The sequence below is a fragment of the Gopherus flavomarginatus genome, chromosome 14, assembly GCF_025201925.1.
Source record: "Gopherus flavomarginatus isolate rGopFla2 chromosome 14, rGopFla2.mat.asm, whole genome shotgun sequence".
In the NCBI taxonomy this organism is placed as follows: Eukaryota; Metazoa; Chordata; order Testudines; family Testudinidae; genus Gopherus; species Gopherus flavomarginatus.
The window spans coordinates 18,452,680-18,580,906 of NC_066630.1; the positions used below are offsets into that span (position 1 = coordinate 18,452,680).

Sequence of the window (128,227 nt, forward strand, 5' to 3'; positions counted from 1 at the left end):
CTTGTTTATTTCTGGTGGGGTTTGTCAGGAAAGCTTCCGGAAAATGTTTTGAAACATTACAGTGTTGTTGTTTATATCTGTTCTGCAGTGACATAAGCAGAACTTGCCAACTTTGTCTTCAGGGAAAACTCTGCCACTTGGGGCTTGATCCGTTTATGAGATTATTCATTCAAGGAGAATCTATATAAAGTAAATTTACTCCAAGCAAAAATAAACACATGTTGCAGTGTTTTCCTTCTGTATTGTTAACAAAGTTGTTTATTGCTTTAAACATTTAATACAACTCTATCTTTGTGCTTCTTTTCACTCCACCGTATATTCATTTCTAAGCATCTTCACACCCTGGGCTATTGAATTTTTATCTTTTTTATTGCATTATGGAAGAGAATTCCTGTTCTAATGAAATTCTGCTGAGATGTTGTATGAATCAGTTATTCATCATGCTGACAGCCAGATAAATAAAGACTGCTACTGAAATATGCTACATTTTAAATAGATTCCCTGAGAAAAAATCATCAGTCTTCAATGGAATATTAGGTAAAGTGTGAAGGAGTGACAGGAGTAGGAAACTGTCTCAGTTGTTTACCATAGCATGGAAAACACAGGCACTGATTGTCAGGTTGAATGCTGAAAACAGCTGAATTACTACTTCTTCCTTTAGTGCTTTGTGTGAAAGCACATTAATGATGCTCAGATGCCAGAGTAGTGGGCATGATATAGTTAGACAGAGGCTGGTGATGTTGCAACCATTGGGTTTGCAATTGTTATTTCTCTGCATTCTGTATTGAAATACAATATGGAAAGGGCAGAACATCTCCGGAACTAGGTACTGAATGTGAGTACTGGATTGTGTACTGGCATGTGGCCTGAATAAAATATGATTCCAAAACAGAGTTCTTTAAATAAGCTTTGGGGAGAACTGAGTCTGTTGGTCTACAATCCTGGAGATCCTGCCCTGGAAAACATTTTTGTTGCCCAACAGTAAGACCATGGGATCATAATTCATAGGATTTTTTCAAAGAATACTTACTGTACAGAAACACCCAGTATTTCCCTTTTTTACAGAGATCCATGTAATAAATCTGTTCAGACACCCTAAGAAAAATCTTTGGCCCAATTCAGAACTACAGTAAATGAGTGCAGCTTATGCCGGGTCTGCATTTAGTCTTGTATCTCTACGCCTTGTCTTTCATTGGAAGAACCCTAACATTCCTTGGATGGGCCTCATGGTAAAAGATTCCAAAATAAGTTACATCGACTTAATTACATCATCTTTACATGGCTGATTAACATAATGAAACGAGCTTTGAGAAGGTAACATGCATGGAGATAGAAGGGGAAATATAGTGACTGAACTGGTTTTGAGAGGCCATGAAGATAACTGCAGGTTTGCTGACAGAAAGGCACATGCTCAAGTAGGAAAGATGGAAGCATAGCCAATTCTGTACTAGGATAACAGCATATCCATTCTTCTAACAGCTGTCCATACTACAAACACAACTGAATCAAGTGACATGATGGCAACACAGTTGCAATCTGTAGAGTGGACAAGACCTAACGATGTTTTAACTATGTTTACAAAGGTAAGGTCCTGTTTACACTACAAGTTGCAAGTGTGTTCCATCTAGGTCAGGAGTCAACTGGGTTTCCTGACTCTCACACTTATGTATCATGAATGAGCCCTTAGCAGGTGGCTGGTGAAAGAAATGCAGGTTAGCTATGTTGGAAGCTATGAACTATGGTAACATGAGTTTTCCTATAGAGGTTGAGGAGGTTGCATGGTGCCAGGGATCAGAATGTTACCAATGACTGGCCCAAGGCCTCAGCATCGGAGCGCATCGTCTGACACCTGTGCCCCATCTGACACCTGCCAACCAGAGACCTCAGACACAATGCAGGGTTAGCTGAGGTGAAAGCGGACACCTGAGATGTCTATTTCTGCAAGTACAGGTATTTGTGGCACAGTCCCATGCATCAGCGCAAACATTGTCAATTGATCAGATAAGGCCTGTGCTGGGAGAGCTATTCATTATGGGTCTGCTCCCGTGAGGTGCTATGAACTCCTTCAGTACAAGGTATTTGGCATTTTGCAGGATCGATCCCTGTGTGGATAGTCAGGGGACAGTGATATGTTTTTTTCTTTTTCCTGTTTAACTTCCTCCATTATATGCAGTGTAGTTGTAGCCATTTCAGTCCCAGAATATGAGAGACACAAGGCAGGTGAGGTAATATCTTTTATTGGACCAACTTCTGTTGGTGAGAGAGACAAGCTTTCGAGCCACATAGAGCTCTTCTTCAGGTCTGGGAAAGGTACTCCCAGCATCACAGCTAAATGCAAGGTGGAACAGACTGTTTAGCATAATTAGTTAGCACATATGTAAAGGACTGTTCAAAGGAGAGTGGCCCATTAGCACCTCTGCAGTCATAATACAAAAAAGAGGGGGGTTACAGATTTTAATAAGCCATAAATCCACTGTTCCTTTCCCAGACCTGAAGAAAAGCTCTGTGGGTTTGTCTACACATGCCAGCTAGTTCGAGCTGCAGGGCTGTTTTATTTCTGTGTAGACATAGCATGACTGGAGCGCAGGCTCTAGGACACTGCAAGGTGGGAGAGTCCCAGAGCTCAGGCTCCAGCCCAAGCCCAGAAGTCTACACTGTAAAGAAACAGCCCCACAGCCTGAGCCCCACGAGCCCGAGTTGGCTGGCATGGACAGCCACAGGGTTTTTCTTTGCTGTGCAGATGTACTCTGTTTGGCTCAAAAGCTTGTCTCTCTTTCTCACCAACAGAAGTTGATCCAATAAAAGATATTACCTTCCTCCATTATAGGTTTCCTTCTGTGCTTATGCTATAAGAACAACCCATGTGACTGGAACTTGAATATTTTAGTGTGCCCTGGCTTAGCCTAGGGTACTTGCTCCTCTCTGGATTGTTTATGTGCTGCTGTTTTGCCTTTGCTGTTAGGCAAACGCTAAAAATAAGAATTTGCTTATCTAATTTGCATGGATCTTGGTTCAGTGCGTATGATTTCATTGACTCCCTTTCCCCCAAGCAGTGTGCAGATGTTCAAAGCCTTATGACTATGGACTATGCATTCATTTCTATCATAAGGCAAAGGGGTGTTTTTTCTTCCAAAAGTGACATACCAAATTGAGACAGCCTTGATTCTTTCTATGGGGAATAGTTAGAGAGCACAGTTCCTTGCTCTATCTGAGCAGACGCTGGGCTCTGTGCTTTGGGGATCTAATTATATTTATTCCTAGGACTGGAAATCTCATTAACAGCTTCTTAAAAATCTGTATTATAAAGATGTTTTGTAAAATGTGTTTTATGGGAGTTAAACCCATAATTTTCTCTGTCGGTGTCTTTGCTTTAAAATAAATGTAGGGCTTGTGAATAGCATAGGGCTGATAGTGGGAAGGCAGAAGGTTACTATTTACCTAGAGAGTGGTTATGGTACAAGTAGTGTCAGTGTAAGCTTCCCCCAGCTGCCCCACACATGTACTTTGAGCCTTGCATGGAGAAGCCATCTCTAGGAATGAAAAGGTAGCTCGGTCTCCAGGCCCATCTTGTCCCTGGCTGCTGTCAGGACAACGAACACAAGTACCTATTGGTCAATTGCAGTATTGTTTTTCATTGTATGGACAGCTGTCTGCAAGGAACTGGACTTAGACCACCAGCTTACATCACATTGGTCACCAAACAGGTCTTATATGGTAATGATGTGGGTTGGAACCGGAATGGCCATGTATTCCATTACCAAGCCCTGCTCTAAACCACTGGAATGTTTTGAAATGTTACCTCATGGTAGTAGTTTAGAGACAGGCACAGCTGTATGCACACAGTGGCACATACCTAATTGCATGCAGCTATCTAGTGTATGCACTGTTAGGCAGAGAGCTATACGGTTGCACTTATGATTTACACACATGCATTGGGTATATACGTGCACTGCTAAGGCATGCTCAAATGTATGAGTATAACTGCATGCACCAGACTTCAAAAAGCCTAGTTCCTGATTGTCTCCTTCCAGCCAACTTGGAAGCAAGTACTGTGGAAAAAAGGTCTAAGTAACTCCTGCCTTGATTTCAGTGAATCTCTGTTGGAGTTACTCTATGCCCAGACATCTATGGTCTGAGGCACTTCACTGCTTTCAGGTTAATTGAAACCCTGCCCAGTGTGTCAGGTCTGAAACCTCAGCATCAGGGTACAATATATGTACCAAGCACAGGTCTTAAATAAGGCAGAGTAGCCATTTTATTTATATGTTTTGTTCTTTTCTGACCCAAATCAGTAAAAAGCCACACCTGGGTGGTACACCACTGATGCTTACACATGGCAGGAACCCCCCTCCCCAGATGGATTTCCCATTGTTTCTGTGGTCTTGCACAGCCTTCTCCACCTGCTTACAACTGATAGGTTTGGTTTTTGTAACTAAAATGAGCTATTAATCATTGAGAAATATCATATAAATAAATGACCTTGATCCAGATTCGGTCTCAGCCACACCTGGGTAAATCCAGAGTCATTCGAATGACTTCAGTTGATTTAGTCCAGATTTACACCAGAATAGCTCAGATTATAATTTGGTTCCTGGACTGCAATCTCTTTTTCGATCTGGGATGGGTCAGACTCTTTAATGGAATAACGAAACAACTAAGGCAAATCGGGCACATTTCCTCTCTGACAATGTGATGGCAGAAAAAGCCATTGTAACTTTGGGTTACGTGCACTGAGACCCTCCCCCTTCTGGATGTGGGGCGATAATATAGTATCCTCCTAATACAGCACTTGTGAGAGTACCAGCAACATTGTATTCAATTATTACCAGGGAGGTAGAGACAGACGTAAGGGACTTCAGAGAGGAGAAACTCAAAGGATTAAAGGGCTGCAAAGACGAGCAAGATTAAAAGAACTAACTGTGTCTATGTGATGCATTAAAAAGGGGGCTGATAATTATATGCAAATATTGAAGCATGGAAACACTGAGGAGGAAGAAGAATTTTTAGCATGGTGTTTTGCACAGTGACCAGTGGTTTACATACTTCCTCTGAAGAATAATCAGAAGGGAATAACCAGAGGCAGTGTAAAGAAATTCAGAAAAGGACATTTTAAATTAAACACCAAGAAAAATTTCCCAACAGTGCTCTATGCTGTAGTCTCTCTTGGGCAGTGGTTGAAGCCCCTATTGCATGAGATATTTAAAACACCTTCCCATCTTCAGTTTCTATAGCCTGAGCCTGTCAGGCTGTGCAGGTGCTACCTTGAAGATTCCAGGTGAAATTCTGGCACAGTTGAATTCAATGGGAGCATTGTTATTGTCACCAGTAGTTTGCAATAATAACATCTATGTATGTGGTTAGAAGAAGTGGATAACCCATTATGGGCCCAGAGTTTCTTAAATATCCTCTGTGTTTAATGAAAAAGTGCAAGATAAGTCACAAATGGCTCTAATAAAGTCAAGGCCTACCTGGATGTACCTCATTTGGCCTTAATGAAAGGACCTGAATTTACCCCATTGATTGTAAAACCAGGCTCTCGGCTTATCCTCATTTACTTAGCTTCATAGTCTTTCTACTGAAAAGAGCTTTCAGAAAGACATTTCTGAACTTTGTAGAGACATTCTGTGCTCAGACTGGCAACGAGGAAGTAATGTAATAATTACAATTATGCAATGGCACTTGATAAATTAATGTGGACTCTAATGGAAGAAATAAAAGCTAATGCTATTTCTGAGATGCCACTTAGGAAATATCTTGAATAAAGACATGGAGCATGGTTTGATCTGGAGGTCTGGGGGAAGTAGATTAAACTGAACTTACAATGGACAGGGGATGTTCTCTCTTTGTTTCCCAACTCCCTGACCAGAAGGACACATTTCACCTGAACATTTTTTAAAACTTCAAAAAAAAGTTGGGTGAAAGGTGGTGTATGGAGAACCATTGAGAAGCAACTCCTCTGTGTCTCCACAGAACAAGGAAAGCACAGGCAGGGTTCCCAATACCCATGTGCCTCAGCCTTGCCTCAGTACTTCTTTAGTTCTTGTCATCTCTGCTGGGCTGATAACGGGTAATCAGTTAATTCCAATTGTGCTGGTTAGCTGGGTGATGTGGGAACTGATTACTAGGGGCTTGAAATGAGACCATCAAACTAATTGTAGAACCACCAAACAGCTCTGTAGGGGAAAAAACTATGAGTTCCATTTTGTTTAGGCACTTTGCCATTTTGTTTATAAGGAGTTGTTGTTTCTCCACCATGTTGGTGACCTTCTTGAGACAATTGGTGCCTTTTTCTCTCTAAGGCTGGAAAGAGCAAGGGTCACATGGCCTGTGTTCTGCCTAGTAACAAGAGAGCATAAAAGACTCCTGCACCCAAGAGGAGAGGCTGTCCTTCCTGAATGGCAGCACAGTACGTGTCCTAGCCAAGACTTTAAGGGAGCTACAGAACACCACAGAAGAAGATCCAAATTCCATAGTTCCAGTTATCAGTTCCTGATTGATGTATCCTGAACTCCTGTGTCCTCACCTTGCTATCCTGATGTATTCCATCCGTGATGTCCTCTGTCGTGGGTCCATTCCTCTGAACTTGGTGTAGTATGCTGTGTACCTCTGTACCTTACCTGCAGTAAATTCCCCTTTGTCCTCATGGGTTTGGGACCTTGACTTTATGTCAGTTTGTTGTGCCAACTTGTACCTGTCTGCCCTTTGTGTATTGTTTTGCTGGGAGTCCTATAAATTACTGTTTCCTATTTGAGTCACTGTTTAATAAACCAGTTTGCTTTATAGTTAATCCTGTCCTCTGTTGATAGATGTGGTTTGGGGGAACAGGTCTTCTGGGTGGGGACTCTGAGGTGTGGAACCTAGAGCACATCCGTCTGCATTGCATCTGAAGAAGTGAGGTTTTTTTACCCACGAAATCTTATGCCCAAATAAATCGGTTAGTCTTTAAGGTGCCACTGGACTCCTTGTTGTTTTAGAGCACATCCAGTTCCTGGTCAACAGCTCCAGGATGCTAATAACATACAGCTGCTACCAACCAGGGCACACTCCCAGCTGAAGCCAGGATGTACTTGTGTGTGGATAAGCAGAGGACTGCAATCTCTGGGATTATTAATCCAATGTGTATTATGAGTACTCCATTCCTCTATGATAGAAGTGTGACCATTTCTATAGCTCATAAATGACCTGCAAGGGCAATTGCACAACTCCAGGTGAACAAATTCCAAGCATTTCCTGTGTAGTGCTTGCCCCTGATACCTACATTCTGAAAGAGAAGCCATGCGAAAGCCAGCACTCCTGCAGGTTAGGGCTGTGTCTGGATTGCTCACCGTGAGAAGAGCTGTGGGTGGATGGAAATCAGAAAGGACAGCAGTGTCTGAACAAGCTATCCCAATGACTCAGATGAGGAGCTCCCACTGATGAGTAGGGGAGTTGGAGCTGACAGGTAGAAAAGCCAAGGCATGAATGTGTGGGCTGCTTAACAGACTTCTGTCACAGATGTACGAGTTCTGACACTGAAAGAATCAGTCTGTGCAGCAACAGAACTTGATGTCACAACCCAGCCCTTGCATGTTGTCGTTCTCATCTTTGTCCTCAAAATTGAAATGCAAATTAATCTTCCTTTTTTTAAATGGATCAACAGAACAATTCTATTCCACCTTAATGATTAAGAAGGATTCCGCTAATCTCATTGCCTGGGTTTTGGAAATTTTACAGTAGATTAAATTATTCCCTATCATTACATTTGCAATGCAGACTAAATTTATGACTGTATATTGTGGGGTGATTATTTTTTTAAGTAAGGCTGCTTTGATAACATTTCCACTATATTATCTTTTACAATTTCATTTATCCATTTACATTGCTTTTTAAATTCCTTCCTCCCTTCACATTTGACTGACAAAACTGAGTAACAAATTTGAGTTGCTATTTATAAATTTCAGTGGGGGAGGTTCTTTTGTGTTGATTACATTGTATGGTTCCTTCAGTTCTGTTCCTTCAAGTTTATCCAGTTCTTGTTCCTCTCCTAACAAATCAATTGTGCAATAACAGAAACAGCTGCACTGATAAGAAAAGCTGCTGTGCGAATTCTGTCGTGCACTGGGGATCCAATAGCACATAATGCAGTGGCTGATTTGTTTGCTTTCAACTATTTATTTTTTCATTGCATGTGTTTCCTGTCCTGAATGGGGAGCAGCTTCAATAAGAGAACCAGACAGCCCACGCAATAGACCTGACGCTTTCATCCATATACATTAAATGCATACATTTACAAAGCTTGATTAATGTTGTGTTATCTCTGCTTTCCTGTATAAGAAGGGAGTTTGTATATAGTGCATCTGCTGTGTAGGGTTGCCAACTTTCTAACTGCACAAAATGGAACACCCTTGCCCCGCCCCTTCCCCAAGGCCCGCCCCCGCTCACTACATTCCCTCTCCGTAGGTGGCTCGCTTTCCCCCATCCTCACTCACTTTCACTGGGCTGGAACAGGGGGTTGGAGTGCAGGAGGGGGTGAGGGCTCTGGCTGGGGGTGTGGGCTCTGAGGTGGGGCTGGGGATGAGGAGTTTGGAGTGCAGGATGGGGCTCCGGGGTGGGGACAAGGGATTCGGAATGTGGGAGGGAGCTGTGGGTTGAGGAGGGTGTTGGGGTGTGGGAGGGAATGAGGACTCTAACTGGTGGTGCGGACTCTGGGGTGGGGCCATAAATAAGGGGTTCAGGGTGCAGGAGGGGGCTCTGGGCTGAAGCAAGGAGTTGTGGTGTGGGAGAGAGTGAGGGCTCCGGATGGGGATGCGGGCTCTGGGGTGGAGCTGGGGAGAAGGGTTTGGGGTGCAAGAGGGGTTCCAGGCTGGGAGGTGGGGCTGAGGGATTCCGAATGTGGGAGGGGGCTGCAGGTTGAGGCAGGGGGTTGGGGTGTGGGAATGGTACTGGCTCTGGACTAGGGGTGGAGGAGGGGGCTCTGGGTTAGGGGCAGAGCTCAGGGCTGGGGTAAAGGGTTGGGGCTTGGGGTGTGGGCTTACCTCAGATGGCTCCTGGTCAGTGGCACCATGGGGCTAAGGCAGCCTCCCTGCCTCTCCTGGCTCCGCACTGCACCCCAGAAGTGGCCAGCAGGTCAGGCTCCTAGGTGGGAGGCTCCAGGAGGCTCCATGCACTCCTCTCACCCCCAGGCACCATCCAGCTCCCATTGGCCATGGTTCCTGGCCAATGGGAGTGTGGAGCTGGTGTTCGGGGCAGGGACAGTGCACAGAGCCCCATGGCCCCTCCACATAGGAGCCAGACCTGCTGGCCATTCCGGGGCACAGCGTGGTGCCAGGATAGGTAGGTACCAACTTGTCTTAGACCCACAGCATTGCAGACTGGACTTTTAATGGCCTGGTTGGTGGTGCTGACCATAGCCACTAGGGTCCTTTTACGACCGGGAGTTTTGGTCGAAAACCAGACACCTGGCAACCCTAGTGCCGTGTGATGCTATTGAGTTGCCTTTGAGAAAGGATTAAGTGTGTGGAGGAAAATAGCACAGAAAAGGGAAAGGTCTATGCTAAACAGACCCCTCATAGTCTTCTTGATTCTTTCTCTGCATTTTTCAGGAATAGGATTTTTTCTGTGTGACTGGTGGTGAGTCGCTCTGACCAGCTGGGTAAAGGAACCTTGTGGGCACACTTTCAAAATCTACCTAATTCTGCATCCATCTTTTTGCAGGCATGCTCATTAGCTCCTGGCAGAATTCTGATTGTGAGGAAAAGAAGTCAAGACTGTTTTTTTCCACTTCCAGGTATGTTGTTAGCATCATTTGCCAGAGTGCCTTTGACATTAAGAAGGCAGAATCTGCAAGCTAGTTGACTACCCAGTAGGGCTGCCAACTTCAGATCCAGATCCAAACTCTTCCAAAGTTTAGAGGTCTTTGGAACTGATTTTTTTTTGTTTGGGCTGTTATTTTCCAAATTTGTATGCATAAATGCATACTCCTGAGGGAATTTTGCATCACTGAGCATGTGCAAAATTAATGGCCCCCGCAGATTTCTGTGCTTCCCCGTAGAAAAATGACTCCTAACAGGGAAGCAAAGGGAAGCTGCAAGAGCAGTCATGCACCTCTCCACAGCAGTGTAGGCAGGTTAGTTTGGGCACTTAGAGCAGCCGGTAGACACATAAATCACTGCCAGGGTGGGAGGGCTCAGCAGTCATGCATGTGAGAGAGAGAGACTCTATCCTTCTCGCTCACTATTGCGGCATGCTCAGAGTGGAGAGTCAGGGCTTTGGGATGAAGTAAGTGTGGGGCAGGCTCTGACCCTCAGGCAGAGCAGAATTTAGCAGCCTGCCTGCTTAGTGAATTGTTCCCATTGTTCTTAATGTATTACCCCAGGAGTATAAAACATGTAAAGATGTTAAGGCTCCTTTACATTGCCAAAGTGGTGTAAAGGAGCCTTACTGTAAAGGACAGTATGGCCTTATAAATGCTTATGGTGCTTTAGCGATTAGAACTGGTCTAAATTTTTGGACTGAAAAAAATTCCTATCAAAATGTGCTCCATGAACTGTTTGCTACTGGCCTTTCCGGAGATGGTCAGTAGCCAGTATAAATTGTGAGTTGGAGTCCCCAGCCCTCACTTGCTCTTCAGTTGCCTATGATGTAACACTGAGAATATGGCTGCATATGTTTGTTGACTAATAACTGAAAGTAAAGGGTCAATACTAGCTATGTTACTATTAGACAGAGGGGGTTTGATGACTTCTTCCAATGCCCCCCACTCCCATTCTCCATCCATTGTTCTATAGTTTAAAGAAATTACCAAAATAATTGAAACGGGCATGATTATACTGCATTATTTTAACAAATAAAATATGCAGAATTTTGCAGAATTTTAAAATATTGTGTGCAGAACTTTTAAATTTTTGGCCCAGAACTCCCCCAGGAGTAAATGCTGTTTCAGTGTGGTTAACTTGCATGATGTTAAAAGTGCCTCAGCAGCAGTTAACGTAACTAGGATAAGGGTGTGTGTGTGCGCGCGCGCACACATGGACGTATATACAAGGTAGGAGTGTATTTACATATCCACAGTTGCATACATGCCTGCTCCCTAAAATCACTTCCGAGCTGGACCAGGGGCAGTTAATTGAGCAGCGTGCCCACTCTTTCACCTACGCAACAGTTATGTATTCAAGTCAGACGCACTCATGCATAAACCAAAAGGGTCAAGAGAGAGCTTATAAACTTTTACATCTGTTTCAGGTCTAGAGAAAACAATTACCATATTTAAGGTGTTATAGCCACTCTGAGGATGGAAAAAAGTTTAAAAATACACTTCATGTTTACATTCCTTTTACAGTAATGGCTCTATTCTCATTTTTGGTTCATTTGTTTAATGGCTGATTGCTGATTTTAAAGCTTATTTTGGATTGGAAACTGTCTAGTTTCGGCCCCTCTTTAGTTGCGTACTATATATGGATCTGAACAACTATCACTCAATTTCTGTTTCAGCCGTGACTGCAAAAATTGTATGAGAATTGTGGGAGTGGGAACGGATGTGCTGTCAAAGTCATCAGTGTATAACTGTGAATATCTTACACTTTTAACAGTCTGGTTTTAGAACTTTAACAAAGTACGATTTCTGTTCCCCTTAATTGCTTAGCTGCTGAATGTTAAGGTAGGTTCTGCCAGAATGCACTTTCTGTGCTGCTAAAAATATCAGGTATGTCCTAATGATTTCCATGGAATGTTAATGGTGTACTATAGACCCACTAGTAAAAGAATTAAGGAACTTTGCTGCATTTGGCTAAGTGAAATCTGACTGCCCAAACGAAGGCTTTCCACAAATCAGACAAATCAGAATGTTTTACTCAAATATGGAGCTACAATACTGGTTTATCACTATGGCACAAGGGACTTTCATCTGACTTGTTCCTGAAGAGGGACTGTGATACAATCTGTTACCTTTTGTGCTGCATGGCTCCTGTTTATGACTTGAGAAGCACCTTGGGAATTAAGTTCTTCTTGATATAAAACTTAATTCTCAAGGAGCTAATGCATTTTTATTTGCCACTCAATCTTTTTTTTTTTTTAAATCTCTTACTCACTAGAGGAGACATCAATGCTCCATTTGTTTATTTATAGTTTTACTTTTTTTTTAATGAATGCAAGTGTTCTTACAGTTTGAATTATAACTGAATATACTTTAATATATACTGTATTCATTCCATGCCGCAATGCATCTTGCATGATTGCAAGGAGTGAGTTTGTGTGACCATCTCCTGAGGACACTCTTTGAAACAATGGTTCAGCTTTTATCATTGGCTAAGTATTAGCAATTACAATACTCGTCAAAGCACCTGCTTGAACCTGGGAACTATTCCGTGAGCTGGGAAAGAGATTTATTTTACTCATAGGTATCACCTTTTTAGGACAGGGGATGAATATGCATAATGCAAGGACAAGAAGAGCAGAAATTCAGCTGGTTTTCATGCAGTGAGGTTGCACATTTATTAGGGGAAGCTTTACTTAGCTATAGCAAAGCCATTTATAGAAATGCCTCCCCATTCTAGATCCTAGTTCCTTCTGCCTCTGAGAAAGCCTCTAACCTGGTAGAAGCTAGTTCACTCAGGTTTAGTACTAACCTCACTGCGCTAGTGTTTAGGGTTCTAGGACCTAAAGATCAGCTCTGCATCCCTGTGTAGGGTGGTAGAATCCGGCACCGTTCTGCTACGGGATATCAGTTGTCTCGGTTTGCCAGGTGGAAACTCCACTGGAGTTTACTCTCTTCAGAAATGGAATGATGGGCTCATGGAAGCATGCCCTCCCCAGGAAACCAGCAAAGCATATTTTGGTCTTAGATCTGACTTCTGTGCAGGGTTCAGTCCCAAATCTAAACTGAACAGGCTGTACTGCATGCCCCAGTCACGTCAGCCTCAGGAGGTCAGTTTTATTTTCAGAAAAAAACAACATGCAGATGGTGGATTTAATTATTATACAAGTTACAAACTTTGAGATCAGCTTCAATTGTGACAAAGGTCTCCTCCCCCACCTTCTCTTTCAATAGAGCTTTGTTACAACAGAACCAAAACCCTCTTCTAATCCCCGGGGATAGTTGTGTGTATGGGGTTTTTGCTGTTTTAGTTTTGTTTTTTATGAATTATAAATCAAATATTTGGATTGACAAAAGCCCCCTCAGCCAATTGACTGCATTTTAGTTTCTAAAAATGATTGTTCATTTTTTATTGTTTAGACCAGAAGGGGGCTGAAGTTTCACCATGTGAGCATGACCATGTAAGAAAATGGCCTTAAATGCAGTCACAGGCACAGGCTGTGGTTCTTAAAGGTTACTTTCATCAGGCAGTGAAATGAAACTTTCTGCTAATCGAACATAAGCGGGTTAGATCCACAGAAAGCCGATGAGCAACTCCAACTGTAAAGCTAGCTAACGAGGTGTCTACAGCTACCAGGAAAACTATAGGTGGCTGGATTTCTTTTGCTTGATTTAGGAATAGTTCGTGCTGCTTTTGCTCCTTCCTTTATCATCATGAAAACCTAATTGGCAGTGACATTCTCAGTATGTGCATATCTCTGTATTTGCCACCTTGGACTAATAAAACAGGACATCCTTGTCTAATTAAAAAGACAACATGTAGCTTGTGGTGATAGCAGATATGTGTCCAGAGGGTGCAAAGAGGGGATGTCTGCGCTTGCTCACAGAAAGCCAAAAAACAGTCAGGGAAAGGCCAGAACTGAAACCTCCTTTATTTTAAACACAGTTTGAAAGGGGAATTAGAAAAGGGAGGCCGAGTTGACAGAGTGGCCCCTCCGTGGATTTGCTCCATCCTCTCAGAGTTCTCCCACGTGGGTTAGTGTGTGAGCTCCTATAACGATCACAAATGGGGGGAAGAACGAGAATTCTTGCTGTGCATACAAGAGCTGTGCAACAGAGCTCCTTCCAGAAGGTAACATGATGATTTTCAGGACATAATCTCTTCTGGCTAACAATGTCAAGTGGCTACTTCTTAGAATTGCCTACCCTTGGTTTGAGTCTGGGATTTTCAAAGGAGCCTAAGGGAGTTTAGGTGCCCAGCTCTCAGTAAATTTCAGTGGGAATTGGGCACCTAATTCTGTGTCTCCTTTGAAAAAACCTAGCTTTACACACTAGATTCTAGTGACTGTAAGGGATCATTATGGAGCATTGGGTAAAACCCACATCTTTTCAAATGACTGCCTAGCACACAATACATAGACTCCCAATACCACAGCAGGTTGTGGAGAAGCCAGGCAAGACTACCAAGTAAATAACATGGTTTTCGGAAAAGTACAAGGTTGTATTTCTAGTGAGGCCTAAACCCAGCCTCCTGCTGTGTGCATGCAATCTTGAACATGCACCTGCATGCACACCTGTGAACCCTGTTGAGATTCTCACACCTGCATGTCCAAGTGATAGAACTGTCATTTCCTATCCCATCCGCTGAGTGCACAGGGGGGTGGAGTCTAGTACCTCTGCTTGCAGGTGGTGCTGCATTGCAGTGTACACTCAGGAGTGTTCCTGCGCAGAACAGTGCAAACGCAAATGGGAGCCAGGCTCTGACAATCCAGGCCCACGCGATGTATGTATCTGATTTTTGGTTACACAGCAAAAATAAAGGAAATCATGAGCCAACAACCACATTCAAATAACACTGATTACAAACAACCGTCCCAGAGAGTTGAAATGCCACCCACACCTTGTCTCCCCCGTCACCATCATTGTGCTGAGGAAAGTGGCTTGTTATTACTGTCAGCAACTGTATCTGCATCTGCCAGGCATATTGTTACCAGTGAAATGCAAGAACACAAACTTTTGAGCTATTGTTGCAATGATCCAACTTTTGTACATACCAGTTTGGCTTAATGAGTTATAAAGTGAGTTTTAGGGAGAGGAACTGTTACTATCAATGTCCACACAAGTCCTTACACCTTTTCACCTCTCTTTTTAAGCCTCTGCTTCACATAACCTGTCTCCATATTTAGGCACTGAAGGCAAAGCAGAAGTACAGGCCATCTTAAATAGTCAGTATTTTAATAGATTGCTCTATGAACTGCCGCTGATTTATAGGTAGTTTCTGTGGTTGTCTATGAAAGAGACATCTCATTTTTCCGGCTAAAATCCAAGTTATATGTTTTAATAGAATCTCGGTAAGCTGTGCCACCACAACTAGGAGACACAGGAGGTAACATTTTCAAAAGTCACTGAGGCCTGGTGTACACCTAAAACATAGGTTGACCTCACAACGTTCCTCAGGGCTGTGAAAAATGTTCTACTCTGTGCAACGTAGTTAAGTTGACCTAACTCCCACTGTAGACACTGCTGGGTTGACAGAAGAATTCTTCAGCTGACCTAGCTATTGTCTTTAGAAAGGGTGGATTTACCACAGTGATGGAAAAACCCATTCCATCACTGTAGCAAGTGTCTACGCTGCAGCATCACAGCAGTGCTGCTGTAGAATTTATAGCATAGTCAGACCCCTAGGTAACTTAGGGGCTGATATACAAAGATAGGCATCTAAAGATAGGTACTTAGTGGAATTTACAAAAGCACCTAAGCAGTTTAGGTACTTAACTCCCCTTTACTTCAATCCTGATGATGTCAGTTAAAGTCAATAGGTATGCAGAGGCTGTAAATCAACACAGAAATTGTCCAACAGCTTTAAGTACCCAAATGAAATGTCCATCATCGTCCAGGACATTAAAAATCCCTAAAAGCAATATTTTAACCTGTAAAAGACAGCTCGTAGAATCACAGTCACTGTCAGTGAAAGTATTTAGTGTGTGTGTTTTATACAGAATTGCATGTGTCACATAACTACAAACAATGGGCTGGATCCCTGACTGTGGCTGAGATATGCTCGGTGCAGCTGGGCTGGCCTGTGAGCAAAGTTACCTTTGTGTGCCCTCAGTCTTGGAGCCAGGCCAGTCCCCAGTGGAATTCTGGGTGGCATTAGGGTCCATTCTGGCAGCCAGGGATCATCAGGGCGGAGTGAGTGTTGGAGCTATTCTGGCTGCTTTTCTACCACCCAAGGATTTCACTTACGCCAGGGATTCCTCGGGAATTCAGTTCAGCCAGCTTCCCAGCAACTAGACTAGACCTGAGATTCAGGCCCAGTAAATATTAAATCTCCATGTTTATTGGCAGTGTTTCCTTGCTGATGTTTCACGGCCACGGGAAACAATGCAAAAAGCAGTATCTTCTCCTTATGTAGATTTAATTGAATAGCAGAGATCTGAAATGACTGTTAATGTTGTTGCTTTAATTTCTTATAGTGCATATTTATTTTTCAACATCTGGACATAATATAAAGACAAGCAGAGACATACTTTAGTGAGCAGAGTCTTGTTTATAGGTCACTTAACTTATCAGAGAAAACAAAAGGGTCATTTAATTACAACATTTAATAAACTCTATTGGATTCATACAATTTATAGCACTATAAAATTCATGAGCTCCAATCATCATTTAGCCTCCCAAATTGCTTAGTGCCCCATGAAAATTTCACAGCAGGTAGAAAATGATAGCTTCCCAGAAATCTACAATTCTTTAATATCTTTTAAAGCAAATGTCATTATTTTTCACTTGCAGTAAGTTGGAGCAGAAGGAACAGAAGAGTATTTTTCTGCAGTGCTGAATTGAGGCCACTAGAATGGTAGCTCTGAAAAGTATTTCAGCTTTCATTTGTAGTTTCTGATCTTGTCACTGAATAACTAGAACCCATGAACTTCCAAGGGGCAGGAAGAAGAGAGTCGAAAGTATTATTTGTAAGAATGAACAGGGATGTAAAATAGCTACTGATTGTTTTTCAGCCATTATTGTTAAAAATTCTGTCTTATAATGGGAGATTGAAGTGAATTATACACACACAATGTGATTGGGCTACTCTGTTACGCTGCAATACAGGCTAACACTGCTTATCACGACAGGGATGCAAGGCAATTTTCTAACAAGAAGTACCCTAGCTAAAGAAAAGAGCGAACAAGTTTCTACCAAATCAGCAAGGCTTCCATGGAGTCCAGACTAACCTAGACCTTGTGCTGCTCTCTTACTTACTTGGGGCTTGATCCTGCTTTCATTCAAGTCATCAGGAGTTTCACTATTGACATGAATGGAAACAAGGTAGGGCTTTCTATTTGGGCTCAATTCTGCAAGGTGCCGAATGCCCTCAACACCCAGCTAAGAGTACCTATTCAATACCTTTTAGAATCAGGCCCTTAAAGAGAGAAAGGAATCACATTTCCATTGCTCAAGATGATACAAACCTGGAGTCCTTGGGACTTTGATACTCTCTGTCTGTCCCCAATTTACTTTTTCAACCCAATTCAAACATTCTTACACTGACAAAAACCATTCTAGTTTGTTTTTTCTAGTTGAAGGAGGTTTCCTAATAAAGAAATATGACATGTCAGTTATGTAGGGAGTTCAATCACTGCACTATTTGTGATATATACTGTATATATCCCATATACTGTACCATATTGAATGTGATTAGACACACTGTGTCAGCTGACCTATCCATTTGCAAGTGTTTTGTAAAATAAGTTGGACCATTATTTTGCCGTGTCATGCTATGGACTATAAAGGTTGTCACAAGCTTTGCATTTCTTCTTTTTATTAGCTCCCAGGAGGGTCAAATGAACAAAGATTATGAGCACAAAGAAACCTGGGGGGAGAAATGGAAAACAAAATGAGTTTAACACTAATGAGCTCTTTGTCAGTGTTCACATTTTTGTATTAGAACAATTCACAAACCAGTCCTTGTTGTTTTTTGCTTTCTTTGTTGTTGGTTTTTTTGTGTGTTTGTAAATGGTATTGGAAGTGAAGAAAAAAATGTGAATATTATGGCAGGTAATAGTAAGAATATCAAAACAAAGGTTGTGCGTCAGCGAATACTTCCACTGAAATGCTACCTCGGCTAGAAATGAGCAGACATGGAGTCTCTAAAACAAAGTAGACTCTGGTTTCTTTTGTTTTTGTGGGCAATTCCATACCTATTGTTCCCAAGGTACCAACGATAACGCTCACTGCAGAAATCACTGTAGGCTTCCCTTCCATCCTTCCAACCTCTTGCATGCATTCTCCTTCCATGGTACACAAGCAAACAGTCACTGGGGTCAAAAGGAAAGACAAAGAATTCAGGATTAACTCCCACGAGGGAGATCAGAGATGAATAGGGACAATCCCCTGAGTTGAAAGAGCATTCTCATCAGAACTCACACTGGAGGGGAGGATGATGAACTCCACATGGACAGATCTTGTGCCTGCCTGGACCAATCAGTTCCCATGTGGGCACATTCTCTAACATGTTCCCACCCTCTTGCCTCCCCACCCCTTATTTTGTTTCAGTCTGTACTAACAATAGTTGGATATGGCATACCTGCCTATACTGCCTCCTCCACCAAGTCCTGTACTGATTCTTGTGGTAAAGTATAGTTAAAATGTAAGGCAGGGTGTGACGTTATCTAATTAGAGTATAACAATGCAAATAATTGTTGCTACCACTGTTATATAATTGCAAGGAATCTTATACAAAGTGTAACGCATGGCCAGAAAGGGTTAAGCAGGCTGATTGACCCAGATTCAACCTTTAGGGACATATTGGTAGATAATGTTTGTGTTTGCATATATATTGTTATCAATGTAATTTAGCAGTCCCTGTCTATGCTGTATTCTGTTAATTCAGAGATCAAAAGGAAATATTAACATTTAAATGAACTGTAAACATAGGCTATCGCTGTATTCATCTCTCTTTGAAAGATATAGCAAATCACCTGCAAATGGTGAAAACAAGCAATTGCCTTATGTTAATGTGTTGCTAATTACCGGTGATGCTTAGGAAATAGGTTTACTTCAAAGTCTCCATGATTGCCTACTGTTCACCTAAGGACTCCGACCTGTCAAGAGAAGGCCTGGAACTGTATAAAACCCCTTTGAATCTTGATCCTTTTTATTTCAGATCTACTTGATGCTTCATGCAGGGGAAGCTTAAGTCATAAGGCTGAGATCTCCAGTCCTAACTGGATTACCCTGAATATGGACATTGAACTATGGACTAAATCTGAAAGAACCCTTTACAACTACAAAGCTCACCATCTCCACTATGAATCTGATCTCAGAACTGTCCTCATGTCTGTAGGTATACTGATTTTTTAACCAATACACTCTCTCTTTTCTTTTTTAATAAATTTTAGTTTAGTTAATAAGAATTGTCTGTAAACGTGTATTTGGGTAAGGTCTGGAATATTCATTAGCCTGGGAGGTAATGTGTCCGATCCTTTGGGATTGGTAGACCTCTTTTATATGATGAATATTATTTTCAGTAATCCTCATCATATTTGACTTGGGTGTCTGGGTGAAGGCCTGATGCTGGATTGCTTTTAGGGAACTATGCTGGCTTCTTGGTAACCAGTAAGGTATTATAGAAGCTGTTTTGTGTTGGTTTGGTAAATCTAAGTGTTGGAATATCCACCAGCTTTGGGGATTGCCTGCCCCATTCTTTGCAGTTCACCCTAATTGAGTGACCTCAGTGCTGCTCCTTTGGGATCCTGGTCACACAGGATTACAAGGTTGGGAAAGGAAAAGGATCCTGAGTTTGCAGCTGAACTCAGCTCTGTCTTATTTGTACCAAAATAAACTCTCCTTGACAATCCAAGAATGGGAATCAGAGAAAATTATCTAAAACTATGAAAGAAAAGGATAAGCAGGCACAGGCAAAGACCTGGTATTCATATGGGTAAAACTCAGACAAATGGGAAATAAGGTCATCTTCAGACTAGGATTCAGAGTTTATTTTGCCCAGATTAGTTCGACCATCCCCATTCTCAACCAAATTTTTTTGATGAGCACCTCTCCTATCAGGTGTAAACAACCCTGAAGCATTTCTCTGCCCTTGCCTAGCTCTTTGGCAAAAATAAAAACCATCTTCTGTATATTTTTAGCCCTAGCTAGCAATGTGACAGGGAGAGAAATTGCAAAGAAATCATTAGCAAAATTATTTTAAAATAGTAACATCTTCAGTAATAACAACTTTCCAACCCTACTTAGCACAGTTAGCATTATAAACTAACATTTTAAAAGCAAGAGCTTGGCTTGTATTCAACTCTGTATGTACCAATGAAGCCTCAATTCTGAGATACCAGTCTTAACCCTTTCATGAGAAAATCATTTGCATTAATAGAACCCGGTGAACAACTTACAATAAATAATGTATAAGGTGAATTTAGCTCTTTTCCCTGTTCATAGATTGTCTGCAAACAGACCTGTGATTTTATACATTTATTTGAGATTCAAATTGTTTGACAAAAGCTTTGTGTGACCAAATCTCTGTGAAATTCTTAGGCACCCATCCTGCAAAGATTTATGCATGTGCTTAACGTACACATGAGTGGTCCTTTTGAGTTCAGTAAGGCTAATCATGTATTTAAAGTGGAGCATTTGTCTGCCTAAACTTACAGATGCACTAGTCAGTTTCACTAAAGACCCAGTCCCAAGACCATTGAAGTCAAAGGGAATCTTTCTATTGACTTCAATAAGACTTGGATCATGGGACATTCAATGAAATTAAAAGGTGGCAAATTTAAAACTGATAAAAGGGAAGACTTTTTCACACAGTACATAACGTGTAGATCTCATGGCCACAAGAAGTCACTGAGGCCAGGAACTTAGCAAGATTCAAAAAGGGACTTGTCATTCAATGGATAACAAGAATATCCAAAGATATAACAGTTAATGCTCACAAACATTTTGGAAATGATATTAAATCTCATACATCAGGGTTTAAATCCATGTCGATTAGATTAGATTGGTAGATTAATGGGAGATGTCAAATTTCCCAGGTCTGCCTATTGTGGGTTCTTAGACCTTCCTCTGAAGCATCAGACATTGACCTTTACAGCTACGTCTACAAAGGGATAAAAAACCCACTGCTGGTCCAAGTCAGCTGACTCAGGCTCATGGGGCTCAGGCTCCAGGGACGAAAAAGTCTCTGTGGAGACGTTTGTGCTCAGGCTGGAGCCCAAGCTCTGTGACCTGCACGAGTGGAGGGTCCCGGAGCTTGTGCTTTAGCCTGAGTCCGAATGTCTACACAGAAATTTTAGCCCTACATTCGGAGCCCTGCAAGCCCAAATTAGTTGACCCAGGCCAGCCACGGCCATGCTGCGGGTCTTTTATCCCTGTGTAAACGTAGCCTATCAGAGACAATGGAGTAGATAGACTTCAGTCTGACCTGGTATGGCAGTGACTCTGTTCATAATGTCCATGCCCTTAGTATTCAACGGCGCAATAGCTCAGTATCCTGCAATGCTCTTATGAAGGTGAAAGAGTCTTTTAGAGAACTCTTCTCTCCTGTCTTCCCAGCGCTGTAAGTGTGCTAGGATTTGGTCATTGAATTCACAGAATTCTCTTATTTGAAAGTAAGTGCCTGTGTTAATCAGTGGTGTTACTGCTACAGTTCATTATATGTATTTACTTTCTTACTGCAGTCTTTAAAAAGGAGCTATGGAACAGTAATCTGATTACAGACAACTGGGGTGCAGCAGAATAGTGATGCATCAATATTAAATGTTTCCATTTATCTTTTCAGTGTGTTCGCACTTAGGATGTTCCACTTAATGATCCTTAAAATAGCCCCTCTAAATGGTTCTCTTTCAAATACAAGTGCAATGCATGCAGATAAATCTGTGTAACAATTTTAAATACAAAAATCAAAACATTACAGACTACTGAACCCACCCACCTCTACTGCAATGGGCTCCCAAAAATGTAAGTGCCTGCTGACCTTATAAAATGTAACTGAGCCTTTTGAAACATCTTATGAATTCAGAGAAAACAAACTACAGTGCATTAACGATTTAGAAATCTCAATATACTGTGGCGTCGTGTAGTAGATTCTGATCTTGCAACTGGATCTGTTCCATGTGCTCACAGCATCCAGTTACAGAATGTGTGACTTAATATAAAACTGAAACTATAAGAATAGCGTTTCAAACATAAACTAGTACCCTGTGATTCCCAAACTGTGCTGAATAGGAATATGTCTGAGGTCTTGTATTTTAGTTATGCTATAGGTTGTTGATGTATATTGTGTGTTTCTATGTTTTGCAGCAGTGCCCAGACTGAAGAAATAAGAATGCACTCCCTTGAAGTGCAGACTGTCTGCTAAAAGAAGAAATGTCTCATTAAAATACAGTTTTCCCAACAATGTCCCTGATTCTGGAGTGAGCTCTAGGCAGGGAACCCCTGTGCAGAACCCCACTGACATTAACAGGTGTTCATTGCAGAATCAGATTAAGTCAGTAAATGTTTTGCAGTTATTTTGGTGTCATTTGTTCATTGCTCACACAAGCCTGTCCTAACCCTTTAGGTTTGTCCCAGCACTTAGATGCCTGCACATTTATGTAACAGTGGTGAGCCAGAGGAGCACCCTGAGTACTGGCAGGGCTGTGAACAAATCAAGCATCCTCATGGTGTATTCAGCACTGCCACACCATGCAGCTGTGTGAACCAGACCAGGGTTTTCTCCAGGCCAGATGCATAGCCAAGGATGTGCTTTATCCTATTAAGGCTCATCAACACATGGTACAGCAACCTGATCTGATACTCCTGACCTATGCAGTGAGAGGAAACATGCCCATGAATGCACACTTAATGTGGGTGAACCCCATCCTGCCAGTCCTCGGAATTTCAAACTGTTGTAAGCCTGGATTGCTCACATGCATGCTCATAATCAACATAGTCTCCTAGATTGCATCCTTTCTTAGCAGTGTTTTACTCACAGTAGCAACTTCTAAGTGTTAGACACTTTTGAGGATGGTCTTTGCATTGAGGAACTCACAGTCTTAAGGACAGAGAGGTTGGGGAAAGGAACACTAACAGATTATAAACTAGTCAACTCGATATGCATTGGGACAAGAGAATCTTTAACAGGCACTTAAGCATAGACAGTGGAGGAGCCATTCTGGTAGAGTTTCACACTCACTGCATCCAAGTTGCAAGGTTGTGCAGAGTCAAGTTTGAATGCACCAGTTATGTGTTTTCTGTGCTTGTACAGGTAAGTACTGCAGAAAGATTTCCCTTTCTTAGCCTCCTAATTTAAAAACATGCTCTACGCTAAGCTAGACAGTATTAGTCTATCCATATGTGTCCCTAACCTATTCAGCTGTCTCTGAATTTGAGCCCTTTATTATCTATTTAGTTGAGTGAGTGTCATCAGTAAGACTGGCCATAAGGTCAATTGGTCATTCCTGTCAGACACTTAGATGAGTGAGCAGTACTGACCATCTGCCCATGGTGACATTCTGGGGTCAAGGAAAGGAGATGGTTCAATTCTGTTTCTTCTATACAGGGCTCAAACAAGCAAAATTGTAAGAACTGACACTAAACATGAGGAGAGTATTCAAAATCTCCAAATGCCAGATGGAGTAATTGCCCATGGGGTAGCCTTCTGTTCTCCAGCAACAGAGTAAAGTGACAGGTTTCAGAGTAATGAAGCTCATTCCACCAGCCCTTTCAAATTTCTCATGATCCTTTGCATAACTCCTTGATTAGAAGCTGATTCTAAGCCCAACTCTCAAGCCCAACTCAGGTGCAGCTTTCTCTCCAGCTCCTCCTCTTATCAGTCCCAATATAACAGCAAAGCAGGCAGCTTCCTTCTCCCCTGGGAGAAGTTATCCCTCTCAGCTGTACTGCAGCAGCAGTGCTTTGCTTCCCTCCATAGGTGAGTACAGGCCTGGGAGAACTCTCAGGCCCTGTTTGTAAATGGGTCTGTAGCTGCTTTCAGACAATGACCATAGCAGAACATGAGCAGCAGAAATGTCCCTTGTCTGCTAAAGGTGCAAGAGCAGCTCTTTAAATAGCAAATATGGCTGTCCAATCCTAGTTTTGTAAAGATAAAGATGCCCAGAGGCAAAGCTCAGTATAAAATATAAGGTACAAGGCCCTTTCTCAAACATACAGCTCATATAAGCTGCTCAGAATTACACTGGCACAGACCCAAAAGATGACACCTGTGATGATACTTCTGTTCTGAGCTGCTTTCACTTTTTAGCTACTAGCAGACTGTGCTGTGTTATGGCATGTGCCTTCTTTTGAACCTGGAGTAGATTATTTGCTGTGTTCAATCCTGTGTGTTCTGCTCATTATCCTCTAAGTAAATTCCCCTAAGTTTATCAAATTAGATTTGCTATTTATGTAGACTCATTTTTAACAGCTCATGTTTCTTCCCTGTTTTGTGATCTCATCTCTCATTCATGTGCCTAGGATCTCTCCTGCCACTGAAGTCAGACTCACTGGTCTGTCTTCCCTGACTCTTTAGACCGTCATTCTTCCTCCAGTCTCCATACTTCCCCCTCTCTGTCTCTAAATAGCAACCATTAGACGAAATCTCTGTATATGGATCAGCAACCACCCCAGCCATCTCTCACATGTGGTGCTTTTCCATCCAATTACCATAGCTTCATCTGGGTCTGTAGTAGGAAAATTACTGTGGATATTTACTTGGGAGAGGAGCAGTAAATGAACTGTTAACATGTACACTGTTGATACAATCCTTGAACAGGGCACCTTAATTATGTAACTCTTTGGGGCTCTAGCATTGGTGTTTATCCATGAGGAAAGCTTTCATTTTCTTTACATGACATAACTAACACAAGAGGTTCCACCAGACATTAGTTTGGTCTAGGTTCTTGGTAATAAGACACAAATAAGGTAGAGAATAAAATAACTGACTGCATATCTTCTGTTGAAGTTACATATGTTTTCACAAATACAAAGGCAACAGCTCAGATGCAAAACAGAAACATAGATTTTTGGTTCTTGGTCCAAGGCAAAAATATCATTCATGCATTCACGTACATACTGTCAGAGAAACAAAACTGCTCTTCCCAAAATGTGTTCTGGCACTCAGGACGGTTTGAAGGAAGGCAGCAAAAATAGTGTCAGTGGGAATGCCCAGAACAGCCTTGGCATTAGGCCACTAGAAGCAAAATGCTACATGGTTTAATTCTCTGGAAAATTCATTTTTATTTTAGCTGAGGCATGTTGCTAACCTGGACACTTTGAGTAACAAGCATGAAATCTTTCTCTGTTATGCTTAATAATTTGCACTGGTTGGAGAATTTTGAAATAATTTACAAGTCCTGCACATATTGAATAGCTTGCTGTGAATATTTCACCTTTTAGAATCGGAGAATATCAGGGTTGGAAGTAACCTGAGGAGGTCATCTAGTCCCAACCCCCATCATCCCAGCCAGGGCTTTGTCAAGCCTGACCTTAAAAACTTCTTACTTTAGACTTGTGGATTTTAAGGCCAGAATGGACCATTCTGATTATCCACTCTAAACCCCTTGTCATGAGTGTCCCTTATCAGCCAAATCATGGACTTGTTTCTCTCCAGGAGGTATAGGGAGAAGGTGACTAACTGGAGATACTCTGAGGACTTTCATCAGTGCAATGCAGACACATGTACCGTCCCACAGTGAACATGCTATATTGTGCTTACACCTGCTACAAAAAGGAACAGCATCTGCTGTCGCACAGTGTGGCAGGACCCTGGCCATGCTGCTAGCCTTGCCGGCCATGCTGCTTGGTGTAGTCACTTTCCCCACACAGCCTTAATATTAGGTCTATGTTGTCTGGCTCCTGCACTGATGTGCTAGCTGGAGAGGCTCCCTGTGCCCGCTCCACTTCCTAGAGTTTTGGCAAAGGGGAGCTGTAATTATTTAGCCCTTTATTTGGAAGTGACCAAGACAGGTCCAAAGAGTATCCTTGGATTTTCCTGTCTTTCTTTCTGTATCTTCTCTTTGCCAGTCTGTCTCTTAGTGATCCTTCTTCCTTTCAGAGGGTTGCCGTGGGGGCACTCTCTCTCTAGCTGAGATGAGGAGCAATCACCCACCCGAAGATGTTCTGCTGCTGCTATTGTCTCTTAGCAGGCATGCCACGTTTACAGCCAGCATATCTGAGCAACCTTGTCAAATCAGGGACTTTCCTGAGGTTGCACTTGACCCTGCATCTCCCCAGTGCCAGATCTCTCTGCTGTTACCAACTCTTTGTGCTGCCTGATGTGAGGCAAGACTTTTTTTACAAGCAGATGTCTGTACTGATAGCTTTAAAATTGAAGCTCCAGCGTGGCACATGGGGTGCTGTATATAATGAGAATGGCTTAAATAATAGAACACCAGTGTGATTATTAAAAAAACACCCTCCAGATTAAAACCCAGAAAACAAACTGAGTGCTATGTGAGAAGACGTTCCACTGCAGGTGCTACATTACAGGTGCCACATAGAAAGAGGGAAAAAGAGAGAGGCCGGTAGAGACCATAATTTACAAAGGAAGATCTTTATAACTCCTTAACTTATTAATGTGGAGAAAAGAGTAGATCAGGGGTTCTCAAACTTCATTGCACTGCGACCCCCTTCTGACAACAAAAATTACTACGTGACCCCAGAAGAGGGGACCGAAGCCCGAGCCCCACCGCCCCGGCAGGGAGGCCAAAGCCCAAGAGCTTCAACCCCAGCAAGGGGCCTGTAACCTGAGCCCCGCTGCCTTGGGCTTCAGCCCCGGGCAATGGGGCTCGATCTTCAGCTCTGGCCCCAGCAAGTCTAAGCCAGCCCAGGTGACCCCATTAAAATGGGGTTGTGACTCACAGTTTGAGAACCGCTGGAGTAGATCAATGGATGTGTTATAAGAACCCTCTCAGCATGAAATGTGTTCTTATTACCTGGTAGTTGAATGTGTTGGGCTTTAGATGGAGTCCCACTGTCTTTCAGGATAATGGTAACAAGGTGCACTTTGGGTTCCAGCCAACTGATTCTCATGGTGAGATAAGCATGTGTGTCTGCGGAGTAACAGAGAACATGCAAAATGAAACAGAAGGACAAGTATCAGAGCTGGGGGTGAGAAGGGAAGGAGAGAGAGAAAAACAACACAAACCAGCTGTGGCTTGCATTCATTCCCTCTCTTCCAACCTTACACTGAAAATATTCAGGTTTCAGAGTAGCAGCCGTGTTAGTCTGTATCTGCAAAAAGAACAGGAGTACTTGTGGCACTTTATAGACTAACAAATTTAATTGAGCATAAGATTTCGTGGGCTACAGCCCACTTGATCAGATGCATACAGTGGAAAATACAGTAGGAAGATATAGATATATATATACACACACACACAGAGAACTTGAAACAATGGGTGTTACCATATACACTATAAGGATAGTGATCAGTTAAGGTGAGCTATTACCAGCAGGAGAGAGAGAAACTTTTTGTAGCGGTAATCAATATTACAACAAAAAAAACTTCAAAAACAGACTCCAACAAGAGACTGCTGAATTGGAATTAATTTGCAAAATGGACACCATTAAATTAGGCTTAAATAAAGACTGGGAGTGGATGGGTCATTACACAAAGTAAAATTATTTCCCCATGTTTATTACACACACACACACACACACACACACACACACACACACACACACACACACACACACACACACACACACACACACACACACACACACACACACACACACACACACACACACACACACACACACACACTGTTCCTCACAACTTCTTGCTTCTTGTCAACTGTGGCAAATGGACCATTTTCATTACCACTACAAAAAGTTTTTTTTTCTCTCCTGTTGGTAATAGGTCACCTTAACTGATCAATCTCATTAGACTGTGTATGGTAACACCCATTGTTTCATGTTGTGTGTGTGTGTGTGTATATCTTCCTACTGTATTTTCCACTGTATGCATTCGATGAAAGGGGCTGTAGCCCATGAAAGCTTATGCCCAAATAAATGTTAGTCTCTAAGGTGCCACACGTACTCTTGTTCTTTTTTTAAAATATTCACTATACTTTCCAGTGGCTATCAGAGACACCACTTACAGAGCAGTCCCCAGTATGATTGTAATCACAAGGCATCAATACCACTAGTGCTCTTGCTGATTGAGGGCCTAGTCCCACAAGGTGCTGTATAGTCTAAAGCAGTGGTTCCCAAACTTGTTCTGCCACTTGTGCAGGGAAAGCCCCTGGCGGGCTGGGCCGGTTTGTTTACCTGCCATGTCCGCAGGTTCGGCCAATCACGGCTCCCAGTGGCCGCGGTTTGCTGCTCCAGGCCAATGGGGGTTGTGGGAAGCAGCGTGGGCCGAGGGACATACTGGCTGCCACTTCCAGCAGCTCCCATTGGCCTGGAGCAGCGAACTGTGGCCACTGGGAGCCACGATCGGCCAAACCTATGGACATGGCAGGTAAACAAACCGACCCGGCCTGCCAGGGGCTTTTCCTGCACAAACGGCAGAACAAGTTTGGGACCCACTGTTCTAAAGGCAGGAAGCACTCTGCACCTTGCAACACTAGGCTCTGAGAGCTAAACACGAAAATCTTTGTTACAAAAGGTTGCCAAGTGACATCAATGCCATGGCCCATCACATCATTTATGAAGCCTGTACAATCAAAAGGAAGGAAATGGAGTTAAGGACACCATACAATTTACACTGCCCATGTAACAATATCCTGGATGAGATACCGGGCTGCACCTCTAACACATGCAACACAGAGCTCACAGCCCAGGAGGAGGGAGGCTATGCTGGCTTAGCATTTGCCTGATCCTGGGCTGCTGAGGAGGCCCCCAGTGTACCTTAGGGGCTAAGGGGCTAAGTTATGGCAGCCTCCTTGCACCACCATACGGTCTGTAGCACTGCCTGGAATCTCGGCAGTACTATGTTCTGCCCTGCTTCTAATGTACCCCTCCCAGGCCAGCCCCTGCTCTTGTCCAGGGCTTGCAAAGGGGTGCTTGGGAGACAGTCTGACAGCTGTCTTCCACAGACCCGGCGCCGGGAGAATTTTCCTCCAGTTGGAGCCAGGATTTGTAGGCCTCCTTTCTGCTGCTCTGGCAGTGTTACCTGGCATAAAGGGGCCAGAGGAGGGGTGATGATTTCACCCATTATTTTGATCAGAAATGAGTGTTATGTCACAACACAGCAACTTTAACTCTGACCCAAAATAACCCCCATTCCATCAGTATCCTCAAAATACACAAAGGAGACAGGAAATACTCACGCGCACACACAGGACACACACTGATCAATATCAACTGCAAAGAGGAATACATAATGTTTCCATAACGATATACACTTTCCTATTAAACTATATTTACGACATTATTCTCAAGAAGCAACAATAATAAGGACTTCCTAAAAATCTTACTGTACATTGACAAATACATTAAATAATATTTTCTATTAACAATAGCCCTTAACAGAAAATACTTTGATTTTGGTATCTGACTAACACAAATGTTATATTAAAATCCCTACTGACCCATCTATCTCTCTATCTTAGAGTTTTATTCAGCTGGTATTTGTGCATCTTCCATGTAAACATCTCATAGATCTATTTGCCAGATGTAAGAACTTCCTTTGACTTCTGAAAACTAACCAGAGGTTGAATTATTTCAGAGGCTGATGACAAAACCTTTCTCTGTTGCTATAATTCCTTTCTCCGTAAGCTTCATCATTGAATGATAATCGCATCTGGCTTTCAAATATTGACAGTTTCTTAAACATTTTACTACTCCTGCCTTTGAAAACTGCCACTTGTGTGAACCAAAGTTTAAAATATTTGCAATTGTCTGTGTAATGTTATCGAATGCGGTAGTCAGATGCACGCAAACACACAGGAGACAATTTCCAAAAGTTTCAACAGGGAGCCATTTTAAAGTCTTTTGATCCCCAAGTGCCTACTCAGTTTAATCAGCATTTTCAGAAAATCTTCTAGTTGCTATTGAGACTTGACTGGAAGAGCTGGAAAATGTGAGACTATTACTCTTCTTTAAAAGTTACAAGGAGATCAAAATCAGCCTTATAATGGGACTGTATTTTCAATCTTAACTAGGAAAAAAAAACCCTACTGGTTCTCCCTAATAAAACAACCCTTATGTGCTGACCTGGAGTGCTTGCCCCCCCCCCACCCCCACTCCAAAAATACTGCCCTCCATCACTTGAGTGGAATGGAGAACTGTTAGCAGTCAGGTATGGAAAAATCCTATTGCTCTCTAGGCTAAAACCAGTCAATTGAAGGAGCACGATCAAGTGCTGATCCTGCTCCTACTTGAAGCCAATGACAAAAACTCCAATTGGCATTATTAAGGGCAGGAATTGGGTCAGTAACTCCTATTGAAATCAAAGGGAGCAGGATTGGACCCTCAAACCACCCATAACAAACAATATTTGATCATTTGGCTTAATTAAAAGTCCTCTCCTTCAAATACATCCTGAGCTTTCTGGGGGTGTTTAACCATGTGGAATGTTTGGAAGTGTAGTAAAAAGCTGTTAGTGTAAGACCCAAAAAAGAACAAAAAGCAAATTTTGAAATCAGAATAACCTTTTAGTGACCTGTAATGGAAAAACCATTTGCCAGATGTCTTTCCCACTTCCCACAAACATTCTCCTTGGCCTTCATGTTCAACATGGGAATTCTCAGCCCAAACAATTTTCCTGAGACAAAGTTAGAGGGGGACTAAAACAGGGCTTTCTATCACTTCTTTGTAATGAAGCCTATAGTTACCATTCACAATCACACACCATTGATTAAGTTGATCCTCCAGTTTCTCTGAAGCATGGGGCTATTGGCAAGAGCAAAAATCAATGGGACACTGTTTTCTGCCCCATCGAGATCAAATGCACTGATAATGATAGATTGCTTTTCCCTCTGAGGTGTGCAGAGATGGGATTTGGAGTAGTCTCCTACTAGGAATGGAGAGTTGTCATTGACATCCAAGATGTGGATTGCTATATCAGCAGTGACCATCATTGATGGGCTACCTGCAAGAAAACCACAAAGTGAAGCAGATAAAATTGCAGTGAAATTACTTCTGAGCTAGAATTACTGCTGTTTATAATGTTTCTGTGCTCTTCTGGAAATCTGGAACCAGATCTTCAAAAGTGTTCAGTACCCAACTGGCACCCAGCATTCTGAGCTGTTTTGAAAATCTGGCCCTGATTCTGGGTGCTGAGTCCTTTTGAAAGCTTTGGCCATAAAACTTGAGAAAGTGGGAAGGTTTGTGTAATACCATGAAACCAGACAGTCTCATAAAGGAAATGAGGTTCACAGAAAGCCTTAATAGAATACAGTTCTGAATCAAATACTGTAATGCGATCATGGTCTAACATCTTAGGTAATGTAACAGCTAGTATCTTGGAAGCTTCCTCACATTTTCAGACTGGTCATACAGCATGAATCATTTGGTCCTGAGAACCTTCAAGTAACTTGTAAGGAGGAGTATGAAAGCACATCTCCTTATCTAACTTTGTCAGAAATCCTAACCCTTTCTCTCCATAGGAAGTCAGTGTAGACCAGGGGTCAGCAACCTTTCAGAAGTGGTGCGCCGAGTCTTCATTTATTCACTCTTAATTTAAGGTTTTGCATGCCAATAATACATATTAACGTTTTTAGAAGGTCTCATTCTACAAGTCTATAATATATAATTGAACTATAGTTGTATGTAAAGTAAACAAGGTTTTTAAAATGTTTAAGAAGCTTCATTTAAAATTAAATTAAAATGCAGAGCCCCCCAGACTGGTGGCCAGGACCCGGGCAGTGTGAGTGCTGCTGAAAATCAGTTCACATGCCACCTTCAGCACCTGTGCCATAGGTTGCCTACCCCTGGTGTAGACTTTCCAGTGCCAAATTTTCAGGTGTTCTCAACCATTTACACCTATTGATTGCTAGCATACAAGTGAAATGCACTCAATTACAGCATCCAGTCTACATGACCAAATTCTCATTTGTGCACACATGTATGCGTGCATTTTTGTGTCTGCACATTTAATAGCAACAGCTGAAAATATAGTCCCAGCTTTCTTATTAGTGCATTGGTAAAATTAAAACCAATCATCTTTGTTTTTTTAAACTCAGTACTTGGGTCTGAATGCAGTCTTTCATGTGATGTACGATATAGGTATCAGTTGTAGGAGAGCAACACTCTCAGTTGTTGATACAGCAACACTCAAAGGAATATCTATAATTTTAAGCTATTCATAAAAGGGATGTTCCTAGACTAGAGAATCTGAAGAAGGATGACAAAGATGTTCAACGGCTGAAAATTTAAGTCTCAGCCCATGTGAGGAGGATGCTCTTAGGTGAACTGATTGATATTTCTTAGAATTTGCAATAAAACAATATGTATTGGCAAATACTTTCCAAATGTCAGACCTAATGAGCATAGTCATGAAATCCCTGTTGGAGTTAACAGACAAAGATACGCACCAAAACTGTCCATGTACTCTGCCCCAACCACATGATCAAAAGCCAGAATGATTTGTATTGTGTGGCAAGTCTTGTGAGCCTCACGTTGAGTCACTAGCACCTTTACCAATATAAATTTGATAAAGTGGCGGTAGGAACAAAAGATCCCTTACTAAGTAGTAGCAGCCAGGATCTGTGTTAGAACTGTGGAGGTGATTCCACTGTTGCCCTGTCAGTACTGGGAACACTATGTGTATGGTTACAGATAGTTCTATGAACGGATCCTCCCTCAGTAACCAGGAAACACTAAAACATCAGGGTGCAATCCTGGGATGTGCTGAGTTCCTTCCATAAGGTGCTGAGCTGCCTCAACTTCTACTGGCTTCAGTGCCTTGCAGGATTGGGCCTTTTGAGCGCTTGTGGCTATTTATATTTTGGAATGAATCATCCTATTTGTTTCTCACTGCAATCGTCTGTAAAGAAATGTGATCAGTCACTTCCTTGACCTTGCCCCTTTAAATACATTCAGTGATTTACCATTCAGTGGTGGCTTTAGGCAATTTGAATGTCAAGCCTTTCATCCACTGCACACTGCAGCCAGATGACTATAGCTTCATACGACATAGAAGATTTTTATATAATTACAATACTTGCATTCACATATGATTCTTTCATTGACAATGACAATAGTAAATTCTCTGTCTGGTGTCAGACACAGGTGTGAATCAGACAGGCTGAAAGAGGAATGTTCTTGTCTGAATTAGTTTTTGGGTTTTTTTTAAGTAAATTTGTTTGTGACATCATTGAAGTGTGAATCATTGCTGAGAAGCAGCGTTTATTGGAATGAATGGTTGATATGCTTTACTTAACAGCTTTGGTCTTTCAAAAACAACCTTGTCATTTTCCATTCATACAATCAGACCATGCACCTGTGTTCACTGATTGCAGTGGTGGTAGAGTTAGAAAAATTAAAATCAAGTTATGCTGTTTGTGATGCTGAATGTGAATTGAATATCACTCAGCAAGCTCTCTTGTTAAATACAACTGAAAGAGTTTAAGTCTGGACATTTCAATAAGGCCATCCATATATAATTCTTAGTGTGGAGGGGTATGGAAGACAGAATCAAAGCCATTCACCACAGAAAAAGTAGCTAGCTTTTTTTTAGGTATGTTTCAAAATATTTGTTAAAAATTTGTTTTCTTAGCATTAAGCAATTTCCCTTAAGTTTCCCAGCTCTGTGGTGCCCACTTTATTTTTAAATTGACAAAACACCCCGGGGGGGATAGGAGGGGAGTGATGTCTCAGGTTGGTTGGTTGGTTGGTTTGATGGTGAAACAAAAGATGATTCTTTTCTCAATTACATTGATGTAAATCTTGTGACTTAGTGATGTTACTTCAAATTTACTGCATGTAAATGAGAGCAGAATTTGGCTGTAACAGATCATCAAAACTACTAATCCTTGCAGTCTATATATCTCAGATATGGATGTGTAGATGACGCATAGGTCCAGGAAGTGCAACCTGTCCTTTTCAATAGTAAATGGACCACCAGTAAGTCCATTAAGGAAGGATTTTGGTGAAGGTGTCTTCTGCTGCACATTTCATATATGGTAATGACAGAACTGTCAGTTTTTACCTCATAATGTAAACACAAGCCCAGCACTGCTTACAGAAGTCTTTAGTCCTATGTCCCTAAAGTAAGCAGGAATGAAACTTTAAAATACAAATCTCTCTCTCCATGCTGTTTGCAAAATTAGTGAAATCATGCAAGGCTTCATAGACTCAGGATGCTCCTGTCTTTGTAATCAAGATTGGCCCAGTGTCTCTCCATAGAGTCTATTTGAGAGATGTGTCAAAGTCTAGAGCAAGCACAACTTTTCTGGCCCCCTGTTCCAAATGCATATGTTATGCCAATGTAGACTGAATGTCTTATTTAGACATATACCCACTTACAAATATGCCACTTACAAACCTGTTTGCGTCGCCTCTGAGTTTGGTCCTCTGTCTCTTCCCTGTGCCTGAGAGCAAAAGAAACATCTCTCATCCAAAACCAAACACACATTCTTACCTTTGTCCTCAGCAATAACCTGCACTGTGTAAACATCCTGCATCATTTCTCTGTCCAAAGCCTGCATGACTCTAACTTCTCCAGAATGCTCATCAATGGAAATCCAGTTCATTGAATCATTCCTTAGAGAGTAACTGCAGAGTGAAGTGTGATAGCGGTGATCTATAGTATGTTAATTTAATATTTTATTAAATGAATAATAAGACCATAGCCTACTCTGTTATGTTATTAGCCTGCAATTATATCATTGCAAGTTCACAATGAGCAGAATATGATTTATTCCTCATTAGCCTGCCAATTCTACTATGAACATTTATGATGCAGCTATTAATTATATAAATTCACTTCACCTTTCCCCTGAACAGTAAGATTCAGACTGTGGGGTAAAGTCAAAATCACCAACATGAAATTAAAGGAAAAAAATTCCAATCTGCTAAATAAAAAATTAAGATGGAATTGACAAAATATCTAGTGAGTCTGAAATATTCAAGCCCAGAGCTTTAAAAACAGATATGTCATATAAATAAATGTGAAAATAACCCTGTCTCCTTTAAGGAATTCTTAAAGGAGCATTACCTGTAAACTGGGGACAGTAGATAGAAATTTTCCTGGGGCCATATTTTCCCATAGAGGGATACAGGTGATTTCCACTGAAGTCAATGAGAGGGCCTCATTCTGTGGAGTATGGGGGCTATGTAGATCAATTTCAGTTCAATGAGTTAAATCACTTGTGGGCCTGATTCACAAAATAGATGCTTTTTATTGCTACGGGTGAAGAGTTATGGACCAGTTATAGGTGGTGGGCAGAACAGATGGGGGTGGAGAGAGATGCACACCACTGTTTTCAATCTGATGTACTGTCTGACTGGTGGGCAGTAGTGGAGTTTTTAGGGCCAGATCATCAGCTTCACCAGCACTCTATCCCAGCATGCTCCTGGCTCCAGAGTATGCTGCAAGGAGGATTCCTGGAGCTAGCTATACCAAGTCTGTGCCATCTTTGAAAGAATCCCCACCTGCATATTCATGGACTTTGATACTCAGGATATCTGATATGGTGGAGAAAGGGGAGCCAGAAAATGAACCTGAGGGGGATGAGAGGGATGTTAGAAAGGCCAGAGAGGAGGAGGCTGCAATAGCCAAAATGGGAGAGGATGAGACAATGCTAGCATGTTGTAGCATGCATTTGGAATTGAGCCATGCAGCACTTTCAGAAGTTAACTCTGGCTTTCCCAGGGAAAACTGTATTTAAAGTACTGGGTACAAAATGGAAATCCAGAATTTTGAAGGCCCCCAGGAATCTACTGGGTAGGATTCCCTTTGAATTTGTATTTAATATTGAACACTACTAGACCACTGGTTAATCCATTTTTAAAAGGATCAGATTAAAATTGTGTCCTTACTTTAATGCTGTTTGGGTACACATTTACAGAAACAAATAAGAGGTAATTTGAACTGTGAACTGTGCTTGGAAGGAAATTATACACTGGCTCATTAATTTCTGCTTGCTTTCCGGCAGGGTGCCAGGGCATCTATAATTTACCTCCTCCATTTTAGCCAGAAATCCAAAAATGTGCCTCTAAAACATGTGAGAATTTTTCATTCTCTCTTGCCGTGGATGCTCTTTAAACAATTACAATTTCCATTTTATGTTTTGAATAAAAAATGAACTGTTAACCTTCCATTTGGTAAAAACAAACAAAAAAAACCACACCAAACCCATGCTTCATGGGCTAATGCAGATGAGTTTAGCATTTTGAATGTATTCATCTATAAATATCTTTTTCTATTTACTGTCCCCAGTTTAAAGGTAATGCTCACATGCTGGTACATGCAGTTCCGGCTCATGTATTAATTTGACAACCTCTCCAGCATCATTACGGAAACAAACTCCACATGTCCGAATGAACAAATTTATCTCGCAGTTAGTGTTCCTTATACTTGGCTTTTACGTTTATTCAGATAGTGAAGGATATAAATGTGATCATATTTATGAAAGCATGGGTACTGCATTGCCTAAACAGGAGCCGGATTATGGCCTACACAGGAAAAGCCCGAATAGAGTCTACATGTTTCAACTCAGTTTTCTACCGATCATCCCTTTAACTTAGGGGTGGATTTACTTCATTGCTACTAGCGGGAGAGGTGTGAGTATAGCCCTCAAAATCCCATCGGGAATTCTCATGGATCTTGGGGGAGCCAGGGAGGGCTGGGGCAGTTGTGTGCCCCCTCTCTATTCCCTGCTCTCACTGTAACTCACTTCTATCTACCTCTGTCCCTCAGGTTGTTTCACAGTGCAGAGTAGTCACCGGGTTGGGAAACTGATAACACAGGGCTTGATCTATTGCCTATTCAACTCCGCAGCAGTCTGTCCATCTGGATCTGGACTGGAGATGGCAGTGTCATACATAAGGAAATCCCTACAAGTTTGAGTGTTGTATGGTGCTTTTCTTCTGCTTCCTCACTGCCCAGTCACATTCCTTCCAGTCATGGATCCACCAATGTGTGGATGTGGTGTTTTGGACTCAACCTTCACCCCTTTGGCTCCCTTCTAGGGGAAATTCACAATGCCACCCACTCCACCCTTCAGGGGGCTTTTCTGAGAGTAGGGGCTGGCCCCAAGTGTTGGAAAGTTGCCAGGGTGGGGAACATACTTTTAGGTTGAAATAACACATTATTTCCCTCTAAAATCACAAGCATGCCAGCATCTCATATTATTCTTTTTGATCAGCCCGTTCTCTCCAGGCATTACCTCCTACAGTTCCTTAGTGTGATAAATTCCCTAGTGTGATTATTTTAGTTCAAGGTATTGTCATTTCATGGTTATAGATTCATTACTGAAAGTGGTTTTGTCCCGTATAGCAAAGAATGAGGCCAGGAGTGGCTATCTCTAATGATGCCAGCGGATGGGCTAAACGCAGAGGTGAAAGTAAGCCGGTATTGCTGCCACTACCCCAGCCCTAACCTGAGCCCTGCCGCCCTGGGGTAGCGGTGGAAGGGCTCCTGTGGTGATTTAAAGGGCCCGGCGCTCCACAGCGGCTGGAGCCCCAGGCCCTTTAATTCGCCCCTGAGCCCCAGGGCTCCCAGCCACCTCTGCACTGGTAGCCCTGGGGTAATTTAAAGGCCCTGGGTCTCCCAGCCACATCTGGACCCCCCAGGCCCTTTAAATCTTGAAAGGCCCTGCCTTTTCTGGTTGAGGCCATGCCTCTTCCGGTTGAAGCCATGCCCTGCTCAGGACTGCGGCGTACCGGTAACTCCTTTAAGTTAGTTTCACCCCTGGCTAAACGCCATGTCGAAGCACCAGAAACAACCACATTAACTGAACACATCATTTCGGGCTCTTCAACTGAGAACGTTTCAGAGCACTTCAAAAAATCATCAGTCCCAAAGGATGCACCATAGTGCAATCTAATCTGATAAAGGGAAAGTCTTACCTTAATGATGGTGTGTGGATGTCAGGATCAGTAGCCTTAACAGTCAGTAGCACTGTTCCCAACGCTATGCTTTCTGGTATGCTGACCTCATACCTTTTCTGTGTAAGCACTGGTGCTTCGTTTACATCCTTAACCAACACATGCACTGTAGCTGTAGAGCTGGCATCCTGCTCTTTCCCAACCAGTTCTTCATCATTTCTCACTGAGACAATCAAAACATACTCCTGAACAGTCTCATAGTCAAATTCCTGTAATCAAATTAATTGGGTGTCTTTGTTAATCAGGTTAGTCAAAAATTTCCTAATAAATTTTTTTTGATAGAAAATCAGGTTTTGTGACTGAAGTTTTGCACTAAAAGCAGCTGCTTTCGGTGGAAAATATTGTCTTTCAATTGAAAAGCTTTACACTCAAAAGCCAAGAAGTTTAAATTCAGAAATGCTGTTGCCTCATAGCAACAGTTGTAGTCTATCTGCCTCATACCCCTATCCTCCTCTATGGGCCAGGTTCCCTCACCAGACTACATTTCCCATGATGCACCAACACTAAAGAATCCCATGATGTTCAGCTGGCTGTGGCTCAGCAAGAAAGGAGACTCTAGGGCATTGTGGGAGATATAGTCTGGCCAAGAAGCCCAGACCAAAAAAGAGAGAGGGGATACAAAGCATATAAACTACAACTCCCTTGAGGCACTGTGGTACCATTTTGACTAGAAATTTTTGCTTTTAAATTTTTTTGCCACAAAGTTAAAATTTTCCATGGGGAGAAACCATTTTTCCAATTAGCTGTTTTTGTAAGTCACCATATTTAAAGGTAAGCCATTTCAATCACTGTGTTTTGAATTATTTAAAAAAATAGGAATGAAATAAATGTTTCATCTGAATCCCTAACAGAGATGCACTGAAACCAGCCACCTATATCTAAAGCCTTTTGAATTTCACTGAGAGGAAATTTGAATCTCCAGATCCAAACATATGCCTAGATTTTTGTTCTGGGTTGGGTCCAAAACTAGAAGGGATGTAATTTGGGTTGTCTGTGAATTAAATTTCCTGAAAACAGACTTTTTCCATGACAGCTTCAAATGGTGAGAATTTGAGACTGTTACCACTTAGGCCAAATTCAAACCCTGCCCTAAACTTAATCTCAATACCAGCCCTTCTCTAATTCTTAGAGCTGAGTTCTGCCTTCAGGTATTTTGACTGGGGGCTTACACCTCAAGGCATTTATGTTGTATTATGTGTAATAAATCTTTCAAGTCCCTTCTATAAAAATACTACAGTAATTACTCTTGTGTTTTAGACCATTACTATCAAATATCTTAGTCCATTTGTGAAAGGGTTTCCCATTACATTATTAGCACTTGTGGTTTAACATGTAAACCTGCAGGTCAGCAAGCACAGCAGGAATAGCTGAGAGAGATGTCCATTATGTGCAATATTTCACTAAGGCTTGGATGCAGAAATCTCCTTTCTTCCTTATTTGGTCATGGCACAATACTCCGTGAGCATTCCGCCTCCTCTGTGTGCATTGAAATCCCCCTGCTAAGAAACTAGCTTGTTTTGTAAGTATTCCTCTGCTATACTGAACTGGTGGAGACTTTGGCATACTGACTCTGTCATAATGAGAGGTATGACAAACATTACTGAAAGAAAGATGCAGTTGTAATATGGGATCTTTTAAAAGAGGCAAAATACAAAAATATAACACTGCCTCTTTCATTCCAGAGAGGAAATGTGGTGTGCTGGTTAAGCACATACTGGGAGTCAGGAGATACTGGTTCTATTCCCAGATCTGCTGCTGAGTCACTTGGGGACCTTGCTCAAGTCATTTCATGTCTGTGTTTCATCTTTCCTGTGGGTAAAGTGGGGCTAATATGTATCTAATAATGACCTGATTCTGTGCCAGTGAAATCAATGGAAGCTTTGCCTCTGACTCCAATGATCAAACCCTAAGTAAGTAATTGATAATGTGTTTTGAAGTGGAATCCTGGTGCTATATAAATTTAAATTATTAGGCACTGTAAAATATTTCATTTTATTCTACCTATAAACTACAATGGTTGTCTGACGTTTTTACATATAAATACAGATTGCTACTGCCACTACTTAGCACCGATCTAATACTTTTGTCTTCTAAGTTTTTTGTTTTTGTACAGACATTAATGAACCCCGACAACCACAATGCAAGGTTGATAAAAACTATTATCCCCATTTTCCAGATAGAAAACTGAAGCAGAGCCACTTGCCCCAGGCCACAAAGAGGAGTTTTGATGGAGCTGGGATGCTAAGAGTGGCAGTGCAGACATAGCAGGGCACAAGCATTGGGACGGGCTAGTTGCCTGAGTACGTACCTAGCGTTTCACACAGATTGTACTCGGGGCAGCTAATCCATTCTGACACCCATGCTGTTGTGACATTATTGTAACTTTCCGCTATCTAGCTTTATCAGAACTAGTGTAGGTATGTTGACCTGAGCTGGAAATTTTACCTCCTGCTCCAATGTAGACATACTCTGAGAGACCCATCTTCTGCTCTATTTTCAAGTCTGATTGTAGTTGAAACTCAGTTCTAATGTGTTTATTTGTTTAGATACAGAAAATGCTTTAATTTCTCACTTCCTTATGTGTTAAAAATCAGCAAATTAACCCCCATCCCAAAAAAGCCCCTAAAAAGGAGAAGGGAGTAGGCGTAAGGGAGGGGGAGGTCCCAGCGAAGCTAATCAGGACTTCTGACAAGAAAACCAAGGGCCCCAAATTGGAGCCAGGGAGGAGGAGCACTCTGAAAACAATGATAACTTGATAGAATCTTGGTTTTACAACTCTCTTGGACTGGCAATGATTTACTTCCAGATGTGCCTGGCTTGCGTCAAGGAGTAAACAAACCACAGAGATGGGGTAGAATTATTAGTAACCCTGTTGGTTTACTAAACACTAAAACAAAGTTAGCATTCCTCTCAAAGATTTAAAATAAGATTAGAATAATGTAAATCATCATCATTCTGTAAGGGCAACTTTTAAAACACAGACCAAATAAATACAATCATGGATTGAAACAGCACTCTGGGATTGGCTGCAACTCACTTTTTGGTTCAGGATTCCTTCCTTTCTCCTACTGATTACCTTTGATTACGTGTAGCTATCTCCGTTATAGTATCTACCTGAACTATAATATTGTGAGAAGACAGGAAGATTGATAGATTACTCTCCCAGTAGGTTTAACCATAGTTTTAAGCATTCTCTGGTAATAATAATTACACTTAGCACTTACATTTTCAGTAAGCTTTATCATGCTTTTTAACTAACTAATCCTCACTACCTTCTGAAGTAAGTGAATTGTGTAATTCCCATTTTAGGGATGAGGAAACTGAAACTTGAGACAAAGTGACAAGGCTGCATAGCAACTAGAAGTTAATGTCAGAGGATTAGAACTCAGGTGTTCCTGGCGTTGTGCTCAGTACCCTCTGCTTTGGTGCAGATACAAGGGGATTCTTCTATGTAATTTCCATCTTGGCTATGAGCCAAATACGGTCTTCAGATACATGTATGTGATTTCAGCTATCCCATTAACTCCAGTGATATGCTAATCTGATGGTGGAATTTGGTCTGATATCCCTGTTATCAAGATTAGAATTTACCCCTTACATTTTGTGCCGGGGTCTGATCAAAGCCCATTGAAATTCATGGGAGTCTTTCTACTGACTTCAGTGGGTTCTGGATCATGGCTTGTGGTTTATGCCTATAGAGAACCTTAGGCAGGGTTAGCGTTTTGTGTTTCAGGTTTTAGGGTCTAGCACTCTCGGTGGCTGAATCCCACAAAGAAATGTGTAGATTCAAGAGCTGCTTTCTCTGATTCATTCTCATCACATGGTTCCTGACAATTGGGTTCTCTGTCCCCCTGCTGTTCTAAAGGGGGAGACCCTCACAGCAACTCAAGTGCTGCAGTCTAAAGGCCAGAATCTGCAACTCATGACAGTGAAATACTTAAGCCAGGGATGGTGCAAGTTCTTCATGCAGTTCAGCACAGTTCATCTCAAATTTAACTTGCCACATCCCATCCTGGCTGTCTCCTGAGCTAGGACTCCCAACTGTGATATTAGAGGGTGTATTTGTCCATCAGGTATTCAGCCGATACCACCAAACTCTAGTATTTATGACCCAGACACTGCAGTTTGGACAAACTATTTGAACTTTTCCTATACTGCTTATGACCTCTCACTTCTGTGCTATACAAGGTCATATGCTAAAAATGAAGCTCTGTGCCACTGAGCCCCTAGTTTTTAAATATTATGTTTAACATTATGCCACTAACTTTTTCAAGGGCTTAACTGTCCTTGTAAGTGGCACATGGCAAGTAAAAAGGTAAGGCTTTAGCTGACTTCACTGAAAGGAAATGATCACTTACACTGCTGTCTGCTGAAGAGTATCAGCACTTTCAGTGATGACACTGAAAAGCCAAGCTTTTACCCTTTCACTGACGTCAATGGAAAGGTAAGACTGGTTTACACAGAAATAAACCAATAAGACTGTACTGCATTATATAATTATTAAAAGTTAATCTCCTTGTTGCCTTTATTTATTAGTGACTCATATGGTCCCAGGACAGAACCCTCATTGTCTTCTTATAGCTTTGTTTGTTCCTTCTTGAATGCAGAAGAAAAATGGATACATGATAATATAGAAGGGCTCAATCATACAGTCCTTAACCAGGCAAAATTCCCAGGAGTGCAGGGTCAGATCTCTAATGGCAATCTCCTTTCCTAGGGACGATGGCCAAATGACTACTACTGTTGCTTGTTATTTAACAATGCAATGACTTCATTATATACTCAGTCTGTAGTTGATCACTTACTCTTTTAATTCAAGCCAAAATTGCCAGATTAAAGTGAATAGAAAAACCAAAACTTAATTTCTAGGAGTTTAGAGATTTTTTTTATAAGAAAGGAAATAATTTAACTCCAAAGTTCTAGAAAGTTGTGTATTATTGTATTTTCCCCACCTTTCTCCTGTAACTTTATGTTGCATTCTGCGGGCTCCCTACAAAAGAGCAGAGTAAAAGAAATATCTGTCATAGGAATGAGGAGTTTGCTATAACCCTGCTCACAGCCTTGTCTGTTTTTCTTCAAATTTTCTATTGAGACAACCACTGGTAGGTAGTCAAGTATCAGAGGGGTAGCCGTGTTAGTCTGGATTTGTAAAAGCAGCAAAGAATCCTGTGGCACCTTATAGACTAATAGATGTTTTGGAGCATAAGCTTTCGTGGGTGAATACCCACTTCATCAGATGCATGTAGTGGAAATTTCCAGGGGCAGGTATATATATGCAGGCAAGCTAGAGATAATGAGGTAGTTCAATCAGGGAGGATGAGGCCCTGTTCTAGCAGTTGAGGTGCGAAAACCAAGGGAGGAGAAACTGGTTTTGTAATTGGCAAGCCATTCACAGTCTTTGTTTAACCCTGAGCTGATGGTGTCAAATTTGCAGATGAACTGAAGCTCAGCAGTTTCTCTTTGAAGTCTGGTCCTGAAGTTTTTTTGCTGCAGGATGGCCACCTTAAGGTCTGCTATAGTGTGGCCAGGGAGGTTGAAGTGTTCTCGTACAGGTTTTTGTATATTGCCATTCCTAATATCTGATTTGTGTCCAACCCACCTAGCAATATCGTGAATCTATCCAACTACACACTCGGCCCAGAAGAAAAGTCTGTCCTATCTCAGGGACTCTCTTTCTGCCCTGCCACTCCCACCAACATGATACAGTTCTGTGGCGATCTGGAAGCCTACTTTCACCGTCTCCGACTCAAAGAATACTTTCAGGACAACACTGAACAGCGCACTGATACACAGGTACCCTCCCACCAACAGCACAAGAAGAACTCCACATGGACTCCTCCTGAGGGTCGAAATGACAGTCTGGACCTCTATATTGAATGCTTCCGCCGACGTGCACAGGCAGAAATTGTGGAAAAACAACATCGCTTGCCTCATAACCTAAGTCGTGCAAAATGCAATGCCATCCACAGCCTCAGAAACCACCCAGACATTATCATCAAAGAGGCTGATAAAGGAGGTGCTGTTGTCATCATGGACAGGTCTGACTACCAAAAGGAGGCTGCCAGACAACTCTCCAACACCAAATTCTACAGGCCACTTCCCTCAGATCCCACTGAGGAATACACTAAGAAACTGCAACATCTCCTCAGGACACTCCCTACACTAACACCGGAACAAATCAACATACCCTTAGAGCCCCGACCAGGGGTATTCTATCTACTACCCAAGATCCACAAACCCGGAAATCTTGGACACCCTATCATCTCGGGCATTGGGACTCTCACTGAAGGACTGTCTGGATATGTGGACTCTCTACTCAGACCTTATGCCACTAGCACTCCCAGCTATCTCCGTGACACCACTGATTTCCTGAGGAAACTACAATGCATTGGTGACCTTCCAGAAAACACCATCCTAGCCACCATGGATGCAGAGGCTCTCTACACGAACATCCCACACACAGATGGAATACAAGCTGTCAGGAACAGTATCCCTGATGATGCTACAGCACAACTGGCTGCTGAGCTCTGTGCCTTTATCCTCACACACAACTATTTCAAATTTGATTACAATATATATCTCCAGATCAGTGGCACCGCTATGGGCACCCGCATAGCCCCACAATATGCCAATATTTTTATGGCTGACCTGGAACAACACTTCCTCAGCTCTCGTCCACTCACGCCCCTTCTCTACCTACGCTACATTGATGACATCTTCATCATCTGGACGCATGGGAAGGAGTCTCTGGAAAAATTCCACCACGATATCAACAGCTTCCAACCCACCATCAGCCTCAGCCTGGACCAATCTACATGGGAGGTCCACTTCCTCGACACCACGGTGCAAATAAGTGATGGTCACATTAACACCACCCTATACCGAAAACCTACCGACCGCTATGCCTACCTTCATGCCTCCAGCTTCCATCCCGGGCACATCACACGATCCATTGTCTACAGCCAAGCACTGAGGTACAACCGCATCTGCTCTAACCCCTCAGACAGAGACCAACACCTACAAAATCTCCACCAAGCATTCTCAAAACTACAATACCCGCATGAGGAAATAAGGAAACAGATCAACAGAGCCAGACATGTACCCAGAAGCCTCCTACTGCAAGACAAACCCAAGAAAGAAACCAACAGGACTCCAATGGCCATCACATACAGTCCCCAGCTAAAACCTCTCCAACGCATCATCAGGGATCTACAACCCATCCTGGACAATGATCCCACACTTTCACAGGCCTTGAGTGGCAGGCCAGTCCTCGCCCACAGGCAGCCTGCCAAACTGAAACATATTCTCACCAGTAACTGCACACCGCACCATAGTAACTCTAGCTCAGGAACCAATCCATGCAACAAACCTCGATGCCAATGCTGCCCACATATCTACACCAGCGACACCATCACAGGACCTAACCAGATCAGCCATACCATCACTGGTTCATTCACCTGCACGTCCACCAATGTAATATACGCCATCATATGCCAGCAATGTCCCTCTGCTATGTACATCGGCCAAACTGGACAGTCGCTATGGAAAAAGATAAACGGACACAAATCAGATATTAGGAATGGCAATATACAAAAACCTGTAAGAGAACACTTCAACCTCCCTGGCCACACTATAGCAGACCTTAAGGTGGCCATCCTGCAGCAAAAAAACTTCAGGACCAGACTTCAAAGAGAAACTGCTGAGCTTCAGTTCATCTGCAAATTTGACACCATCAGCTCAGGATTAAACAAAGACTGTGAATGGCTTGCCAACTACAAAACCAGTTTCTCCTCCCTTGGTTTTCACACCTCAACTGCTAGAACAGGGCCTCATCCTCCCTGATTGAACTACCTCATTATCTCTAGCTTGCCTGCATATATATACCTGCCCCTGGAAATTTCCACTACATGCATCTGACGAAGTGGGTATTCACCCACAAAAGCTCATGCTCCAAAATGTCTGTTAGTCTATAAGGTGCCACAGGATTCTTTGCTGCTTTTACTGGTAGGTAGGGTGACCAGACAGCAAATGTGAAAAATTGGGATGGGGTGGGGTGTAATAGGAGCCAATATAAGAAAAAGACCTAAAAATCAGGACTGTCCCTATAAAATCGGGACATGTGGTCACCCTACTGGTAGGAGCACTAGTGGTCATTGATGTTCATGAGCAGCATGTCATGTAGACCTTGAGCAGGGTTAGACAATACCATGCTTAAAACATCAGCAGCCTCCTAGAGCCCTGGCTAAACTAGTGCTCCCACAATTGGTACCAGTGGTATTTTAGCACAGAATTCCTCCTAGAAGTGTTAAGGCCATTGTAAGCAGAGATTTCGCTAACTCCTTTTTTTTCTATCGCAGATGTTCTTTTTAGCTTAGTGCTCATTAACTCGACTCTTTTTGTGGATCCTCAGAAAAATGAAGTATCAAGTTAGAAGGAGAAAGAAGAAAAAAAGATAAGTTTCATAGTGCCTCCTTTTTGGATACGGATCGTGGAACATTAGACATCACATGAGCCTTTTAAAATACAAGGCAGATGGGCAATCCTTTCTAGGGGGCTTGTCTTCATTGCTAAAAAAGATGCATTTTATTTTTTTATGTCAGGGTAACTAACGTGTGTAAGCTGTCCTGAGGTAAAAACACAGTCAAGACAAGGCACTTTAGTTTTACCACGAGGTAAACTATATAAGGTCAACCCCAAGCGAGGATATAGTGCTGACTTCGCCTAGCTTAACTTGTTGTAAAACTTGCCTTGTATTCACTGTGTTTTTACCTCAGGATAACTCATGTGCATTAGATACCACAAGGTTAAAAATGCACCTTTTTTTTTTTAAGCAATTAAGACATGGCCTAGGTCTGACAGTCGGGCACCTTTCACAAACACTGTATATGCTTAAAAGAAATTCAGAACAAAAGCCCCTTGGATTTAATGTTTGGAGGTAGAGCTGGGCTGCTTCTAAAGTCTCAGTAACCCCTATCTTCATTAAACCATAAACTAGAGATGGGTGAGACTGCCATCAAGATATGTTCATACACTTTGGGTAGAATCTGGATGTCATTTAGAGCTGGTCGGATTCATCCAGGTTCAGACAATTCAGTGCTAATGGCATTTACCTTATCATATGGTGCCACAAGACAAAGGAAAACTGTAGTGACTAGAGAGAATGCTAAGTACTGACTAAATAAACGTATATTAAATTAAAACAATTCTGTTATCAGTATGGTGCTGTTGTCTCATCAAGAGACCAACTGCCTTAACACTTTTCATGAGAGCCAGTCTCATGACACGGAACAGGACGTGACTGAGCAGATTCTGTTCTTGGTTCCACCAGAGTAAATGCAGAATAACTCTACTAAAGTCATTAGAATTACTCTATATTTACTTTGGAGGAACTGAGATTAGAATCTGGCACAGAGGTTTTAATTCAGAAGTGACACTAAACTGCCGTAATTTATACCTTTTGAGTAAAACCAGCCAAGACTCAGGGTTTGTCTACAGGGAGAGTTAATGCATGGCAAGCGCACGTGTAAATCTATGGTGCACTAGCTTGCCATACTCTAATTGGCTGTGTGGATCCTGGTACCACACACTAAAAGTTCTATAGTGCACTTTGACTTACTCCTGTCACTTCAGAACTTTTAGTGTGTGGTAGCAGGATCCACATGGCTAGTTAGTGTACGGCAAGCTAGTCCTCTGTAGCTTTTCACCCTGGCTGGCCGTGCACTAAATCTCTGTGTAGACAAGCCCTCACTCTTTACATTCTCACTCACTTACAAATAGGTACCCTACACCAAGTTACACATTGTCTCCATTTTTGGCCCACTAAGTCTAAGGGAATCTATATTAGTGTAATTGACAGGTTGGAGGAAAGAGGTGTAGCAGGAATAAGAGGTGGTAGAAAGGAGTATATTAAAATAATGGAGCAGCCTACTGATCTGAGCAAATTTAAACGTAGAGGGCACTCCTGTAGTCTTTTACACACACACACACACACACACACACACACACACACACACACACACACACACACACACACACACACACACACACACACACACACAGAGAGAGTACCTTTTCAAGCCAGATGCTGGCTGTGCCATTTTGTGGATTGCTTAGAATTTTGAAAGTTTCATCTTCATTTCCTGATTCCACAGAAAAGTTTACGAACTTGAACTTCATCTCTTCATCCGCGTCTGTTGCTGTAATGGTTGTTATTAGGGTACCTACTTCTGTATCCTCAGGAAAACTGAATGGCCCATACTGCATTTAAAAAGATGAAAGAAAAACCAGAAGTTCTATTTCTTATTGTGCTACTGTTTTACACTTTCCCTCAGGTTACTTTTAGGTGAGGTAGAAGAAAAGAAGTTGGTATAAAACATGATGATTGCACCAGTGGTTATAAGTATAGGATGATTACTGGACAGTCTCTCTCTATTTATTTATTTATTTATTTATTTATTTATTTATTTAATCTAGGATTGGTTTAACTAGGGCCATGTCTACATCTAAAATTTTGCAGCGCTGGTTGTTACAGCTGTATTAGTACAGCTGTATAGGGCCAGCGCTGCAGAGTGGCCACACTTACAGCAACCAGCGCTGCAAGTGGTGTTAGATGTGGCCACACTGCAGCGCTGTTGGGCGGCTTCAAGGGGTTTTGGGGAAGGCGAGAGCAAACCGGGGAAGGAGACCAGCTTCGCCGCGGTTTGCTCTCGCGTTCCGTGAACCACCCTGCAAACCGCAGGGAAGGAGACCTGCTTGCTCGGGGGTTCGGCGAACGCGAGAGCAAACCGGGGAAGGAGACCAGCTTCGCTGCGGTTTGCTCTCGCGTTCCGCGAACCACCGTGCAAACCGCAGGGAAGGAGACCTGCTTGTTCGGGGAACGCGAGAGCAAACCGCGGCGAAGCTGGTCTCCTTCCCCGGTTTGCTCTCGCGTTCGCCGAACCCCCGAGCAAGCAGGTCTCCTTCCCTGCGGTTTGCACGGTGGTTCGCGGAACGCGAGAGCAAACCGCAGCGAAGCTGGTCTCCTTCCCCGGTTTGCTCTCGCCTTCCCGGAACCACCCAGCAAACCTCAGGGAAGGAGACCTGCTTGCTCGGGGTTCGGGGAACGCGAGAGCAAGCCGGGGAAGGAGACCAGCTTGATTACCAGAGGCTTCCTCAGGTATGCTGGGATACCTGCTTATTCCACGGAGGTCAAGAAAAGCGCTGGTAAGTGACTATACTTGATTACCAGCGCTGGATCACCAGCGCTGGATCCTCTACACCCGAGACAAAATGGGAGTACGGCCAGCGCTGCAAACAGGGAGTTGCAGCGCTGGTGGTGCCCTGCAGATGTGTACACCTCCTAAGTTGCAGCGCTGTAACTCCCTCACCAGCGCTGCAACTTTCTGATGTAGACAAGCCCTAGGATTTGGTTTACCCGTATTATTTGCATTATTCCTGTTATGATAGTGTCTAGAAGTCCTATTGTGCTATGAGCTGTACAGCCATGTAGAGAAAATTATCCGTGCCCCAGTGATCTTACATACGAACATCCAAGTAGTTATAAAGGAAATGGAGGGGATGAAGGAAGAAGGAGGAGGAGGTTACAGTAGTATAAATATATTGCATAGACAAGCTATGTGCACAATTTGTAGACAGCCAGTTTTTATGTAAATGGTAAATAAACAGGGTAGTATCTTAAGTCCATACAAACTCTCCTTTTTTTTTTTTACTTTGACAGGTCTTTGACTCTCTAGCACTATGTATCTGGAATTTATTTGTAAATGCATTTGTTATTGTAACCTTTGAAATTAACGTTTGTGATGAAGTGCCAGGTCTAATACATAGACATTAAGGGAAGGATTTTCAAAAACACTTAATTCTGCTCCCACTGAAGTCAATGAGAGTTTTATCCTTGAGTTAAATGGGAGCACAGTTAGGCCAACACTGAGCATGTTTGAAAATCCTACCCTTAACCTTTACTATATCTATCTACGTATGGAAGTGATTAAGCTACAGGGTTATTTGCATTATATTCAGTGCACCAGGGTGCCATGCTGTAAGATGTCAGCACTCCTTTGACAGCTAGCTATCAGAACAAAGTTTCCAACTCTGCTGTGTTAATCTTTGAATTCTGTCCCCACTGAGATCAAACATTGCACCTTCTATAATAAGAGTGACAACATCTTAACAGGGCTGATACCAATCAAGAGCACTTGGAATCACTTCTGTGATTTATGCTGTGTTTATTTTACCGTTAAGCAACCCAGGGAAACATTGAAATTACAAGCAAAATCTGTTGTCGTTCTTTTTGAAGTAGTACTCAGTTCATCAGCACCATTTGTGTGAAGCAAGCGAGCCTTTGCTTTTGTAAAATAATGTTGCAATCAGTAAAATGGGATGTTGTCAAAGCTGCTACAGTCAATCAAAACTCTGACCTGCCGTTAAAAGTTTCATGAGTCGCTTCTCGGTGTTTTACCAATTCTTTGTGTCTTTATCCACCCAATTAAGTGTTGTTAAGGCTCATGATTCTGAGAGTCGTGCGATATCTAGTGGTCTGCTTATAGCCCAGCTCCTAGAAACAGGTGATTATGTGACAATCTCAGCCTTTATTTAAAAAAAATGAAGTTTTTTGCTCTTTTATCTGTGGAGAAAAGCTTAAAACTGTGACTGGAGTGTTACCTCCTACAAGTTCAAAAATTAGAAAGGGAGGGGGAAGAGCCGCATATTTATTTTTTTCAAAATTTTGTGTTGTTTTTAAGATAACCTCCTGATTTGCGGGGCCAGACTCATGGTTTTTGAACATCTGCTGTTGTCGGTACTGTCACTCCCTGTGCACAGAACTACCCCTACATGCACACACCCTGCTCTCCTAAGGGGGTTATGGGTGTTCCCTTAGTTATCAGTTCTGCGATGAGTAGGGGAGGAGAACAGTATCTCGAATTGGAAAATACAGATGTGTACACACCAACACAACTACATACCAACTATCTATGCACCTACACGTACACAAACACACGTGCAGGAACCCCCTCCCACATACATCCACATGCACACCTGCATATACAGCCCAACCATACAGACACAAAGCTGACGAAACTACATGCTGCTAGTCAAAAATGCATCCTCACTTGAATGCAACAGTCTAAAACTGCAGACACCTTTTATAAACACAATACACATGTACAACACACAAATAAAACCATGCACAAACACAAGCCCGCACCTACCAACCCATGCACAAAAATATGCATCCATGCACTCACATACCCATTCACAAACACAAGCATGCATATACCTACCCAGGTGTGCCCCTGCCCACCTGTGCATGGACATTGGTGTGTGTTCCTTCATTAATAAAGATGACATAATACCTAGACTACATTTTTATCTTTCTTGCTTGGACTGTTGAATCTAATGTGCTCTGGATTCCTTTCATCAATAGAACTGAGGGGAGAATACAGCATGTGTCTTTACAGTGCTGTAATATTCATCACTTTGTGGATGTCTTTAAGACCATATCATATCTTCCCAGTCACTGGTCTACACGTATTGTAAATCACTCGCATACTGTGTAAGAGGGTTACCTTTGTCTGTGAGAATACAGGAGGGCTGTCATTTACATCCACAACTTTGATCAAGACTGTACAAGTGCTGCTGAGACCTGGAAACAAACAGAGGATTTTTTCAGATTTCTTGACCAAAGTAAATATTTGATGCAGAAGCAGATATTCTGTAATGGAAGGATGTCTGGGATGCCTGGTACAGAGTCAGGAATATTGTGCTTTTGAGAGGAGATGATAATCTTGTTTCTATTCAGGGCCTGATCTGAATCTGAAGACTACAAAAGCCAGGAAAGCAAAGTCTGGGTGGTGTGTGTAGACATCAGTGGGAGTTGAAATAGCAGTTCCTTAATTCCAGAATTGTCTGTATTTCAATGTGTGTGCATACAAATCTAAAAAGATTATCTAAAACATATGACACACCGATTCACTTTAAAAATAATCTTTCACTCCCTCTCTTCTGTACCCCAGCCATTCCAGGATGAAACCCTGCCTCCCCCTCAGTTGTACGGTCTCACTCTAGTGTATGTGATCACTCACAAGAGTTCAGGGACTATTTTTTTTTTTCTCCAGGGGTTGCAATGTGTTTTAACACTGTAATCTGCATGTGAGAGGGAGCAAGATACTTTGGTTAGCAGATGAGACTGCGACCAGATTCTCAGCTGGTTTAAATCAACAGAGCTCCATTCACTTCACTGGGATTACACCACTTTACAGTAGCTGAAAATCTGGCTCTTGAATTCTAGTCCTGGCTCTACCACCTTGTACAAAGTGTGAATAATACTCATGTCTTTCTCAGGGAGGCAGGAGGTTAATTTCACTGGAGAGAGACTGAAACTTTACAATCCAGCCTGAGTAAGGTGCAGCGCAGAGCTGTGCCAGGAATCAAACTAGGACTCTAACAGACAGGCTGACCTGTGCTTGGCTCCTGGAGAAGGTCAACTGTGGAAGTCCTTTTATTAGTTTAGCTTATTGTTCCTCCCTTTCAGCTCAGCTGCACAGACTGGCCCATTGCAGGGGCAGTCCTCAGGCTCCTCTCACTACTTCTGCCTGCCTGCCCACCCACTCTCAACCCATCTCTGCAACCTAGCAGCAGCTGCTCTTCCTCCCACCCCTTCACACAGTCTGGTAATGCCAGTACCCAGTTTGGGGACAAACAGGCACTTCTTATTCTTTGCAGGGGTGTACTACCAGACTTATAAGTGGCCTTTAGTATTTGTAAAGTGCTTTGAGATCCTCCCATGAAATGTTATAGAAACACTGAGCTGCACATCGTGACTTAAACCAGCAGGTTCAGGAGCTCCAATGGTGCTGTGTCACTGGGCGATCGCTAACTAATCATCTTGATTCATGATAATGTGCCTCATAACAAATTTGTATGCAGAATGTGAATGCCACAGCTACTGTCTGACTAAATATTTACATGTAGGAGACCTACTATACTGAGCAGTTTCCCAGAAAAGGCAATCGCTTTTGGACTTATTGAATTTCAGTTCTGGAAAGTGATGCATGTTGTGTCAATTTCATGCCATCTGCAATTTGATCAATGTATTTAACTGAGGGAGTGTTTGTTTTAGGTGAGGATGGTTTTTTGTTTTTTTTTTTGTTTTTTTTTACATCGGGCACTGCAACAGGTTAGTAACAAATCTCTGCTCAGACCCCATGATCCTTCAGAAAACATACCCCCTTCAGTCCCAGCAAGATCTGCTGCGAAAACAAGGAGGTGATAGTACTTGGCAGCATTGGTCTTCAGTTTGGAATCCTGTAATGTTATCACTCCACTCTCTTTCCCAATATGAAATAAAAAGCCTTCTGACCCTTGAGGCTCCTGGCTCAATATCTCATAAGCAATTTTAGCATTGTTGGTCTTTGGGTCATCAGCATCTTCTGCTTTTAGTGTGATAATCTCACTCCCTGCATGCAGAGAAACATCACTAGTTACCAGTGAATAAAGGAACTATAAATGCAGCAATTAAAAAAATGACTTTTTAAAGCAGTGATTTATTTGTCATTTCAACTCTTTAGTTAGCATAAAAGATGAGCCTAAGTTGCAATGTTTAGAACCAGTTCCAAACTTTCCCCAAGATCAGTGTGTTTTGATCTGCAGTTTGGAGCAATTTCTTCTTAATATACAGGATTTAGTGAATATGTTGGCACATTATATCTTCACAGGAATACAACCAAAACAAGAAACTAGACAAAAGGACATTTTGGAACATGCCCATTTTAGGTAATATTAGTACAGGCAGTTACCACTTTAGGTAATATAGTTGCCAAATTTTCGCATAATTAAATTACAAAGGTTTTCATTTCCCTCTTGTACTAGTCCTATTGGTTTATATTTAATTTTTATGTTTTAAGGTGAATACAAGAGTCACAAAGTGTTTAGTTTGCCATAACCCACTTCTTGATGGTGCTCACATGGTGGCTTAAGGGAACAAGCACTCCCCTTTGAATGCAAGGGGACTGAGTTCAAATACTCTCCTTGCATTTTATTTTAGGTCAGACTAGAGAATCCTAATTGCCCTTCTGGCCATAAAAATCTATGACCCTCTGAATTATACCTCCTGCCTCTTGTGCAGGCAACGCTCTCACTGAAGTCTTGCTTTGTAAGAACTGTATGACTGGGCCCGGGGTAGAGAATGGTCATCTTATCAGTATTGCTTCTACCCACTTGTTGGCCACCATAAGCTTTTTGCTTCCTGTGATGCCACAGATAGACAACTCTCACCTTTGGCTGTGTTCTCCTCAAGTTCTACCTGATAAATCTCCTGGGAGAATACTGGCCCATTGTCATTCTCATCCATCACTGTTAGCAGGAGCTCTAGTGGCTCATTGTACAGCATTCCATCCTCGTTCTCAGCAAAAATCTGAATCTTGTACTGACAATGTTCAAATGAATTCATAAGAAAATTTATAATTAACCTAAGATTTAATCAACTTTATTCATTTAATAGAACTTAACATTTGTATTTGCCCTTTTACACAAGTCTACTCAGTGCAATGGGGATAGAACCAATATGCTTCTGTAAATATTATAGGGTAGTTCTGTAGAGATTACCCTAAATCTATAGAATTCAATAGAGAATGAGATGCTTTCTTTAAGATTTTAAAGCAATGCTATAGACTGTTATAGAAGGGATATAATTCTGTGACAAATTATATGGACTGGTTACCATTCTCTGTTACACTGTATAGAACTTTCCTATGAAACTTCTTATGGGTTACATAGGGCCTAATTTTGCACTACTTAATCTGGCAAATCTCCTATTGAAACCAATGGGAGTCCTGCTGAAGAGAAGAGTGTAGGACTGGACCCGTAATATTTAAAATTCTCTCCCCTTTCCTGTGCTATAGATTGTCCCTGCAGCTAGGGGAAGTGACCATATGAAATTAATTCTTATGAAACTCTGTGCTGCATGTGAACCATGACAGTGGGTTCTATAAACAGCTGAGTTACCAGCACAGTCTGACTTGGAAACTAAGCTTTACCAGAACATGTTAATCTTGGGTCATATCCAAAACATGAGCCTTTGTCCCATGAGCTAATAATTTCTGGACTAGCATGCCTCTGAAAGGCAGAGCCAAAATTTCATTCTATTTATAAACTATGCAGACAAGTATTGATCAAGATTCAAATTACAGTATGATAAAGTGGGGTTTTTGTTTGTTTGTTTGTTTTTTTGTAACAGCTCTCTAGACCTTCACTTAATTGGACACAGTGCTATCAGCTTTATACTTTCTAGGGATAAGAATCTAGAGTTTGAAGGTAAAACTTGTCTACGTTCTACCATCAGTGATGCTTTAGAAACCCAAATGCCAGCTTGCAGGCTTTCCAACTATTTGGAAGGTCCAGGCCTTCTGCTATAAATACTAGGGCCATATGTTCCCTTAATACAGAAAAATCAGCAGACTCTGTTCTGAATAATCCCCTTGCCAAAGAGTGACCTGGCATTGTGGTCAGGACACTGCCTCCTATCAACATGTAGACCAAAACTGCAGACAATAGTGTCAAAATCCTTGAATCCAGCCATGTTCCATTTGGCTCAGTGTCCGCACTCAAACACCGCATGATACCCCAGCTGACTGCTGGGAGCAAATTCAGAAGGGACCCCAAAGGCCAGTTACAGCCAGGGATTTCTTGAGAATAGTAGTGCTCTAGCCAGGCCCCCTTGCCTCAGGAATGCCCCCATACAGCCATCTATACTCTCTATCCCAGCTGGGGACTCTGTGCACAACATAGGCCAAAATCTGTCTCTGTTCTTCTCAGTGGGCCAAGCCTGAGGTCCTTACTCAAACCTCATTCAGGTAAATAAATGCCCGTTGATAGTAATGACATTCACCAGAACCACTGCTGAATACAATCTGGCTGAAGATCTTTAACATTTAGCCCACTGGGAACAACTACATGAACAAGCAGAGACCAGAGTGATACTGGTATACAAAGACAGACCGTATTAATGCACTCCATTGTATTTGGATGAAAGAAAAACAAAATACTGGCTTATTTATATTTGGCAGTTTGCTGAAGGTGGAGTCTAAAGATGCTAGGGGTGCACTGGTGTAAACAATAGCAGAGTCTATCACTAATAAGCGAGGAAAGCTAGTCTAGGGGATAGGGAACTGTAGGTTTAACTCCTGGCTCAACCACAGACTTCCTATATGAATTTGGGCAAGTCACTTAATCTAGTCCATGCCTTATTTCCCTATCTATCTGTAAAATGGGGATAATAGTACTTCCTTACCTTCCAGTGATGAGGGCTATATAAGTACATAAATAGATAGATAGATTCTAGTTGCATGGTTCTAACTTTAAGATTCTGTTTCACATACGTGCAGGTTTGTTAATGAAGAAGTATCTAGTGAATTTTCTCGTTAGTCAAATCTTCAAGTGCTAATTAAGGGTTGGGTACTGAAACTTTAGACTTATTCAGCTAAACTCCCTAACTGATCACTATATTCATACGTACCTCTGCTTGGCTTTCTCTGTCCAGTGCTCGTGTCACATAGATATTCCCTTCTAGGTCAATTGAAAAAAGGCCTTGAGGAAAGCTCCCCTTCAGATAGTAATGGACTTCTCTGCTGTTCCAGTTAACCTGGAATCAAGGGGACAGACAGCCACAGAAATGACAAGTATTCCAAATTTCACAAGAAATGGCAATAAAATAGGAAAGGCTCCATCTCCAGAATGTGCACCAATGAAACAAGTTGGTGGTCTCAGTTCAATCCTAGTGGACAAGAAGTCACTCATAGTCACTATCACAATGATCACTAATGGCACATTTGTTGGCAGTCTGAGAAGCGAAACAAGAGATTGACTATACATAGAAATGAACTGCCTTCTCACCCTATAGGTCTTCCATTCAGATCATATTGGCAGAGCAGCATGGGGTTGTTTCCACAGTTTCCCTGTTTGATGGATAAATGGAGGCAGTTGATCTCTGGCGTTACCAGTCCAGCACCTTTCTTTAAAATTATATTCATTTTTTAAAAGACAGTCATGGGGGCATGTAACAAGCAGCATTGCTTTGATACCTAGACAACATGTAGTATCTGTCTTTAAAGCAGCTGTGGTTGGAAATCATGCCATGATACTTTGCTACAAGAGATTTTAAAAACAATTTATATTATTTGTAAGTACTGTATAGATGTAGTCTGCTGGCTACAGCATGGTTCTGAGAATCAAGAGAACTGGGCTGTATCCTCAGTACTGTCAGATTGTTGTATGGCTGTTGGCAAGTCACTCAGGGCCTGATTTTTCAAGGTTGAGCAGCTCCTGTTGACTTTAATTAGATTTATGAGTCTTCATCACCTCTCAAAATCAGGTCTTCCCTAGCCCCTCTGCCTCTGTTACTGTGAAATAGGCAGTAGTTGCCTACCTCCCCTTTGGAGTGCTGCAAGGCTCGAATACTTAATGTTTGTAAGTGTGCTTTGAGATCCTTCAGTGACAAGCACTATAAGATCATATTATTGTTAATCAGGCTGCAGATGAGATGGCAAATGTCCACTGTACCCCAATCAACATTTATATCCACTAAATTTGAATGGCTAATAATGCTTTGATCACTGGTTGCTAAAAATAACTGAAATTCTTATAAAACTTTGGGACAGGTTTCCTTGTAGTACTGTGGTATAATCTGTACATCCTCTCAAGCCAAAGCAAAATCAAATCAGCGAAAGATTTGCTTGGCATCCTTTAGCAGACAGAAAGTTAAATCACTTCAGATTGATTTAAATCCAAAATTAAATTACTAGAGCTAAAAAGATCTGCAATATCATACCAGCGAAAAGTGATAAACAGTCTTAGGCCAGATATTATGAGGGAAAGTAGACAAGCAAACTCAGAGCAATTTTTTACTGTTGCCATAGAAATGTTGTAGTTACAAACACTTTTGTTTAGACTGCACAGCCCTGGTAAAATATTACCTGTCAGTTGTTTTTACAAGCATAAACCCTTTCACCTCCATGGGTGCAGAACAGTTCCTAACAAGGAGAAAGTGGAATGGTAACTCTTATAAACGGGATGTGTGTAATGCTTCATCAAGTCTGAAAATAACAGGGGAGAAGCCATTATGGATGCTGTATTCTAATTTAAACATCCATTTATTTATGCTAGCGCTAATGTGTCTTGGATGACTTTGTTTAGATTTCATGCTTCTCAACCAATATGACTCTATTCCCAAACTATGTACATGGAGTTGTGTGGCTGAAAGCTCCCTTACTGCATTTCTTGACTAGCCACCAGAGGAGAGTAGGAGAGACAGTGCAGTCTGTGAGCAGTGTTTAAAATAAGAATGTTATTTTAAGCAACTTTTTTTTTTACAGTCTTCATCTGTTCATTCCTGAGGGATTCCCTTCAGAGTTCCAGTAAACAGAACTACAGCAGGTTTCTATCCATACATTACACAGCAACGGCGCTGCATTTCTGGAATTGCTGGAATGGGGAGAGCTTTACAAGAAATCAGGCAGGTTTGGCTGAAGAAAGTTGGGAAATCCAACAGTGATATCAGTTATTGTGTGTGTAGGGGTATGAATGGCAAACACTGGTATTGAGCTTTGACACTTTGATAAATAGCTACGGCAGTCTGAAAAACCAGTGGGTGTTTAATACTATGGCATGGATGAAGCATACATCCATCAGTCATCACTTTAAGATCACAGAACAAGAATTCTTTTCAGTACTCCTAATTAAACTCAGCCTGCTGGTTTTACTTTGGCTTTTTAGCTTTTTGACCACAACAGTCCTTTCATAAGGAAGCTACACTCCATGGCTGCAGTCTGCAAGTGCACCTGTAAGTAATATTATTGAGTTCATTGGGACTATTCATATACCCAAGGTTGCTCACATGCATAAGAGTTTGTAGGATCAAAGCCTATCCTACTAATGCAGGAGAGTGCTCAGAAATAGTTCTAAGGAGTGTGATGTTAATTCAGTCAAGTAACATGAATTTGAAAAATCTGCTTCCTTGACTCACCTTTGAAATCTTCTTTGGATAAGTTACATTTAGGTGTTCATGAAGGAGAACGGGATTTGGGGTTATCCAGGTGTTCTCCACAACTGCAATTTCAACGTTCGCTAATGCACGATATCCCAAAGACTGATTTCCTAGGTCTTTAACCTGCACAACTAGTTTATAATTGCTGACCTGGGATGAATCTAGCAAAGAGCTACCTGCAAATACAGAGAATCTTGTCAAATACATTTTTATATCCTTTAGCAGGAACATGAAAACTGGATGGGGGGACATGAAAACTGCCTCCCTCTTCTTTGTTAGGTTAGGCCAAACAATTAGGCCAGTTAGTTTGCAGTAGGGGTCAGGGATTCTGTGACTTCCTATATTCCTCTTCCCCACCCACCCCATGACTCAGAGAACAGTAACATCAGCTTTGCCATTCCCACAAAGTCAGGGGTAGAAGTGCCACCTCTGCTTCCCCTGCTGGTGATAAGTGGTAAGTACATTGTATTCCTGATATAATCTTATGTCACTGGTAGTGGTGGGATATTTTCTGTTAAATCTTTTCTCAGAGGTGATTTCTGCTGCTGAAAGCCACAGGAAGCAGACTGTCGAAGAACCTGCCAAGGGATGGAAGTGATGCGTTTGGACTCCCTGGGGAGGGATGTAGCAAGGGGGTAGGTGAAAGGGAAAAATGAGAGTTGGAGCCAGGGAAGAATTCAAGGTGAATCACCCATTCTGCTCAGGACCAGACTTTGAGCTGAATTTGCCATCACTTACCTGCAATGTGTTCCACAAATTTCCCAGATTTCCCACGACATACTAACTGTGCTGTCTGCGATGTAGCACATGACTTCATCCCATTGCAAAAAGTCAGGATATAGGGCTTCCAGTGGCTCTCATTAGGACTATCCTGTTCTGGCTCATTAGGGCCTATTCACCCAATTCTGCCACATCTTTAGCTGTATTGGGTTCCTAGGGTCTTTGGCCCCCACCATCCATTGGTGTGATGTTGGCTGTTCACACTCTAGTGCTGAAGGGGGTTGATGCCAATTTGCTTCATGCAGACCGACAGCTTTGTGGGAGAATAATTTCAGGATGTTTCTCACTATACTGCAGCCCTGGCTGGGACATGTCACACGCTTCCCCCGTTACTCTTCTTTAACCAAAAACCACCATTCCCTTCTTTCCTAATTCTTGTCTCACACTCACACTCCAGATCTGAACCCATCTGTTATTACCTTACCACCACCCTAATGTATGTGCAAATGAGTCCCCCTTGTTGGGATGGCAGCAAAGTATGGAGCAGGTTATGGGGAGGAGACATTCACACATTGACTCTTGGGCCTTTTAGTAGGGGCTGGCTTTGCACAGGCCCCCAGATTTACTTTAGACAGCCCTTCCTGCCCTACAGCTCTGTCGAGTTGGAGAGGAGGGTCTAAACCCACAAGTGATCCCAACCAAAACCAGCCAATACTCGAAAGGGCTGCCCCTGAGAGCTTGAGTGAAGCAGGATGTGAATCCAAGGAGCAGTACCATTAGGGTCCCTGGGGAAAGGCAGAGGCAGCATTTTGCCCCACACCAGAGACCCTAAGGCAGGGATCTCAAATTCCAATCACCACGAGGGCCACATGAGTACTAGTACATTGGCCCAAGGGCCACATCCAGGGCCGGTGCTACCATTTAGGCAGCCTAGGCAATCGCCTAGGGCGCCAGAATAATTGGTGGGCACCGTTTTGCCGGAGGGGGTGGCAGGCGGCTCCGGTGGAGCTGCCGCACTGGTGCCTGCGGAGGGTCCGCTGGTCCGCGGCTCCGGTGGAGCTGTTGCAGTCGTGCCTGCGGACAGTCGGCTCCTCGCACAGCTCCGGTGGACTGCCCGCAGGCATGACTGCGGCAGCTCCACCGGCGCCGCAGAGCACCGGACCCTCCGCAGGCACCACTGCAGCAGCTCTACCGGAGCCGCGTGACCAGTGCGCGGGGCGGCGAAATTGCCGTGCACCTAGGGCGCTCAAACCCCTAGCGCCGGTCCTGAGCTCATCACTGACACCTTTTCATATAAAGATACAAAAGCACACCCCCCCCCGCGCCCTCTCCACCCCTTCCATGAGGCCCCACCCCTGCCCTACCTCTTCCCACCCCTTCCCCAAAGTCCCCACCTCAATTCTGCCCCCTCCCTGCCCCATTCCAACTCCTTCCCCAAATCAGAGCTCAGACATAAGTGAAGCAAACAAATCTCCATGGTTGGTCTCTGTTTCCTGATTGCCCCTGTGACCTTTAGCTTTTATCTAAGATGCAGACAAGAGCTCTCCTAAGGGATGACTGACCACTCACTATTTTTCAAGGCAGATCTTGAACCTCAGTCTCATGGAAACACTTAGAGCTACTATCTCAGCCTTGAGCTTGCTTTCAAGTGCACGTTACATACAGTAGCCGCTCCCATCTAGCATTTAAAAATGTAAAAATAAAAGTAATAAGTAAAACCAGGGCCTGGTTTCAGACCTAGGTCTTGCATTTGCACACCTTAATTGTGTGCATTCACTGCACTAATGCAGTAATGCCATGCACAAACAACCAGCTCTTGTAGCTTCATAAGCAGTTATGATGCAGTGTAACACACACATTTGCACGTGTTGTTAAAACAATTGTACCTTTTCTCATGCGGACCTCTTTAAATCAGGGCCCACTATCTCTTTCTTATTTTTGTTGTTTTCTACTTGCTGCTCTATTTATTCCTGTAATTTTGAGGAAATTTTACTCTATAATAACTTATCTTCATACTTTAATATCATGGAAATAGTCTCTTTAGTTAGACAATATTCTACAACACAGGGCTGTTAGAAAAGAAAGGAAAGTCTAAGTCAGCAGGACCTGCTAAGAGTAATATCCACTGAAACCCACACAAGAAGATTCCTTCTTCAGCTGTTCTAGCATGGGATGAAAAAACTCTAAAGATGGGTATTCTGTTGTGGGGGAGCAGCAGACATTTAACCTATTAAGGACTTCTCTTTGCCAACATTTAATATTATTCTATTTTCTTCTAGGCTTTTTACAAGAGTTATTTTTCTCTTAAGCCATTTGGTTCTCTACTCCCCATTGATATCAAATAATGGGTTAGGCACAATTTGTGCCATGAATCGAATTATGGGTTTAAAAAAGCTGTAAAGATTGATTTAATCCCCTCTCCATTTGTATTGACTTAATTTAGCTGCACTTTCCTGATTTTTCTGAATGTTACATTCACATGGGCTCAGTCTTTGTAGCCTCTTTCATCCAGTTCACGACAACTGCTGGTATGTGCACAAAGTGAATTTCTAAAGGACCGTTCATTGCACTACAAAACCACGACTACAGCCTGTCATTACCAGCCATGTAGTATGTGGGTGTACACAAAGCATCTGGCTGTATTTTACAAGGGTAACAATGTTTAAGTGCCCAGCTGTATTTTATAATCTGCAGCTTCAGAAAAATCTAGTACAAAATAAAACCTGGTTCCCTGCAGAAAGGATTTTAATCACAAACCAGGTAGAAATCTGTGTGATTAAATAGTTTCCTACGGTACAGCAGTATAACTGGGTAGCCTGGTGGCACAGTCGAAAGGCAACGGGAAACCAAGAGCAGGGACTCCATCCAGGATGATAGACAATCTACTCAATTTGGAGGTTATGATGAAGTGATACTAAAATGAGTAATGGGATGGGATTAGATTGACACTATTTAGATGATTTAAAAATCTGAATCAGAGTCCTGGTGGAGACTCTTGGAAGGTGCTTCGCTACTTTGTCAAAGGTATGGAGAGCTCTTGGAAATGTAATATATAAAAATTTAACAAGGAGTTTCATCACGGAGTGGATATTGCACTCTGTTACTTTTCCATTGTGTAGAAATTTTACTATCCAGAAGCCTGATCAGCGGAGTGAGGCTAAGTCTACACTAGGGAAAGGAGTCAACCTAAGATACACAACTTCAACTACGTGACCACTGTTGACTGCTGCCACTCCCCCATCGACTCTGCTTTCGCCTCTCGCTGCGGTGGAGTTCCGGAGTCAATGGCAGAGCGATCGGGGATTGATTTTATGATGTCTACACTAGACGCGATAAATTAATCCCCAATAGATCGATCACTGCCTGCCAATCCGGCGGGTAGTGTAGACATACCCTATGTTACATGTGAAATAGACTTGCATATGCAATGAGACTTTCCAGTCTATTAGTACATAAACAATGTAGATGCCAGCTCTCACAAGGAGCGCCTGCTTGCTTTCCGTGGGTATGCACACAAAAGGAGGCAATTGACCTCGGGCCCTTCAACCTTAAGGACCAGAATTATTCAGACACTTCAGTACAAAGGACAAAGCTACCCAGCATTCTTACCTTCTGCAGATAATGAAATAGCCCCTGTCCTTGAATCTACCTGGAACATATTCTCTAAGGGTTGGCTTGGAGTCTGAGTGAGGATTTTATACCGTAGATCAGCATTTGATGTGGAAGGGTCATCCAGGTCAATAGCACTGACTCGCATGAAAGACGTTCCTGGGTTTAGAAAGATCACAGATTGGGTTTGGTGGCACAATGGTTTATCTAAAAAAACATTTTAATTCAACATGACAAATGCTTTCTGTCACAGAATTTCAATTCTCCTTCCTTAACTTGAATCTTCCCATCTAGAATCAATTTAACTGTGTTGTGACTATAGGGATTTTATATGGGATTTGTTTTTTTTCATGTGAAGGTGACAGCGTAAGTATAGTGTGTGTAACTTCCCCTCAGTTGCTTTATTTAACCTGGCTTTGTGTATTCATGCTAGTATACTAGTTTCTTTTGTAAAATTACAGCAATTAACATTTTAAATCTCATGGATCCTTCAGCTGGCTACCATACATGAGCTGAAATAATAAATGCTTTACAGTTATGTAGCACTTTCTACGCAAGGCACTTGGAGTCCTGTACAACCAATGAGTTAAACCTCACAACATTCCTTATGATCCCTGTTTTACAGGTTCCGTGTTTCCAGCCCTCACTGTAGTTGGTGTTTTTCTTAAAGCACCGACCCCTGGAAGCATTTAATCAGGTGAGGCTCTCAGCTTTCAGTGGGGGAAAAAGTAAATGTCTAGCTTGCATGGTGGGAGAAACAAGTTTGAAAATGTGACCTAAGTGCACTGTAAAGGCTCAGAAACTGGAAGGCAAATATACCGCCCTCCCCACAGTATATTATTTATTTTATTTTTAATCTCATGATTTTTAAGACAATCTCATATTTTTGAGGCCTGATTCAAGAACACCAGAGCTGACCCTCTTTAAGAGGTGGTCAGAGTAGAGCCAAGTTCTTCTCTGGTTTTACCCCTTGTGTAAGTGGGGTAAGACAGAGAGTGGAGAGCAGGAATTGGTTCCTGGATTATACAATCAGTCACACTGTCATCACGGTCATTTGGCGGTTAACAAACACAGACAGTCCCAAGCACCTGCCCGCTGACCTAGTTCCCTTCGTTCCTGGATAAGCCATAATGATGGTCCAATAATGTCTTTAAGGATCATTCCCGGGGATGAGCAGTATGAACTATCAGACTCAATACTTCTGCTATGTTCCTGTTACCGTGTAGTGGGGGAAATTATAGTTGCATAAGGGTTAACAGTTGGACTAATACAAATTGGAAAATAGAATCAGGAAAATTCTGTAAGGTTAAATGCCAGTAACGCATTCAGATTGTAATAGTATAGTTCTCTGCCTGTTTTCCTCAGTTTTTGTGACAAATTGTAGCAAATGACAAGTACCCATTAAAACTCGTTTAGTCTTCACACTGTGAAACCTGTTACTGCAGCATGAGATTGCTTCCATGTCTCACGCAATCATATGGAAATGCACTCCAAACTTTTTATAGCATTCTACAATACAAAGAATGCTCTTGTCAAGAACCCCCTCCTGGGATATGATACAAAGCAGCACAACCAAAGCAACCCAAATGAATGCATTGAGGAAGCTGTCACACTTAAGGCAACTACAGATTTCAGACAAAGAAATTGTATTATTAATTAAGGGCCTTATTCTCCTCTTATTTACACCTGCTTTACAGCAATATAAGCCAGTGGAGTTCAATGGAGCTACACCACGGCCTCTTACCTGGTGTTCTGACTGACACCTGTATTAGCATAAAATGCTACCTTGCTTAGATGGGAGCTTTTTATACCTCCTTTCCTCTCACTTTGGAGGGGATGATGTCAGTGGAGAACCACCCCAGTGTTTAACCTAGACCCTCATAGGGTATGTTAGGCAAGGATGAGCAGTGTTTTTTAAAAGGTGCTTGCTAACATGTTTTAAAACTTTCTTGTAGATAGGACAAGATGTGTTTTAACACACATTAGCAGACAGAAGTGACCCATGAACTCCCCTCTGGGATTCACTTTAACCGGCTAACATTAAAATACAACTTGCCTGTCACCACTTGAAGCTTAAAATGTGATTTATTTTTTTTAATCTTCTCAAGACTTATCCTAATGCACTGAGGAGCCAGAAGTGTAAGTTAAAATAGGGTGCGGGTTACCCCTACTTAGACCTCTTTGGCCTTGGTAGAGTGGATGTAGGTAGTGCTAAGCAGGGCCAGCTCCAGGCACCAGCGAAGGAAGCAGGTGCTTGGGGCGGCCAATGGAAAGGAGCAGCACGTCCGGGTCTTTGGCAGCACTTCGGTGGCGAGTCCCTCAGTCCCTCTCTTCCTGTTTGAGCTGCTGCCGAAGTGCTGCCGAAGAGGAAGAGAGAGAGTGAAGGATCTGCCGCCAAATTGCTGCCGAAGAATGAAGTGGCGCAGTTGAGCTGCCGCCGAAGTGCTGCAGATCGACTATAGGTTTTTTAGTTTTTTGGTTGTTTTTTTTCTTCGCCATTTGAGGTGGCAAAAAAGCTGGTGCTAAGGGAGTCTGTTAGTGTAACGGGAACTCACTTACACATCTTTTCTGATCTTGGCCCTCTCTATGGTACTGGGTGAGCAATTTAGGCCTAAGTGTTCAGAAGTGTCCACTAATGTTGGATACCTTAGTTCAAGGTGCCCAATTTGAGACACTTATCCACTGTGCCTTGGTTTCACTCAGCTCTTCCACAGGGGCGTTGTGAGGTTTAATGTTTGCGAAGCATGTTGAGATCATCAGTTGAGAGGCTGTAAGTGCAAAGTACCTCAACATCTACTACAAGATATCACAGCTCATGAGATGTCTCAGAGCAACTTGTACGTACTCAATGGAGATGCTGAGCCAAGGTGGGGTTGCACTGGTATATCTGAGATGTGAGTTTGGCCCCTATGTCATAGAATCATAGAAATTTGGTGCTAGAAGGGACTTCACGAGGTCATCTAGTCCAGCCCCTTGTCATCTCATGCTATCATGACATATCACTTGGAAGATACCTCATTTCACTCAGGTGCCTGACTTTTTGGCGGGAGTAAATTTTCAGGAAACCTCTCTGTGTTTGATAGCCTAGATCACATTCAAATGTCTTTGTTGACATAAGGAGTTAGATTCACAGGCAGATTAATCTGATGGTTTAACCATGTCAAACTTTCTGACTCCCTATAGGAAAGCCCTGAAATTACTTTGGGTTCCATTTTAAAAACACTGTCTTTATGACTTTATGCTCAGCTAGGCAATAACGTTTGTTGTTTGAAAATATGTTGTGAATTTTATCTATAAAACTAATGATAGAACAGTCTAGCTTCTAAGATAGGCTCCTTTTAGCCTGCTTATCTCCTCCCTGACATTTCACTACTGAGCATCAGTGATCAGGAAGCTTTGTACTGACATCTGAAAGCAGCTACACAGCAGCCGTGTGCAAAAGGCTATGGAACAAGCAATCACATGGTTTCTATATTTTCTCTCTTGTTTACTGCATATATATCGGCCAAATGGCAAATAAAAAGAATGTGCTAATCCCAAAGAGAAAGGCACTCAGCTTCTCACATCCACACGTATGGTTATGGTTATCTCTAAGGAGGGAAGCCATTTTGTACTTGTTCATTTTCCCTCTAGCCCACTCGTCCTCAGAGAGCAGATAATCTCTGAGTTGTTTCTAATATAAACATGATACAATTTATATAAATGGATGGATGGTCTTAAAAATGAAACATTTCATCAAATGTACCAAGATTATCATACACAGTGTATAAAGACCTTGGCATGAGTTAAGCGGCGGAGGAAAGTAAAAATGAAATAGATCTTTATAGAAAGGAGTCAAGAAGTCACTGTTACCTTGCTTTGTCCCTTTGCTAAGAATTCCAGAGAACATATCCTCGGTCAAGACTGGCATGTTGTCATTTTCATCTTTTACTGCTATTGTTATGGTTACAGGGTTAAAAACCAGCTGCTTGTCTTCATCTTTTACAGTCACCTGATTTTAAAAGAACATGTATTTAAACAGTGCTCATTTGCACATGCTGCCTTTTAAGGTTAGTGTGAGGGTATGTGTACTATTTCTGTAAATCTAGAACGTGAAGCCAAGAGGGAGGGGTGCTGAGGAAGGTTCTAGGCAGAAGCATTGGGAAACTAGACTAGGTTTAGGGACAACTTATTTAAAGTTTATAATTATATTTAAAGTTCCTTGTTCAGTGTTAGAAGAAAGTTTGTGATTCTTTACTGTTGTCACATGACAGTAAGATTAATATAGCCTGTGTATACGCCAGCCAGCTGTGATTTCTTAGTGACAAATGTGCTGCTCATTGTGGCCACCTCTAACTTCACTGCAAAAGTGAGGACTTGACCCAAATCCTCCTGCACTGAAGGCACAGGCTACTAGCCCTTGAACTGATGGAGAATCACCATTAGCTGTTAGCAGTATGGGGTCTATGACACTCAGCCCAGTTCTCATTCTATCCAGTAGAGGGCAATACTCAAAATTCAGAAGAAAGAAACAAAACATAAAATGGAGGTTTATATGATAAACAATGGTGACCTCTGGCTCAGGCCGCACCTGGCCTCAGTGCTGAAATAGATAATATGCCTCTGGAGGCTGTGGGAAGAGGTTGATCGGAGACAGCTCCTGTACTTCTTTTTGTGAGGATGCAGTTGACTTAGGTCCCCAGCCGGTGCAGAAGGGGAAGGAGAGCACGGCCTTGCCTTCAGTCCACACTCCCCAGGCCTTTCAGTGTGTTTTGCACCACTGTCACTAGTGCTAACAGCCCCGCAGGAAGCATAAGTTAGGGGACTGTGGTTGTCCCTGACCAGGTGAACAATGGGAGGGAGTTCCTTGTACCCTCTTCTGCACCCAGACAGGGCTAGCCACAATCTGGCCTCGTGGATTGTCCAGAAAGAAGGCTGTGTGGGCAGACATTCCAATATCTGTATTTAAATTGCATTCTCATTTCATATGCAGAAAACAGCCCACCTCTTTTACTGCTGGGCAGTCTATTGAAATGATTGTCTAACTTCAGCTTGTTACAAATACACAACATCACCAAACCCATGCATGGGGAAAAGTACATTCTCTGCCCTACAGAAAAACGCTCATGCATCAGCCACAGTGGGAGGAGGTCTCTGGATCAGGGTTGAGACCATTAGAACAGCAGTGAGGGAGGTTAGATACTTATGATGAATCTGAAGAAGGATAAATAGAAATTCGTGTTAGGAATAGGTACTGTGCCTTTAAGAGCAGAGCACATGTTAGAGAGAAGGGGACTGGGCGAGGAAGAACCAGCTGGAAGCAGTCCAGATGGTTTCTTGGAAAAGGCTAGATATGGTGCTCAACTACTGTAACTCCTGTAGAATTCAGTGGAAGTTGTCGGTTCTCAACAGGTGCTCAGGAAACCTCCAGATCTGGCCCAAGCTGCTGTAAAAGGTGGTACAAAGTAAACTCAATGTGCCAGTAATAAGAGTATTAATGCACAGTGCACTAATGCAGTTTTGTAAGGCTCAGTATGTAAACAGGACTCTGTACATAAGCTTTACTTTGTGTAAATGCTGAATCAACTGGAGCAGACTAGATCTAATGCATTTAGTCTGTAAACCTTGGATTCAGAGAAGAGTGACAGACCTCCATGGAGTCAAAAACGAGGAAGACACACTCTCCGCCCCAAGCCCGGGGCCATTAGTTATTAAATTCAAATTAGGGCACCTAAATGAATGGCCAAAATGATTTCAGAGGGGCTGAGAGCACCCATAGCTTCTGTTGATTTCCATGGGAGTTTGCCAGTGTAAGGACTGAATAAAAGCTGAGGGAAGATCTTAGGAGCTGGTCCTTGAGTTTTTTCCTTTCGGTATCTGGCAATATTTACTTCCAACAGAACAAATGACAATGGCATTAGACAGCTGGAGTGGGGGGCTGAAGTAGGGCAGTGAGATGAGATGGGGCTTGTGCCATCAGAGTGTGCCATACCTGAAGAGTGTAGAAAGCTTGTTTCTCCCGGTCCAGGGGTCTACTGACGTAGAGAATGCCAGACTCTGGATCTATTCCAAATAGACCTTCTTCATTTCCAGCCAACTGAATGTCAGCCTCCCCATTGAGTGTGATGTTTATCTGAAGTTGGAAATCAGGTAATTAAGGGAGTATGTTAGTGCAAAGCAAAAGGGGAGAAAACATTTTACTCCTAATAGATGCATCTTATTTTCCATTTGGGGCTTCACAGCTACTAATGCTCAAAGCGCAATGCCTGCCATTTGTAAGGACTGGCCACCAAGGGCCATTAATTCTTCTTGGTACTTGCTCAGATTCCATGGATACTAATGTGAGATCACCACTAGGCATGGCCCAAACAGCACAACACATCTGTGGAGTAGGCAGAAGTTGGGGAGGTCTTTTACCACTGGATACTTGGAGAGATTTGTCATCCGGAAGTGACATTTGTCTCTGGGAGAGGTAGAATCCCCAGGTTCCACTTTCAAAATGAGAGGCTGTGGTGAGCCAGCAAGTAGGAGGGCAGTGGGGCATACTGGGGAATGATGCAAATGAAGGAGGCTCCGCTCTTCTGACGGGAGCTCTTATGTGGGCCAACACTTGACATGTATCCAGGAATGGCCTTCCCCGCCATGGACCCAGAGCAATCCTCATTTGCAAATCCATATAGTCAGGTGGGGATTCTGGCTGACGATGTTAAACAGTTGCATAGTTTTAAAATAATATTTGTTTCTAATTAATTTTGTTTTTGGGCTCCTGTTCCGTTACTACTATGAATTCTTATTCTTTAGATAGAGCTGCACGTGCACATGGCACTTTGCAACAGCTGATCTGTGTCAAATAAACAAATCTCTGTCTCAAGAAGAACAATAATACTTAGCTCTTATATAGCGCTTTTCATCCATGGATCTCAAAATGCAGGGCTTAAAATCTAAAGGTAGAAGCAAGTACAATACACAGACAAACACGAAATGGTGTCCGGTCATTAAGGGCCCATTCTTTCTATATTTACTCAGGCAAAATATCCAGTGACTGTACTGGACATTTTGCCTAAGTAGGAAATTCAGGATTAGTTTGAATGCTTCAAGAAACAAGTACATTTTGTAAGTTATTTTCAAGGAAGAGGCATCTTGACACACAATAAGATACTGAGTTTATTATTCTCTAATAATTCTGATAAAAATTGAGGAGCAGATTTGCAGTCTTCAAAAATGTGCCTACAAATATTTGCAGGTATATCCATTTGCGTGCCTAAAATTTGAATTTGCACACACAACTGGACAGTTGTGCATTCAGACAGCCCTGTGACCCTTACATGTTGCACATGCAAGGCTTATTTTTTCAGGCCCCCTGAAAATATGGCCCTTCATAATTTTATTTTAAAAAATGTCTCTGTCCCTGGCATCAATCCATGTGCCCATGTACTTAGAAGATACCACCTCTGGAAAGTGATACTTCTGTTACTATGGACAAAGTAGTTCTGACACCAAAGAGTCGGGCCTGGAAATACCCATATTTTTGTGCTAATACTGGCTTTATCTTTACTGACTATCAAAGCTGACTTTAAAGCATCCGATTTGGTGGTGCAGAAACAGCTGCTATAAAATGGCAGTGATCTGCTTGAAGTCATTTTAAGTACACACTGAGTCACAGAAAACACTTATTAAATGGCAGATGGTGCTTGTGACTATGAAAGAAAATAACGCTTTACTTGCTATTCTAACAGAGATCAATTATTGAATTCAAACAGGTTGTTATGAATTTAAAAAAATGCAACTATCAGTGATGGTTATTGATCCTGTTTTGTTTCAGTAATGTGCTCTCTGACTTTTGTGTTAAAATGACTTAGCTTTTTATTTTCTTATACAGGTTTACGTTTTCCCCATTTCTAGAGAATGACTTTTTAGAATCCATTAATCAGAAAAATATCTATATGGCATGGGATTATTTAAAATACACATTTAACCTGAGTGACTACAGTAAACGGTGTTTACTTACAGATTTGGGTCAGCATTTTTTATTTTCATCAAACATTATGGAAAGACCACACTTGAATGGATACTATCGTAAAACTAAGATAGACTGGATCTGCCCTATACTTCTGTGAAGATTAAGGGGATGGGCCAGAGAAAACTGAAACATTTTGGGTACAAATAGAAAAATTTCTATTGGAAATGCCAGTGAGGTGCCTTATAGAGTTTTAGTTTCGGTCCCTTGTGCCCTCATCCTTCTCTATGGACTTGGTTCTCCAGACAAACATTTCCTGTGATGTATCATGGCCAAGAAATCCTATGATATTCAGCTGGTTGTGGCTCAAGAAGAGGGAAGACTATGGTGCATTATGGAAGACATAGTGCAGCTAGGGACCCCAGCCCAGAGAGGAGAATGAGATTATGAGGCACCTGGACTAAAACTCCCAGTATGTAGTCCAGCAGCAATTTCAAATCAAAATTTTCAGCTTCCAACCCCTTGTTTTTTAGTTGAAACATTTTCAGTTTTTTATTTTTTGCTAAAAATTCAGATATTTCCATAGGAAATTTCAACAATTTTTTTCATAAAATTAACAACAAAAAATAGAAAATTTCAATTATTGAGTTCTCAACTCTTTAGGCAAATTAAGATAAATGGAATTCACATTGAACTCCCAACTTCAAACCACTTCACTAACAAGACATGGCTGAAATAGTTAATCCCTATGGAGCAAAAAACAGATTGCCAAAACAAATGTATTCAATTCAATATATTTTTATATGATGACAACAGCTGGCTCCTGTGTTTCCTGGATACTAGCACTTTGAGGATGGAAGAGAGCTACTAGGGATTAGAAAGCAGACAGAAAAACATTTAAATTGACTCTTTTATATATAGCAAAAAGGTCCTATTATACAATGGCCCATTGATAGAGGGCATAGTAGTCTGACTATCCTCTCCAAAACTGGCATGAGTCCATTAATTTTGGTGGAGATACTCCGGATTTACACCAGTGAAGATGGGGATCAGGCCAATGAAATCTTGATTAGGTCTTTAGCTGAAGTCTAAAGTATTTGAACATTTGTTACCTTGTTGGTTGTATGAAACAGTATTTAAATTCCTACCTTCTTCAGATACAGTGGGAATGAACCACCATAATTTTCAGGTACCTCAATGTGTTCTTTGCTGCTGGTGGGATATATTGCAGACAACACTGGGAAGACCTGTGGAAGAGGATTTAGCCTCTTAGTTTTGTCAAAAGCAAATGAAAATATTTCTTTTCCTGGCAACACGTCTCTTGCTTCAGGATCATGGCACAGATTCTGATCTTATTGACACTAATGTGACTCCATAGAAGTTCATAGAATATCAAGGTTGAAAGGAACCTCAGGAGGTCACCTAATCCAACCCCTTGCTCAAAGCAGGACCAATCCCCAGACAGATTTTTACCCCAGTTCTCTAAATGGCCCCCTCAAGGATTGAACTCACAACCCTGGGTTTAGCAGGCCAATGCTCAAACCACTGAGCTATCCATCCCTCCAGTTAGGGGAGTTACTCTGGATTTACACCAGTGTAAAGAGATTAGTATGGGATTCAGTATCCTCAGACTTTTCCTAGTGAGAATAAATGTATATGCAGTGTCTGTAAGGTGTTACTCTAATCCGTCTCTGCTCAGATAAGAGATGTGGAGCTGATATAGAAATGGCAATCATTTTGCTATGAGTTAACAAACTAAATAGACCATCCTATTACATATCCATCTTCCTTTATGGTCACTGTCAGCAACCTGACACAGAACAGCTAGTCTCTGCCAAGGTTCAACCTGTTTCTAGCAGCAAATAGGACAAAGGTAGTAGGTCCTCATATAGGACCTGATTTTGAAAGGTGCTGAGTGCCCACAACTTCCATTGAAATCAGTGGAGCTGCGTGCTATCATCACCTCTTAGTACAGTATTAGCTTTTGGTCATTGTGATCCTAGCTCCCTAGCCTGACAACAAAACCAGAAATGGCTCCTCTCCCCCATCCCCTGCCCTTAAAGTGATAGCTTGCAATTGCCACACTGTCCTCAATATACCACAATAAATGTTTTGGAGACCTCTTCTTCGTCAGAGCTGTCAGCTATCATGATGAATACAATGCCTAGATTGACAGATGTCAGAGTAGCCTCATACATTACTTTTCCTTTGTTGTATTTTATAGACTTCATGGATTCCATCTTATATAAAATGCAAAACAGGAAAACTATGAATATGGCTATAAACACACCTTGCTCAGTCTGTTTAGTTAATATGATGTCATCAGGACTCCTTGCTATGCATACCATTGTGTCTCAGTTCTGGGGTAGTAGTGTCTTCAGTATAAAGTGTGTATGTGTGTGTGTACATAGAGCATATGCCAGCCTATAGAAATTGAAATCACAAATAACACCTTTTATTTATTTGATAAATAGAGTTAAATTATATATGCAATAGCAACTGAGAAAGGAAGATACACTATTATTGCTCATTATTCTAATACAGAGACATAATAGGTATAGCCAAATCTTGAACCTCAGAGAATTGTATTATAATGTACAATGTTACTCTAATGGATGGTGAATGTGTTACCAAAAAAATCCAGAAAGGTACAAATGATTCACAGAACAGTAATATATATAAAAAAGAAAGCCTTGAATAGGCAGGGACCGCTCTTATAACCCTTCACAAACACACAGAACATTTCCCACTGAATACAGGAGTACAAATAACTAGAGATGGGGAGAGGTCACCAAATATGTGTCTCTTTGGTATTAATATCTAAATATCAATACCTAACATCAAGAGATGTCAATGAAGTAAATATTCTTCCATTGGAAGTAAGTGGGCCTGTGTGTGTGTGTGTGTGTGTGTGTGTGTGTGTGTGTGTGTGTGTGTGTGTGTGTGTGTGTATGCTCGCGAGAGAGAATATGTTTTGTCAGTGTTTGGGTGTATGTGTAAGAGAGATTTATTTTAACCTCTATAAGTTCTACATCATTAACCTCCTGCAGTATTTTGTACTTGTGTCCGTACTTCTCTACTCTTGTTGGGTCATTGCCCTTATCAACCTGTTCCCTTTCTACCTAAGTATACAACAGATGCATTAGTAAGTGCACCTTGGTCAAATGCAGGGATGGCTTTAGGCCTATTTCACCAATTCCCCTGAATCGGGCCATGCGCCTAAGAGGGCCCCGCACCCAGTGAGAATCCCTTCCCTGGCTAGAGGCGCCTTTTTAATTTTTACGCATCCAGCAGCGCTCCGGGTCTTCAGTGGCACTTTGGCGGCGGGTCCTTCAGTGCCGCTGAAGATCTGAAGCGAGTGAAGGACCCACTGCCAAATGCTGCCGAACACTTGGAGCACCGCCCGGTGAGTACAAGCTCCACGTGGTTTTTTTACATTTTTTTTTAAGTTATCCCTGCCGGGGTCCTGCCGAAACAGTTTGAATTGGGCCCCGCACTTCCTAAAGCCAGCCCTGGTCAAATGCATTATGGATTTATTGTGTTCAGAGCATTCATAATCATATTTAGCTCCTCTGCTCGTGTATACACCTGTGACGGTTCACAATATGCTTCAGAAATAGGTTCAAATCAAACTTCTTCCCATGCTCCATGAATTGTGTTTGCAAAGCTGAGGGTTCGTCTGAGCAGTAATATGGGAAGATTTGTGTCACAATATCATGGGCCAAACAACATCACATCACAACACAGCACTGTAACATTATGGTTGCTAACCCTAAATTCATGGAAGTTTGTGTTCAGTTTGCTATTGCTGAGAACTCAGCCTGTTCTGGAGAGACTGGATTTTAATCCTTCCCAAACCATTCACCAGCCATAACCAACTTCATGACTATGGATCAATTGGTAAATGTGGCAATGATGAGAAGCTCTGGCTTCAGCATTTGTAGGTGTGGATAAGAGTTGTATTGGAAGACGTGCTAGGTAGGCTTCACAATTAGGACTTTTTTTTTGTTTTAGATACTGCTGCGTATCCAGAATTAGATTCTCTGGGCCCAATCTTCTGCTGCATTGCATCTTGTGTATGTAATACTGACAGACCCCAGTTGTCAGCGAGCAGGATCAAACCTGGGACCTTGGAACTAAATGCATGAGCCTCTTGGCCAATAGCTAAGGCTGTAGAGCAGATTGAGTCTCTTTCTCCCCCACCCCCCTATCGGACAGAACTCCACACCCAGGAAGTGTGTGGGTTACTTGTACCATTTACACCTGAGTGCAGTATTTCTTATTTGGTAGCATTTTACACCCACTTTGTACAGTGTCTTCATTAGGTGTGTGACAGTGAAGAATCAGGCCCTACACACTTCATCTGATCTAACTTACCTCCATGTAAACTTGACTGAGTGGGATAGCTCCTGACTGAGACCTGATGCAGCAAGATTCTTAAGCATGTGTTTAACTTTACGCACATGAGTAGGAGGACTAGTCATGTGGGACAACTCGTGTGCTTAAAGTTAGTCATACACTTAAGGACTTTGCTAAACTGGGGCCTTACATTGGTAAGCAAGGTCAGAATCAGCCCCAATAGGTGTTGCTGAGCCAGAAATGTCTCTGGACCCAGTAACAGAGAATCTAATTTCTGTTTCTTCTCTTATTAAAAGGCACAGGCCAGATTTATGGCATAAGAAATTTATCCTGCACTTGGCATCATAGGAGTTTAGAAACAAAGGGGAATAGGTGGGTGGGGAATTACAAAATTGTTCTTAAAGCTAAAAGTTCTTTCATTTAATTGATTATATATAATGTCAATTTTAGGGTTTAATATTGTTTTCCTCTTTGTTCTCAAGAACTATATCTGATACTTTATGATAGAATATTGTACCAGTCTACATACAGATAGCACCTGTGAAAAAATGCGATGGGGGTGGGGGATAATAGGCGTCTATAAGAAAAAGTCCCAAAAAATGAGACTGTCCCTTTAAAAATGGGACATCTGGTCACCCTAAGTTTATGTTCATTCTTTTATAAGGATCTTTTATTGTCTGACTTCTAGGTTATTTAGTATATGGAGTCTTGCAGTATGTACCATAATAGAGTTATTAACATAAGCAATGCATATAAGTTCATAGAAACCTAAGATGCAATACAAACACGATATGTGTAAAATATATCACTCACTTGAATAATGGAAGAGTAGATAATCAGTAGCCAGACAGGAAACATGCATTTAGACACCCTAAAGTTAAATGAAAGAAACCTCACATGAGTTGGAATTCACTTAAGAAACAATAGTTTCTCCTCCTGACTTAAATTCTTTTGCCTCTGAAATCACATAGCAAGATAAAATTGATATGGTGAAACATGGTTATATTACATATCTGAGCCCATTTGAAATAAGTCAGGGACCTAGAAATATACAGGATCTGACCAGGAATATGTAGCCTGCATACCATCTAATGTAGAACTGTTGTTCCTAATGTAATAGAAGGTGCTATATGATACAGCTGGTCACCCCCATTTTTGAAGTTATGTATTAAATCTATCTACGATTATCCATTAAATGTTTGAGTGCAAAAGCTCTGCATCTAACCACAGAAGAGTTTAACTTTAACAAATAGAGCTTTCCTCCCAAGTGTTTGCAAGAAATTCAAGTTAAATAGGTGTTAATAAAACTAAATGAACAATTTTTAAACAGCCTGACTAAAAATCCCTTCTCTGTTAAATTGCTCAGGTTTCAGTCTTGTGAAGTTATAATCCATTCAACTAGTTTGTTAAAGATTCTCTTCTCCTTCAATGCACAACTGAGAAAGCTCTACTCAAATCCAAGGAGTTAAGCAGTAGAGAAACAAAAACCAAGACTTAATATTCCTGATGTTTGTAATGGAAAAAACACAAAGCAGAAAAAAACTTTTTAAAAACTTCCAAGCTTTCTTTATGCAACATAAAGAATCAAAAAAAGGTACAAACACATTTTTTCTTCTGCAGGTCACTTTTAACATAATCCTACAGTATTCTTATTTTCTCTCTCCCTGAGTCAAAATAACTTGGGCTGGTAGTAGGCCTCTTACTGTGCTAGGTTCTAGTGTATACTATGCCAGGAAAATACTGGCTCACACAAGCTCAGCCTGCCTTAAATACACTGCTCATGTCTCATGTTAATTTACTTGCAGACCCTTAAGCCAAAAATTAAGCAGAAGACCAAAACAAAGACAAAAAAACCAAACCAATACCAAAACAACCAAACAACAAAACAAGGGTGCCAGGATATCTAAGCTCTTATGGTTTCTAAAAAGCTTTGCCTCCTTTCAAGGCTAGGAGTTTCAATCTAATGTAAAGATACCGTGTTAATGTTTTCAATGTTCTAAACATGAATACTGCTAAACAGAAATACATATTTGAAAGAGGGTAAATATTTATAAGCTAACAAGAGAGGCTGGTATTGCTAATGACATTGGGATGCTAATGTGAAAGATTGTTATAGCATAATAGCCCTTAAATTAGATTAAGTGATGGTACTGTGGACACAAATTGGACAGATTTGAGCCCAATTCTCAGTTACCTCCAAGACAGATACAGGGGTTGCAGGGTGTAACCAAGTTGTTCTTATTCTACACGTGTTAGAAATATCAAATACTAAAATAACAAATTTATGAATAACAAATACATTTCTTACCCACAAATAAATGCACTATTAGAGAATTCCAAGAGAGAGGAGGACATTTGGGCTCAATAGAAATGTTTGTTTATTATAAGACAAACAGCAAGGGAATAAAATGGGAAAAAATTGATTCTTCAAAAGCCAGTTATGATTTGCTGTTAGGCTCAGTGTGAGAAACTTGGTGTATTTGTATCCCTGATGTACAATATTTTAAAATAGCTGACAGTTCCCAGGGTATAGGGCAACAAACCCAACAGCAGATGAATCATTTTCATTTCTTCTGCTTTTGTGTATGTACTGGACATAGTAAGTTATTATTCTATCTGTTTCCTGATGCCTTTAAATCTATTATTTATCAGGGAAGGAATATTGGATTGAACACTGAGAAGAGTAATGTTAAAAGAGAAAGAACAAGCTGATAACAAAATTAATCATGAGGGCACTAATCCAGCAAAACTCTAACTCACGTGCTTTAATTTAAGTGCCATTGACTCTTATGTGAGTAAAGTTAAGCACCTGTGTAAGTGTTTGCAGGATCGGTCAAATTAAATTATTCTGCATGTTAACTTTAGTTTGGATTTTTTGGTTGTTCAGTAAATTGTAGCTTGGTATGTCCTGGTCCTGCAAACACTTAGATGTAACTTTACTCACGTGCATTGTGCTGTTGAATTCAGTGGGATTATTCATATGAGTAAAGTTAAGCAGTGCATACGGTACATCTTTGCAGGATTGGGGTCTTAGTTTCTATTTTTAATCAAATAAAGCCAAGAGCTTTACAGTAGTTTTTGTTGTTTATTGCCTACCAGACATAGAAACATAGTTTCATATTTAGATCATTCAAATATTCAAGACTGTTGCAACAAAGCTAATCAACAAATCTTTGCTGGATTCATTTTCTCAGTTGCTCTGTTTGGGTGCATGCATCTGTCAAAACATTCTTGCCTAAAACACAGAGCAAGAAGTAGTATCAGATGCTTCCTATTCGTAAGTTCATCTCTCTCCTCATTTTCACAACCCCCCTACCCCCCCAAAAAAGGGCTTTGAGATTGAATAGAGCCAATCCTGCAAGGGATGCAAAATCAGATTTTATTACATCTGGGACTGCAAGGAAAATATAGGATCATTGGGTGATGTTCTGGCCACATTGAAATCAATGGCAAAACACTCACTGGCTACAAAGAGGCCAGAATTTTACCAATTTTATTTGTTAATCATTAGTCCCTGTCAGGCTGGCTGGCCAGCCCTTTGAGGCAAGCTGGGCTCAGCTTTGCCCATGATTAGCACAGGGGTGGGCAAACTATGGCCCATGGGCCGGATCTGGCCCAAAACCCGTTTTAAGCCAGCCCAAGAGTCACACCAGCAGCTCGATCCCGCTCTGGCTGGGGTGCTGGGTCAGGGGTCGCACAAGCAGCTCGGTCCTGCTCCGGCAGGGGCGCTGGGTTAGGGGCCGCACCAGCAGCTTGGTCCTGCTGGGTCTGGGGCCACATCACGTGACTTGGCCCTGCTTTGGCTGGGGTAAAGCATCAGGCTGCACCACACGGCTCCTGGAAGCCACAGCATGGCCCCACTCCAGCTCCTACATGCTTTAATGGGAGCTGCAGGGATGGTGCCTGCAGATGGGGCAGTGTGCAGAGCCGCTTGGCCGTGCCTCTGCATAGGAGGCCGAGAAGGGACATGCCACTGCTTCTAGGAGCCACTTGAGGTAAGCCTGAGGCTTCTGGGATCCTGCACCCCTGAGCCTCTCCCCCCACCCCAATGTCCTGCCCCAGTCCTGATCCCCCTCCCACTCTCCAAACCCCTCAATCCCAGCCTGGAGCACCCTCCTACACCCCAAACCTCTCATCTCTCACTCCACCCCAGAGCCCACACCCCCAGCCAGAACCTGCATCCCTTCCTGCTCACCTACCCCAGCCATGATCCCCCTCCGGCCTTCTGAACCCCTTGGCCCCAGCCCAGAGCACCCGCCTACACCCCAAACTCCTCATCCCCAGCTCCACCCCAAAGCCCACACCCCAACCCCAATTTTGTGAGTATTCATGGTCCTCTATACAATTTCTATTCCCTGACGTGGCCCTCGGACCAAAAAGTTTGCCCTCCCCTGATTTAACAGCTATCCCTCATTTGTGAGCTGGCAAAATAAGAGCTAATTAGTGGTCCCAGCTGGGTGTAATGGTGCTTAATTAGAAAGTTTGACCCCAGTCAGTGGTCTTGAAGCAGGGTGAGCACTGTTTAAACAGAGATGGGAGCTCAGGAAGACCCTGGAAGGAAGTTTTCCTCTGGGTAGAGCCTGAGATAGTCAGGCTGTCACCCACAGGGCCAGCCAACTGAGAGAAAGACTCACAGGAAGCAGAGTAGGCTTCTGTGGGGATCATTGTGATAGGCCCTAAATGACATGGGAAGATCATCAAAGGTAAACTGCAGGAGTCCCTAGCAAAGGGAAGCAGCTGAGGAAGAAGCAAGATACGAGAGGCTCTGCAGGGATGAGGAGAAGGGGTGGAGAAGCCCAGGACTTCAGTAGTACCTGAGAAGGGCAGAGGAATTATTAGTCTGAGCATTTGATTTGGACTTTAAGTTGGGTCTTTTTTGTTGTGTGACTTGGCCAGAGGGCTGAGCTACAGACTCCTACAGAGGGAGTGAGGAGAAGACAGTGACTGGGACTGGCCATAACAGCCAAAGAAGTGCCCACTGAGGGGAGTACAAGAAATGAAGTTCCTTGAAACATGGTTTCCAGGCTTGAGGGGCTACCCTAGAGATGAGGGCACACACACATGACAAAATTCTAAATGAAATAAGGTTACTGTATACCATAAAATCTCTAAAATCCTCATAATCTAATAGGTCAATGGCTTACATAAATGAAAGCAAAACCCAGACTTCAAAATAAGGAAAGAGTGTGTGATGTACTGCACATCAGTCAAGCTTTTCTTTCCCTTCTCTTTCCAAATGGCAGTGGGTAAGAGCACAACCATCTCTCCTGTTAGAACATTGATGATGCCATAAGATCCAATTTAGGTCTACCGTAGGTTGTCTTTTCTCCTAATGAGGAGCAACTGATGGGTACTGAATGAATAGTACACTTCATGATGTAATGAATCACTGCGAAGAGTTAATAAAGGAAGGTTTGGGTGGAAGGAGAAAAAATGTAGACCAAATTCTACTCTGAAGTCAACAGGGTCACTCTTGATTTACTCTGGTATAATTCAAAACAGCAGTGAGTTTTAAAAAGGCCATACTGGGTCAGACCAAAGGTCCATCTAGCCCAGTATCCTGTCTTCCAGCAGTGGCTAATGCCAGGTGCCCCAGAAGAATGAACAGAACAGGGAATCATCAAGTGATCCATTCCTTGTTGCCCATTTCCAGCTTCTGGCAAACAGAGGCTAAGGCCACCCTCTATGCCCATCCTGGCTAATAGCCATTGATGGACCAATTTTCCATGAATTTATCTAGTTCTTCTTTTAACTGAGTTTATTTTCTCTCTTGAGTGAAAATGGACACTTTCTACTAATTATTGCAAAAATCCTCAGATTGCCAGCCCCAAATGTTTAAAAATCGTGAGTCAGGAACCAAAATATGAGATTTAAATTTATTTATTAAGTATGTCTGAGAGTGATTGTGTGCAGGGTGGTGGTGGTGTTGTGTGTGCCTTTTGGGGTTCATTCAAATCACATTTTCATGCTTTTCTCTGCATCCATGAGGCCTAGGAAGCTGAGTGTCTCACACATCACTTGTCTCTAGGAGTTGGGCCTTGAAGGAAAACACTATGTATTGCCAGACTCATGATAAAACAGCGAGAGTTGGCAACCCTGACACCCCTAATGCTGAATCATGGCCTAGTTCTCCTTTGTAAAGTTCAGTCTCCCATTACATTCATTTGCTGAGTTGATGATTAAACCATTTCTTAATGATTTTTAACTATTTTTAATGTACCATGCAGAACTATATTTACAGTGAATATTGTGAGAAACAATGTTTAATTTGGTGTAGCTTAATTAAAGTGCCTCCTTGTCCTGGTGATGTGTACCTGATAAATCTTCCCCTTTCCACACCCCCATAAAAAGGATTGGGTAAAATAAAAGCAGCAATTTAGTGAAGCAGGACAGGGGTATAAACTGAAGTATGCTAGCTTTGTTCAGACTTTCCTCAGGCTGATGCCTGCAGATTTTGGTTTTATTCCAGTTCAAAATATAGTGCCTGGCCCTGCAAATATACTATATAGTCACAGGAGTGCTACTTACACAAACAGCCTCACTAAGCCAAATTCTGCTTTCAGTTACCCCCTTGCACTGAATGAGTACGGCCCCAATCCTGCAAAGATTTAAACATGTTTAACTTCACACACAATGGGTACTCCCATTGATACAGTGCATGAGCTTAAGCATGTTTTTGTCTTTCCAGGATCAGGACCTAAATCCACTGATTTACCCTGGTTTTACTAGAAGCAGGTTTAGCCAATTACTTCAATGAGATTACTTGCATGAGCACTACTCACAGGAGTAAGGAGCTGTAGGGTAGGGGCATACATTTTGAAATAAAAAGGTTATTCCTTTCCCTGTAGCTGCCCAGATAATGATGTTAAAATACAGTAGTAAGTAATATTAAACTTTTCAGCTGAGCTCTTCCTTGTTCATCCTTGTGGAAAAATCTAAAGTTGAAAGAAACTGGAAAATTAAAATGCTGTACATCTACTTAGTGCATTATGCACCAAGTGACCCTAACAAGCCACATTCAGTGTCATGTAAAATGTTGAAGATGTTTATACGGTTTTGACAGCTTTCCTCAATCCCCTAAAGATGAATTCAAGGTCGTGTCTGGGAAGATGCCTAAACTTCTTCACAAAGGTTTACGAACTTGATCTGGAATTTGTTCCCTGAAATGGATGTTAGTAACCCTTTGAGTCTTAGTTATACCTCTATCTTGCCTGTTTGGAAAATGAGTCTTGCAGTCAGTGAATTAAAAATAGCTTGTTGTTTCTTAGGGGGCCCTTTGAAATACGCAGTATAGAAAACCTCCCGCAATGCATGACGCTGTGAAGAAAACAATTATTCTGGCAACATAGAGCCTCCTCATTCGCTTACTCTCAGTCAACGCTCCCATTGTCAGTCTGAGCTAAATCCAGACCCTGACTTATGCAGCAGTAAGGGATAGATAAGCTCCTTATAACTGCATAAAGCAGCAGCACTCCAGGCTGACGAATCCTTCAGTGGGTGCATGAGGGTGGGGCAAGGGGGACCAGTGCCTGCTGGGAGTAGCTCAAGGGCGAGGCATTAATGCAAGTGACCCTTTTATTTCCTGTCCCCAACTCAAGCAGCTTCATGTGTCTCCAAGCTTGCCGACTCTGCTCCTTGGGTTAGCAGGAAAAAGTAACCTCTGCCCTGGACTGGGACCAAGGCTCTATATTTTTGAATATGGTACTGGGAACAGGGGAGTCGGGGTCTTCTTATACCCCTGACTGATTGCCTTCAGAGGGGTATTCTACAGCCTATTGGTCCACTTGTTCCTTCCCTGTCCATGCAACAATATATCTGGGGCTGGGGTGAAGCCGGAAAGCTGATTGCTGCATGGACACTTGAGTCCATTCCGTGCATGGAAGCATCAGGCTGTCCTAGCCCCCACAGACCATGTCTGTTGTCACTCTCCCCTTCCCCCCCATCCATGGTTACGTAGTGCTCAGTCAGGTTACTCAGGCAAGAGACTGTGGACTGGTTTGCCCTTGCATTTGGTCAAATCCTGAGAGCTGCTGAGCACCCCTGACTGCTATTGATTCCAATCAGAGTTGCAGGAGCTCAGCACTTCCCAAGATTTAGCCCCTGGCTTTTTTTTATGTATTTTCCCCTTAAATCTTTAACGTGCCCTTAGCATATTTGTCTAATTTCACCATTTTTGTGTTTACTCGTTTTTTACCCCCAACATGGCTTCGCTTAGCATTGTGATAAAACATTTTGCCCTTGTTTTACACCAAAAGCTCTGACAGAAGTCATTAAAAGAAAAATTCCAGTTAAAACTAATGTGATTTTTTTAATTTAAATGACCTTAGCTTTGATTTCTGATTAGTTTGCTACCTCGATGAATCACCTCTAGCGCAAAACTAAAACCCTAACGCACAAACATTTATCATTAAAATCAAACTAACAATATTGGTTGGTTAATATAGTAAATGTTCAAAACTTTTACCCAAGAAAGACCTGAAGTTTATGCCTAGAATAGTAACTTGTCTACAATAGTCACAAAGTTTCCACCTCTTCCAAAAATTGTCAGCAGTTTGTTTTTCTGTTTGACATTTGCTCGCCATCGCATCCCCTCCTTTAATACTTTGTTAGCATGTTTCTAAGCATATTTGCAAAACAAGAAGCTTCAGAACCTAAAATCCAGGCAAAACTGCTAGCTTTAGGGGTGGGTTTCAGAAGGCCAGACTGAGGCTGCCTTACCCTTGGCAAGTGGGGGACACACATCCCTTCAGTGGGACCAGCGTGAGTAAGGAGTCCACAATCTAGCTCTGAATCTTGGCAGGAGGATGAAAAATCTAACCTATTCCATGCTTTTCTTGATAAAAGGAAAGTGCTCCTTACCTCATCATGCTTCTTGAAGGGCAGAACATAACATTGAGAATGAAATAATAAAGGCCTGGTGGTTAATTATTTACTTTATAATTAAAAATGTACCAATCACTAACCAGGATCCCTAGAGGTTAACTGTGCATTTAATTTACAGCTTGTTTTCCAAAAGCTGGGTATGAAATTGTTCATCACAAATCTGTTAGTATTTTGGGAATTCACGGGATTTTTAGAAAACAACATACCTTCTCTTAAACTCCCATAAAACCATGGGAGTCTTGTCATTGATTTAATTGGGAGCAGGACTGGGCCTTAATCATGAATGTTAATCCAAGATGAATGTTAATGCAAAGGAAACATTGGGGATCATTAAGATGAAGGGTGTGTTGTTGAGTGTTTCCATACTATATCCTTACTTTCAGGGATTTATCCATTTCAGTTTTTGATCTGACATTTAATTAGCTATGCTTTGTAGTACAGGTAGTTGTGTTATGCATGCATGACTGACTTAGGTATCTGGTGAATGTGTGTGTCTTGCAAAATGTGCATTGAATGAGATGGTGTTCTGCAGGAGCTGTTATTGGCTTAACCACAGCCACTTATTCCTTGAATTTAATATTAATTTTGTCTCTGCACCACATGTATCTGAAAGTTTAAAAACTGTGTATTAACTTAACTATGAAAAAGGAACAACAGAACTGTGTGGAGTTTGTTTTTTTAAAGTGGGAAATTCCAAAAACATTGTTTACAAAGCAGTGACAACTCCAGCAGTGCTAAGCAGTCTCCTAGCAAGTTTAACTGTCTAGTAGAGAATTCCCTGTTTCACAGACAAATTCTCCAATGGTGCAGGGTTAATAGAGTGACTCTTATGCTGGCTTTCTCCTAGCATGCAGTACAACCAACATATCCTTTGCCTGGGTTCCCAGGAGGGAGTTTAGCAGCCAGGGATCCCCAGGCATGTCAGGTGTAAAGTAGCACAGTTTTGAGATTCGGGTTGCCATTTGTCTAGTTTTCACCTGGACAATCTGAGTTTTGGCTTGCGTGTCCAGATGCCATTTGACAAGCCCTGATCCCCAGGTGTTTTTTATCTGGGGGGAAGCGGAGCAGGTGGCGAGGCCTCAGGAGTCTGGTTACCAGCCATTAAAAAGGTGGCAATCCTTCTTGAGGTGGCTCCATTTTACACTGGAGTCTAGCCTGTCTGCCAGGCAGACTTGAGATTTGGAGGCAAGGTGGAAGACAGGACATAGACATGTACCCCTTTGGATACCTTCTAGTCAAGCATGAAGCTCAGTTCAGCTAGAGCATAACTGGATCATTTTTATTCTACCAAGTATAAAGAAACACACATTCTATCATGCTCTTGTGCTGCTGCCTGTCACTGTGGTATCATGTCCGCATTAACTCTTATATTGTAAGCTCTTTAAGGCAGGGGTTATGTTTGTTCTGTGTTTGTACAGCTCCTAACACAGGGGGGTCCTGGTCCATCACTAGGTCTCCTAGGCACTATCACAATACAAATAAATAGTAGTAATAACTCACATATGCATGAGCATGCACACACTACATGTATATTAATATAATTCTATTTCCTTACCTATGTTACAAGTATTTTTCTGGTTATCCTTTGTAAAACTCCAGAGAAGGGAGTCTGCACTCACCAGGGAATTGGTGGGAGAAAGGAAAGGGGAGGAAGGAAGGGAAACCTGCTCTCAGCGTTTATCTGTGTATCTCTCTCTGGGGAAGAAAGGAGGGGGGAGTGGTGATTCAAGGAGTTGAATCAGGCAATCTCCTAGTGTTCCCAGGGTGGGAAAAAGCTGGGAGAAAGAAAGGAGGGGGGAAGGGAAATGGTTTATTCCCCTTTGTTGTGAGACTCAGGAATCTGAGTCTTGGGGGTCCCCAGAGAAGGGTTTGGGGAGACCAGAGTTTATCAGGTGCTCTAAATAAGTCCTAATTGGTGGCAGCCTAGCAAATCTAAGCTGGTAATTAAGCTTAGAAAATGTCATGCTAATACCCATATTTTGGACGCTAAGGTCCAGAATTGGGAATTATATTATGACACAAGTAAAAACCTTATCTTATCTGAAAGAATTAAAAAGCCTAATCTACTTTTCACTACTTCTGCTTGGTGATGTCTTTGTATTTCAGCATGGGCAGTGAATAGAGACTAGGTGCTCAGAGAGTACAGAGATGAGAATATGGTACATAAATTGATAGACACTAACCAGTTTTGTATTTTCATAGTTAGTTCCCATTTCCACATTCTCCTGGACTAGCACAAGGCTGCAATGTGTGGGTTGCAAATCCTGCAGAGAATCATCGATTTGTTGAATAAAATGTTTTAATTGGAATTTTAAAAAAATCATGGAAACCTTTCTACTGCGCCTGTGACCTGATAGCTATTCTTTAGGATCTCACATCAAGCTTCTAAGCATATTTTCCAAGTTGGACTGGGTAGCCTGGTTGAGCTGCAATAGTACGGTAAAGCATTCTGTGAATGGTGAGTGCAAAAGAGCATATGCAACAATAGCTGAAAAGATTTCCACTGCAGAATGGACTTAGGGTAAAAATGAGGGAAGGATGTCAGATTGTATTAATTATTAAACGCTCCATCCCTATCCATCAACAGCTTGGCTACAAGTGTACCATTCCCCCATTGCCTTGTAAGCACCCAGGACCTCTGACATTCAAGGAGAGAGTAATTTAATTTTCTATGCTGTCTTAATCATGGATGGATGTACAGCAAAATCTGACATTTTTATCTAGATTTTATTATTATAAAACAATGGGTTGGGGGACCCAGTTTATATTGCAACTGTTGACAGCTGATGTTTTTCAATAATTTTTGTAGCAGCAGCGGAGTGTCACTCTCCTGCTCCCACAGAACTACTGCTGCAAAAGTGATAGTACGTAACAATGAAGGGTGGATAGATGTAGTGGAAGTTGGCATAAAATGCTGAGCATGTTATAAAAGGTACTAGCTTAACATCTGACATATGAAAAGAGCATTTCATTATTGTTTGTACTAAAGCAGGTCAATGGATAGACCTCATTACCAATTCCGGCCGTAGAAAGTTGTTCACTTTAAAATGGAGTGCATGTGAGTTGGTTTGCTTTTAAAATGCATTGTAGGTTCTAGTTCAGCCATGTTTTGTTTGATTGTTTAGGGATTTGGGGGTTGTTTTTTATAACACCCTGGATCTTGGGAGGTGGTAAATAGATCTTTGCTTTGATGCCTCGTAATGTATCAGGTCATTTTGAGCTGAATGTAAAACCAACTGTTAACTTTGTTAACTTTGTAAAGTTAGGAAATACCACAGTCTTAACAATAACTTCAGTGAGCTTTGCAGGTAACCAGAAAAGAGGCACAAAGAGGAGGCAGCCTCAGTGTTATCCAGCAAAGGCTATTTACAACTTTCTAGATAATCCTCTGCTACTTGCATTGCACCTAGAAATGTATGAAAAGCCAGGCCAGAGCGCAGAAGTTATGTGCTCCTTTTGGCCTGACCAATTTAATTCATCTGGTGATATTTTCTGCTAGCTGAAGTTTCTGGATGTTTTGTTAAGCAGAGCACATTGCAATAGTTCAGCCTGTTCTTCTGCCATGGCATCTGCAAAGTATAGACTCTTCGGAGTGGGGGACATCATGGTACAGATTCTGTGCCCACTGCTCAAGCCCTGGCTATTAGCTACCTCCCAGGCACCATTTTGGGGCTGAGTGGAACTGTTTTTTAGGAGTATGGGAAAACAGATATTGTATGTATAAAATACATGTTCTTGGGCTCAATCTTTTTGCCAAATTGATGTCAGAGTCAGATCTTTTACTATTCATGTGATGTGATATGATATAGGACATAGAAGAAGTTTGCCAGCTCTCAACTGGTTTTCAGCTGATTGTTTGTTTTAAACGGAACAGTTTGAGGAGACAAAGAAAAAAAGAGAATGAGACAAGAAATCCTTTAAATGTTTTTTCCATCTGTTTTTTGTCTGTGGTGGTAATCCACTGGGGAGAAGAGTGACAGTTTTCAGGATAGGTGGTTATTAGGGCATGAAAGTTGTGGGAAGATAAGAAGTCCATAGCTGTGCCTCCTAGAGCGGAGTGCTAGAACTTTGTGTAGGCTCCTAAACTGAATCAGCTGTTCCCCCTTTGATTTTTAAATAGTATTTCAGTATAACTTTATTTAAGGATAAATATTAGATCCCTCTTCCTGTCCTTCGAGGTGCAAACTGTCATTGAGTGGGGAGGCAGTTCAAACCAGTCAAACTCTTTAATTTTTTAAACTGGAAACTTGTTTTAAATGTTCAAAAATTTCAATACTGACAAGGTACAGTTATTTTTATTTAAAAAAGAAACAAAACTGTCCTAGGAATGATAGACAATAACAAATAAAATAATAGACAATGTTAATTAGACAACACCTTTGTTTAGGGATAGCGATGCAGTGAGATCTTTGAGATGTACAAAGTAACCATACATAACAGTACATCATTTTTTTAAATAGAATTGGCCTTTGAACTTTACTTAACTTCAGCGTAATATTATTATCCTAACTTCACTGAAACCCTGGTGAGCATTCCTTTGGGTTCTTAATCCTTAGTTCGCTGTTCATTCTTTTTCACTTAAGAATTAACATAACAAGGGCTTAAATTCAGCCAGAGCTGCCAAAGATCAGAGCTCTGGTAAATGTTTTTAAACCTGTGGGGCTAAAGCCCCAAGCCCTGGCATGCCTCCTCCCTCACAGGGCTAAAGCCCTGAGATCTCCCCAGTGTGCGGCTGAAGCCAAGAGCCCCAGATGGGGAGAGGGAGCATGGGGAGCTGTGGGAAATATTTTTGAGAATTTAAGCCCTGATCATAACCATGTTCTACCACTTCTTTATGGTGATGATGGGATGACTTTAGTAATACTTTTTTCTGAGAAAATATTCCTGAGTGAAACTATTATTTGGTAATGCTACAATTTACCCAAGAAATGGGAATTTAGGGAATAATAAAGCATCCAGGGATTTGACTCTTTCTATTGTAAATATTTTTGGCACAGGAAAGAAATTATACTTGTTTAGCATCTTTCCTATTGTAAAGCTATAGTGGTAGTTTAATAATAAATTGAGGAGACTTCACTTTGTTTACAAGTTAGCTGGATCAGATGTAGGTTGGATATTAGACTATTTCCTTCCACCGTAGAACATAGGTGCTGGAACTAGGAGTCTGCCACACCCCTTGGCTTGAAGTGCTTTCCCTCATACGCAGGTTCACAGTTCTGGTTCAATGGCTCTTAGCACCCCAACTATACAAATTGTTCCAGCACCCATGCCATAGAAAATGCTGATAAATCCACTGTGATCAATTGTAATTATGCCAACAACACAAAAGCCACCATTGAATAATAAGAAGCTCTCTAGTTAGCAGTTCGCAAAAAGGCAGAGGAGTAAAGCTTGTGGAGTCTGAATTACCTTCCTATCCTAAAGCTTGTTCCTCAAAGTCGGGGTGATGTACCATGACAGAGCAGTACAGGGAAGCCCATGCTGTGTCTGTTCTGGAAGTAACCAGAAGACTTTGCTCCCTGCAGATCTCTTTCTGGTAACTTTCATAAGTACTAGATACACACACACCAACAATAACATTCTGAGCTGACTTTCCAATTGCAGATCTCAAAGTGCCAAAAATTAGAGATGATACTGATACTCAAAGATGTGGGTGGAATTTTCCAAGGCATTTAATAGAATTGGGAACCCAATTCTCATTGACATTCAGTGAGTTGGGCACTTTACTCCTGTAGGTGCGATTGACAGTTCCACCTAATAACATGAGGAACTTCATGTTGTATTTCATTGATCCCAGAAGTATTGTCCCTAGAAAACAGCAATTCTTCTGTTACAGGAAAATGAATTGGGATTAAATTACTATTAATTATCCTATTCTGGTAGCACCTAAGGCATCTAGTCATGAATTGGGATGCATTGTGTGAAACCCTGTACAAACATAAGACAATGAGTATTTAGAATAAGCATCTTTGTACATATTTCAACAAGGGAGATGATTAGATTGGTCGTGGTCTCTTTAGACCAACTCAGTTTGTTTCATACAGTTCCACCATGTGACAATGCTTTCTCTATAAACAATTAAATACTTTGCATTTTATAAAATCTCTGCCAGGGTGTTCATAAATATGTCAGGTTAAAGACTTGTCCAAAATCCATTCATGTGAATTAATGAATACAGAAAAATGTCTGATTTACAATGCACAGTATTCATGAGCACAACTATTAACCTTGACCTTGAGGAGGCTTTGCTGCCACATTCATGTTATAGCATGAAGGGACACAATAATAATACATTGTACCTTATGAGACCCTGAATTTTAAACAGTGAGCTTGCAGCACATTCTTTATATTTGTTAAAAATGGAATTCAGAGCCCACATTCAGTGAAGCAGCTGTATCTAGTGTGTCCTACAAACACAGGATAAATCTTCCAGGCTATCAACCCTCCAATGGTCATTCTGAAAGCACAATGTGACTAAAAGAGCAAAGCTTCATAAAACATTTGTAGTTTTGGCATGGAATGCAAGAGGAACATGCAGGTGCATGTGACTTGGGATGTTTTGCAGCAGAGTTAATACTCTAGTGTAAATAGATGCAGCTGTTTTGCCACAGCTGATCAGGGTTAGATGAGAGAGGCCATAGTTTAGTGAGGTGAAGAATACTGCATTCAGTTGAAGTTTCAGGGAGAAAGAGAGTTAGGGAAATGCATGGAATCACCGGTGTTGGACTTTAATCAAAACACCCAGGTTAACACCTCTTATGAAGATTGTCATGGGCTCTTTACAAGCATTTGATGCTTGGTTTTGTGTGACCCAGGATTCAGTGTGCCTGGCACCATTCTAGAGCCTTGATTGACTACAAAAAAATGCCATCTGCAAAAGCACCAATTCCTCTTCCTGCAGTACTTAGCTTTTCCTTGGAGGGCTCTTGTATTGACCTACCCCAACCACGCTTAGCTTATGAGCACCAAGATCCAGCAGTAAGGTGGAATGGATATACACTAGTTATTCTGTGCATGGAAGAAGTAAAAAAAGCCACCTATACAAAAACTTGTGCATGGAAGTTTGAAGCTCTCTTTTGAGAATATCATGCTATATAGGAGGTGATGGAAGTAGGAGAGAACAGGAAGAGTTTTTTGGTCAGAGAGCTGGCCTTATGAGTTTATATAAGAGAATAAGCTCTATGTCTGGAAATTAAAACTGATGCAACAGGTGACTTAAGACAACAACTAGACAAGTCAGTCAGAAATATTGGTAAGGAAGCAAAACACTAACAGTAAGTGGAAACAGCACTCTGGGCCAGAATGTTGTCACTCATATTAGCCACAATGCTTCCAAGCTGAGGCTTTTATCAGAGTGTCTCAGAATTCCCTGATCTGCCTCTTCTGCAACAGGACAGTTCCCAGTGGGGGTGGAAAATGAAAGTCATTTGCTCTTTAAACACCATGTAAGGCCATAAAGCACCTTAGGAGTAGCACAGCATGAAGTTCAATATATCATCTATTTCAGAGACTTGCATCTGGCTAAAGCTTTTGCCACAGCAGGCTTATTCCTGCTCCTGTTGAAGCCCATGGGAGTTTGACAGCTGAATGCCTGTTCCATCACCTGTTTACTGACATGAGTAGTCTTAGTGAAATAAATGGGTCTACTTATGTAGAATGGATCTCTGTAAAAGAATCAATCCATTATACGTATTGATATCAAACACTCTTGATTCAAGATGAATTACATCCATTTTTAAAACCCAGAATCTTATCTGGTGTACATCTGCATGGATCTATTTGAGTTTATTTATACCAGCTGAGAAAGTTCCTGACTAACTGGACACTTATTCCATTTTAGTTTAATACACTTCCTTATTCTGGAATAAGATTGTCTGCTCAGGAATGAGAGTCCATGTGTAGACAAGCCCTAATTAGGCTCTGTTCTTGGTAGATTTTTTGGTACAGTAAACACTAGCAGAAAAATACTGTTGTCTCACTTTGTGCTTGCTATGAGAAAAAACACAGCCTAATAGTATAACAGGAAATAACTTTATTATAAAATCTGCATGTAAACAAGTAACAAATTGAGTAACAGTTAATGGAAGTGCAAATTAACTTCATAAAATGTTTTATTCTGTATCTAACTATATATATTTTGCTAACTCCCATTCTAATGCTGTTTGAACTGCCCCCCCCCCCATTTAAAATTTATCATTGCTTATTTTATACTAAAAAGTGTACGAGCCTGCGTACAAATGTTTTCAAGTTTTGCTTTGCAAAGGAGACAAGTTTATGGTGATATTTCACTTCCTATCATCCTTTATCTTTGCATCTCTGGTATCCACAGGACAGGAGGACATGCAACAAATGTACACAGTGAAAACGAGGGCATATGAAGCCACTTGTTTAAAATTAGTTCATTTACTTGCACACTGATGCTTAAACCATTTACCACTGAAGTGCCCATGGTAATACAACTTCCAGGTCTTGCTTATGAACCATAAGGCATTAAGGAGTCTCCCAAATAAGTCATTCGTTTTTATCACCATGTAGGTTTGTCAACACTTTTCATAAGTCAAATGCTTGTTCATAACCTATGGGCAACATCTGGCCTTGCTGAAAGATTCTAAAGCACAGATAAATCATGGCAAGACTTTGACTTTGCCTTGAAAGCCATCTTCTTATTGTTCTTTGCCACAATTCTCCCAAGGAATCGCTTTGCCTTTTTGCTTATGCTTTCTCTTCTTTTTGTGTTGGCCATTCTCCTGGCATTGTCTTCCTTACTGTCTTTGCGAAGTCTGATTTGTCGAACGATACCTTCAAACAGGTCCTTCACATTATGATGAAGAGCAGCTGATGTCTCAATGAATTTGCAGTCGAACACCACAGCGCAGGCCCGTCCCTCTGAAAAGGGAGAAAAAGAGGCAAGTGAATGACAGTAGAATTAGATTTTTCCCTTCAAGTGCACTGGCATCCAAAGCTGCCATGTGACTTAGGTGTGTGGGTTGTTGTTTAATTAGGGGAATATGGCCTTTATACCACTAATGTACTTTGATGCATGTTGAGATGAATATTTCCAATCACAGAACTGAAAGGGACCTCAAGAAGTCATCTAGTCCATTCCCCTGCATGGGCTGGATCCTCAGAGGCTGTCCCCTGTCTTTTCAAGATAAACATGCTAGAGTTGGAAGTCTCAATTCCACCAATTTGATGGAACATAAGGCAACAGACAGTCCCTCAGACTGGCCCACTATTCAGTTTAAACAAAGTGTTCAAACATGCTTGTAGAAGAGGGCAGCCAGCAAAAGGCACAGAGAGCAGGTATCACCATTTCTTTCACATGAAAGCTCTGGTGCAGTTGTACTGCCACATTCTGCAAAAGCTGTAATCAGTGAATTGTCTAAGATAGTTCCAAATAAAGCATGTTACAGCCAGGAAGGCCAAATCACCAGACCCATAGCTGGAGGTCAGGAAGGCATAGGTCATTTTGATGTAGTGAGGTCTGCATCCACAGTAAGAGGTTGCAACTCTAGTATTTCAGAGATAAAAGCTACTTTTCACCACTGCTGAAGCATGAATTTCCATGTTCAGCCTGTGGTAAAACAATGACCCTGAAGCTGTAAATTTAATTAACTTGAGCAGAGTTAACCACACCAATAAATAGGATCACCACTGGGGCAATAAAGACCTTCTGGGCACAGCACCAGCCCACAAGCAGGCTATTGCTCCATGTTGCCTGGGCTGAGCTCCCTATGCAGGCTAGTGGGCAGGGAATGACAACACTATGACAGAATGACCAGACTGAAAGAGCTAGTATCTCATCAGGGTACTGATGGCATCTTGTAACATTCCATCTAGTGAATATAAAAACGAATTTTTAAAAAATGGATTCAGTGCTGTTGATAGATGCTTGGTTGACAGTCTTGGACATTGACACACACAAAAGTGTCAGCCTGGACTCAAGCAGGGCAAGCGTCCCCACATTGCCCTGCCAATATATCTCCATCCCATCATGAGATCACTTTATAGGAGAAAGGATTGTTCAGTCTATATTGTCTTGCCCTCAGCAGGAGCTGCCAGTTGTGAGTTTTGTACCTCTGTGCATTAGGAACAGGACTGAGACATCAACTCATTTAATAAGTGTCCTTGGGCAGCCAGAAGACGGCTAATGACCATCACTATTGACCTTGAGATGCATGCAGTAGTACCCTGAAGCTTCAGCTCTAAGCCACAACTTTACTACTGCAGCTTCAGGGCCCTATACCAAGGATAGTCACAAATCAACCAGCTTTGCTTCTCTATGCTCCAAACTTTTAAAACATGGAATGTTTATGAACCAGACTTCAAATCATGTCCCTTTCTGCAGTAGAAAGGGATTCTCTACAGCCTTGGTTATTAACTTTGACTTGAATTCACAATTCAGTAGCATCTCTTACCATCTACTGAGACTTCTCTGGATCGGACAAGGTCACTTTTATTCCCTACGAGAATGATGGGAATATCTTCTGTTTGTCTTGCTCTTCTTAGCTGAATTCTCAGTTCTGAGGCCTTTTCAAAACTAACTTTGTCTGTCACTGAGTACACAATAATATAGGCATCCCCCATTTTCATACAATGATTCTGAAGCCACTGACTGTCATCCTAGAAGGAAAAAAGAGAATGGAACCATTTATTGCATTGAAAATACATAACTAAATGTTCCTGATTCTAAAAAGTGAATGATTTTGGAAACCCTGCTACAGCTAGCTTTCTTAATGTAATAAAAGAATGGCAAGTCAGTATTAAAAATTTCACTAAATCATTCTTGGGAGGGAAAAATCCCAGTTCTGGATTTTTCCTTTATTAATGAAAGCTTTTCTATTTCCACAAATTGCACCAAGGCCTGGGATAGGCAAGACTGCAACCCCCTTACTCTGACTGATAAGCAGCTACTTACAGGACTGCCTCATTGGCTTGACTGAGTCTGCTTGTTCGGGTAACTCCCCAGCAGCAGGAGTAAGGGGTTCAGTCTGGCCCTAAACATGGTCTGAAATAACCTAGCTACTAAAAAATTACATGAGTGAATACAGAACAAAGAATCTCAGTATTATTTTCTATTAGGCTGTTACTTAACAAGTAGCCATACACAATCATCTTATTGTGAAAGTATCAGGGGGTAGCCGTATTAGTCTGCATCCACAAAAACATGGAGTCTGGTGGCCTCTTAAAGGCTAAGAGATATATTTGGGCATAAGCTTTCATGAGTAAAAAACCTCACTTCAGATGCATGGCGTGCATGTGAAGTAGTAAGGGTTTTTTTTAACCCATGAAAGCTTATTCTGAAACTATGCCTAGGCTGTGCAATTAACAAATGACCCATAAATAAAATGAACTATTCATACCTGCTCCCATATGTCAAACACTATGAGAGAAGCTTCTTCTCCATCGACTATAATCGATCTGTTATACGTATTCCCTATAGAGAGAAAGTTATATCATTTGACTTCATTGACTGCAAAAATCTTGGCAATAAGGACACTTGACAACACCTGATTGACTAAGGTAGAGTGGTTACCACAGTTATTGCTTCCAAACCTGTTCATACCTAATCTACTATTTATAGATATTTTCATTATGGTGACAGAGGCGGTTGCATGGTATGTGCAATATATAAAAATTAATACTGTGTCTAGCAAATTTTGACTTTAACAATTTTTTTTAAATGCTTCGATGTTCAAGTACTGAGCTAAGCCAAGAAAAGTAAGTAAAAATCAGAGTAAAGGCCATCACTCCATCCTTCACTCACCATGTTATACCTCAGTATTGTAGCATATATTTAAAAATCTTTACTGAGTCAATGAGAATGCCTTGAGTAAGGACTTCAGGATTGTACCCCAGGGTACAGAATATTGTGCACTGAAGTCTCACCCCAGAGACTCCTGCAGTTCATTCGCAATACATAAGCACAACTATACAGAGTGATTAAAAACTTAGCTCTGCACTTTCCTGCCGTTGGGGTTAATGAAAACCCTCATTATTTTAGGGAGGGGTTTTTTGGTTTTGTTTTTTTAAGCATAATGTCTGGCTTTTTTTGGAGTAATGTTTAAAAGTGCCTCAATTTACTTACTCATGAACAAAACTGAGAACTTTGCTTCAGGGCAGTTCTAGTCAATTGACTGCCATCTACATAGTCATCAATAAGACAAATTTGGAAAACATACTATATGTAAAATGGGGATAATGATACAGCTCTCCTTTGTAAAGATCTGATAACTCACTGTAACAGCTGCATGTTATTAGTTACATGAACCTTTAAACCATCTAATGGGACTGTATAAAAAATAATTTGTTCTGTAGCCAAACTTTAAGTGTTAATCTCTTAATCATAAAAAGCCTTTGTTTATTCTATAGAATAATGCCCTGAAACCAAGCCTTTCCTTACTAAGAGCAGCACATAAGGGGGATCCCAAATCAGCTACATTTACACTATTAATGTATTGATGTGACTGAGTTAATCATCAACTATAGTCACTTAATATGCATTCATACAGTAATATGAATATGCAAGCTTATTGGTGTGTGAATACATTCATTTTGTTGAACCACAAGTTGTGTTATATCTCCTACTTGTCTATGTATATCTGTGAGCACACGGAGTTTATGGACACACTGGATGTCCAGCTCCAGAAGATGTCTGTAAATTCCTCCCACTAGAGCTGCGGTTCGAGGCCAGGCACTGTTAAAGTGGGCGGCTCTGAAGCCAAATCAAGCCCGAGGCTCGCTGCCTGTTTGGGCAGGGAGAGGAGAGTTGCTAGCGCCAGGGCGCTAGGGCTGTGGACTGTGCCGCTTTCGCAGTCCACTGCCCCCGCTCACCTGCCTCCTCCGCATCGGAGCAGTCCTCCACCCCTCCGAAGATCCTGGCCAGGCTGGTCTTGCCCACGCCGTGCTCGCCCAGCAGGATCACCTTGTAGAGGTTGCTGTCGGAGTCGCTGCCCGAGGAGATGACCGAGTCGGAGGAGTCGGACGCCCAGCTCTCCCGGTCAGGGTTGTAGGAGGTGCAGCGGACCAGCGGGGAGAACTCGCCCAGCAGGGCGCCCGGCGGGACGGACGCCTGCAGCTCCCGGTCATCCACGGGCATGCTCCGCCGGTGCAGGTGCTGGTGGGCGGCGAAGGGCGTGCTGCAGCGCCGCTTCTCCAGGTAGCGCAGCTTGTCCCCGCGGTTCAGAGTCATGGGGGCGCCTAGCTGCGGGGAGAGCGACCGGGCGGCGTCAGGCTCCGCATCTCCCCCCCTGCCCCGCGTCCTGCCAGGCACCGGGGCGCCCTCGGGGGGGACCCCGGCAGCTCTCCCCACCCCTCCCCAAAGACCTGGGTCCGTTCCCGGCCCGCTTACCTGGGACGGGGCCAGGAGGGAGACGGGATTCCCCGGCGGTGCCTGGTGTCTGTCACCGCGCTCAGCCAGCTGCCTGCTCCAGTCACCGCTCCTGGCAGCCCGCGCCGCCTCGCTCCTATTTATGCCGCGGCCAGCCCGGCCCTCCCCGGCGTGACGTGCCGCTGAGGCAGCGCTCGGGCCCGCCCCCAGCGCCCGCGCCCTGGGAGCTCGGGGGTTCCGCGCGGCTGTACACACCGGGGTGTAAGGGGGAAGCCCGGGCTGCGGCCTCTCCTCGGTTAGTTAATGCGCGTCCAGTGCCTGGAAGCCGGGCAGGCAGGATGGACGTGCTGAGTACTAATAATGGTTCCTGTAAACCAGCGGTCTGAGGTATCTGGCTCATCACTGCGGTGTCTGCGTGCCCTTAGCCCTAGTTACAAATACAGAAATAAACGTGGGCAACTTCTGTTTAACTGTTAGCAGTGCAGTAGCCTTGAGAAGGCTGCAGTGCTAGGCGCTGGACAATGGTAAAGTAAGAGACCGACCTTGTCTCTAGGGGATTGCAGTTCTAATTTCAGTAAAACTGTACGTGACCGTATTCGTATTTATTTACGATCTTTTTTTTTTTGTGCATGAATTTATTAGAGGTGAAATGTGCCAAACTCACATTCTAGAGAGGAGGATGCTCAGTTTTACTAGATTCTAGAGCAGAGGCACTGTAGTAACAGTGCAAACCTCCAACTCTGCCCTGTAAATGTGCTAGGTGTAGTTTTATTTCCTTATTCATTCAGTCTTTGGCTTTTTTTCTTAAGAGCTGCAAACAAGGTGCTGTCTGAGATGATAATTTGTCCCTTAATGAGTCTGTTGGGAAATGGCTATGACCAACAAATTTATTTCCCATAAATACCTACAGTATTTATGGGAAATAAATATATCCATATTATCCATATATCCAGTATATCCATAATAGCACAGTTTATGATGATGATGGTGTTGGGACTATCAGTACAACTCTAGTACTTTTTTGTAAGGGTGAGAATTTTGTAAAGCATGAAACCAGTTTTGCAAGAGTGTATTAAGAGTGTTTGGGGCCCGTGAACCATAGAAGTATGTATTGATATTTGGGACACTACCATATTAGTGTCCCAAATATTCGCTCCATCTGAAGAAGTGAGGCTTTTTATTCAAGAAAGCTTATGCCTGAATAAATCTGCTAGTCTTTCAGGTGCCACCAGACTCCTTGTTGTTTTTGTGGATACAGACTAACATGGTTACCCCCGATACTTGGTACCATATTAGAAATATTACGAAAGGTTGGAGTCTACCATATTAACCAAGCCCCTGGTTTGAAATGCACTAAAAAATTATGGAAAACTGATCTGTAACATAATTTTAAAAGCCGAATATTTCAGTAAGAAGCGTGTTCCACACTTCATTTAATAATGTCTATGTTATAAATTTATAGAGCTTAAAAAAACCTCCTTTTGTTAAAGCAAAGGCACATTGGCTAGGTTCTACATCTAAACAGAGCCATTTCCGGTTCTGTCCCTTCATGTGTGCACATCTTTGTGGAAGATGCCAACACTGCCCACTAAATATACAAGTCTAACTGCTTCCTTTGTTGTTCCCTATTACAGTGCTGTATTTAATGTTTGCATGTGTGTATTTGTGAATAGTATAGGATGTAACACACTTTTTGTCACAGGGCTAGTGTTGTGGTGTTCTTTTGAAAATGTGTATCCCACCGTTTCTCAGATTTCACTTTACTGGTCAGGAGTTCAAACGTATTGCTGCTGTTTTACAACAGCATTAGGACTTAGTACTTTGGCACCGAGGAGTCCTGCTCAGGGGCTAAGACTATATTATGCTAGGTTCTATACAAACACAGTCACTGTTCCAGCGAGTTGTGTGTCCTTGTGTAAGATTCTCATAGACCAATATAAAACATAAAGAGACAGGTTCTTCTCAGTTTCACCTGGGCAACCTAATGTAACTGTGACGTTCTCTCTCCAATAGCACAGAGCTGCTCTTGTCATTATCCTGTAACCACATGGGTAGATATAACTAACCAGACATCTCTATTTATATTCTGTATGGCTCACCTGAGCATAATTTACAATTATTTATTTTCACAGGACCCAAACTGTGCTAGGCACTTTACTGAAGGACTAAGGCAGTTTCCTGCCCCTAAAAGATTATAAGCCAAGGCCACACTTCTGCAAACTGAGGGATATGGGCAAATCCCTGCAATCATATGGAGTCCCTTGTGATTGGGGTTCCATGCAGGTATAAGGATTGTCCATGTAGATCAGCCTCCAGGATCAAAGCCAGTGTGGACAGCATACCAAGGAGGGGGAGAAAGGAAGCAAATAGGCAGAAACAGATGAGAGAGAGGAAAGAATCCGCAGAATAGGTAGGGGGGTTGCTGGATCAGTTCAGTACACAGCATGATTGCGCCTAAATTTCTATTCTCATGTAACTTGTTGTATAGTTGAAGCCACTTACATGGGACACATATTTAGGGAAACAACTATAAAGGGACAAACCTCAGGGAACTGTTTGTTTTGCTTTTCAATCGAACAAACAGCCCGCCACTTTCATGGAATCGTTGTAATAGCTTAGTCGATGTTGAAATGCCTTTTGGCCTACCTGTCCTGTTGGTTACAGTTAGAGGTCTTCAGAGGGCAGTTAAAGGTCATCAGATGCTTGCAGCTAGTGCTCTCTAGCTTGTCAGTTGTAATTACAGACTTTCACAGGATGGTTAAAGGTTGTAAATGCTTCAGTTAAATTGACTAAATTGCAAAGCCAAGGCTAACAGTTTAAGTAATGTGTGGGTAAACTGTTTAAAAAGGAATATTACTTAATTGGGATAAACTGTTATCTATCAAAACATCTTGACTAAGCGCCTTCTACATACAATTTAATGTGTCCCATTCTCAAAAATAGCTCTTCTTCAGTTTATCATTAATAAGAACTGTGAGTTCCTTCCTAAACTTGATCCTACCATGAAGTGATCACTTAATAATAAAATATTCAGAGTGGATTTATGAACTTGTTTGCTCAACCTTTTTGAGTTCCTTTCTTGTATTTGAGGGTCAAATCATGGAAGCTGGCATGTAAGGTGTTTCTTTCCCCTCCCACTCTCTCTTTTCTGACAGTTCCCTTGCTGAGGAAGGCATCACTCCCTGAAACAAAATAAAATAAACACACAACATATCTTTGGAAATCAGTGACGCTTTGGTGGGGAGGGCAGAGGTACAAGTGGTTCTGTCAAAACCACCCTCTTTGTCAAAAAAAAAAAAGTGGAGAGAGGGAGGACTGAACAAAAATTGGGACTTATTGGAACAATTCTTTGATTCATTTCCTGCTCTAATGAAAATCTTACATATTTTTATGGTGTGATTGCAAGATAGAGCCCTGAAGGGAAAAGAGACAACGTGAATAGGCCTTCACAACAATTATTGAACAAAAACATCATGAGAACAATGCTACAGGAAAATTAACTAAAAATAAAAATGTACAGTAACAGCATTCAAACAAAAGAAAACCGTACCAGGATTGTGTGAGAAATATAGCGTGTGTGTGTTTGTGTACATATATGTACAATGAATAGATCCAAATATGTGATAAGAAGGAGCAAACTCACACTGAAGCATTGAATCTACTTTTAAAAAACCTAAAAGATTAAAAAAAAAATTTCTAAAATTCTGAAACTATCCTGTTGTGACCCCATGGAGGAAATCCACTCCGAATACATAGGATCCAGTCCATTCTTTGGAAACAGTTGTGTGGCTCTTTGGCAAACTTGGGAGGGTTGTTGGAGTGTACTCTGGCTGTACTTTTGGGAATACAATAATACACCAGGCATGCAGGGACTGCTGAGGCATGATATCTCCAGGCTCTGAGGGACTTGATGCTGGGTTATGAGAGTAGTCTTTTTACAGAAAGTGAGATGGCCTTGGATTACGTCATTGAGGATTCACTTATTCCTGGTGGGATGACTAAAAGTTTCACAGAGGGAGCACAGTGGCCAGGGAGTTAGGTCTGTTTCTCATCTGCCTCTGGATCTGTGCCTGGAACCTGAGAAAGAGATTCATGACAGGTCATACAGCTACTTGATGCCCCTTGATCTGCATAGGACCGACTATTCAGTGAAGTTGGAAAGAATTAACAGATAAGGCAGGATAATTACTGGAGACGGATCACAACATACTTCTTTGCATAACATCTCATTCTATTTATTATTGTTATTATTATTATATTACAGTAGCATCTAGTGACCTCAGTAAGATCAGGCCACTGTTGTGCTAGGCACTGTATAAACAAACAGAGACAGTTCCTGCTCCACAGTGATTACACTCTAATAGATAAGATGCACAAAGAATGGAAGAAAGTGAGTGTTCTAATACCCAATGACTTGTCCCAAGGTCACACAGGGAGTCTGTGGCAGAGCTGGGAATTGAATTCAGATTTACTGTGTCCCGGGCCAATGATTTAATCACAAGGCCATCCTTCTTGTAAATTGAGTTAAAATATGAGGCAATCAAAAGCCACTGAACATAGTGGAGATACAGCTGCACTCCAAAGTGCCCTGCAACCCAAGACTAGATCATCTACTTTATCACTTGTGGCATTTCCAAACTTGTTAATAGCATTATCTTATTTTACATCATTCCCAGAAGTACTAACAGCAAAAGCAGCTGTACCGTAGGATGGATAATGCGGTTCTGATAGAAGAACAGTCTCAAACATTCACCCACATCTGGAGCTGCATCTGACTGGAGGGAGGGGAGTTGTCCTGGCTTTACCAGGAATAACTGGATGAAATTAAATAAAGGAAACTTCCTAGCTAAGAGCTAATGAAATCAGAATATTTTTCTTCTGTTGCGCCTTCTATAGCACCCTTTTTTAAGGATCTCAGTGCACATTACAGACAATGTATAAAGTTTCACAATATCCCTGTCCGGTAACTTATTGTTATCCCCATTTTACAGAGGGGAAAGCTAGGGCACAGAGCCATTAAATGACTTGGCTGAGGATACAGAGGAGGTTAATGGCAGGGTCAGGATATATTTTATTTAGTTGTCATATTTAGATACCTAAATAAAAGTGGCCTGATTTTTCATCTGTGTTGAGTACCTATATTGCAAACCTTCTCACTGAAATCAGTGGGAGTTGCATGTGCTCAGTACCCGTGAAAATTGGCCCATTTTTATTTAGGCATCTAACTGGGGGCACCCAAGTCTGACAGTGTTGACCTTGGCTCTTTAGGGCATTCCCTCCCTCAACAACCACCTCCCTGTACTTTTAACAAGTTTTTCAATTGTAATTAATTGCTAATTAAATGGCAATTTTGATTATTGCTTTTTTTTTTTAACTTATTTCTGCTTCTACTGGACCAGTGGCCTATCTGAATAAGAGCTTTATTCATGTACCATAGACTTGGTGTCTTCAGCAAATGTGACACATAGTATCTCTCACCCTTACATGGAAACAGGAAATTACATAACTATTGGTTTTGCATAAAGCCAGATCCTGAGTCTATTTGTGTTTATGGCAAACCCCATTCAAGCCCTGCATAACGGATCTCTGGAGCTTAGTGAGTGAAGGCTATCACTTATGGTGAATTCTGAGCACAAGATTCTTTAATAAAGGATCATACATTTATCTGTATTTCTTTTCCCCTATTTTTTAAACCCTAGCTCGTTCTTTTTTTTAATTTCAGTTGCTTTCCCTTGGAAGGTTTTTTCCTCCATACTTCATTTTTCTACCTTGCCTGGTTTCTTTCTCCTTATTTCCTCCAGTCCCTTTTCTTCTCTGCCTCCTTTTGTTCCCTTTTCAATCCTTTCCTAGCTCTTGAAAAGTGCCAGTATTCAGTTCCAGTGTGTGTCATATGGGCCGGACTACTCTTCGTTATATGGAAATTGTAAAACACTCTCTGATTTTTTTTCCTATTAGTTGTTGCTGGGAATAATGCTTGTGCCTTGGGTTGCTTTGTGCCATATGAAGTGTAGGATGCATTTCCCATTCTAAATAACAGCTACATTTACTCTCTGCAAGGTAAATTCTAATAACAGGAGATGGGGGCAGAAGAAGAATCTTATTCCTTGATCCCTTTGAATTTTGTGTCGGGGAGCAGCAGGTCCAGATTTGATTCATTGTATATGAGTCTGTCTCAGTGGTATTGGTTCCAAGTCAAATGACTCATTAAGAGAAATATAGTACAGACACTCTCCAGGTTACACAAACCCAACTCACGCAAATAATTCTATAAGTTCCGTAAGCTAGAAAGTTGGCTTGGGGCTTTTTTGTGTGTGTGTGTGTGTGTATAATGGTCGGGAGTACGTTCCTGACTTACGCAAAATTTGAGTTACGCAAGATATTCCGGAACGCTTGCGTAAGTCAGTAAACGCTCACACTTACGAACACCAGAGTTACGAACTGACCAGTCAACCACAAACTTAATCTGGAACCGGAAGAACACAATCAGGCAGCCGCAGAGACCTCCTCCTCCAAAAAAAAGGCAAATACCGTACAGCACTGTGTTAAACATAAAGTACTAACTAGCATTTTTCTTCTGCATAGTAAAGTTTCAGAGCTGTATTAAGTCAATGTTCAGCTGTAAACTTTTGAAAGAGTTTTGTTCAAAGTTACAAACATCCTCCATTCCCAAGGTGTTTGTAACTCTGAGGTTCTACTTTATGTAAATTGTGTAATATAATATTTACAGCCGTTTTCTGCTGTAATTTGTGTGCAGTGTTGTTGTATCCATGTTAGGTCCCAGGATATGAGAGTGAGAAGGTGAGTGAGATTGGTCCGGTAGAGGATATTACCTCACCCACCTTGTCTCTCTTTCTCATAACTGTGATTCCAGTCTTTGCATTGCTGTTTGTTTTTCTGTTTGTGTTGTTTCATCATCTTCAATTAAATCAGTTCCAGCTCATAGGCTGGAGCAGTGCATAATAATAATGAAAGAGGTGCCGGGGCTCAAAGAATTAGGTGCCGGGGCTCAAGCAGTTTTTTTCCTTTCATAACTGATGTGGCAGGCCCAGAAGAGCTGGGGCTATGAACTGTCAAGCCTAGAAGAGCCGGGGCTCAGCCACAAATTAAGCACTGGGCTGGAGTAGCAGTGCCAGGACAGGGCAGATAGAATTGTCCATCAGCCTGGTTCCACGCTGGGAGAGGTGGAGATCATCTCTTCAGTCTCTCTCCCCTAGTTCCCTTCAACTCATCTCCATAGAGCCTAATTAATCAGGCTGTATATGGGTGAAGGTAATTCTACCCAGACTGCAGAAATATCCATAGAGATCTGATCTTGCCAAGCTGTACGACACATTGCTCTGGCTGGAGAGTGAGGCTGGCCATTTCCCAAATTCCTGGACTAAAAAAAGATATAGAACCAATATTTTTATTCTTTTTTAATTACAAAACTAGCACACTGGGGTCAAAGAGAGGGGAGACAGGAGGTAGCAGTGGGAAATGGCATCTTGTTATTTTACACAGGCAAGAGAAACAGAAGTGCAGGGAGTAAAATAACAGACTATTTCCATCACCTAAAGTGTTCTAATATCTCTTTATGTGCAGAATCTGTATTAAATCATGAAGCTGCCTAGGTGTAAATGAGGGCAGAATTTGGGTATGTGGGATGTATTCAAAAGTACGTTAGATATTCCAGTCTGTAGTGTACTATGTATTGCATTATCTCATAAATAATACAGAATGATACAAAGTTAGACCATATTTTATATCCTATCCATAAAGGTACAGATTCAGGATGGAGCTTGCTTCCTTCGCTTTGCGCTTCCTTTGTTCTAATCGCCTGATTTCTCAGCATTAACTTGGCCTCTATGCTAAATCTGTGCATAGAATATTCCCAAGGGATGGCATTACACCTGTCTGGTTAACCAAGGAGCCAAATGAATGAGCTCTGTAGCCACATCTATTATTGCATTTAGTCGTATCCAGTCACCTTTGATTGAAGACTGGTGACTATGAATTTGGGCCTCGAGGATGAGGTGGAAACGGGGAAGCCTTCATGGCTTTGAATGGTTACAGAGCTCACCAGAGAGAAAAAATGCCCAAAGGGACTTCATCAGATTTAATCTTTGTATCTATGGAATTAATAAGGGGTCACGAACCCAGAGTTGCTGTGATCATGTACTGGCTACTAGCACAGATGCTGTGATGTCTTTTACATCCAAACTAGAAACTCTAATGCCTCAATTGTTAGAGACTTTAAAGGAATTTGCTCCTTTTCAGGATTTTAGATCAGTATTTCAATATACGTAGTTGTGCTTTCTTTCCCCCTCCCTCCCCCCTTATTGCCACATAAGACAGTGATATTGTCAGTAACTACCTCTCTGAAGTACCAATAAAAAGCTTCAAAAATAACTAGGGATGGAGATTACTCAAATGTTGCCCATCTTCCCATTGCTTTTTACTTCATATTGCTTTGAGAAATTTCCAGAGATTTCATCACTGGGCTAACATCAGGACCAACTGGACTGGATGAATCACTGCTCTGAAAAAAGACAGTCTGGACGAATGGTATATCTAATTTCACTTCTGCCCACAAGAAATTTCCCAGGTTTTTTTTTGTGTGTGTGTAAAAGGATCAGATTGGTGGGGCTGTATATTTGGAGGGGGTAAACTGACCCTCCAGGACACAGTAGTAAGGAGTGGTCTGATGCAGTCTAATTTCAGACTTAAATTTATTTTTAGCATTTGGTCTTCAGGTCTATTTCTTACTGGCATAGTAATATCCTGATAATGTGCCCTGACTTAGTACTAAAGTCACAATTTGGGCATGCCCTTGAGTCTTTTGGTCACTGTGAAGCTGAATCATGAGCATGTACCATATGTGATCATCTGTTTGCTCCTATTGCATTACAAGTTTGGAATAAAATCAGGATGTGACCTAAGCTTTTTCCTTAGTTATTTTCTCTTAAACCAGGGATAAGCAAACCTTTTGGCCTGAGGCCACATCTGGATATGGAAATTGTATGGTGGGCCATGAATGCAGATTAAATTAACAATTCAGAGATATTCAAATAAACTTTATTAAATAAAGATACATTTTAGTGGAAGTAAACATTAAATCTTACTTCCTATTATAAATGTACCATCATAAAGTATTACAATAATTAAACCAAATTTACCTCCTTTCCATCCTTTGATTAATGTGAACAATGCAGCTGGCACTTCCTGGCCAACTACTCTTTGTTTTATCCTCAACAATGGAAAATTAACACTACTGAAACATCAGAATCACTGAAGCCAACAAGTAGCAGGCACGTGGGCTTGCAAGTACCAGGCTCTGATGATGCATTTGGGTTGTGCAGCCACAGTAACATGCCTGCCCTCACACAGGTCCCACCTGAACACATGAGAGCGTCGGGCAGGCAGAGTGGGGCAAGCCCCCAACCCTGCTCCTAGGGGGGTGGATTAAAAGGTCTGAGGGGCCGGATGTGGCCTGTGGGCTGTAGTTTGCCCACCCCTGTCTTAAACCCTTTCAGTGTCAGAGCATGTCAAGGCCAGCGTGTGCAACATACACCATCCTTAATTTGACTAAGCATAAGATAATAAATATCTTGTTACTATTACTTAGGGCTATTTGCTCTTGAGGGCTGAGTGAAGATGACTATCTCAGCCTATAACAAAAAGCCCTACTAGTCTGATGTCAAGTTGAAACCCTTAAATGGTACAACGCACAACATCTGTTTCTTCTATTCAGCTAAAAACATGGTATCTGTGAAAGTCACCTGTATAGATGCTTCCATACGATACCCCAGAAAAGGTGTAAAAGCTAAGGCCTGGTCTACACCTGAAACTTACCTTGACCTAGGGTATGTCTACATCTACAATTTTGCAGCGCTGGTTGTTACAGCTGTATTAGTACAGCTGTATAGGGCCAGCGCTGCAGAGTGGCCACACTTACAGCAACCAGCGCTGCAAGTGGTGTTAGATGTGGCCACACTGCAGCGCTGTTGGGCGGCTTCAAGGGGGATTCGGGGAACGCGATAGCAAACCGGGGAAGGAGACCAGCTTCGCCGCGGTTTGCTCTCGCGTTCCCCGAACCCCCCTGCAAACCGCAGGGAAGGAGACCTGCTTGCTCGGGGTTCGGGGAACGCGAGAGCAAACCGCAGGGAAGGAGACCTGCTTGCTCGGGGTTCGGGGAACGCGAGAGCAAACCGCGGCGAAGCTGGTCTCCTTCCCCGGTTTGCTCTCGCGTTCCCCGAACCCCCGAGCAAGCAGGTCTCCTTCCCTGCGGTTTGCAGGGGGGTTCGGGGAACGCGAGAGCAAACCGCAGGGAAGGAGACCTGCTTGCTCGGGGTTCGGGGAACGCGAGAGCAAACCGCAGGGAAGGAGACCTGCTTGCTCGGGGTTCGGGGAACGCGAGAGCAAACCGCAGGGAAGGAGACCTGCTTGCTCGGGGATTCGGGGAACGCGAGAGCAAACCGCAGGGAAGGAGACCTGCTTGATTACCAGAGGCTTCCTCAGGTATGCTGGGATACCTGCTTATTCCATGGAGGTCAAGAAAAGCGCTGGTAAGTGTCTACACTTGATTACCAGCGCTGGATCACCAGCGCTGGATCCTCTACACCCGAGACAAAACGGGAGTACGGCCAGCGCTGCAAACAGGGAGTTGCAGCGCTGGTGATGCCCTGCAGATGTGTACACCTCCTAAGTTGCAGCGCTGTAACCCCCTCACCAGCGCTGCAACTTTGTGATGTAGACAAGCCCCTAGTTTTGTCGCTGTTTGAAAATTTTCCAGCCCTGAGAAACATTGTCAATTTGACCTAAGCCCCAGGATAGACACTGCTAGGTTAACAGAAGAATTCTGCTAACTACCACCTCTCAAGAGTAGTTACTCACTGTAGCAAGTGTTTATGCTACACTGGGGATAACAAAAGGAGAGAGGGCTGTGGGATTCAGGGACTGACGATCTGGGCTGTATTTAAATAACGAATGATCTCAGATAAGACTAATGTAAGATGGATGCTTTTATGAATATGGTGGCTGGACAAAAGTCTATTGAGAACTAATACAATCCTGGGCAGCAGGATCGTTTTCACTGGAGTCTTTGCATTGAGAATCTTTCTGCATATGTGCAATTGTGGTGATGTGGCCTATCGTCAAACCTGTGGTAGATTTCATATTACTGGTGCAGGGTTTTTTACATTATGCCTTCCTTGAGGATTATGCTTTATACACTTGCTGCTCCTTATGACAAATGGGACTTCATGTAGACTTTGTAGCATGCTACAATGCAATTTGCTGTGACTATGTACCTCGTCTTTTTCAGTGTGATCCAATAAACAATGCACTTTTTCCCACAGGTCATAATATTGTTCTAAACAATGAGATCTAGGGAGTTATGTTAACAAATCCATTTTGTCAATATTTTTGTTTTTAAATTAGAAGTTTCCCCATTAATACCAGACCTCATATCATGATACCCCTTTTACAGGTAGTGGCCTCATTTTGAAACATTTTCACCTCTATGATAGCAAGTTTCAGGGGGAAGCTTTCATTTTAATAAAAGCTTCTGACTTCCTTCCTCTGATTTAACAATGAAGGGTGAGTCTCTCAGATTTAGGTTGTGATCCAGTGAAGCATGTAAGCATACGCACAATCTCATTGACTTCAATGGAACTTTACTCATGGTCTTCAAATTGAGTATGTGTTTAATTGCTGAACCAGGCCCTTAATAAGTGAATTGACTTCTTGATTAAGAAATATGGCATGTTATTTCACATGCAGACATGTGCAATGAGTTGATTTTACTCAGCTCCACTGGGTGCTGAATTAAAAGTTGCCTATTAGATGGAAAAGAGGTTTTTGGAAAATGTTCTTCCAGTGAAAATCCATAACTATTTATTGGGTTGGACACAGGCATAGACCCAGGGATCTCAGAGGAAATGATGGGAGAACTATGGGAATATGTATCAGAAGGTTCATTCTCAGAGGAAACTAGCCAAAAATATAATTTAAAATGTTGGTGTCAATGTAAAGTGAAATTTGAATTGTACTTTCCTCTTCTGTGTGCTGATTATGGTTAAGGGCAGGGTATTCTCCTGTCAGCGAGTTTCTGCCCTCCCTTCCAAATGCACATTTCTAGTTTAACCACCTGTAACAAAATATAACTAGTCAGTGCACATCATTGAGAAAGTACTTAATAATAATTAATATAATATGTGATTCAGTAACTATAACTTTCAGCCCCATCCTCACAAAACTGAGCCAATGGAATCTGGATTAACCAGCCTGACTTTTGTGGACATAGTATAAGTTTCAAATGATCAAAGTCTAACCCACATTGCAAAATGTGAGGTAAAGAGCCCAAATGAAGGCTGAAATAATAGAGTGGTTTGAAATGTTTACTCTGGTTTGTGATTTGTAGGAGGTCATGTGATAATTATTAGAGTGATGCATGTATATCTTACCACAGGGAAAATTTTCTTTCAAAAATAATTATAAATGGACCCAAATCAAACACAGATCCAATTTCATGGCCAGACCTTCTTTCTAGAATGAGCTAAACCAAAACCCCTCAAACTTTGTGTTCAAACTTTGTGACTTGGGCCCATCTCCAGAAGTAATCCACTTCTCAACCAGCTATTGCGAAATTATTCTATTTTGCTGTCAATCTTACTAGCCCTGGAAGTAATCACTTGTTTTCAGGTCCAAAGAATGGCAATGTGATGGAGTCCTTTCAATTGTATTTTCATTACACCAGGTTGTAGTGGTAGTCCAGAGTTATTCCTCACATTCTTGCACTCTATATGTTATACTTGTGATGGGTTGGATCTTCTGGAATGCCACCTGATGTGATGGGGTCTCACTGAGCCTGCTCTTTCTCACTGGAAAGGGACTTTCCAATAAAAGATGCCTTTGAAATGAACAGAAATTCAAGGGTCTTAGATGTGGTTTTAAGAATTTCTTAAAATTGCTAATTGTCAAAAGTATCTGCGTTTAAATAAAGGCAGTAGAGGTATAACTCCTAATTTGCTATCTCCATTGCTGTCATGGAGTTGCTCCTCATTTACATTGCTGTAAGTGAGACCCAGAGGGTCCATTATCTCCTTGATACCTACTCTCAGTGGTAGTTAACATGAATGGGATTTACGTGTGAAATCCAGAGGACAAAAGGCCATGCAACCACTTCCTTGACACTAGGCTCTAACATCAAAAACGTCAAGTCTGTGACTTCACTGCCAGCTCATGCAGCAGTGGCTAGATTATGAGGAGAAAATGGTCTTATTTAGCAGCTAATAACATAAAATATGAGTACAGTACATTGCTCATAGTATAAATGTTCTATCTTATTAACATTTGCCCCGCTTCACGGTCTTTCTTTAATAATAGTCACCAAACAAAAGATTGAGTATTGATCATTACATCTCTGCTCATATTCTGGCAGCAATAACAAAAGAAAAAATCATTCAGATGACTTTACAGCCTTCTAAGGTAACAGCAGCAAGTAACTAGGCAACAACAAAGAATATAGTAGTTTGTTGAAAGGGTTTTTTTAAATGATCTCACTCTGATGCAGTACGTTTTCCCTTATAAGAAGAAAAATGTTCATTGAAAAACTAAAGCAATGACTCTGCCATATGTCACTGCAAAGTCATATGGGTATATATGAAACTACATGTCTTTTGATTAGCTGATAAAGAAAATACCATACCAGTATATTGCACTTTACAGATGTATAAAGAGTAGACAAATAATTTGCTTCACAGAGGCTAAAAATCATATTACTTTGTAGATTTCATTAACCATAATCCTAATTAAAATTGAACGCTTCAGTAATTACCAGGTCAGCTGGGATAAATCCCATCCCAGTGCAGTTGGGACAGCCTCAGAATTGAAAAGAAGATTTCATATTTCAGACTGAGAAGATACAATGATATGGAGAGCTCCTGTGCAAACCAGTACTTTACAATATCTCCTGGTGCAACTGCTCTGATTCTGGATCCTACGAGTCTAAGACTTTTGGAAGATTCAGTTCAGTGAAAACAGAAGAATAACCAAGCAGAAAACCTGGAGTAACAGATAGAGTGTGGGCACTGGATACTATCATGGTCCAGTCAGAAAGGATAAACAACTCCTCATTCTACAGCTCAGTCTGGCACCATGAAAGGTGAAGGAGAAGACCAATCACTTTTATTGTGTGTATCTGGCGCTTACTATAAGGAGGAGACAGCAAGAGTTTTGAGACGGTATAAAGATTGTCTCCTCCCAGCTCTCAGTTGTGTTTACTTTAAAAGTTAAATCTCAGAAAATGTTGAACTGTGTGAAACTGCAGCACCATCTGCTGGCATAAGGCTAACATCACCTAAGGAGCACTATATGAGGGTGTCATCTTGAAGTTTCAAGAGGATATTCAGTTTCTGCTGTGTTGAATATTTATGTACAGATGTCTCCAACCAAAACCTTGTATTGAAACACCTCTGAACTTGGGGGCGGGGGGTTTCAAGCTTTTGATCCAGATCTCAATGTTGCACTGAGACACTGGAGTTCACGCTAGTAACGCTGTAATATTACTAGAGGTATCCTTGAGCAGGAGGCCTGACCGTACTAGTCTCAGATCAGTCACATGAGCAGTCAGCCCCTTTCCAATTCCTCCATAGTCTTTCCAAACCATATCTGTGGGAGTGCATGCAGCGCATACTGTTGCAGTTTCTGTGTTGAATACTTTTTACCATCTACAGCCAATGTGGGTAACCAGAGTGCAGCTTTCATCCATGCAGTTTCTCTCTTTGGCATATTTGTTTTATTTGTGTATTCTAGATCCTCTCCAATGGGAGCCTTTCCAGTGATCCCAAAGGATGATGTATTAAGGTGCTATTCATGCCACATTGTTCTGTTTACTTGACTTTCTTTCCTTTCTGGGTCAAGGACCTAACAGAAGAGTGGCCAATTATATGTACAAGAAGAAGAGGGCAACCCAACATCCATTGCAGTCAGTGGAAGAGTCCTGTTAACTTCATGGGGAGTTGGATTGGGCCACAAGAGTTTTTCAATGTAATAGAATGAATGCTAACATTTGGGGAGAAAGTGATATAATACACGCTTCACCTTCCACTCTCAGTGTTAAAATGGCAGAGGGTGCCATGCATACACATCCTGTATTTCCATTGTGATACAAATATTGCACCTATTTTTATGTATTAGTGGAATCTATTGTTATTGCAATTTCCAGTTCAGTTAATGGTGCTGGAAATAGCATTATCTGGAGTATATTATTTTAGCTGTGGGATTAATTTTGTTCAGCTATAAAGTAAAAAAAAATCAGTAATTTACTACATAGTCTGATAAACATACTATACAGTGTCTGATAGACCTAAATGCTTATCCAAGGACATTTAGATAATTCTGACTAGTGTATGAATCAACTGCATCTGCATTTGAAGTGATGCTGTCAAAGGTGATAAGGTTAAAATTTGATTTAACTTTTGTTTTATGTATATTTGTTTGTCAAATTAATTTAACCCTTTATTTTTGCTACAAATGACTCAGTGCTCTTCTTACTGAAAAAAATGCCAACATCTCATCACTCATATGAAAGTTTCACAGTGAAACCCTAGAACAACAATCAGTATGTGACCTCAGTGTGTGAGCAGTGCCTTGCGAATTTGCAGAATGAGGCCCTGCACATACAATGTACAGGGGTTGAGAAGAAACTGGTTCAGAAACAGATGTCTCCCCATCACTTATTAAAAATAGTAACCATCATTAATGAAATGTAATTTGACAAGGTATTTTTCAAGATCTGCCTTCATCGTCCAAAAACAATTTATAAAAAATCATATGCTATGAAAACAGAAGCCAAAATTGAGATGGAATAATCTATCTGTCACTTGTTGCTGTTTATCAGATTTTTCTTCTCTATCTGAGAAGCAATTGCCCTTAATAAAATGTTGACTACAATGCTAATACAACCACTTTTTTCAAACACTATATTTTAAATAGCCAGGCCTTATTAAAAAAGGTTTGAAAAGCTGTTAGTGTCCCTCGGTTTCCACTGTGAAGGTTTCAGGTTATTTGGATGATGTATTTGTTACCTTGCAAGAGGGGAAAAAAGGCAGCTAAGTAACTTCTTAATCCTTAGATGGCGACAGATGCCAGCACTTCCATTAGCACAAATCATCTCAAATTGGAGAATTGCAACCCTCTGACATCATGGGGTTAAGAGCTCTTTCTAATAATACAGGTGCCCCTATAATCCTTTGAGACTATTGGAGTCTAAGTCGTATGTGTGCCAGATTTGATGGTAGCCCAGATTAAATCTGGCTAGGTAGGCTGTGAAAATAAAGAATGCTATGAAGAACAAGCATCTATGAGAATAACAGAAATTCCCTTCACAAAAGCTAAGGGGAAGGTGCTGATCATGAAGGGGTTACCCTGACCAACCAGGGATTGCGTCCAACTCCAGCAGCAAGGAAGGAGAAAATTCTCCAAAGTGACCAAAGCCCAGATGCTCAACCGTATTGAGGCACCTAACTCTCGTGGATTTCAGTGGGAGCTAGTGCCTCCATATCTTTGAGACTCTGGACATAAGTCCCTGGCTCAGATCAACCCTGTTCTGCCAAGTCTGTGTGCAGCTGCTATTCAGGCCTGTTCCAGTTACCACTAGACCCTTCGCTCATGATCTCTAGTGGCTTGTGTGGTTCATGGACAGCCTGGTTGTATTCTCTCTCATCTTAACGGCCTAACTTTCTGCTGCCTGAAGATCTAGGGTATCCTCCAGCCCTCCTGGGCTTCTATGTCCCTGCAGTTTGGGGCCCAGGGATTTGGAGTGACCCATACTGGGGCAGTATGGGATTTCCTGTCCCCTTGTGCTGTTTGAGGGAAGTAGCCGGGCTGCCTGAATGGCAAGGAAATGAAGTGCTTAATGAGAAATACAGAGCAAAGTTTATTTGCAAGAGAGATAAGGGCTGATTCATGATACCTCAACCCCACCCCCATTAGTATCACAGTGCATGGTCCTCTGTATGGCCACGGCTTCTTATCAGATCCACCTCTGAGGAATTATTTTAGGCATTAGGGCAGCGGGGACACCCTAAGCATGGTACAGGGAAGACTCACTCATATCCTCCTGCAGGTGGGAACTCCTCAGGACAGCAAGCAGCTGCTTGTAGGTCTGTCTCCTGCCATAGGGTGAGGGGTGACTGTCTGGACGGGAAGGAAGAGGTGTCTCGGTGATAGGCAGCACCTGGGTGCAGGGTGTAGTGTGGGAAAGGATCTGCCAGACTGCTCTTGCTTGGTGGGCCTGGGTGTGCGGCAGCACCTTCTCGCTCCACACACCATGCTCCAGATCTGCCTGTGCCCCTGCTGTGCTGGAAGGTAACCTGCTCCCTGGCTCTCCCCAGAACCCCGTGAGTTCCAGGGCTGGGCTGGAGACAGCCTCCTAGCTGGGGTGCATCGTGCCTTGCCTGCGCTGTGGGGTAGGGAGCTCTGGTTGACATGTTGGAGGAGCGTGTGGGGTGGGTCACGCTGCCTGTCGAGCATGCCCCCTTGGAGAGGTGGTTGTGACTCCTACAGAGTTTGGCTTGGAGTTACTGGTCCAGGGTGCTGCTGAGATCGCAGCTGTTAATGCTCAGCAGCGAGGAGTGGTAGAGATCTGAGCCTTGTGTGGACACTTGGCTCTGCTCAAATACATGAGTCTAGCAAGGAGTCCTCAGACTCAGTGTGTACAGCAGGCTGGTTGCACTAATTGGTTCATACCGGGATGTGCAGGTCTGGCCATTGCGCAAATCACAATCATGGCACCAGTATCTCAAGCTCTAGACTTTGTAGAGCAGGGTCAGGTTCCTGTATTGCTTGCCAAGCTCAGGAAGAATCTTAGTAATGCTGTGAAAGAACAAGCGTTGCATGTCCTAAATAACTTCCTGAAAGGCTGGGATGTCCAGGCACAATGGCTCTAGTGCCCTTACCCCAAAAGGGATCAAGACAGTTGCTGCTTGACTTAGCAAGGGCTGTTTGTGCATTTGCCCATGACAAAAGCTTCGCTGAAGCGCTGTACTCCACCAGCACTTTCCCAGCACATCTGAGGGTACTTAGTGCAGCTAGCAGAGGCAGCAGCAGCAAGTTAGAGAATGGCAGTGAAGAGACTATTTTAACGTGTTCTGTAAGGGGCTGGGCCTTGAGGGCTGAAACTTGTGAATGCTGTGAGGATCCTGGGAAAGCAGCCTTGCTTCCCATCAGGATAGGTGAGAGTGGCTAAGAAATGTCACTCAAAGAGCCTGATGGTGGCATGGAATAACGCTGTGACTGGTGTGGTAGCAAACCATCGGTGCACCCAGGATACTTTGATCACTGGGGACAGGGTTGTTCCTTAGATCCATGTGGAAAAGTCACAGCTTCGGCAGTAAAAGTTCTTCTCAGGTGAAGTTAACCAGGGTAAATACGGTAATTAGCAAAATCAGTTATGAGCCCTAAGTCTCATGCTTCAGGGCATAAAATAACCTGTGTCTAATGGGGCTTGGAAGTTATTCTATGAGCTAGCGATTCTATAACTGCCTGTGCAGAGATTTTTGCACCTTCCTCTGACACTGTTGGAGTCAGGATACTGGACTATAAGGACCTCAGTCTGATCCAGTATGACAATTTCCAGGTTACTACTTTTTTTGCTATTACTGTCAATTGCTCAAATTTTTCTCTCAGATGCTTCCTGGAAATGATTTTATATTTAACTAGAAATAATTCATTTCTTACTATTTAAGTTTCCTTTGTCCTATTCATGTTTTTAGGTATTTGGAAATGAAAGTCTGTATTAAACAAGAACAAAAAATTACTTTAAAGGAAAATAGCAGGATTTTTTTTAACTAAAGCTTTTAGCAGAGGTTTAAGGAACATGTAACATGGCTGTTAATGGTCATTGAGGCATTGTGCAATGTAAGGTGTAATGTGTGGGATCAGCGGAACTTCTAGAGCCTGAGCCTCATCTAAATCACATCAGTTCAATTCAAGAATGAAATCAGAATTGGGCCCCTGTCTTTTGTGTTCATTTTATTTTTTCAAATGTTAAAGAATTAGCGACTCCAGTGGAAAACCACATGGAAGGAGAGAACTTATATGAACAGATCAACACGCTTTCCCACTAACACATCTTATGCTTCTTGCCGAGGTGGAGTTATTATGCCGACAGGAGAGCACTCTCCCGTCAGCATAGCACATCTTCACCATATGTGCAACAATGGCACAGCTACACTGACACAGCTGCACTGATACACTCATGACAAGTCTATAGTACTTCTTCTCAACCAAAAGGGCTAGACAGCTAATTTAAAAAAAGAAGAAAAAGCCCGCCTTAGATTCTAGAGATATTGATGGCACCCACACAGGAAAGGATCATATATGCACAGGGGTGGATTTTTCTTGTCCTGATATACAGCACTATATACACTAACTCAGAATTATTATTTATTTGTTTCCAGTAGCACTCATGATGTACAGGGTGGCTTCCAAACACATGAAAGGCACAGTCCCTGCTCTGAAGATCATAAGTATAAAAAGACATCATCGTATGTCAGCTGGTGAGGAAAGGGTTCCCATAAAAATGACATTGCTCCTCATTGTGTCATAGGAGTGAACATGCTGGTTGAGTTTTTGTCATGAAATCTGTCATGGAAGCTCCACCAAATAGGAACAGAAGTCCTTAGTGTACTTTTGCAAGATCCTTGTGATGTGAGAAATGCCATTTCCTCAGCAAATGGAGTGGAGCATCTTGTAAGGTTGCTGCTTTCCCAGAGAGAAAATATGGTGTAAAACACAAGCTGAGCTCTTCGCTATGTATGTCCTGGTGTTGGTAGGTGTGCCGTGTGAAATCTTAGCATGTCTTTAGCTTCTTGGGCAGTTGGGAAACAAGCAGTATCATGAAATTACCTTACTGGTAATGGGTTTGCCACAACACTTGAATCAACTTAAATGCATACATAGCATTGCTGCCCAGAGAATTCAGGGGCTGGGTCTTCGGTGGCGGGCCCCGGGGTGGAAGGACCCCCCGCCACGGGTCTTTGCGGCACTTCGGTGACGGGTCCCAGAGCAGAAGGACCCCCTGCTGCCAAATTGCCACCGAAGACCCAGACCGGAAGAAGCTCCAGGGGCCTGGGCCCCTATCATAACAGATAGCTAAAGGTTAATGTCTCTTTCACCTATAAAAGGGTTAACAAACAGTGACCTGAAACACCTGACCAGAGGACCAATCAGGAGACAAAATACTTTCAAAACTGGGTGGAGGGAAGTTTGGGTGTAAATTCTTTGTTCTTTGTCTTGGTTCGGTGACCCTCTCGGCTCTGAGAGTGATCTCTCTATCTCCAGGCTTTCTAATCGTCTGTTTCCAAGTTGTAAGTACAAGAATAGTAAGACAATAGGTTTATATTGTTTTTTTTGTATTTACATGTGTGTAGTTGCTGGAATGTGTTAAACTGTATTCTTTTTGGATAAGGCTGTTTATTCATTTTTTCTTTTAAGCAATTGACCCTGTATATTGTCACCTTGATACAGAGACCATTTTTATGTCTTTTTCTTTCTTTTTATATAAAGCTTTCTTTTTAAGACCTGTTTGAGTTTTTTCACTGGTTAATGCTAAGAAACGAAGGGAGGGGGTAAATCTCTTTGTGTTAGTTTTATTAAGCCTGACTTTGCATACCCTCTGGGTGAGGGGAGAGAGAGATTTGATCTCTCGGTACTTGTGTTTCAAGGACTTGAAGCAGGGAATATGCTAGAGTACCCAGGGCGGGGAAATCTGGGAGGAGGTAAAGAGGGCGAAGGGAAGTGGGTTATTTCCCTTTGTGGTGAGACTCAGGGCATCTGAGTCTTGGGGTACCCCAGGGAAGGTTTTGGGGAGACCAGAGTGAGCCAGACACTGAAATTTTCTGGCTGGTGGCAGCGATATCAGATCCAAGCTGGTAATTAAGTTTGGAGGTTTCATGCTAGCTTCTCATGTTCTGAACTCTAAGGTTCAGTTCTGAGTAGGAAAGTTATGACAGCCCCGTGAGAGCTTTCCAGGGCCCCCAGAGCCAGTGAAGGACCCTGCTCCAGGGGCCCCAAAAAACTCTCGTGGGGGACCCTGCGGGGCCTGGGGCAAATTGCCCCACTTCTCTCCCACACACCCCCAGGTGGCCCTGACAAATAGCTGTATCAATTTCAATTGGACTTACTTGAATAAAGTACACAGGGTATGGCTCCTGTGGATGGCATTCACCTTCCTAAGGGAAAGTTTGCTTTTGCTTGTAATATAAAAGTCTTCCTTTCAGATGAGGAAACAAACATAAACTATCACTCGCTCACTCTCTCTGTTTATTTCAAACTATATTTTGTTAGGAAAGGGAGAAGTGGCATAGCAGCCTGTTTGACAGACTAATGGGAAACATTTGTAATAACTATAAAACCATTGCAAAAAATGTAGTTTATAAAATGAGGTTCCAGAGGGAGATATTTATCAGACTGCTCCATGGATGTAAAAACATTAATCACAAGCACAGGCAAAAGACCAAAATAACAAAACATTCTTTTTACAGACTGTTCCAAGTGTGTGTGGGATACATGTTACAACCCCCCAGGGATATGAGAAATGAACAGGAAAAGTGTCATCCATCAGTATGTAAAGTTAAGTTTAACACATTTTCTCTGGGTAGTGTTTAGCTGTGTCTCTAGATCCAAAGCTAGCCCAAACCTTTTATTCTCCACTCATTGGGCTCTCAGAATCCCAAGATGAGACTGTGCTGGAAGGCAAGGACATGGTTCGAGTGGCTACACAGATGACTCCGTACTCCCGTGGAACAGAACTCTGTGTGCTGGCCCAGAATATGCCAGTGAGTAAAAAGTGGGGGAATTGAGGGCTTCCCAGAAACAGAGATACTCAAACCATAATGGTGCAGATCCAGTGGCTCAAACCCACCTTAGTGTGCATATTGGCTACAGCAGCTATTCCAACATCTAGATTAGTGAGTGTCTTGTATTGATGCCTTGCAGGTTTGGAGGAATGAATTCCATTCTCTAACCCCCACAGAAATCCTGGCACAAAGCCTATGAACTTCATCTTTTCCACCTTATTCTATACCAGGGATTGGCAACCTTTTGAAAGTGCTGTGCCGAGTCTTCATTTGTTCACTCTTATTTTAGGTTTTGCGTGCCAGTAATACATTTTAACGTTTTTAGAAGGCCTCTTTCTATAGATCTGTAATATATAACTTAATGATTGTTGTATGTAAAGTAAATAAGATTTTAAAAATTTTTAAGAAGCTTCATTTAAAATTAAATTAAAATGCAGAGCCCCCCAGACCAGTGTCCAGGACCCAGGCAGTGTGAGTGCCACTGAAAATCAGCTTGTGTGCCGACTTCGGCACATGTGTCATAGGTTGCCTACCCCATTCTATACAATGTCCAAGCAGGAAAAAAGCTTTCCAGTGCTCTGTGTGATTTTGAGCCTCTTTGTATCCCATGTGCCTGGTAGAAAGAGGGATATTTTCTGACAGGGCATACTCTATTGTGAAGCATTATAGAGACTAAAATACTTTCAAAAACACAAAATTTGGTGCAAATTATTTATAAAGCTGAATCTATGTTCAACCTCCTCTCCTTCCACCTTTGTTTTTTGAGGCTCACATCTTGCTGCCATTGCCGATATATTTTCATTCAGAATCAATCCAAGTTAGGCAGCCTATAGTGTGGGTGCTTTGGTCCTAGATAAAGCACTCTGAATAATGCCCTAAACTGAGTTCAACTGTAAACAAACATGATGACAAAGTAACTCTGGATAGCTAATGGTTTGTCCTTTCTGTGGATTCATGCTTGGAACTGCCATCACTAATACAACGTCCACGCTGGTCAAAGAAATACACCAGATCCAAAGCAATACAGGGTTTCAGCGCCACAAAGCTCTAAAGGGTGGTGCCCAGCCATGTTTCATTGATAGCCTCCAACATCTTTCCTGAAAGCTCCCCTTATGTTTAATTAATACAAAACCAAACACTTTAACCACATACTGCTGACTAAGTGACCAGGCAGTTGAGGCAAAGTGCATCTCCAGAGCTGCTGCCTGTGCCAGGTGTCACCATACAGGTGCCAACACCCCAAGAAAAAAAAGCACCAGCTACCACCGTGTATTGTGCAGCCCAGGCCACCAAGGAAGTTGTTAAACATAATTTCCAGACCTCTCCCATTTGGAGACAGAGATGGGAATAGAACCCAAGCTGTCCTTCCTGCCAGTGCAATACTTTAGACCAGGGATCGGGAACCTTTGGCGGGCCAGGCTGCTTTGTTTACCTTCTGCATCCATGGGTTCGGCCGATTGTGGCTCCCACTGGCTGCGGTTCGCCGTTCCATGCCAATGGGGGCTGTGGGAAGCAGCGTAGCCTGGGGGATGTGCTGGCCCCCGCTTCCCGCAGCTCCATTGGCCTGGAGCGGCGAACTGCAGCCAGTGGGAGCCATGATCGGCCGAACCTGCAGACGCATGCCAAAGGTTGCCAATCCCTGTGTGACGTTGCAGTCTATATGATTTTATAAAAATTTGATAATGGGTAAATACAATGTAGCCAGAGCCGGCGCTTCCATTTAGGTGACGTAGGCGGTCGCCTAGGGCACCAGGATTTGGGAGGGCGGCATTTTGCGGCCCTCGGTGGCAATTTGGCAGCGGGGGGTCCTTCCGCACTCTGGTTCTTCGGTGGCAATTCTGCACCGGATCCTTCACTCGCTCCGGGACCCGCCGCTGAAGTGCCCCAAAGACCGGGAGCGTGGAAGGACCCCCCCCCCCCGCCGCCGAATTGCCACTGACTAGGAGTGCGGAAGGACCCCTGCCTAGGGTGCCAAAAACCCTGGCACTGCTCCTGATTGTTATGCAAAGTGTGGGTCATTAATGGTGGTTTGGAATCTTAATGGCTCCCATCAACCAGGACAATTGACTGGATAGCTCTGTTTGCAGGCAAGCCTTCTTGTGAGTCAGGCTGGGAGGAATGAAGGCTTGGGGTCTTACAGTGACATGTGATCATGTCACATGAACTGGAATCCATCTTTAACCTAGTGCTTTTCCAGTGAGGAGGGGTATAAACCTAGAGGGACAAAGGATTCCTGCCTTATGCAAAAGATATATAAAGGGGTGGAACAGAACAAAGAGAGAAGGAGCCATCGTGAAGAATCCCCTAGCTACCACCTGAGCTGGAACAAGAGCTTACCAGGGGAAAGAATTGTGTCCAGGCCTAGAAGGTGTCCAGCCTGAGGAAAACACTTACTGAAGCATCTCTGAGGGTGAGATCTGTATTCAGTCTCATTAGACATAGACTTGCGCATTTTATTTTATTTTGCTTGATGACTTACTTTGTTCTGTCTGTTACAACTTGGAACCATTTAAATCCTACTTTCTGTATTTAATAAAATCACTTTTTACTTATTAATTAACCCAGAGTATGTATTAATACCTGGGGGAGCAAACAAGTGTGCATATCTCTCTATCAGTATTATGGAGGGTGAATAATTTATAAGTTTACCCTCCATAAGCTTTGTACAGGGTAAAACGGATTTATTTGGGTGTAGACCCCAGTGGGAGTTGGACATCTGAGTGCTAAAGACAGGAACACTTCTGTGAGCTGCTTTCAGGTAAACCTGCAGCTTTGGGGCAAGTAATTCAGACCCTGGGTCTGTGTTTGAGCAGACAGGAGTGTCTGGCTCAGCAAGACAGTGTGCTGGGGTCCTGAGCTGGCAGGGGTAGAAATAGTCTTGGCACATCAGGTGGGGGTTTCTGTGATCCAACCCCTCACACCCTGCTTTAGACCATTCCCTCTCTTTACAGGACTTCCATGTACCTTATTACTAAAATGCAAGTGAACATGCTCATGTTCCACTTCCTAGGAGCAGGTGCTTACTGAATGCTAATTTATGAGTAATGCAATGGTGAAAGACTCATTTAATAGTATCCATTTTGCAGTTTGCATAGAAACCTGTAGTCACTGAGGGGAATCTGTTTTGGCAGATTAGTAGCTTGTTTTTCCATACTACTTTCAGCCTTTTAGCTTTCATTTGATAAACAGTACATCCATTATTTCATTTGTCTGAAAAATTAGTGACTAGTTGGTCTGCTTCTAGAAAAAAAATTACTGGCATAAGTATCGTACGCTGTTTTTAAATAGATTACTGACTCCTTTTAAATGCCAGTACCTAGTAGTTTACTACAATCTCAGGACCCTTACGTAATATGCTGGTTTAGTTCACATGACCATATAGGGTTGCCAACTTTCTAATCACACAAAACCGAACACCCTTGTGCTGCCCCTGTCCCGCCCCTTCTCTGAGGCCCCATCCCTGTCCTGCCCCTTCTCTGAGGCTCTGCCTCTGCTCACTCCATTCCCCCTGCCTCCGTTGCTCACTCTCCCCCATCCTCACTCACTTTCACTGGGCTGGGGCAGGGGACTGGGGGAGCAGGAGTGAGTGAGGACTCCAGCTGGGGGTGCTGACTCCAGGGCGGGGCCAGAAATGAGGGGTTCAGGATGTGGTAAGGGTCTCTGGACTGGTGCAGGAGGTTGGGGTGCGGGAGGGGTGAGAGTTGCCAATTTTAGTTGGCAGTATTCCTGGAGGTTTCATCACATGACATAATCTCTAATTAACGATTAATCTGTAATTCCTGGAGACGCCAGTATAATCCTGGAGGGTTGGCAATCCTGGAGGGGGTGCAGACTCTGGCTGGGGCTGTGGGTTCTAGGGTGGGGTTGGAGATGAGAGATTTGGGGTACAGGAGGGGGCTCAGAGGTGGGGCAGGGGGTTGGGGTGTGGGCTCTGAGAGGGAGTTAAGGTGCAGGAGGGGGTTCCAAACAGGGGCAGGTGGTTGGCGTGTGGAAGCGGGTGAGGGTGCGGGGGTGTTTACCTCAGGCGGCTCCCAGAAGTGGCTAGCATGTCAGGCTCCTAGGCAGAGGTTCTGCATGCTGCCAATGCCCGTAGGCACTGCCCACACAGCTCCCATTGGCCGCGGTTCCTGGCCAGGGAGCTGCAGAGCCAGCACCAGCATGTGGGGCAGCAGCAGCATGTGGAGCCCCTGTGGCCACCCCTGCATCTAGGAGTCAGACATGCTGGCTGCTTCCGGGAGCCTCGCGAAGCCAGGGCAGGCAGGGAGCCTGCCTTAGCCCCACTGTGCTGTCAACTGGAGCCACCAGGGTCCCTTTTCAAGTGGACATTCCAGTCGAAAACCGGATGCCTGGCAATGCTATGACCTTATAACACGCTAGGGACTAGCTCCAGTGTTGACATTCTGCAATTTACTCTTAGCTGAAAGAGTTTCCCTTTAGATCAAGAGGTAGAGACCTGTGTGTTCACTGCTGCAGATCCTACTTTGGTCCCCACTGACAGTGATGGTGTTTGTTGTCCCTAATCACCTCTCATGGAAGTCATTGGAGAGACTTGAATGGATTTCAGTGGGAGCTGGATTAGGCCCTGTGTACAGGCATCCATGGCTCATTCCACTTGCATCTCTGATTTCGTACAGTGAGAGTGTAATGCCTAAAGGGACCAGAGAGCTCCACAGCAGCTCAAAGCCATTTTCTATGGAAGTAGGGTGACCAAATGTTCCATTTTGGCCAGGACAGTCCCCTGTTTAAGCCCTATCCCGAACGTCCTACAGTCTTTGGCAAACCTGGGCATTTGTCCCATTTGCTCTTGCCAACTGATCATTAGTTGGCAAGAGCAAACAGGACAAATGTCCAGGTTTGCCAAAAAAATGAGGTGCGCCCCCCCAGGGGGTCATGGAGGAACATTCGGGAGGTGGAGCGGTGACACCAGGCACCGGCTGGGCAGCAGGGCTCGGGCTGTCAGCCCCAGGCCTAGGCAGTAGGGTGAGTGGCAATGCCGGGCAGCTTGGGCCAGCCCTGCACAGGGCTTTGGGAGAGACTTTGGCTAGACCTGTGGGGAGAGGAGGTGAAGAGGGCTTGGGCTGGCGGGGAGAGCGGCGACACCAGCCCCGCATGGTGTCCCGTTTTCACTTTGGGGAATATGGTCACCCTATACGAGAGGCACTATTGAACTCTCCAAGTCTTTCTTTCCATCTGTTCTTTCACATCTCTCAGTCCCTTTCCCTCTGACATACCTTATATAGCAGCTCTCCCCCATGCTCCCCAGTACATTATATGTACTCAGATTTGATAATGCACAACTCTGTTTTACCAGAGTCTTTCTGGCAGTGTTAAAACATCAGTCTTCAGCTAATCCTTGTATTTCTGTTTTCCTTTGTTTTATAAATAAAGAAGACATTAAAAGAAGGCTGTGGGTAAAATCCTTGGCCCAACTGATGCTAATGGCAAAACTCCTGTTGACTTCAGTGGAGCCAGGATTTCACCCAGTTTATTTAAAATTGTGTATGGGATTTATTTTAATACAAGCACAGATAAAGAGAATTCATTTCAGAGCCACACTCTGAGCATTTTTCAGTTGTACGTATGAGCTGGCTCATAACTCAGGGCTTCTATTGTGGTTTTGGGTTGGAATTCATAAATGACTTGTTTTTACTACTGTGTTTGGCCGAAAATGAAAATCTGGAGCTACTTTACTGAAATACAGACTTTCAATGTACATACATCCTTCCCCTGTTACAGCCCACTGAGGGAGAGAAGCACCTCCTGGCAGCTGGTGCCTTAGCAACACGTGCTGTACATACACGCGTCCATGGTTCCAGATGCAATGCACCTGAGGATACTGAGGGAGTTGGCTGATGTGATTGTAGAGCCATTGGCCATTATCTTTGAAAACTCGAGGCGATCGGGGGAGGCCCCGAACGATTGGAAAAAGGCAAATGTAGTGCCCATCTTTAAAAAAAGAAAGAAGGAGAATCTGGGGAACTACAGACCAGTTAGCCTCACCTCAGTCTCTGGAAAAATCATGGAGTAGGTCCTCAAGGAATCCATTTTGAAGCATTTGGAGCAGAGAAAGGTGATCAGGAATAGTCAACATGGATTCACCAAGGGCAAATCATGTCTGACTAATCTAATTGCCTTCTATGATGAGATAACTGGCTTTCTGCATATGGGAAAAGCGGTGGACATGATATACCTTGACTTTAGCAAAGCTTTTGATACGGTCTCCCACAGTATTCTTGACAGCATGTTAAAAAAGTATGGATTAGATGAATGGACTATAAGGTGGATAGAAAGCTGGCTAGATTGTTGGGCTCAATGGGTAGTGATCAATGGCTCAGTGATGTCTCTTCCAACCCTAATCATCTATGATTCTATGATTTACGTTCAATAATGTTAATCATCAGCAAATGACTGCTTGAGCAGGGGCAGTCAGATGGCATCATTTTCAACCATTTCTGCAGCAGCAAAGAGATTCAGAGCACATGTGCTGTTTCCCAGTAAATGACCCCAGGGAAAGGACATTACTTTCCAGTATTAAAACAAAGAGAAAATAGGCCAGGGTTAATAAAAAGTAAAATGTAGCAGGAAACAGTGAAGTGGCCTCCATAATGGCTGCCTGTGATTTTCAGTGAAAACTTTGATTTCTGTATAAGGACCTGATCCTGCAAACATTTAAGGGCAGGAGTAAATTCAGTGGAACTTCTCGTGTGACTAAGATTACTTCCATGTGGAGCGGGTTCTAAGAGTACTGTGCTGGAAGTGGCTATCGTACCTCACTGCCACAGGGGTTATATCACACACTCATCTAATCTGTATGACTCCTGTGACCAGTGGCCCCAGCTGGAGACGAGATCCATCCATTATTCTGCAGGGAGATTGTCAGCGCCCCTAATGATGTTAAAGCTCCATTTTTGTTTAAATTCGTCTAAATCTACTTTAACCCTTTTAGCCTGTGTTTATCTATGAGAGCTGTGAATGAAAAGTGCTATGTAAGAGCTAGGAACTGTGCTATTAGTTATTGATATGCCATAAACAAAAACAAAGGCACAAACCGAATTCTTCTCCCTCCCCTTTTGCCGGCTACATTTAAGCTCAGTCATAAGTAGAGGGCACTATGGAGGTAGAGCAAGGGGAGACAATTCGCTCTATAAAGTTGTAGCATGTGCTCCTCTTGGCAGCCAGCCAGCTCTGCCCCATCTTGACCTGCCTGCCAGACTATTGCCCACCCGTCTATCCATCACTGTGTTGGCCCTAAGCTGGCTTGTAATGAGATCTGCTGTGCAGTTTACATAATTTCTGAACTCGGGAAGTGTGTTGGTTTCACTGTGAGTGAAGTTTTACTGATTGTCATCCTTCCATGTGACGTGTCCTTGCAGGCTGTTGTTCTGTGTCAAATCATTCCAAATAATGAGCCAGCTAATACCCCTGCCATAGGGATCAGAATGAGAGTAGATACACTGGAATGTTCACTAGCATACCAGACGCTAGCTCTGGCTACTGACTGTGTGACCTGCTTAGCACACATGCCTGTGCAGGTAAAGAGCAGCCCACCCTGTTGCCTCTGGGCTCTTTATTCCCAAGGACAAATGTAACTGAACAGCCATCGTTTGTGATTCTTCACGAATCCACTAAAGCAGGGGTGGGTAAACTCTTTGGCCCAAGGGCCACATCTGGGTGGAGAAATTGTATGCAGGCCATGAATGTTGGGCTGGGGCAGGGATACAGGAGGGATTGCGGTGTATGGTGTGCAGGAAGAGGCTCAGGGCAAGGGGGGTGCAGGAGGGGGCTCACGGCAGGGGGTTGGGGTGCAGGGTGCAGAAGGGGTTTGGGGTGTGGGCTCTGGCCCAGCACCACTTACCTCGAGTGGCTCCGGGTGGCAGCAGCATGCAGCAGGCCTAAGGCAGGCTCCCTGCCTGCCCTGGCCCCTCGCCACTCTCGGGAGTGGCCAGCATGTCTGTCAGTGGCTCCTGGGTGTGGAGTGTGGCAGGCTGCTGGCACCACATCCCTGCAGCCCCTGTGGGAGGGAGGGCGGGGGGCTCTGTGTGCTGCCCTCGCCTATGGGTACTACCCCCGAAGCTCTCATTGTCTGCAGTTCCCCATTCCCGGATAATGGGAGCTGTGGGGGGCGGTGTCTGCAGGCGAGGGCAGCGCACGGAGCCTTCTGCCCTCCCTCCCCCAGGGACCGCAGGGACGTTGTGCTGGCCACTTTTGGGAGCAGCGTGGGGCCAAGGCAGGCAGGGAGCCTGCCTTAGCCTCACTGCACCAGGGGGGTGGCAATCCCATGGGCTGGATTGAAAGCAGTGATAGGCTGGGTCTGACTTGCAGGCTCTAGTTTGCCCTCCCCTGCACTAAAGCCTAAACTGCTGGGAAAATGGAGTCCTACAGAATGCTGATAGGAAAAGTGCATTATCTGATCATGGGCTGCACAAGAGTGACCTTCATGCACCATTGGGTGATCATAGTAATGAAATAAGAGTAAGGCAAAGTAGAATTTTCTTCTCTTTATATCCCTGCTGCTGACCCATTAGTTATGTTTCCCTGCCTGCTCCAGCATACGGTATGAGCAACCATCATAAACTCTTTTACATACTTGTAATTCCCCCACAAGCTTTATGCTCCCTTCCAAACCCCCCCTCACACTCTGTCTCTCTCCGACAGGCACTTCTCTTCAGTAAGACCAGCAAAACACTACATGTTTGGAGGCTGCAGGCTAGGGAAGTGTAATGGACCGAAAGTGTTA

At 42.5% G+C, this 128,227-nt stretch overlaps 2 protein-coding genes across 2 annotated transcripts; both read right to left on the minus strand.

Annotated features, from left to right (window-relative positions):
* Nucleotides 1-17,562: 17,562 nt before the first annotated feature.
* Nucleotides 17,563-76,293, minus strand: CDH16 (cadherin 16). The gene is made up of 17 exons (XM_050922818.1): nt 76,249-76,293; nt 72,225-72,323; nt 69,112-69,252; nt 66,993-67,131; nt 63,141-63,299; nt 58,791-58,987; nt 56,286-56,411; nt 54,047-54,197; nt 52,999-53,229; nt 51,340-51,416; nt 47,846-48,034; nt 37,739-37,986; nt 34,308-34,441; nt 30,576-30,815; nt 26,710-26,826; nt 17,986-18,102; nt 17,563-17,657 (listed from the first exon to the last, which is right to left on the minus strand). Exons 1-17 carry the CDS (start codon nt 76,291-76,293, stop codon nt 17,563-17,565), a joined length of 2,505 nt encoding a protein of 834 aa, XP_050778775.1.
* Nucleotides 76,294-92,348: 16,055 nt separating this feature from the next.
* RRAD (RRAD, Ras related glycolysis inhibitor and calcium channel regulator) lies at nt 92,349-97,756 on the minus strand. The gene is made up of 5 exons (XM_050922847.1): nt 97,670-97,756; nt 97,153-97,522; nt 95,682-95,755; nt 94,737-94,941; nt 92,349-93,204 (listed from the first exon to the last, which is right to left on the minus strand). The coding sequence occupies exons 2-5, from the start codon at nt 97,508-97,510 to the stop codon at nt 92,927-92,929; spliced, it is 915 nt and encodes a 304-aa protein (XP_050778804.1). The 5' UTR covers nt 97,511-97,522; nt 97,670-97,756; the 3' UTR covers nt 92,349-92,926.
* Between the last annotated feature and the right edge of the window lie 30,471 nt (nt 97,757-128,227).

Coding starts and splice junctions, on each gene's coding strand:
- CDH16 (XM_050922818.1), bottom strand. CDS start 76,293: ATGTTTCCTGTCTGGCTACTGATTATCTACTCTTCCATTATTCAA. Junction 58,988..63,140: donor TATTTCATTATCTGCAGAAG/GTAAGAATGCTG, acceptor CTGTATTTGCAG/GTAGCTCTTTGCTAGATTCA. Junction 18,103..26,709: donor CCAACACATTCAACTACCAG/GTAATAAGAACA, acceptor TTTTGACCCCAG/TGACTGTTTGCTTGTGTACC.
- RRAD (XM_050922847.1), bottom strand. CDS start 97,510: ATGACTCTGAACCGCGGGGACAAGCTGCGCTACCTGGAGAAGCGGCGC. Junction 95,756..97,152: donor CTCCGATGCGGAGGAGGCAG/GTGAGCGGGGGC, acceptor TTCTCTCTATAG/GGAATACGTATAACAGATCG. Junction 93,205..94,736: donor CAGAGAAGTCTCAGTAGATG/GTAAGAGATGCT, acceptor CTCCCTTTTCAG/AGGGACGGGCCTGCGCTGTG.